This window comes from Neoarius graeffei, chromosome 3 (assembly GCF_027579695.1).
Source record: "Neoarius graeffei isolate fNeoGra1 chromosome 3, fNeoGra1.pri, whole genome shotgun sequence".
NCBI lineage: Eukaryota > Metazoa > Chordata > Actinopteri > Siluriformes > Ariidae > Neoarius > Neoarius graeffei.
In genome coordinates, this window is record NC_083571.1 from 2,773,033 (window position 1) to 2,899,868 (window position 126,836).

At 44.2% G+C, this 126,836-nt stretch overlaps 4 protein-coding genes across 7 annotated transcripts in view; all 4 read right to left on the reverse strand.

The window, feature by feature from the left end:
* LOC132883078 (zinc finger protein OZF-like) overlaps positions 1–8,306 on the reverse strand; it is a 17,844-nt gene extending 9,538 nt beyond the window's left edge. Inside the window, exons 1-2 of the mRNA XM_060916266.1 lie at positions 8,142–8,306; positions 1–5 (exon numbers count right to left, since the gene is read on the reverse strand). The exon at positions 1–5 is cut by the window's left edge and continues 70 nt beyond it. The gene's annotated coding sequence lies outside the window, so the exon portion shown is untranslated. The remainder of the gene's footprint in view (positions 6–8,141) is intronic.
* A 17,868-nt stretch (positions 8,307–26,174) lies between these two features.
* LOC132883081 (gastrula zinc finger protein XlCGF7.1-like) lies at positions 26,175–33,180 on the reverse strand. The gene has a single exon (XM_060916268.1). The coding sequence runs from the start codon at positions 27,998–28,000 to the stop codon at positions 27,254–27,256; it is 747 nt and encodes a 248-aa protein (XP_060772251.1). The 5' UTR covers positions 28,001–33,180; the 3' UTR covers positions 26,175–27,253.
* An 18,808-nt stretch (positions 33,181–51,988) lies between these two features.
* LOC132883072 (zinc finger protein OZF-like) lies at positions 51,989–74,708 on the reverse strand. Of its 4 annotated transcripts, none has more exons than XM_060916231.1 (6): positions 74,645–74,708; positions 65,419–65,527; positions 65,032–65,095; positions 64,768–64,860; positions 63,892–64,011; positions 51,989–54,596 (listed from the first exon to the last, which is right to left on the reverse strand). In XM_060916231.1, the coding sequence occupies exons 2-6, from the start codon at positions 65,488–65,490 to the stop codon at positions 53,353–53,355; spliced, it is 1,593 nt and encodes a 530-aa protein (XP_060772214.1). In that variant the 5' UTR covers positions 65,491–65,527; positions 74,645–74,708; the 3' UTR covers positions 51,989–53,352. The 4 variants fall into 4 exon arrangements, with proteins under 4 accessions (XP_060772214.1, XP_060772215.1, XP_060772216.1 ...); XM_060916232.1 differs by lacking the exon at positions 74,645–74,708 and adding an exon at positions 74,469–74,632; XM_060916233.1 differs by lacking the exon at positions 65,419–65,527 and having other exon boundaries at positions 74,645–74,707.
* Positions 74,709–82,695: 7,987 nt separating this feature from the next.
* On the reverse strand, positions 82,696–115,611 carry LOC132882483 (zinc finger protein 271-like). Its single transcript, XM_060915599.1, has 11 exons — positions 115,359–115,611; positions 114,906–115,038; positions 114,642–114,722; positions 107,952–109,293; positions 101,498–101,558; positions 100,112–100,178; positions 96,288–96,397; positions 95,833–95,965; positions 95,556–95,648; positions 95,062–95,181; positions 82,696–86,220 (listed from the first exon to the last, which is right to left on the reverse strand). Exons 1-11 carry the CDS (start codon positions 115,428–115,430, stop codon positions 85,145–85,147), a joined length of 3,288 nt encoding a protein of 1,095 aa, XP_060771582.1. The 5' UTR covers positions 115,431–115,611; the 3' UTR covers positions 82,696–85,144.
* Positions 115,612–126,836: the final 11,225 nt, after the last annotated feature.

Genomic DNA, 126,836 nt, shown 5'->3' on the forward strand with positions numbered 1-126,836 from the left:
AGATCCTGGAAAAGGAGGCTCACATCATAAGGAGAACTCCAATAATCATCATCATTATAACGAAAGACCACAGAAACCTCTATTTTTGGTGAGAATGTGAAATGGCTACTGAAGCCTGATGGGTTTCTTCCTCATGATCAACATGTGTTTTCAGTTATGTCCTGCAGGACACCAGTTCTTACACACATGTAGCACTATAAAAGCAATCGCAACTGACAGTTATGTTTAATTTTAGTTTGTTGGGATTAACGGGCGGGGCACTAAACAGTAGACCCATCATTCAGAACATCAGAAGCCATGACCTGAAGGTTAGAGAAGCAGCTTTGGGACCAAAAGTTCACCAGTTCAATTCCCTGGACCAGCAGAAATGGCTGAAGTGCCTTGAGCTGCTCACTGCTGTGGGTGTATCAGGGTCTTGGATGTCGCTCTGAATAAGAGCATGTGCTAAATGCCTGCAATGTGATCAGAACTCAATGTACTTTCATGTTAAGAAAAGGTCAGCAGCTTCTGTTGTGTTCTAGATCGAATACCCCCTTTCCACTAACATGCACCAGGTGCTGGTTCAACTTGAGAACCTTCTAAGAACCATTTTGCTTTTCCACGGCGTTACTGTATACATCTCTGCTTTCCCAGCTGCTAGCTCGCCCCACTAATCATCCCTGTTAAATCCTACCACACTAACACCACTACCCTGCCACGCTAACACCAAGCACAACACCAATCATGATGGACTACATTGTCTCTTTTTCTTCTTCTTTTGATTAGTCAAACTAGATGCTACATGAGCTCTGGTTTTTTAAAAATGGTGATCACAAAGTTTTAGCTGGTCTTGTTGATCATGATAATCCCACCCCAGCCCCTGATGTAATGTAGCTGGTGCTGCTCTGGAACCAGTTTTCCTGGCCAAGAGCCGGTTCTTTGGCTGTCATAATGCAAATAACTGCCTTGAGGGAAAAGGGGTCTGAAGGCCTCTGCATGCTCTTGCGACAAGGCTTTCGCAGATAGCTTTTCGCAGACAGTTGTAATTTATCGTTGAGTGGGGAGTAATAGGCGTGCGCGATGTTATTCACCGCCACAACGCAAGGGGGCACGAAGTCGCGAAATCGCTAGGAGTAGTTGGTGGGTGTGGTTAGTGGAGTGTTTATCCTCCGGTTACTTATAATGACTAGAACTGGAGTCGTATAGATGTACGTACTTCCTCAATCAACTGCTCTTTGTGCTGCTCCATCTTCGCTCGTGTTTTTAAAAATGGCGGTCATGAAAACAAACCAAACCGGGAAAGTAGGGAAGCGGAAGTGCGTGTACAGCGGATGTAGAGTGGACCAATCAGAGCCCTCTTATCTGCAACGCTGTCTGCGAGGCTGTCTGCGGTGGTCACAATTTTTGGGAGGTGCGCGCAGAGCGTCTGCGAAGGGGGGGCTTCGCAGACGCCATCTGCGACGCCATCTGTGAGGACTGGGTTGTCAGCATAAATTGGCCTTAATACCCCTTTTCCACCAAATCAGTTCCAGGGCTGGTTCGGGGCCAGTGCTTAGTTTGGAACCGGGTTTTCTGTTTCCACTGACAAAGAACTGGCTCTGGGCCAGAAAAACCGGTTCCGGGGTAGCACCGGCTCTTTGCTGGGCTAGAGGAAAGAACTACTTACGTCAGCAGGGGGGCGGAGTTGTTAAGACCAACAACAATAGCAAGACTGCGAGAGGGCACCATTTTTAAATAAGCGACGCGATATCATGGATGCAGTAAAGCAGCAGTCATCCATTATTATTGTTGTTGTTGCTTCTTCTTCTTCTCCGTGTTGTTGTTGCGTCAGTGTTCGCGCCAAGGTTTATGCAAACGCAGCGACGTAACTGATGTATACAGTGATGTAATGACGTGGCTCCCCTTAGCACCCCGAGCTATGGAAAAGCAAACTGGTTCTCAGCTGGTTCGCAAGTTGAACGAGTTGTGAACCAGCACCAGCACTGGCCCCGAACCAGCCCTGGAACTGATTTGGTGGAAAAGGGGCATAAGAGGACTGAATTGGTTCCTAATGGCCCTGCCCTTTCATGCTGATGTCCCACCATGAGATTGGTTCACGTTAGTGGTGTGAGTGCTGTAATCATCTCCAAACACCCTCCAAGTCACTGACTACGTTTACATGCACGTCCAAATCGAGCTGCTGTTGGTAATCGAGCAAAGGGTCCCAGCAGGGGTGCCAGAGAAATCCAATCCTACATGCACAAGTGAAATCGGGCTATTGTGCAAGGTGCATTGTGCACCCGAGCCACACGTGGCGCTACACGCCCCATCGTATTGGTACACTTCCGGTTGTTGTCATGAAGAAGAGCTAAAGTGTTGCCAGATACTGCTGATGTATTCCAGCCCAAAACATGTTCAAATCCGCTAAAATGCACTTAAAACCCCCAATCTGGCAACACTAGCAGTTCCGTGTTCAAGCTGTTAGGCTTGCTCTAACAGACTATGGCTACAAACTGTCCGGCGCAGACCACTGTTTTGTAAGACAACTTATTTTGCACAATAATATTTTTCTAAAGTCCATTTTTTGCTTACAAAAAAATATTTTTTTTTTGCTTACAATTTAACTTATGTCTTAATAAACACACAAAAAGTTCAATTGTTTTGTTTTTATTGACATTCTTCAGATGTTGGACACACACATATACATATATATATATATATATATATATATATATATATATATACACACACACACACACACACACACACACAAATACAATGACTTGTTTATGTACACAATTCACAGCTATGCAACAGCTGTACAGATGTATTTGGTGATACAGTAAGTGAGCTAAATTTTAACAGTGCAAACAATGCCACAAAAAGAAAAGATTCATGCCGTTGTCATGATTCGTTGTCATGCCGACCGAGGCTGTTGTGTTTCCCGCTTGTGGTCTCGTCACTCGTCACTTCCGGAAGTAGCTCGACAACTAGCTCGATAGGGTTTACATGCACAAAGTAGCTCGGCAGAAATCGCATAAACTAGGTCGTGTAGCTCGATTCCGAGAAATCAAGTTCGGTTCAATTTCAGCCGAATTAAGGTGTATACATGGCATTTTGAACTTCGATTTCAGTCGAGCAACGGCAGAAATTCGATTCTCTCTATGTGCATGTAAACGTAGTGACTGAGCGAGTCAGTTCCTAATGACCTTGAAGCATGGGGTTAGACACCACCCCTGGTGATTAGAAGTGGGTAAAACAGAATGGGAGTGACGACTGTAACTGTGGCTCTTTGGACACTGGATAGCCTTGAGTGTTCTCGGTCATTCAGAATGGCCAGCAAGCCCTTGGTGTAAAGCAGGGCTGGACGATTAATGGGCTTTATATCAAAATCACCATTGGGGAGAGCGTGATTTTCAAGCTGAGATTTGAATTAGCCAATAGCCTTATTAGTATTATTAATGAGCGTCCTCTTAAATTTTACAAGGGAAAATTACAGCCAATAAAACGAGCGTGCATGAGCTGCCTGTAGATGACCAATCAGAAGTTGGCAATCATTGCATGTACCATGTATAACAATAAAGCACAACTATCAGGCAAATAAATCTCAGCAAAATGATGAGCATTTCATCTGAGCAAGAGCAAAGCTGAAGTGGACATACTGGTACTCAAAATACACCAGTGCACCTCACGTGTCCATGTATTTTAGTCTCTAAAAAGAAAAAAAAAGTGTATTCTTGGTACACACTGTGAAACGAAAGCTCTCTCTAACACTAAAGGACAGTTCACATACACACATCATGTAAAGACTCCATATGAGTCCAATTTATCTTCTCTTGGCCACTTTACAGCCAGTCTCTTGCCCTCTTCATGACTGTTTATGCCTTACTCAAGGGCACTTCAGTCATGATACAGAAGGACAGGAAAGTGCTGTTCATTCACTCAACTCCCTTCACAGTTTCCTGCTGGTCCCAGGAATTGAACCAGCAACCCTTTGGGTCCAAGACTGTTTCTCTAACCTTCAGTCCATATTTGACCCAATAAGGCAACCCGAGTGCAAAGTACACTTGAGACAGAGATTCCGCTGCAGCTAACACATCTCGTCTTTCTTGTTACTAGTTTGTATTCTGATAATTTGCCCAAAATACCTTTAAAATATACTTCAAACAGGCAGGAAGCTATTGAAGCAAAATCTTAACTCATGGAAAACGAAGTATGGATTTGCATCCGGATCACTGGACCCAGTCACCATTTTGTTAACATCATTACATCCAGCCAGTGGTTGCGAAGTCACGTGACTGAACAACCTCTAGATCCTACGCTGTTCCAACCTCCTTCTGAAGATTACAGCGATTGTGCACAGCTCGACTGACACTAATCTATTTCACTATCCATTTTGATCTGTTTTTATTCTATCGAATGTTGGTATTCAAGTCACCTGCTGTATGTTTATTAGATCGTCCTGTGCGACTGTACTGCAGGCCTGTTTACCCCAAATTTGCCCTGTCAGTAGTCTTGCAGTATCTTGTCAGTAGTTTTGGTAAGCTGTCAGTAGGAATTTTACTGGGGTCCAATCTATGTATTGTATCGAAGACAAAAAGTAGAAAGCAGCCTATTAGATAATAGTACTCATTCAAGTTGAAAGTGATAGATTACATGAACAAAATTTTAAAAATTAAAATCTAGCACTGGTCTTATTTTTTCTGTCAAGTTAAGCACCTGTGAGAACCAAAAAGCAAACCCATGTAAGATTCTAGATCTGCTCCATAATCCTCATATTACCAAGCCTAGACTCTAAGGTCTACTTGTTGACTCCTCATACATTTCATTATTTCAGTATCTCTGAAATAACCAGAAGACTAGCAGTAATACTTATTTAGGATGCTACAATAAGAAAAAATATTTCAGAGACCATAAGGCATGGCCACAGATCGTGATAGGAGTCTTTATATTTTTGCGACGACTTCTGGTATTTCTTTTCAGGACTATCAATAATGCCATCGGCCTTTGCTCAGAAACCAAAGTTGAAACAATGGAACCTTCCCACAATGCAACGTACGGTAAACGTGGCTTAAACGTGATTAAACATGGCCGCGCCCATGACTATACGATCGATGTTCGATTCCCACAATAAATATGATTATAAAGTAAGTCATGAACAGGGTTTTTTCTAGAAAAATTTAGTACGAGGGCGCTCATCATGGCGAGGGAGCGAAGCGGGGGGGGAGATGGTGCCGGTTGTCCCCCCCCCCCCCCGCCGTGCAAAGCCTTTGAAAAATGCTCCAATGGGACATTCTGAGGCTATCTGAGAGGGAAATTGTAACAAATTGTCTGTCAACATTGAAAAAGAAAGAAGTAATCTTCTTCTGCCCCGGACAGTCTTTGGCTTTGTTCCACTTCGTGCCGCGGGATGACATCTTTAAAGGATATGGGACATGGATTTTTACCTGGGCATAATTATGTATAAAGGACATAAGAAATGCCATCTAAAACACTGCAGGGCGTCAAAAATGTGAAAATCACCACATTATTCAAGTTTTTTTATACATCAGCATAAAACAAGGATTCATTAATGAGCTAGGTGGTCACATGACCCGTGATGTCACAAAAACTTTCCAAGGAGCCAGCGCTTGGGAATCTAATGTAAGCAGGTTACCGAAATGAACACCATCGACAGTGATATTCCCGATGTTTCACAGAGATGTGAAGTTAGACCCTATCAATTCGAACCGATAGCTGGAAATTCACATGAACATGGATCTTGTCTTTACTCTGACGGGTCAGATGATTCTGAGAGTGAGAGTTCATTCAGCCCTCATGAAACTGAAAGCGGTCGGCTCGATAACACTTCCTGGTAAGTTAAAAACAATTCTGCTCAAAGGCTAATGATCTGTTGAAAGAAGTATTATTTTTGTATCATACATTGAAAGTTCATCATAGATCTAGCTAAAGTCCGTTGCAAGCTAGGTTTTTTTTTGCTGATATTTTTGGAGATTGATTGAGATACAATGCTTCCAGAGTCCGAGATGAAAACATTCAAAATGGCGAAACGAGTCAGAATTATGATAATCAATAATTGATACACCCAAAATTATAATACTAATCCTTACCTCGGCTTTCAGTCGCTTAGCGCAGAGGTCTTCAACAGGGGGGTCGCGAAATCGCACCGGATCACTCATATCAACAAAAATATTCCTGCCCTGTCCCCTGGCCTCCGTGCAGGGATGCAAACAGTGCGCCTTTCGGCGGATGCCGCCTTTTTCACGGCTGAATCGCGCAGATCCGATTTAAAAAAAAAAAAAATAGCGATGTTGGTTCATGGAGCATGAGGCATGAAGTGTAAGGATGAGAGAGAGGCGGTTTGGGTCGGGAAGCCGTGCGCATTTGTGCAGCCTGGCGCAGGTGTGCGCGGCTTCCCGATTTGAACTGGTTTTTTTCTCATCCTTATGCTTCCTGTTTCATGTTTCATTAATTAATATCGCTCAGTACCTGAGTATTAATGTTGAAAGAATCCTCAGTGAAATGGTCCAAATACAGTTTGTGGGAAACAATAGGTGCAAAGTTTTTCAACAGGTGTTCTGTACAGTTGTCCTACCAAGCCTACTGCGCATGCGCGAAGCCTACTGCGCATGCGCAGGTGAGCCCACACTTTCCTCAGCTTCGGGTCCTTGGGGAATGCAAAAAAACTTACTCCAGGGCATTTCCCATTGGAATTATTGCAACCATAAGCAGCACAATACACCATGATGTCCAGTGTAAGACTATAAAAACAATTTTCTTGTCATCCACTTCTCCATTCATCTAACCGCTTGTGCTGTGCCCGAAAGTTTTTGTGACGTATGATCACGTGACAGCGGCTCTTCCGATTGCAAAAAATGCATATCGGAAGTCAAGCAGAAATGCCATATAATCATCACGAATATAACGATTTTGCTGAATTTAATAGATGATTTTGTATTTGTTGATGCAATTAATTCATATTTTTAATGGAAAGAAACTGATATAGCGTGCTTTTATGTTTCATGTCCCATATCCTTTAAATGCCCAAGTGTCAACAAAAACAACTCGCGAACTACTTCTGTCAAAAGCTCCCGCGCCGGTGGCTGAAAGGTCATTCGGTCTCGAGAAATCTCGCTCTACAAGTCAGCTGACCTTGTATGTAACCCATGTCAAATCTCGCAAGAGCAGCCGCGACAAGTAAACAACTGAACAACATGGCGCCTCAGTCTGGAAAACGCCAATTCGGATTGTTTTTGCACCGTCTGGCGGTGTATCTACTATGATTGGAATATTTTTGGAGCAATTATAACGTATTTGATGATCAGAAACATTGTCACGTAGTGTTGCTGGGATGTTTTCACGGAGTCGGTAAGGGGGCGCACGCCGAGAGTAAGAGGGCGCAGTGCCCCTGTTCCCCCATTTAGACGAAAGCCTGATGAAACATTTGGCAACATTTCGGCCATAAATCGTAGTTTTTGGACAAGAATTCGTAGTCCGTATTTAGTTTTGAAAAATCATAGGAACTACGGACAAACCGTAGGAGTAAACAGGTCTGGTACTGGGTTGTGCTGCGTCTTGGTGCTACACGTGCATTATTTCACGCCACTGTGTGAAAAGGTGGAGAGCTTGGACAACGAAGTTCTTCAGGATCTTCTTGATTTCTGACAATTCATCACAACCACCCGCTGAAACCGTGGTGAATTAAAATAATCTCATTTGTATTATTGAGGACTAACTAGTTCTTTAACTTTATACCAAATCACTTTAACAAGATTTTTCTGAAGATGTCTGGGGGGGGAAAACTCAATCAATAATCAAAATTATTCATAAAAGCTAATTAAGAAAATTTGGTAAAAATGTAGTTTGTGTTTTATATGTTTAAATTAACAGAAAACTAACTTTACTACATTGGATATTAAAAAACATTATATATAATAGGTTTGTCTATAAATATTTATATATTGACCTTTAACTGTAGCTGGACTCAATAAACACCAAAATCTCATACACTACTGCGACCGAAATCCAAATGTCTTCTCTTTCACTATGTAGTGAACTACGTAGGGTGAATACTCAAATACACCAGACTCTCCGTAGTGCACTTTGAAGGGAGCAGGGAGCCATTTGGAATTCAACCCCTACAGCTGAGGAACTAGCCGAGATGCTCAGCTACTTTAACTTACCTCAGGTTTCAAAAGTAGAACGCAGAGAACATCCTCAAATACAGACAGAATAACAAGGTTTTTTTATTTTTAAATCAAGCAAATCTCTTTTTAAACACAACCAGGAACGTTTTCACGGACAGATGGCTACCTCAGTGAGAAAAATTAACCGTTTAATCAAAGGGGGAAGCTGCAGCTCTTCTTCGTGTGTTTTGAGTTTACATCGGATTCTCACAGCGCCGCCTGCTGGAGCACACTGTTAATCACAACGCCGTTTTTTCTTGTGATCTCAAGATAACAAAAGTGTTTTTCTCCAAATCACAACTTATAATAATAATTATTATTATATAATTAATTTTAAAAAGTTAGGATGGCAAGGAAATGCTAATAAAAACAGAAATGAGTGATTTGTAAATTCTATTCACCCTGTACTATATAGAAAACATTACAGCACCATGTTATTTAATCTATGTTTTGTTTTGTTTTTTTTGTGTGTGTGTGTGTGTGTGTGTGTGTGTGTGTGTTTAATATACACTCATTTCAAATCTGATTACTAAAACATGCTCCGAAAATTAGGACAATCAAGTATGTGTGTAAACATCATAAGAATAATAAAATTCAATTTATATAGCACCTTTCTCAAAACCCAAGGTCGCTTTGCAATTATAGGAGGGAAAAAAATCCACCAAATAGAGATCAGGTTGTCATTACAATGGTGTAGCAGCCACAATCCCACCAAAAGGCGCATGAAAACAAGTCCCACACCGCCAGCACAGCCACCGTGACACATCACTCGGAACCACGCTATGGATCCACAAATCTAGCACAGACGCACCATCCTGCAGAGCGCTGATACATCCCAAACCGCCTGCACAGCTGCCGCGACTCCACCGAGCAACATCACTTGGAACATCATGCCAAAGGACTGCTGCACAGAGCGCTGGACAACCACAATGTTAAAATGAGCAATGAGCTCACTGCAGTCCATAGCTAGGAGTAGAGGTCTGCGCGGGTCGGATTTTTCAGTCCTGCTCCTGCCCGCGCCCGCATTGTGCAGTCCCGCTCCCGCCCGCACCCGCAAAGAATTATGATTTTCAGTCCCGCTCCTGCCCGCGCCCACAAAAAAATTATGATTTTCAGTCCCGCTCCCGCCCGCAAATCCCGCATGATGCAGACGTTCGCGTTATTTCTCAGGAAAGTTCTTGTCTTGACACAGCATGATGGCATGATACATCCCCCCTACTTTGAGTGGATTTGAGCATAAATATCTACAGCTCACGTTCACGTTTATTATTACTTACCTTGTTTCTGAATTCAGCATGTAGCGTCTCTAATAATAATAATTAGTGCTGTCAAGCAATTAAAATATTTAATCACACATTTTCATCACATGAGAAACCATTGTAATTCTCTGACCAGTATAAAAAAGTGAATGGGCTTGTTTTGTACCAAGGGTGTGTGGCTGTGTTTTTGTTTTTTGGTTTTTTTTATTGCAAAACAGAGCTAGTAAGAGAAGTGAATTGATTTACTGCTTGAGTTAGTCTACAACTCTAATCAGAGAGACAGGTTACACAGTGACGGTAGGCTTGACTCAATGCTATGCCAGAAATCCTTCCTGTAATATGCAAATTTGGCCGCCTCTGATTGGACAGCCAAATTTGCATATTACAGGAAGGATTTCTGGGATAGCATTGAGTCAAGCCTACCGTCACTGTGTAACCTGTCTCTCTGATTAGAGTTGTAGACTAATGCAAGCAGTAAATCATTTCACTCATGGTTCTCTTGCTAGCTGGGTGTGAACTGCGAGTCATTAGAGTGATCAAAGGATTTCCCGTTAGGGTGATCAATGGCAAATTTAAGATACCATTCCTCACTCAATCTGGTAATCTGACTCTCTCTGCAAATTTAGGTATCTTAAAATGTTTTTATTAATGCCAAATGAAATATCCAGCACAAATTATATATGACAAACATAAATTAATAATTTATAAATTTTATTTCAAACACATTTTTAGTTAGCGGGACTGCAGCTTATCAGCGTGCCCGCAATGAGCTTTCAAAATTTGTCCCGCACCGCACTGCTTTGCGGCGGGTCCCGCGGGACTCCCGCGGGAGTGCAGGGCTCTAGCTAGGAGCACAGGCATCACCCACGGTGAACCAAGGCCTGGAGGGAACCGCCGCCCAAAACTGGGTCCGAAGCTACACCACAACCGGCAGACAAAGACATTCAAACAAAAACAAACATCAAACTACACAAACACAAAAGAAAAAAAAAAGCTCTGGTGAGAAGCAGCAGCCAGAATGCGCATGATGTACTCTCAACCGTAAACAGAAATGACGCAGTTGACTTAAGTGCTTGGGCACTCAAGACACTGTTTGGTTAAATTTACCAAGGGGAATTTCCCTCATTCTTTTATTATGCAGGTCTTCAGCTGCATAATTGTATGGGCCCTTCGTTGCCATATTTTGTGCTTCATAATGCACCATACATGTTTACACTTGGTTTTAAAACTCATCTTTGGTGATCAGATCACAAGTGGACAACCAAGACACTGCATCATTTACACCCATGTGTATCATGCCTGTCCAACATGTCCAGCTGACCACTTGTGTTCAGATTCCATTACTGCCTACACCATTTCTGCAAGAAGGTCAAAGGCCTCTGCAACATAATGTTATGTTAAAAACATTAAACCTGCAACATACTGTCATGATTTTCTTGCACTCCAACCACATACATCAGTGCTCCTCTCCATTTTTTTGAGTGTTGGCACACTGACACCAAAACAAACACCACTGATGGCACTGATGATATCCTTCTCTGTCATGTCCTTGTCTGGGATGCATCAGCGTTTACACTATTTAAAAAAAAACATGCGATCAAATGTGTACCAGACCACATCAGCAAGTGGTTTGAGTGATCAGATCACAACGTATCTTGGTGGTCATTTACACTTGTATTTACCACATGTCCACTTGTGATCCGATCGCCCAAGACGCATTTTAAAACCAAGTGTAAAGAGGGCCAGAGACAGGTCAGGACTGTAGGCAGGCCAGTTTAACACCCGCACCCTCTGCTTATGCAGCCATCCACTTGTAACCTGGGCAGAGTGGGGTTTGGCATTGTCCAGCTGGAAAATTAAGGAATGACTCTGAAAAAGATGGCATCTGGATAGCAGCATATGTTGCTCCAAAGTTTGTACATATCCTACTGCACTAATGATGCCCTCACAGATGTGCAAGTGACCCATGTCATGGGCACTGATACACTCCCATACCATAATAGATGCTGGCTTTTGGACCCGTTACTGTTAATAGTTTGGATGGACCTTCTCTTCTTTGGGCCAAAAAGTACAACAGTTGTATTGTCCAAAAACTATTGAAAATTTTGACTCATCGAACCACAGCACACATTTCCACTGTACTACTTTCCATCTTGGATGAGACTGAGCCCAGAGAAGTGGACAGCACTTCTGGACCGTGTTGATGTATGGGTTCTGCTCAACACAGTGAAACCTTAACATACATCTGTGTATGCAGTGGCAAATGGTGTTGGCTGAAAGATTTACTGAAGTATTCAAGTCCACATCATAATATCTACTACAAACACATGATGGATTTGAAGCCAGTGACATCTGAGGGATTGGAGATCACATGCATAAGATTTGTCTTTGGATAACATTGTTCTCAAAGTGCTGGATTTTCTTGGACACATCTGTTGGCAAATTGGTGAGCTTCAACCTATCCTTGCTTTTGAAGGACTAGGTGTTTCTTGGAGGCTCCTTATATATTACAACAGGATTGCCTCACCTGTTTAATTTATTTTTAAGCCTTTATTCATGTATATGTATGTATATTAGAGCACAGTCAAATTCTTTCTCTGCATTTAACCCGTCTGGAGCAGTGAACACACACATACCCAGAGCAGTGGCCTGCTGTGCTGCAGCACCCAGGGAGCAGTTGGGGGTTAGGTGCCTTGCTCAAGGGCACTTCATTCCTGGATGCAGAGAGAGGTTAAAAGTGTCATTGATTCACTCCTCCCACCTGTACATTTTCCTGCTGGTCCAAGGAATCAAACCAGCTATTCCCAAAGCTCCTTCTCTAACCTTTATGCAATTGGTTTCACCCATAACATCAACTGTTTTGCAACACCTTGTTATTTCCGGTTGTCATATCATTATTGGTTCTAAATTGCCCCTGTCCAAACTTTTCTGGAACACACTGCAGGCATCAATTTCATAAGCACTGAAAAGTGCTGCTGACTTCAACTGAGGACAAAGTCTGTTGAATCCCACTGCCATGCCTTCCATAGAGAAAGCTCTGAGTATGGGGACTCAGAGGAGGATTCTGCTATGACTAGGGCTGAGATCACTAAGGTGGTCAAAAGGCTCTTCAGCAGTAGGGCCCTGGGGTGGATGAGATCTATTATGGAGTTCCTTAAGGCTTTGAATGTTGTGGGACTGTCTTGGTTGACACCCCTCTTCAACATTACATGGAGGGTGGGGACAGTGCCTCTGAATGGCAGACTGCTGCTACAGGCCATCCGAGCCATTTGAGAGCTTGATTTGCATTGCTCACAATAAGTCAGACTCATTCCAGGTGGGTGATGGTCTCTACCAGGGGTGCTCTTTGTCACCGATTCTGCTCATACCTTTCATGGACAGAATTTCTAGATGCAACCAAAGGGTGGAGAGTGTCCAGTTTGGTGGGCTTAGGATTGCAACACTGATTTTTGCAGATGATGTGGTTCTGTTGGCTCCATAGAGTCATGAACTCCAGCTTGCACTGGTATAGTTTGCAACCGAGTGTGTATCAGCTAGGATGAGAATCAGCATCTCCAAGTTTGAGGCCATGGTTCTGAGCCAGAAAAGAGTGGCCTGCCAACTCCAGGTTGGGAATGAGTCTTTGCCTCAAGTGGAGGAGTCCAAGTATCTCATTCACAAGTCTTGTTCACAAGTGAGGAAAGAATGGCGTGGAAGATCGACAGATGGATCAGAATCAGAAACACTTTTATTGCCAGGTATGTGGACACACACGAGGAATTTGACTCCGGTTTCACTTAGCTCTCATAGTACAAAAACAGATAAAAAGCGTATACACAACAAACAAACAAAAAACAAACAAACAACCAAAAAAAAAAAGGTGCACTAGGTGCATTGTATAGTTTCAGCAATGGATGCTGTACTGGTCTGTTGTGGTGAAGAGAGAGTGGAGCCAAAAGGTGAAGCTCTCGACTTAGTGGTTGATCTATGTTCCTAATCTCATCTATGGCCCCGAGCTGTGGGTAGTAACTGAAGGAACAAGATCACGGGTACAAGCGGCAGAAATGAGCTTTCTCTGAAGGGTGTCTGGGCTCACCCTTAGAGACATTCTCATTTAAATACTTTCAGCTGAAGTAAACTATGAAGAACAGTGGGGAATTCAATGCTGAAGGACTGGTCTAGTCACAAATAAAACCTAGTTAAGACTTCAAAAAAAGTTATTCATAGGGGTTTAACAGTACACTTTGTCCACAATTTTATTCAATTCATGATACTAGGTTCACAATTTGATATTTTCAGAATATTTTAAACAAAGATTGAGTGAAGCTAGCGTATCAGGCAGTCAAGGGGTTGGGTCCAGCATACTTCCAGAGATTGATCCGCCCCTACTTGAAAGTTAATTTCTGCCGCTTGTGCCTGTGATCTTGTTCTTTCAGTTACTACCCAGCAGAGCATATCCCTATGCTCTGCTCCTATTGGTCACCTGGCTCCTCCTCCTCGCCGCTCCTGCCCAGCCCGCTCAAGACTGCTGTCTGTCCTGGCTGGACAGACCTTCCTATTGAGGTCAGAACTGCCAACTCCTGACCACCTTCACGCACAGACTGAAGACTCACCTGTTCAGGCTGCACCTCTCCCCTGCTTTGCTGCCCACTGTGTAATCGCATAGTGGTCTTGTCCAACCCAAACTGTGTACAGTCTAGCCTGGTCATGATGACTTGGGATTAGCCAATGGGGTTATATTTTTTCTCTGTTTAGTTGCACTTTGTCAGCTAATCCAGCCACTGGGGGTGCATAAGCATACTCTTGGTGCCGGTCCCAAGCCCAGATAAATTGGAGAGGGTCGCGTCAAGAAGGGCATCCAGCGTAAAACTGTGCCAAATCTAACATGCGGAATGAAAAGAGAAATACCATACCGGATCGGTCGGGGCCCGGGTTAACAACGACCGCCTCTGGTACTGTTGGTCAACAGGGTGCCGGTGGAAAGTGTGCTACTGTTGCACCAAAACAGAGAAGGAGAAAGAGAGGGGGGGAGGCGTGTTAGGAGAGAGCGTGAAAGATGGAAGGGAAAGAGCTTAGAATTGAGGGTAGGAACACTGAATGTGGGAACATTGACTGGCAGAGCGAGAGAGTTAGCAGGTATGATGGAAAGAAGGAAGTTGGACATTTTGTGTGTGCAGGAGACGAGGCAGAAAGGAAGCAAGGCCAAGAACATTGGAGATGGATGCAAGTTATTTTATTATGGAGTCGATGGAAAGAGAAATGGTGTTGGTATTGTTTTGAGGGGAGAGTTGGTCAACAGTTGCCCCTTTTCCACCAAAGCAGTTCCAGGGCTGGTTCGGGGCCAGTGCTTAGTTTGGAACCGGGTTTTCTGTTTCCACTGACAAAGAACTGGCTCTGGGGCCAGAAAAACTGGTTCCAGGCTAGCACCAACTCTCTGCTGGGCCAGAGGAAAGAACCGCTTACGTCAGCGGGGGGGCCAGAGTTGTTAAGACCAACAATAATAAGACCACGAAAGATCGCCATTTTTAAGCGACGAGAAGCAGCAGTTGTACAAATGCAAAGTCATCTATTATTATTCTTGTTGTTGTTGCTGCTGCTTCTTCCGTGTTGTTTTTGCTTCGATATTCACGCCAAGGTTTATGCAAACGTAGTGACGTAACTGACGTATACAGCGACGTAACTGATGTATACAACGACGTAATGACGTGGCTTCCCTTAGCACCCCGAGCTATGGAAAAGCAAACTGGCTCTCAGCTGGCTCGCAAGTTGAACGAGTTATGAACCAGCACTGGCTCCGAACCAGCCCTGGAACTGATTTGGTGGAAAAGGGGTAAGTGTGATTGATGTGAAGAGAGTGTCAGATAGAGTGATAGGCATGAAGTTGGAAATTCAAGGAGTGGTAATCAATGTTGTGTGTGCATACGCCCCACAGGTTGGATGTGAGAATGAAGAGAAAGAGTCTTTCTGGGAAAAGATGGATGAAGTGGTAGAAAGTATACCGAGGGAGGAGCGCGTGCTGATAGGAGCAGATTTCAACGGACATGTTGGTGAGGGAAACAGAGGAGATGAGGACGTGATGGGCAGATATGGTGTAAGAGAGAGAAATGTGGAAGGGCAAATGGTGGTTGATTTTTCAAAGAGGATGAATTTGGCAATAGTCAATACATACTTCGAGAAGAAAGAGCAGCACAGGGTGACGTTTAAGAGTGGAGGAAGATCTACACAGGTGGACTACATACTCTGCAGAAGGGGTAACCTGAAGGAGATTGGAGACTGTAAAGTGATGGCAGGGGAGAGTGTAGCTAGACAACATCAAGTGGTCGTGTGCAGGATGAGCTTGAAAGTGAAAAAGAGGAAGCATGAAATAATGGAGCTGAAAATTAAGTGGTGGAAACTAAAAGAGGCTGAACATCAGAAGGAGTTTAGGGAAGAAATGAGACGAGCATTGAGTGGTCATGGAAGTCGGCTGGAAGATTGGAATACTACTGCTGTACTAGTAAGAGAGGCAGCAAGGAAGGTGCTAGGGTGGTCATCGGGAAGGAGGAAGGAAGACAAGGAGACATGGTGGTGGAACAAAGAAGTGCAGGAAATTATAAAAGAGAAGAGGCTAGCAAAGAAGAATTGGGATGAGCAGAGAGACGAGGAAAGCAGGCGGTTATACAGAGAGACGAGACAGAAGGCAAAAAGAGCGGTAGCGAAGGCGAAAGCAGATGCATACCAGGAGTTGTACGAAAGACTGGAGACCAAAAAAGGAGAGAAAGACCTGTACAGACTAGCTAGGCAGAGAAACAGGGAAGCGAGGGATGTACAGCAGGTAAGAGTGATGAAAGATGGAAATGTGCTGACAAACAAAGAGAGTGTATTAAGAAGGTGGAAAGAGTACTTTGAGGATTTATTAAATGAGGAGAATCCAAGAGAGAAAAGGTCAGATTCATTGGAGACAGCAAATCAGGAAGCAGAGTTGGTTAGTAAGGATGAGGTGAGGACAGCCATGAAAAGAATGAAGACTGGGAAAGCAGTCGGACCAGATGGTATCCCGATTGAGGCTTGGAGATGTTTGGGTGAGACGGCTGTGGAGTTCCTAACGAGATTGTTTCATAAGACCCTAGAGAATGAGAAAATGCCAAATGAATGGAGAAAGAGTGCGCGAGTCCCACTATACAAGAATAAGGGAGATGTACAGAGCTGCAGTAATTACAGAGGGATAAAATTGATGAGTCACATCATGAAGCTATGGGAAAGGGTATTGGAGGCGAGATTGAGAAGAGAGGTAGCGAACAGCAGTATGGGTTTATGCCAAGGAAGAGCACGTCAGATGCAATCTTTGCTTTAAGAATGATAATGGAGAAGTACAGAGAAGGCCAGAGAAAGCTACACTGTGTGTTTGTAGACCCGGAGAAGGCATATGATAGAGTGCCGAAAGATGAGTTATGGTATTGTATGAGAAAGAGTGGAGTGAATGAGAAGTACAGTGGTGCTTGAAAGTTTGTGAACCCTTTAGAATTTTCTATATTTCTGCATAAATATGGCCTAAAACATTATCAGATTTTCACACAAGTCCTATAAGTAGATAAAGAGAACCCAGTTAAACAAATGAGAAAAAAATATTATCCTTAGTCATTTATTTATTCAGGGAAATGATCCAATATTACATATCTGTGATTGGCAAAAGTATGTGAACTTTTGCTTTCAGTATCTGGGGTGACCCCCTTGTGCAGCAATAACTGCAACTAAACATTTCCAGTAACTGTTGGTCAGTCCTGCACACCGGCTTGGAGGAATTTTAGCCCGTTCCTCCGTACAGAACAGCTTCAACTCTGGGATGTTGGTGGGTTTCCTCACATGAACTGCTTGCTTCAGGTCCTTCCACAACATTTCGATTGGATTAAGGTCAGGACTTTGACTTGGCCATTCCAAAACATTAACTTTATTCTTCTTTAACCATTCTTTGGTCGAATGACTTGTCTGCTTAGGGTCATTGTCTTGCTGCATGACCCACCTTCTCTTGAGATTCAGTTCATGGACAGATGTCCTGACATTTTCCTTTAGAATTCACTGGTATAATTCAGAATTCATTGTTCCATCAATGATGGCAAGCCGTCTTGCCCCAGATGCAGCCAAACAGGCCCAAACCATGATACTACCACCACCATGTTTCACAGATGGGATAAGGTTCTTATGCTGGAATGCAGTGTTTTCCTTTCTCCAAACATAACGCTTCTCATTTAAACCAAAAAGTTCTTTTGTCGTCTCATCCATCCACAAAACATTTTTCCAATAGCCTTCTGGCTTGTCCACGTGATCTTTAGCAAACTGCAGACGAGCAGCAATGTTCTTTTTGGAGAGCAGTGGCTTTCTCCTTGCAACCCTGCCATGCACACCATTGTTGTTCAGTGTTCTCCTGATGGTGGACTCATGAACATTAACATTTGCCAATGTGAGAGAGGCCTTCAGTTGCTTAGAAGTTACCTTGGGGTCCTTTGTGACCTCGCCGACTATTACACGCCTTGCTCTTGGAGTGATCTTTGTTGGTCGACCACTCCTGGGGAGGGTAACAATGGTCTTGAATTTCCTCCATTTGTACACAGTCTGTCTGACTGTGGATTGGTGGAGTCCAAACTCTTTAGAGATGGTTTTGTAACCTTTTCCAGCCTGATGAGCATCAACAAAATTTTTTCTGAGGTCCTCAGAAATCTCCTTTGTTCATGCCATGATACACTTCCACAAACATGTGTTGTGAAGATCAGACTTTGATAGATGCCTGTTCTTTAAATAAAACAGGGTGCCCACTCACACCTGATTGTCATCCCACTGATTGAAAACACCTGACTCTAATTTCTCCTTCAAATTAACTGCTAATCCTAGAGGTTCACATACTTTTGCCACTCACAGATATGTAATATTGGATCATTTTCCTCAATAAATAAATGACCAAGTATAATATTTTTGTCTCATTTGTTTAACTGGGTTCTCTTTATCTACTTTTAGGACTTGTGTGAAAATCTGATGATGTTTTAGATCATATTTATGCAGAAATATAGAAAATTCTAAAGGGTTCACAAACTTTCAAGCACCACTGTATATTAGAGTGGTGCAAGACATGTATGAGAACAGTGAAACAGCAGTGAGGTGTGCAGTTGGAACAAATGAATGGTTCAAGGTGAAGGTGGGGCTCCATCAAGGATCTGCTTTGAGTCCTTTTTTGTTTGCCATAGTGATGGATAGCTTGACGGACGAAGTGAGGCAAGAGTCACCATGGAACATGATGTTTGCAGATGATATTGTGATATGTGGTGAAAGTAGAAAGGAGGTTGAGTTGGGTTTGGAGAGATGGAGGGATGCATTGGAACGAAGAGGAATGAAGGTGAGCAGTAGCAAAACAGAATACATGTGCATCAATGAGAATGGGGATGAGAGTGTAGTGAAGATGCAAGAAGTAGACGTAAAGAAAGTTGGTGAATTCAAGTACCTGGGGTCAACTGTGCAGGAAAATGGGGGCTGCGATAGTGAGGTGAGAAAGAGAGTGCAGGCAGGGTGGAGCAGTTGGAGAAGGATTTCGGGAGTCATTTGTGATAGGAAAGTCCCAGCAAAAGTGAAAGGTAAGATGTATAAGACAGTAGTGAGACCAGCTGTGATGTATGGATTGGAGACCGTACCCTTAGCGAAGAGACAGGAGGCAAAGTTGGAGGTGGCGGAGTTGAGGATGTTAAGGTTTGCGATGGGAGTGACGAGGTTGGACAGGATGAGGAACGAGCATATCAGAGGGACAGCACATGTGGAGAGCTTGGGAATTAAGCTAAGAGAGAGGAGACTGAGATGGTATGGGCACTGTAAAGGTTCGCTAGATGTGGGTGGAGCACAGAGGACGGCAGGACAGAGACTGAGTTCGCAAAACTCTTTTATTCGCACTTTTCAGCGGAAGCGTTTCTCTCTCTCAGTCACACACACACACACACATTCCGGTCCTCGGGTTGTAGAGAGAGCTCCTCTGCTCTCGCTCTCCCTCCTTAAATAGCCCGGTTTACTGGGGAGAACACACACAAAACATAGATTAATCACACTCAGGTGAAGCGATTCTGCCACTTACCTTCCCCAACTCCGCCCTCCTGTCACAGACCGGCGCTTGACCACGCCCCCGCTGCCACATACCCCCACCGCCCGACTCAGGCCGGGCGCCCGTCCGGCCCGCAGCCGACTCCCCCCCCCCCTTGACGGGAGAGGAAGTCCGCAACGACCATCTGCGCCCCCGGCCTGTGGACCACCTTGAAGTTGAAAGGTTGGAGCGCTAGATACCAACGGGTGATCCGCGCGTTGGCATCCTTCATGCGGTGGAGCCACTGGAGGGGCGCGTGGTCCGAACAGAGGGTGAAAGAGCGCCCCAGCAGGTAGTAACGGAGGGCGAGGACCGCCCACTTGATCGCCAGACACTCTTTTTCGATAGTGCTGTAGCGCCCCTCACGCACCGACAGCTTCCGGCTGATGTATAATACTGGGCGTTCCTCTCCCCCCACCTGCTGGGACAAAACGGCCCCCAGCCCTCTGTCCGACGCATCCGTCTGTAACAAAAAAGGGAGAGAGAAGTCAGGGGAGTGTAACAGTGGCCCCCCACACAGTGCAGCCTTTACCTCAGAGAAAGCCCACTGGCACTGCTCCGTCCACTGGACCGGATCTGGCGCCCCCTTTTTAGTGAGGTCAGTCAGCGGGCTGGTGACGTCCGAATAATTAGGTATAAACCTACGATAATAGCCAGCCAGCCCCAGGAACTGTCTCACCCCCTTTTTGGTCTTGGGCCTCGGGCAGGCCGCAATCGCTGCGGTCTTATTAATTTGGGGACGCACCTGCCCGTTACCCAAGTGGAAGCCCAGATACCGTACTTCCACCCGCCCAATCGCACACTTCTTCGGGTTGGCAGTGAGCCCCGCCCGCCTCAGCGACCTAAGGACGGCCCTCAGGTGTTGCAGGTGCCGCTGCCAGTCATTACTATAAATGATGATGTCATCCAAGTAAGCGGCCGCATAGGTGGCGTGGGGCCGGAGGACCCGGTCCATCAGCCGCTGAAACGTAGCGGGCGCCCCAAACAGCCCAAACGGAAGTGTGACGAACTGGTGTAAGCCGAACGGTGTGGAAAAGGCCGTTTTTTCCCGGGATAATGGAGTCAAGGGGATCTGCCAATATCCCTTCGTCAAATCCAGTGTCAAGTAAAAGCGAGCCGTGCCTAGTCGATCGAGCAGCTCATCAATACGAGGCATTGGGTACGCGTCGAATTTAGACACCGCGTTGACTTTTCTATAGTCCACACAGAACCGGACCGAGCCGTCGGCCTTGGGAACCAAGACCACCGGGCTGCTCCAGTCACTGTGGGACTCCTCAACGATGCCCATTTCGAGCATGGCCTGAAGTTCTTCCCGAACCACCTTTTTTTTGTGTTCGGGTAATCTATAAGGACGGCTACGCACTACCACCCCCGGGGGCGTCTCTATGTGGTGTTCTATGAGATTGGTGCGACCGGGCAGGGGCGAGAGCACATCCGAAAACTCGGCCTGCAACTGGGCGACCTCCGTGAGTTGGGTCGGGGAGAGGTGGTCTCCACAGGGGACCGGAGAGGTGCGAGATGCCAATGACCCTTTTTGGACCTCCGGCCCCAGCTCCGCCTTCTCCGGAACTACCGACACCAACGCCACGGGGACCTCCTCGTTCCAGAGCTTCAGCAGATTGAGGTGGTAGATCTGTAGCGCCCCCTCCCTGTCCGTTCGCCTAACCTCATAGTCGACGTCCCCGACTCGCCGTGTGACCTCGAAGGGCCCTTGCCACTTGGCGATTAATTTGGAGCTCGACGTGGGCAGCAGGACGAGTACCTTATCTCCCGGAGTGAACTCTCTAAGGCGCGTGCCCTTGTTGTACAGGCGGGTTTGCCGTTCCTGGGCCTGCCGCAAATTCTCCTGAGTTAAGTGGGTGAGTGTGTGGAGTTTTGCGCGCAGATCCATAACGTATTGAATTTCATTTTTGCTCTGTGAAGGTCCCTCCTCCCAATTTTCCCGCAGTACATCTAAGATGCCGCGCGGCTTACGCCCATACAATAATTCAAACGGGGAGAACCCCGTGGAGGCTTGGGGGACCTCTCGCACTGCAAACAACAAGGGTTCGAGCCACTTATCCCAGTTACGTGCGTCCTCACTTACGAATTTTTTGATAATATTCTTGAGGGTGCGGTTGAACCGTTCGACTAAACCGTCCGTCTGTGGGTGATACACGCTGGTGCGGATCGGCTTAATACCCAGTAGCCCATACAGTTCGGCCAGTGTTCGTGACATAAACGAGGTGCCTTGGTCAGTCAGAATCTCTTTCGGGATTCCGACCCGGGAGATGACGTGGAAGAGGGCCTCTGCAATACTACGTGCGGAGATATTGCGAAGAGGCACCGCCTCCGGGTATCGCGTTGCATAGTCCACCAGAACCAATATAAAGCGGTACCCTCGTGTTGACCGATCTAATGGCCCGACGAGATCCATCCCAATTCTTTCAAACGGGGTCTCGATTAATGGTAGGGGGCGCAAAGGCGCTTTTGGAATGGCCGCGGGATTTACTAACTGGCATTCGCGGCACGCCGTACACCACTTACGGACGTCGCCGCGAATCCCCGGCCAATAGAACCGGGCCATTATCCGGGCGAGTGTTTTATCCTGCCCGAGGTGTCCCGCCATGGGATTAAAGTGAGCCGCCTGGAATACCAATTCCCGGCGGCTCTTTGGAATTAACAACTGGGTGACACGTTCCTTCGTCTGAGTGTCCTGCGTCACTCGGTACAACCTATCCTTTAAAATGGAAAAATAGGGGAAGGTCGGGGTGGCGTTCGGCTGGAGCGTTTGACCATCGATTACTCTCACTTGGTCAAACGCGTGTCGCAGAGTTTCGTCTCGCGATTGTTCCAGTGGGAAATCCGCGAGGGATTCCCCAATAGAAAGAGGAGGGGCCGGGGGCTCCTCACTCTGTCGCGGAGATGACGTAGACGGCTCTGCGACCGCAGCTCCAGCCAAAACGACACCGGGACCCCCCCCCCGCTAACCGGCAGGACCCACTCTTTACTAGGTGTGCCATCAACCCCCGGAATCCCGGCCAATCAGTCCCCAAGATCAAAGAGTGGGTAAGGCGAGGATTAACCGCCGCCTTTACTATGGATTTGTCCCCTCTGAAATGTATGTGGACCGACACCAACGGGTAGCAGTGAACATCCCCGTGCACACACAACACCTTCACCCCTTGTGCTCCCCCCAATGCCTCGTCTTGCACCAGGCTTTGGCGGATCGAGGTCTGGTTGCAACCCGAATCCACCAACGCCTGATATGTCGCCCCTTGTACACTTACCGGTATGCGATATGCTCCGGCCTGATCGAGGGCAGCCTCTGGCGCGTCGGGGATCCGCACCACCGCCCCCACCTCCATCGCGACACACTGTTGCTGCAGGTGGCCCGGTTCCCCGCAGCGCCAGCAAACCGGCCCGGGCCTCCCCTCTGCAGCTGTGGTTTGAGGGTCACTCACCTGAGGGGGGGGAGAGACAGACACAGAAGGGAGAAACGGGAGGGCACCACGGGTGCGGCGGGCCGGCTGGGGTGGAGCCGGCCCCCGCCTCCGTGGTGGGGGAATGGGGCGAGGACGGGACACGGGAGGAGGGGGGAGAGAGAGAGAGAGAGAGAGAGAGAAGAGGAGAGAGAAGAAGATGACAGCCGTTGTCCTGCCGCCGGGACAGCCGCCAGATGATCCTCCGCCAGTCCTACGGCCTGATCCAGCGACGCCGGGCGGTGGCACTGGACCCACTCCGCGGTTCCGGCGGGTAGGCGGGCGATGAATTGTTCCAGCGCCACCTGGTCGATGATCCCCTCGGCGTCGCGATCTTCGGCCCTCAGCCACCGCCAGCAGGCGTCCCGGAGCTGCTGGCCGAACGCGAATGGGCTGCCGACTTCCTCCATTCGCAGCGCGCGGAAGCGCTGGCGCTGCTGCTCCGGCGTGCGCCCCACGCGCTGGAGGACAGCCCGGCGAAGGTCGGCGTAGGCCAGCCGGTGGTCGGCGGGGAGCTGTAGTGCGGCTAACTGCGCCTCTCCCGTCAGGAGGGGGAGGAGGCGCGCCGCGCGCTGCTCCATCGGCCACCCCGAGGCTTCGGCGACCTGTTCGAACAACGCGATGAATGCCTCGGGGTCGTCCTGCGGGCCCATCTTAGTCAAGGTGATGGGAGACGGGCCCGCGGCCGGTGCGCTGGTGGACCCCGCCGACGCGAGGAGGCGCCGGAACGCCTCTCGGTCTTCCTGTTGAGCCAGCACCAGGGCTTCGAAGCGCTGCTCCTGCTCCTTCCGGAGCGTGACGAGTGCCTGGTGCTGGCTCTGCTGAGCCGTGGCGAGGGCGTGGATCAAGTCCGCGAACGGGGAGGATTCCATGGGGCTGCAGGACAGGTGCTCCACGATCCCGGGTTTCGGCACCACTGTAAAGGTTCGCTAGATGTGGGTGGAGCACAGAGGACGGCAGGACAGAGACTGAGTTCGCAAAACTCTTTTATTCGCACTTTTCAGCGGAAGCGTTTCTCTCTCTCAGTCACACACACACACACACACACACACACACACATTCCGGTCCTCGGGTTGTAGAGAGAGCTCCTCTGCTCTCGCTCTCCCTCCTTAAATAGCCCGGTTTACTGGGGAGAACACACACAAAACATAGATTAATCACACTCAGGTGAAGCGATTCTGCCACTTACCTTCCCCAACTCCGCCCTCCTGTCACAGACCGGCGCTTGACCACGCCCCCGCTGCCACAGGCACATCCTGAGAAGAGATGCAGAGCATGTGGGAAGGAGAATGTTGAGGATGGAGCTGCCAGGCACACGAAAATGAAGAAGGCCAAAGAGGAGATACATGGCTATGGTGAGAGAGGATGTGAAAGTGGCAGGTGTGGTAGAGAAGGATGCGGAAGACAGGGAGCAATGGAGACAAAAGATCCGCTGTGGCGACCCGTAATCGGGAGTAGCCAAAAGAAGAAGTAGTAGTAGTAGTTGCAATTTGTCAGCTCATTTGTATGGTTGAATTGTTTTCCTTGGCTGTTTGCTGACTGTTACTTCAACAGAATATTACACAAAGTGTTATTCTGTCACTTGTTCAGTTGGCACTAGAACTTTCTTGTCCAGAAGTTGAGCACTTCAGGTGACTTTTGTACCTGATGTACGTTGCTCTGGATCAGACCGTCTGCTAAATGCCTGTAATATAATGAAAACTTATGACCAAAAAAGGCATTTCTTTATTTCTGAATCACAAACAATGCAATACAAACAATCTGCATTTTTGTCTGTATAAAACTGTAATTAAATTAGAAATTGCTACAAAATAAAGGTTTAATATTGTTTAAAGGTTTAATATTTAATTTTTTTTAATGTACTACAGACTTGCCATACCTTAAAAAATAAATACATAAATTTATAAATTCTCCCAGGTTAAAAAGAAAGTCTATAACCCAGGGAACCAGGAAAATGATTGATTGAAACATAATTAGGTCTTTGGGCTTCTTTTTCCTTGTCCAGCAGTATTGCCAGGTCAGGGTCCATGTGGACCCTACTGATCCACGTCATATTAATTGAAGTATAGTTTTACGCTGGATGCCCTTCCTGCCACAGCCCACCCATTTCTGGGCTTGGGAAACAACCATTCACACACACAGGCAATTTAGAGTAGCCAGTTAGGCTAACTGCATGTCTTTGGACTGTGGAGGAAACCAGAGCACCCGGAGGAAACCCACGCAGACACGGGGAGAACATGCAAACTCCGCACAGAAAGGCCCTTGCCGGCCACTGGGCTCAAACCCAGAACCTTCTTGCTGTGAGGTGACCGTGCCAACCACCATGCCACCCGAAAATAGAATAAAAGAAATATAACAGAATAGAATATAGAAGAGGGCGGCACGGTGGTGTAGTGGTTAGCACTGTCGCCTCACAGCAAGAAGGTCCGGGTTCGAGCCCCGTGGCTGGCGAGGGCCTTTCTGTGCGGAGTTTGCATGTTCTCCCCGTGTCCGCGTGGGTTTCCTCCGGGTGCTCCGGTTTCCCCCACAGTCCAAAGACATGCAGGTTAGGTTAACTGGTGACTCTAAATTGACCGTAGGTGTGAATGTGAGTGTGAATGGTTGTCTGTGTCTATGTGTCAGCCCTGTGATGACCTGGCGACTTGTCCAGGGTGAACCCCGCCTTTCGCCCGTAGTCAGCTGGGATAGGCTCCAGCTTGCCTGCGACCCTGTAGAACAGGATAAAGCGGCTACAGATAATGAGATGAGAATATCGAAGAGAATAAATAATGGTGTTTAATGGAGAAAAAGGGATGTGAAATTAAAACTGAATTAAATCAGTGACTGTGCATGCTAGCTCAGTGTAGTAAGTGTAATATAACTGAGCATCATTAGTATACATCAGCATTTTAATGAGACACACAGGTAGGTATGGCTTGCCTGAGGATTTACTGCTCCACCTGAGGGGAGTAATGTTAGCAGTGATCATGTATGAGGTTTTTGCTGATTAGTTTGGAGTTAAAGTGAAGTAAAAGTACAGCTGACGCTGAGGAGTTTTAAGATGGCCCCTTAATGACTGTTAATAAAGTGCTGTTGACCTGTGTTTTGGAAAGGTTAGCTTCAGCAGGCTTTAATCGGAGAAAATTTAAAAATGTATTCAATTGCACTTGGTTCTCTGTCCACTCCAGAGTAAGAAAAGACACAATAAGTAAGTAATAAACACACAGAGTAAGAAAAGACACAATCAATTCTTTGCGTTTATTGAGAAATAGAAGCGAGAATCTTGAATGTGCAGATGAATGTCCAATATAAAATCAAATTCAATGCCGTCTCTTCTTGTTATCCTGCATTTGGCTCAAGCTGAATTAAACATGCAAGTTTAGGCTTTTAGTGTGTTGGATTTGTAACGCAAAGCAAAATGAGAGCATCACTGCGAAATGGAATGTAGCATAGTTTTCATTTTATCCAAATTATCTTGCTTTCAGAATCATTGGAAGCCAAAATTATAATTGAAAATAAAATCTGATTAATTGCCCTTACAGTGAGCTGGTATTAATCCCTCTTTTAGGTAAACTTTCACTGCCAAGCCTACGTTGTACTAGACCAGGTTGGAAAAACAGTCAGACACAAAGTGTTTACTACATACAAGCAGATTTCTGCAGACTGTACCTGGGACATTGCCATCAAAAATATATTAAATCTACTCAGCTCTTATATCTTCTGAGGCTGGGAGGGTCGATGTAAGGATGTGTTGCTCTGTGTAACCAACAACAGAGCACTTCCCATTCTTAGCTCGCTTTGATACAAATGCTCGCGGGTCCAGGACAAAAAAAAAAAACCTCTCCAACGTGAGGAGGTATAATTCTAAGGACAGCCCCTTTCTGCATAAGAAGGAGACTTTGTTGGATCACATGTTTTATGATCTCAGCAGCCCAAATGAAACTGACTGGGTTGCCTTATTTCAGAGTTTGTGGGTTGGTAAACACTCCAGATACCCAATTATATGTGCACAAGCACTGAAAAGTGAGTTTTTCATAATATGTCTGTGGCAGCAGGGGCGTGGCTGAGCGTCAATCTGTAAATGGAGGGCGGAGTCAGGGAAGGTGAGTAGTCGTATCGCTACACCTGTTGTCAATTAACGCACGTTTGTGTGTCTCTTACAGCGAAGGTGCCCTATAAAAGGAGAGAGAGGAGGGGAGCTCGGAGCCGAGAACTGAATAATAGTCTGTGTGTATATGAGCTGAAAAGCAAAAATAAAGAAAATAACTCGGAAGCAAACAACCACCTGCCGTACTTCTGTGCTCCACCCACATCTGGGAATTGTCTACAATGTCCCCTTTACTCCTTGTTGGAGCACTTGTGTATGTTAAATGCTCCTGAATAGGTAAATCTCCGTCCACACCGAGAGCACTGAATTGGTTTCTCTGTTATGTGAAAGTGCTGGTGATGGATGAGGGTAGCATATCTAATAAAGCTCTTTCCACACTCCGAGCAGTAGTACAGCTTCTCTCCTGTGTGAATGCGCTGGTGTACTTTGAGATCATGATTTCGAGTAAAGCCCTTTCCACACTCTAAGCAGAGATAAGGCTTTTGTTCTGTGTGAATTAACTGGTGAGTTTGGAGATAACGCTTTGTTGTAAAATTCTTCCCACACTCTGAGCAATGATATGGCTTCACACCTGTGTGAGTGCCCAGGTGTTTTTGAAGACTGCTGTGTTGAGTGTAAGTTTTCCCACATTGAGTGCAGTGGTACGGCTTCTCGCCTGTGTGAATGCGCTGGTGTACTTGGAGATCGTGCTTTCGAATAAAGCCCTTTCCACACTGTAAGCAAAGATAAGGCTTTTGTTCTGTGTGAATTAACTGGTGAGTTTGGAGATAACTCTTTGTTGTAAAATTCTTCCCACACTCTGAGCAGTGATATGGTTTCACACCTGTGTGAATGCCCAGGTGTTTTTGGAGATTACTCCGTTGACTGAAACTCTTCCCACATTGTGAGCATTGATGCGGCTTCTCTCCTGTGTTAGTTGTGTTACTGTTGAGGGAAGCAGGAAGTGTTTGGTGAATACTGGAGCCACCTGTGGACATCACATTTTCCTGATTTTGTATGTCTCCTGACTTTATCAGTCTCTCATATTCCTCATAGTGGCATCTTCTGATGTGGTTGTGGAGGTAAACTTGAGATGTATAGGAAAATGAACACCAGGAGCAGGAGAAGGCTTGTAATTGGGCATCTTTTGTTTCTGGGGCAGAAAAAGATGACTGTTAAAAACCCCTTCTGAAGAAAAAAAAAACAATATTTAAAACATTTTTTTAAAAGAAAGGGGTATGAATGAAACAAACTGTAAATTATGCATGATCAGAGATAAAGAAAAATATAACTTTTGGTGAAGATGCACAGGGAGTGGCTAGGTCACACAATGCCAGCACTGTGAATACACTTTTTATTTAAACAGTGTCCTTTGGTAACATGTTATCGGGGATTACAAAAGATACCATGAAAGAACTAGACTGTATTTCCACAGAGAAAATGCAAAGTGTGCTTGCTCAGCTGTAGCAGCGGGTCACCAACAGTAACTGGATCATACATGAGACTTCGCGCTCTAAAAGCTTTGTGTGACATGATCTACAGCTGGTGCTGGCTTGATCTACAGAAAGTCTGTTGGGCGTGGTTTAAAACAGAGAGTTTAGAACACCGCAATTCATGTATGGCTGAAGACACATCTACAAGTACTCTCCAGATAATTTCTCCCAGTTGACCAGTTGCTCTTCATTGAGCTATGACTTTTGTCTGAGGCTCCCAGGTGTCATACCTTCCCCCCTTGCATTAAGAAACAGGGGGTATATGGATAACCTAATATTCCACAGATGTAACTGAGGAGGGGTAATACCCATGCTGGAATGAAGTACATACTGGATTACAATGTCCAAGTACAAAAATCACCCAGAGTTATGTCAGAAAATCCTTTTTAAAGAGAGCAATGTCCACGTGTAACACTCATCCCAAAGTAACTATGGAGTGAGCCAGTGATGGGATCTGGGTACATATAGACCCCTTGCACTGACGTCACCCGAAACCGGAAGTAAACAAACCCTACGCCATATTGGAAGACCAACAAACTCGTGATTAGGGGGAAATAACGGCAGCGCGCGGTATGTGAACCCATGAGGCACTTGATTCATCAAAAACCTACAATGGTAAACTTTTGTGCTGTGTTAGGGTGTTCCAACAAAGCTGATGGGAAAGGTGAAAAGAAGTCTTTCTACAGAATACCAGCTGTGACTGAGACACAAGGGGAGCAAACCAAGGAGCTTTCTGCCAGGAGACAGAGAGAGGATTTAGCTGCTTTATGCAGAGCGGATCTGAATACTTCAAATCTACAACAGTACAGAATATGTTCAGACCATTTTGTTACTGGTAAGTCACTAGGCTAGAGTGCTGTAGAACATTTTTTTAAATGTTTACTGAATAAAAACATCCTTAATTTTATCACATTTATGTTATATATTTCATTTCTTTCTTTTGTTTTAATTTTCCTCCCTCCATCCCTCTTTGGATTTTAAATATAGTTTTCCCCCATGTCCAAATAATTCAAAGATCCTTATGCTTCCATTCTCCCTTGCCCCGAGTCTTATCATATGGGTCAAACCCATCTATCACAGCCAGTTTCTCCACATACCGTGCCCTTTCTGCAGCTGGTAATGTACTCACATAACCAGAATTATCAGCCATCGTGTCACTTCACTCATCATGTCACTTCACAACAGCTGTAATATCACTTCACTCTCGCTCGTAGTTTGTTTTGTATTGTATGTATGTATGTACTTGGTCTTCCAATATGGCGCCCTAACAAAATCACGCGGTACGGTGATGTCACGCGGCAGCCCTCTGTAGGGTGCAGAGGCAACACATGGAGATCACCTACAGACCATCCTGTGGCTAAGTGCTTTCTGAGGAATATGTTTTTTCTTGTATGAGAGAAAGTTAATATCCCCTTACTTAAGCTCAAACATGGAACCAGTGCCACTAACACATTCTCTATTCCTTTGCACCATTGCAACACCCACCACTTACGGAAGTCTTCTCACAGGTTTAGGGTTTGTGTGTGCAGATAAACATGCAAGCAAATAATCTGTTAACAGACTGCATTTTGTTACCAGATAACGACTTTTCTCTCAGTTTAGCCAGACACATAGCCTGATAGGTCCACAAACAGTGTGACTGAACTAAGTGTTCTGCTTCAAGTAGAGAAGTAGCACGCCATAGTTATCCCCAAGGTTGTATGTAGGTAGTAGGGCACTCCGCAGTGGTGGAACAGTGGTTAAAGGCTCTGGGTTTCTGATCAAAAGATCGGGGTTCAAATCCCAGTAGCATCAAGCTGCCATTGTTGGGCCCTCTTTAAACCTCTCTGCTCCAGGGCCGCTGTATCATGGCTGACCCTGCACTCTGACACCAGCTTCTTAACATGTTGGGATATGTAACAAAAAGAATTTCACTATTATGTACATGTTCCAAAATAAAGGCTGCTTCTTCTCCAAAGAATATTTCAATGAGGTTTAGCAGACCTATTGTTCCAGCACCCTTCAGACTTTTATTCAACATCCTGCTTTTGAGCTGTATGTGTGATGAAATGTGTGTGTTTGGCATGCTTGAAACTCCCCTCCAAAGAATCGCCACCTTAACAAGGTGGAAGGGTTTGTGTGTGCTGGTGATCCTGGGAGCTGTGCTGTGAGGGGCATTAGCCCCTGGTAAGGTCTCCCAAGGCAAATTGGCTCCAGGGGAGGGACCTGACTAAGAGCAATTCATAGACCTTGATAGAACAGCAAAATAGGAGCTGCAGCACCTCGCCTGGGAATGGGAAACCAGGGCCTCCTCCTGGAGCCAGACCTGGGAGGTGAGCTCACCAGCGAACGTGTGGTGGCCCAGCCTTGGCCCATGGGGCCCAGCCAGGGACAGCCCAAAGAAATTACATGGAGCCGCAGCCATGTGGGCTCACCACCCACAAGGACAGAAACCGGGGTCGGGTGCATTGTGAGCCAGGTGACAGGCAAAGGCAGGAGCCTGGGTGTGCTGATCCTCAGCAGTGCAGATTAGTTCTTGGGATGTGGAACGTCACCTCTCTGGCAGGGAAGGTACCAGAGCTGGTGCGGAAGGTGGAGCGGTACCAACTAGATATAGTTGAGCTTACCTCCACACATAGCACTGCTTCTGGAATGAAACTCCTGGAGAAGGGTTGATCTCTCTCCTTTTCCAGGGTTGCCCAGAGCGAGAGGCACTGGGCAGGTATGGGGATACTCACAAGCCCCTGGTTGAGCACCTCTGTGTTGGAGTTCTCCTCAGAGAATGAGAGAGTAGCCTCTATGCGACTGCAAGTTGCTGAGAGGAGAATGCTCACTGTTGTTTGTGCTTATACACCAAACAGCAGCGCAGAGTATTCAGTGTTCTTGGAGTCACTGGGCGGTGTCTTGGAAAGGGAGCCACCCAGGGACTCCAAACTACTCTTGGGGGACTTCAATGCTCACATAGACAATGATGGGGGGGGGTGTTGAAAGGAACGGCCTGCCTGATCTAAACCTGAGTGGTGTTTTGTTGTTGGACTTCTGTGCTCATCAAGGATTGGCCATAACAAACACCATGTTGAAGCATAAGGTGGTTCATGAGTGCACCTGGTATCAAAACACCTTCAGCCAAAGATCGATGATTGACCTTGTGGTTATATCATCAGATGTGCAGCCATATGTATTGGACACTTGGGTGAAGAGAGGAGCAGACCTGTCAACTAATCACCACCTGGAGGTGAGTTGGATCAGATGGTGGGGGAGGCTGCTGGACAGACCTGGCAAACCCATGCATGCAGTGAGGGTGAACTGGGAACATCTGGTGGAGTCCTCTGTTCATGAGGTCTTCAATTCCCGCCTCCAGAAGAGCTTTTCATGCATCCTGGGGGAGGTTGGGGACATGGAATCTGATCATGTTCAAAGCTGCCATTGTAAAGGCAGCTGGTAGGAGCTATGACCAAAAGGTCATTAGTGCCTGTCGTGGCGGTAACCTAAGAACCTGCTGGTGGACAACGGGGGTCAAGGAAGCTGTCAAGCTGAAGGAAGAGGCTTTTTGGGCTTGGTTGGCCCAGGGGTCCCTTGAGGCAGCAGTCAGGCATGGCCGTAGCCAGCTATAAGGCCACCGAGGTCTGGACCTCGGTCATTTTTAAGAGCTGAAAATAAATTTGTATGCTAAATATTCAACTGGATAAAAAAATAAAGAATAACATTAAAACATCTCCATAAAAAGTGCATTGTTAATTATGTTAAACGTTGATTCTGTCTTCTCTGTCTGTTTCGTGCATGCGGCTGAGACCAAGAACACAAAAACGAATGAGTGCGCGACTCGGGGGAGTGAACGCAGTGCAGTAGACATGTTTTTTTCATGGTAACAATCAGCGCACTCTCATGAGGCTGTTTAATTTACATTTTCGAATCAGCGCAGTTTTGTCCTCATTGATTGTGCCAGATCAAACCATTAAACAAGCTTAAATTATTCTTACTCTTGCCACATACATGATTTTTTTTCAAAACTGATGATATTCAATTCAAACACCATTAAAAGCAATTTCAGGAATAGATCTTGTCTCATCTCATCTCATTATCTCTAGCCGCTTTATCCTTCTACAGGGTCGCAGGCAAGCTGGAGCCTATCCCAGCTGACTACGGGCGAAAGGCGGGGTATACCCTGGACAAGTCGCCAGGTCATCACAGGGCTGACACATAGACACAGACAACCATTCACACTCACATTCACACCTACGCTCAATTTAGAGTCACCAGTTAGCCTAACCTGCATGTCTTTGGACTGTGGGGGAAACCGGAGCACCCAGAGGAAACCCACGCGGACACGGGGAGAACATGCAAACTCCACACAGAAAGGCCCTCGCCAGCCCCAGGGCTCGAACCCAGGACCTTCTTGCTGTGAGGCGACAGCGCTAACCACTACACCACCGTGCCACCCGAATAGATCTTGTGTGACGTGTAATTCACCCCTCTCATTTAAATATGTCGAAAATTTTTCAGACCATCACGGACACCTTTGTAATTTTAAAATGCTGGTTACGGCCCTGCAGTCAGGTACCAAGAGGCCAGAAGGGCCGCAGCTTCAGCACTTGCTGAAGCAAAAATTCGGGTGTGGGACGAGTTCGGGGAGGCCATGGAGAAGGACTTTTGGTTGGCCTCAAGGAAGTTCTGGCAAACCCGTTCAGCAACTCAGGAAGGGGAAGCAGGGCTTGCCTCAGACTGTGCGCAGCCAGGGAGGAGAAGTGCTGACCCAAACTAGGGATATTGCCTTGCGGTGGTAGGAGCACTTTGAGGAACTCCTGAACCCGTCTTCCATGGAGAAGGCGGAGTCTGAAGATTCTGAGGAAGCTTCACCCATATCTCTGGCAGAGATCATGGAGGTAGTCAAGAAGCTCCTCGGTGGCAAGGCTCCAGGGACAGAGGAGCCAGCTGGTCTTTGTACAACCAAAGTATGAATTGTGTCCGTATTCCTGGCACAAAGTCAAACACATGTCCAGTGGGTGTTAGACTCCACCAAGGCTGCCCCTTTTCGCCGATCCTGTTTGTGATATTCATGGACAGGATCTCAAGGCGAAGCTGGGGTTATGAGAGTGTCTGGTTTGGGAACCTAAGAACTGCATCTCTGTTCTTTGCAGATGATGCAGTTCTGTTGACTTTTTCATGACCTTCAGCATGCACAGGGATGGTTTGCAGCAGAGAGTGAAGCAGCTGGGATGAGATTCAGCACCTCCGAGTCTGAGGCCATGGTTCTCTGCCGGAAAACAGTGAAGTGCTGACTCCAGGTTGGGAGTGAGTTGCTGCCCCAAGTGGAGGAGTTCAAGTACCTTGGGGTCTTGTTCACGAGTGATGGTAAAATGGAGTGTGAGATGGACAGGTGGATTAGGGCGGCGTCTGCAGTAATGCAGGCATTGTACCGGACCATTGTGGTGAAGAGGGAGCTGAACCAGAAGGCAAAGCTTTCGATTTACCAGTTAATCTAGTACATTCCAACCCTCATTTATGGTCATAAGCTTTGAGTAGTGACCGAAAGGATGAGCTAGCGGATACAAGAGGCTGAAATGAGCTTTCTCCGTAGGGTGGCTGGGCTCACCCTTAGAGACAGGGTGAGGAGCTCAGACATCTGGAGGGATCTTGAAGTAGAGCTGCTGCTCCTTCATGTTGAAAGGAGTCAGCTGAGGTGGTTCGGGCATCTGATTAGGATGCCTCCTGGGTTCCTTCCTCTGGAGGTTTTCCGGGCACATCTGACTGGGAGGAGACCTCGGGGTAGACCCACAACACACTAGAGAGATTATATATCTCATCTGGCCTGGGAGCACCTTGGGATCTCCCAGGAGGAACTGGAAAGCGTTTCTGGGGAGAGGGACACCTAGAATACCCTGCCGCCACCATGACCCAACCTCAGATAAGTGGAAGAAAATGGATGGATGGATGGATGGATGGATGGATGGATGGATGGATGGATGGATGGATGCTTCCATGAAACTGGTACAGGCTGGTAGGATTGCTATTTGCTTTGGTTAGTTAAATCCTTAAGATTTATCTTCACTTACACATTCTGCTCTCTGCTAAATGAAGGTTATTTTCACCAGTAATGCCTGTCTTCTTTCTTTCATAAAATTATGATCCTGACAGGTGATATTACATAATGGTACCTAATGTCTCTCTTCCTTCATAAAATAATGTAGTCTAAACCAGTGATGTAATGCTTCATCACTGATAACTTCGCATCAATCACATAATTATCATCCAATTACATGACTACAACACATTCTTGAATGTGAATATATATTCAAGTTTGTCCGACAATAAACTGAGAAACTTCTCTGAACAGCTGCGTCTGTGTCAGTGACTGTTTGTTCCCGGATCCATGAGGCGGAAACTTCTTGGCAGCAGAGGTCTACATTCCGAGATTGTACTTTGTCAATTCAATCTCTTTCAGTACAGACAGATCAAAGCCCATCAGTTTTCGCACACGAGCCCCCAAAACCGTTAGTTTTTGATATGTCAAGGAAAAAATACACTGATGATCTCAGCTCAGCTGAACTTTTTAACTGGCTTGCAACAGCCACCACCATTGCTGAAGGTGATGTGGGTGTGGATGACAAATGATTTATCACCCAAGACAGAAATCTTTCCTGAGTGGAAGCTGCCATGACAAGACCCTATAAAAGGCCACATCAGCAGTGAAAATTACATCCTCGCAATCCACTACTGGACCACCAGGAGGACATGGTGATTGATGCTAAGGCATTTTGAATGAGTGTTACAGTGTCAGTGTTACTTAACCAGAGACTGGTGTTGTACAGAAATAGTCTTCATCTTCAGACTCATCATCTTTTACAGGCGTCTTTTGAAACATTCCATACTCTTGGTCCATATTTTCCACAGAGGCTGATGTTTCTCCACCTGAAATTAGTTAATTTAAAAGGTGTTAAATAAAACTCTGAAAACAAAGGAGGAAACAAGGGTTGAAGGAATGGTCCAGTCACAAATAAAAAGATTAAAAGAATTTTGAGTTTTGATCTGGACCCTAATACACCCTGATCTTTTACAGTCTTCCTTCTTTACATGTTTCCGTTTCACATGAGTGATGTGTCCCACAGAGCTTGATGTCCCTCCACCTGAAATTATTTGATTTCATTCTTTGAACACTAATATAAAGTGCAAATTTTAATTGGACATGTGGATGTTGGGCTGGTTCAGTCACAAATTAAGTCTAAGTCAGATTAAAATGTGCTACAGAGCATCAGACTGGACTGTAATGTTTCCTTTTGACTTACAGGGGTAGCCTTCATCTTCAGGTTCTTCCTGTTTTACATATTTCTGTTGGTTCATAGGTGTGATGTGTCCCACAGAGACCGATGTTCCTCCACCTGAAATTCCAACAATTGTATTTATACATGTATTGCATTTTAAAAGTCCAAATGTGAAGTACAAAACTAAAACGTGGACAAGTCAGTGATGTGTGGCTGGATTATTCATAAATAACGTCTAGTTAAAACTAAAATGTCATACTTGATCAACAGATTGGATTGTGATGACTGTCCTGTGGACTTACAGAAGTAGCCTTCATCTTCAGGTTCTTCCTTTTTTACATGATTTTGTTGGTCCACTGGTGTGACATGTCCCCCATAGCCTGATGTCTCTTCACCTGAAGCCGTACATGTTTCTGTCCATACATCTCCACAAACCTAATGACCAAAAGTAACAACAGTTGCTTACAAAAGAAAGCCACTGCTACCTATCCATCTTGAGCATCCTGTCTGAAGAGACTATGATAACTTTGGTTTGCTCTGATTGTAGAATAGCAGGCATGTTACAAGGAATGAAGGCTGATTAACAGAAGAACCTTAACAAAACTGGAGAAATCTTTTAAACATCAAACAATGTTAACGAACTTGTGTGCTGATCTGTAAGGGCTGTTGAATCATTTCTTTTACAGGTTCCAATATTCTGTTGTTCAAAGCTTTAAAAATTAAAACCGATGATTTCACTCGTAGGGATAACTGTTACCTGTGAACCAGCAGAAGCAGGAGTGTGTGGAGGTTTGCTGGAAGAACACAGATGGACTTCTGCTGATTCCATGATGAGGTTGAAATTACGAGGTCTAAAGGGTTGTGATTCTGGAAGATGATAAGCAGAACTCCAGAATCTTCTGTAAGAAAATAGCTACACTCATTATCTAATAAAAAATTTGTTGCAGCCCTGGTTTCTGAGGTAAAATGGGGTGAGTTCCAGCAGCCGACAGCAGGAATCAATATTGAGGGTGAAACCTACAGTCTGACATTTAACCTGTTTGCGTGCTGTATTCACCAATCACACACGAGCTGTAATTCCCAACCTCTAATCAGAAAACGCCAAAGAAAACAGCCCCTCAACTTGAAATTTCTACTCGTCATCTTGGGGTAGTCTTCTCAACTATGAGTTCCTTCCCAGTTTATGGAGCTACATCAAATAAACCTGGCTGCTCACAGCATTAACAGCAAACGTAGTAGCAGCAGGGATGGGTATCAAGTAGGTGTTGTAGTGAAGACCATCAAAACCAAGACCAAGTCATTATGAAGACCAAAGTGTACCAAGACCAAGACAAGACCAAGACTTTAAGGGGTTGAGATCAAGTCAAGACCAAAACCAAGGCAGGGCAACTGGTCTCAAGTACTATAATACTAGTATCAAGAAGCAGTACTCAATTGGTACTGGTTCCTAACTGGTCAGTACCAAAATATTGAAAAGATCCTGAACAAACCGTGCTGCTACCAGTATTTATGCAACATTAATTCATTCTAATAAAGCTGCCATTTTCAAATGGTAGGTTGCTAGATTGAATCCATAGGAGGAGGGGTGGGAGGAACGCTCTGCTCCGTGTGGCAAAAGCATTCACATGCCTCTGACTGGCTAACCCAAACTCTAACCTGAACCATTTCGAATGCCAAGCATCACTCTGTGCTCTCCAGTCATGGCTGACAGGGCAAAGTGTTCAAAGGTGTGGGCTCACTTGACTATATTTAATGAAAAGGCAGTTGCATGTAAGGCTCTGGTCACACTACAGCTTGTCATGGGTTTGCGAATAGTTGGCGATTAAAAATTGTTTGCATTGCCACCAATCATGTGATGCACAGCGAATGTCCTCTGCGCTTCCTGAGTTGTTTAGTGGGTCTCCGCCTTGAGAGTGGGCAAAAATGTCGTAAAAATTTCAACACATGCATTGAAATTTGGTGGCGATGTTTTCATCGGCAAACTAAGTGGCGAATACTCGCAGATGGGTCTGGGAATATTTCCTGAAGCTCGGGGAAACTTCATTGAGCCTCCTGAGATGTATTTGTCTCAAATCCATGTCCCCAATGCTCGCAGCTCGGCATAGTCTAACCTTCGCCGAGACTTGAAAAGTGCATTTACATTTGGGGATCCTTCAGATCGTATTGTGTACGCTCTTAGGACCCAGTCATTATGGGATGCTGATTTGAGCGCAATCAGCAAGCACATGGAAGGACACTGTTTTCACAGAAACTTTGTGAAGTATTCTGTCAGGTCTGCAGTGGTAGAGTGTTTATTAGCAGGTGTGATATTTACAAAAAAAAAAAGTGATGCAAGGTCAGAGTAACAAAACGCAAACGAAACCAAAGGCAAAACAGAAAGCAGAGGATCATAAAGCAGAATATTTAACCAGAGTGATAAACATAGCCAGAAACAAACGTGACTATGATAATACTTCACAAAGCTTCTGTGAAAACAGCATCCTTATATGCGCGTGCTGATTGCACTCAAGTCAACATCAGGTGTTTCCCATAACGACTGGATCCTGTGAGTGCAAAAAATGAATGAATGAATGAATGAATGAATTAATGAATGAATCCTTTATTGTCACTAGTCACAAGTACCAGCGAAATTGACCATCAACCCGTCCTTACATATACACATACACAGAGGGGGAGTCGACAGGACAGGAAGACAGGGATGAAAAGAAAAATACAGAGTAACATGAGGAGAGGGGAGGAGAAAAAAAGCAACCCCCACACTATGCTCCTGTGAGGAGTACAGTGTGGGAACATTAAAAAAAAAACACCTCAGCACATAAGCACAAAATGACAAGTACACTTTACAACATGAAAACTCGGAACAGAGGGGGAGTAGACAGGACAGGAAGACAGGGATGAAACACCTCAGCACATAAGCATAAAATAACACAAGTACACTTTACAACATGAAAACTCTGGACTTGGGGGGGGTAAGGGGGGAGGGGTGGAGGTAGAGGTAACCCAGCGCAAGCAAGCAGCCGTCCGTTCCTGCAGCCATGACGGCGCTGGTCGCGCACCCGCTTGTCACACTGGGGGTAAAAGCGGCGACCGTAGGAAGTGGGGGAAGGAATACGAGAGAGTCTCACTACAGTGATCTTCAGGGGGAGTTGTTATCAATTCCATGATTTTTAGCTTGGAGAGCAGTGCAGAGAGAGTCGTTCAAAAGTATAGACAATAGACAGACGAGACAGCAGAAGCAGGGAAGATAAGGGAAGGGAGAGGCAGAGAAATGCGACAGCCTTCCGTGAGAACACAGAGAAGAAAAGCATGACAGTCAAGTGTTCACCTGCTGTATGACCACAACTTTAACTCACCTGTATGTCAGCATGCATTGTCACCAAAATGGCTCATTTTCATCAATAACCATCACAAAGCATCACGAGCTGTAGTGTGTCTGTAGCTTAAAGGGGATAACACCAGCAACCTCACGCCATACTTAAAAATACAACATCTAAAGCAGTGCAGCACATTTGACTGCCTTAGCAAAGCGGTTTCTGCACCTACATCTTCAGTGTAGCCTCCCGAGTCCAATGCTGATGAGATTTGCCAAACTAAAAATGAAATTGTCTTGACCTCATGAAGTCAATGTAACACTCGGTATCATTATGAACATAAGTCTAGAGTTATTAACGAGAGACACAATTAGCATCAGTTTTAAGCACTTCTAATTTATGTTACTAAATAATCTCCCAGACGATGTCAGTTACGCAGCAGTCACAGCTTCGTCAGCAGATAGTGGAAGTCAGACACCCAAGTCCAACCCGTTCTCCATCGCAAGCCGCAGAATGTCACAAAGCTGTCACCGGGTTCATTCTGGAAGATTTGCAGCCCTTCACTAAAGCAGAGTCCAGGTGGATTTGGGATGCTTGGTAGCCAGTCGCTAGCATAACTGAGGAGTTGAAATTTCAAGTTCTGTAAGGGGTTTTTTTTTTTAGTAGTTGGAGGCAAGGGAATGCGAGTTACAGCCTCGACTCGGATGCAGTATTAGATGGAGTTTAACTACCACATGGGGGAAGCCATGGCCTAAAGATTAGAGAAGCAGCTTTGAGACAAAAAGTTCGCTGAAGTGCCCTTGAGCAAGGCACCTAACCGCTAACTGCTCCCCAGGCTGCTCTGGGTGTGCTGTACACCACTCTGGATAAGAGCTTCTGATAAATAATATTAATGTAGTGTAAATCTGAAAATGCATCCTTTTGGATGAGCGCTCTGAATTTAAAGTGTACAATAACTTCTAAAACTACAGCCACAGTTATTCTGACAGGTTTGTTGTTATGCTTAAGTTTAAATGAATAAAAACAATGAAGGGTTTTGGACATTTTACATTAAAAATTCTGCATTTCAAAGCTGCAAGAGTGGGGGAGGGGGAGATGCTGTTCCTTTCGCTCATGTTTAGTGTTAAACTTTCAAATAATAAATTAAAACAATTAAATATCAACTTTGTCTGAAATAAAGTCTATTACAATATAATAATATTTAATAATGATGACATTCAGAGCTTCCTCTCTCTTTCTCTCTGGCTATAGCTAAACTATCTGAACTGCTTCATCTTTATTACCTGGATTTAACTAGTGTTTAACTAACTAACTAACTAACTAACTCAGTTTACTGTGATGTTTAAAAGAAATTAACTCCTTAATGAAACCAAATCGCTTAAAAATGAGATGGACCTTCGCCATCTTGCTGCACCACACAGCTTTACGAAGGCCGAATCCCAAACGGCTCCTATGTGACTCTGTAGTGCACTACATAGGGTGAATACGCCACTCTCTCATTCTCTCTCTTACACTTCGAAGGGAGGAGGAAGCCATTTTGGATTCACCCCCTACAGAGAACCCAATCAGGTCAGCTAGTTTAAAGCAGAGCGGAGTAAAGACACTAAAACACACACACAATAACATTAAAAAGTGCATGTTAATGTAAAATACACTCAGGAATGATTTCAGGATAATTATCCGATTACCTTATTCAAAGAGGGGAAAAACATCCTCCAGCCCGTCTTCTTCTGTGGTGAGTTTACGGCGGAGTTAATGCTCACAGCGCCGCCTGCTGGAGAATCCTGTAATTAGAATTATTTAGAATCTCATCCTTCTGTTTCTGAGACTGATATAGTGGTTGTTTACAGAGACTCTGCGCTTCCACGCAAGATAAACAATCCCCGTTATAAGGAGTAAAATATCGCGTTATTACGTTAAAACAAAGGTGAGAAGAAGAAATGAAAGGCCCTGTAGTGACGCTCCTGGGCCTGTAGATGGCGCATGAAGCGCACTAATACACCTAATCCAAGCCCTACTGAATTCTTTGCTTCCTCCAGCACAATGTCCTCATTTTCAAAACGATAAATTACTATTTCCTATCAAAATGTTTAAAAATTAACATTTGAATATGAAATGAACATTCAAATGTATTCAAATTCCATCATACTCAAAACTATTTTTAAAAAATTGTTGGATTTGTTGGATAAATACAGGTAGTCGTCGACTTACGACCTATGTGGCTTATGACCGATCGACTTTACGACCGTCTGGTTATGACTGGCAAGTGTTTCCCAGCTGATCTAGCTGAGCGTACGACAGTTTCCGCCCCAGCTCCCGGCAGCGCCTCTCGCCGCGTACAACAGTTTCTGCCCCAGCTCCAGGCACATGCACAGTCTCTCTCGCACTCCCTCGCGCACTCCGTCATACAGTTTCCGCCCCAGCTCCTGGTTTATCTCATCTCATCTCATTATCTGTAGCCGCTTTATCCTGTTCTACAGGGTCGCAGGCAAGCTGGAGCCTATCCCAGCTGACTACGGGCGAAAGGCGGGGTTCACCCTGGACAAGTCGCCAGGTAATCACAGGGCTGACACATAGACACAGACAACCATTCACACTCACATTCACACCTACGGTCAATTTAGAGTCACCAGTTAACCTAACCTGCATGTCTTTGGACTGTGGGGGAAACCGGAGCACCCGGAGGAAACCCACGCGGACACGGGGAGAACATGCAAACTCCGCACAGAAAGGCCCTCGCCGGCCACGGGGCTCGAACCCGGACCTTCTTGCTGTGAGGCGACAGCGCTAACCACTACACCACCGTGCCGCCCGCTCCTGGTTTATGAAACGAGCAAATCCTCCCGCCAGCCCGAGCGCTGCAACAGCTGATGATGACGTAGACGACCCACAGCCAAGCACCAGTGATGCCAGCGGTCACTAAATTTTGTATTTTGCTACGTTTTACATTTGTATTTTGGTATGTTTCAAACTAAAATGTTTTCTATTTTTCACACCTGTATTTCGTATTTTTTGTTTTGCACATATTAAACGAATTGTACTGTACGCAGTGTATGCAGTGTTTGACTTAAACCAAATAATGAGCCACGGTAATGAAATAAGAAAATGTTGATAAAATAAGACTTTAAGATGATTACAATATCATTACACATCACAGTATACTTGCGTTCATTTAACATAGGCCGACTTACGACCAGATCGGTTTACGACCGGTCAGTCGTAACCAAACGTAGTCGTAAGTCGACGACTACCTGTAAAGATAAAAACAATAAATTAGAAATAAGAATTGTGTTATAAAATGGCATACACACAGGGCGACCAGATTTCCCGAGTCTAAAACCGGGACACTTTGCGCGTGACCGTGATACTCGTGCACGCACACGCATTTTGATGTAAACATGCGCCGGCTCAAATCATGGCTCAGACAGGTGCTTTTATCATTTTGTAGAAGCTCACTTTTATCAACATTTCAGAGAATAAGCAAGTATTTTCTTGTTATCTACATGTACTTCTATCACAATTCAGTTAAAGTAAGAAAATCAGACAACAGATGTGATGATGGGGAATAGGCCAATAGCCTAAATTTCAACTGATTTATTTCACCTTTGTGAAAACGCCAAGAAAATACATTGCTTGCATATTAACATCAACATTTTATGCGATGAACTTTTTTTTTTTAAACAATAGGCTATGCATTGTAACAGGAATGAGCGCATTAGCCTAATCGTTGTCACCTCCTAACCTTTACCCAAAATGCCCCTGTTTAATCTTAACCAGTGTAGGCTATTAATTTTGAAAACGTGAACAGAGTTGACAACAGCATCAAACAAGTCAAGACAATCTGTGATACAGATTCAAGACAGATGAAACAGATGAAAGACAACAAAAAATGTTTCAGAAACACAGCCACCCAACCCACCCACCCTAAAGAAGATGCCATTTTATTGCATATATTTACATGATGAGTGAATTTGCTCCAGTAGCGTGTTATTGCCCGAGAGCCTGCTGGGAAACTGCAAGCAAGTATCGTCGAAATTGGCCCGGGTAATGAGCAAGGCTTCGAGAGTAGGCGCGGTCATGCGATTCCTCTCGTCAGTCCAGATGTTGCTCATGAGTGAAAATATTTGCTCAACTGGAGCATTGGTGCCAGGTAGACACGTGGCAAACTGGCAAAGCTGGCTGACATTGCTGTAAGGAATCTCCCTACTCTTGAAGTGCGCGAACATCTCCACCCAGCGCTCATCCGTTGGTTTGCCATCAGCGCTCCACTGAGCCACCTTCTCAGTGGTGTATAGCCGCACAGATGACGTCTCGTCAAACAGCTGGGTCTCGTCAATGTGATATTGATGCAATCTTGATGACACGTACTGAAGGGACGATTCAACCTCATCCCATTGAGGGACAGTGTTGAGGAGAGTCCAGGAGAGGACCTCTGTCTCCTTAAATGGAGCTCCCCATTCCTTCAAGTATGAAATGCAACACTTGTAAAAGGTGCAGACGGTGTTGCGAAATTCCGCTGTCTTTCGTGGATCATCAAGGGTGCTCAGAAGATTCTTCACCTATAAAAGCGAATAATTTCCCAATTTTCCAAATTATTAACAAGTAAATAAGTTTCAAATCACTTTATTGGCTAATGTTTCATGTTTATTTCCACACACTATGTACTGTATAACCTAAGCCTAATGTTAGGGCAAAGTAGGAAGAATTATGCTTTATGGAGATGCTGACAAACTTTATGGAGATGCTGATTTCATTCATCTAGCAGGACTTGGCACCTGCCCACACTGCCAAAAGTAGCCTAATACCTGGTTAAATTACAAAATTCTAATTTTGTGAGATGCTGAATTTGGGATTTTCTTTAGCTGTAAGCCATATCAAAATTAGCACAAATAGGCTCATGGCTAGAAATATTTCACTTACTGTCTAAAAACTTATCTTTTTTTCCTTAGCCTTTACTCCCTGATCATTTTCCTTTTTTATTTTAACTGCTCAGCCTTCAATTTGATTTCATTATTGTATTGTGTACAAAGATGGTATAGTGTAGGCCTATTTTTAAATTATATTTTCTTACAGGGGGTGCTCCGGTTTCCCCCACAGTCCAAAGACATGCAGGTTAGGTTAACTGGTGACTCTAAATTGACCGTAGGTGTGAGTGTGAATGGTTGTGTGTCTATGTGTCAGCCCTGTGATGACCTGGCGACTTGTCCAGGGTGTACCCCCCCTTTCGCCCGTAGTCAGCTGGGATAGGCTCCAGCTTGCCTGCGACCCTGTAGAACAGGATAAAGTGGCTAGAGATAATGAGATGAGATGAGATTTTCTTACAGGGAGGCAGATGTCTTTGGGCTTTCACGCTTACCTTGAGACCTGTGAACACAGCCAACTTTCTCTCCTGCAGTTTGCCTTACAGGTTGTACAGGTGATGGGCCGAGTGCACGGCTGTGTTTTTCTGCCTCTCCAGCGCCTTGACAGTATCATTGAACAACGACAGCTGATTGAGCAGAAACCACATCCAGGCCTCATTAAGCGGGTTCTGTAAGAATTCAGCGATCGCCACAGGTGGTCTGTCTTGAGAGGTGAAGTAGGATCGCAGCGCAGAATAAAGCTTCAGCACTCTTTCAACAGCCGGACCTAGGGACAGCCACTGCGTCTTACTTGTCCCAAGGATTGTTGCGTGCTCGACGAAGTCGCAGAACTCTCTTAATTGCTCAGTTCGGACAGTAAAGATGTGGAAATGTCCGAAAACTTTCACAATAAAGCTCTCGATGTCACAGGGAAGGGTATCTGCAGCAGTTTGGAGAGCATTGTGAGCGATGTGTGCAGCACAGCCCACTCCCAATAACTCATTGGTGGAGGCCTCGTTTAATTTGAAAAAAACGTTGTTCACGCCAGCCCTAGCTCTCCCACCAAAGTTGGTGTTGGTGTTGTCAGCACAGAACCCAACAACTTTGTCAAGCAGGTTAAAAGCTCAGAGACTGCGACTGACCTCCCCAACAAGAATGTCGGATGTCTCACCTGGAACTGATGTGAATTTCAGGATTTTCACCTGTACCCCCTCTGTATCCTTGAAGTAGTGGATCACGATGGGAATAAGCTTCACCACTTTGTGATTGGATGCATCGATAGCCACCGAGACGTAATGAACCACTCCTAGGTCTGCCATTAACAGATCCATGGCATGGGGTGAGATGATACTCGTCACGATCGCTTTGGCCTTGGTTCGTGCACAAGTGAAGCGTTCGTCGTAAAACTTCCTTATCAGGCCCGCGGTACGGTCCATGGACCTGAAACTTTGGTTGTGGTTCACCAAATGATAGGCAAAAGTACCCTCCTCAGCAGCCCGTTTGAGTCCAGCACTGCCAGCGCTAACTTTACTGACGTAAGTAGCCACACTGCTAGCCCCTGCCTCTACCCACCGCTTGTGCTTCGCTGTTTTGAGGTGGTCTTTAACATCAGCACTACCACCATGAGTGATGGAGAAGGAGCACTTACAGTGTGTGCAGTAAGCTTCATGTTCAGCACCCCGGACTTCTCGGAGAAAGGGGTAAGCAACCTGCAAATCTTTTGAAAATTAACATTTTCTCTTCGGCATTGTCGCGCAGTAGTTGACAGCTGCTAGAAAAAAAAACGTTATAACGCGGCCTATATATTACAACATTGTACAAATAGATACATTGTAAGGTTGACTGCGCACACACACGCATTGAGGCTGAATTGCTAGAAGCTTTACTGACATATCGTTGGCTATATATGATCGCTGTAACCGGGACATTTGTTAGTGTTTGGTGTAAACCGGGACATTTCAGTGTCCCGACGGACCTTTGTCGGGACTGGGGACACGCAACTCAAAATCAGGACTGTCCCGGTCAAACCAGGATGTCTGGTCATGTTACATAGACAACTAAGTGTAATCTCATATAAAATACTAGATAAGAACTTCTGCTGTAAATTTTTTTTTAAATAATGGTCACTGAACTGCACCTGAGACCACTGGACGCAGGCAAATCACTCTCTCTGTTTATTACTACTGTCCCCCAGCCAAGTACAATACACAACCATAATGCTCATGATGAAATTTTACTGTTGGATTGATTTGGTAGTTAATTAATTAAAAACAATGGCTCTGTGAACTTAGGATTTGAACACGTGATTGTGAATTCAAGTCAATTTATTTGTATAGCACTATTAACAACAGACATTGTCACAAAACAGTTTTACAGAAACATAAAGACTTTAAACATGAGCTAATTTTATCCCCAATTTATCCCCAGTGATCAAACCTGTGGCGATGGTGGCAAGGAAAATAATCCAAAGCAAAAAATGCAAGTGTCCTTGACAACAAAACAATGCTAGTCTACAATTCTAGATTGCCATCTCTCAAGATTTGGGTTCTTTCATTGCACTGAAAACCCATGTTAGAAAATGAAACTCTTCCATGTTTGACATCAGATCAAATTAAAGAAAAACCTTTATAAGAACAGTGGAAAAACCAATCTACCATTGAAAAATTTTGTAACAAGTTAAAACATTTTCAAATGACTGGCTAAAGTCAAGTCAAGTCAAGTTTATTTGTATAGCGCTTTTAACAATAAATGTTGTCACAAAGCAGCTTTACAGAATTTGAACGACTTAAAATATGAGCTAATTTTATCCCTAATCTATCCCCAACGAGCACGCATGTGGTGATGGTGGCAAGGAAAAACTCCCTCAGACGACACGAGGAAGAAACATCGAGAGGAACCAGACTCAAAAGGAAACTCATCCCCATCCGGGCAACAACAGACAACATGACTATAACATTAACAGTCCTAACAAAGTCAGCTTCGTTGATGCTATAAACCCCCCACCAACGGACACCCGAGTGCAAAACCGTTCACGACAACCGCAGTCCCAAAGTCAGCAAGTCAACTGCAGTCCCCAGCCACAAAAACACCACTGCAAGAGTCCAGAGCGTCCTCCAGGCGCGACCCCCAACTGTCCACATGGGGCCGCTCTCCACAGGAGTGATGCAATGATGGTGGTGATTTCCAAAGCCATAACATACCAATTTGCTGTTACTCTGCAAACATCTAGAAATCTTTAACAAGTAGCATTATGTTCACAAAGACTTTTTCATGCACTTATCATCTGACTCATCCTCTGACTCCAGATGGTCCACTGCCAAGTCAGCAACAGTGTCCTTTGAGTTTTCACATGTCAGATTTGCATGCCGGGCGGCACGGTGGTGTAGTGGTTAGCGCTGTCGCCTCACAGCAAGAAGGTCCTGGGTTCGAGCCCCGGGGCCGGCGAGGGCCTTTCTGTGCGGAGTTTGCATGTTCTCCCTGTGTCCGCGTGGGTTTCCTCCGGGTGCTCCGGTTTCCCCCACAGTCCAAAGACATGCAGGTTAGGTTAACTGGTGACTCTAAATTGACCGTAGGTGTGAATGTGAGTGTGAATGGTTGTCTGTGTCTATGTGTCAGCCCTGTGATGACCTGGCGACTTGTCCAGGGTGTACCCCGCCTTTCGCCCGTAGTCAGCTGGGATAGGCTCCAGCTTGCCTGCGACCCTGTAGAAGGATAAAGCGGCTAGAGATAATGAGAATGAGATGAGATTTGCATGCCCTTGTACAATTCAGGCCATTTCTTTTCAGGAACATCTGTTGTTGGCACACTTTTGACAATTGCAGCTCACACATTCCAAGACTAACTTGGGTGCAGGGGCCACAGCTACCCATTTGATGTCAATTTCCCTGTCAGAGACTTCCTAGCTGTGACCATGGGGAAATGGAACATATGGGTAATTCTCCAAGCACCTTCTCCATGTAGCAGCCTGGTAGTTTGGATGATGGAGGTGATTTGCAGCTGCACTCTGACAGGGTGGGAGCCTGCATGGATCTGTAGTCTGTGTGCCAAACATGTCATCCCTCAGAACATTCACATTATCCTGTCGACACTTGGCTGCTTGGCAGAATTTTTGCCAAGATAACTCAGTAAATTTCTCTACTTTGCCAACACTTGAGGAAGCCCCATGACAAACATTTGTCCCAGTTCACTGAAAGTTTAGATCGCTTTCCTTCTGGTTGGTCTGCACTTAGAGGATCAAATTTGAACACAGAAGATGGAATGGCCCCTCTTTGAATCACCACCTTAATGTGGTGGAGAGGTTTGAGTTCCTCAGGGATTCTAGGAGCTATGTTGTTGGGGCAATTGCCCCTGGTAGGGTCTCCCAAGGCAAACAGGTCCTAGATGAGAGGTCAGATGAACAGTGGTTCAAAAGGACCCTTAAGAAAGGAAAAACAGGTATCTAAGTACCCTCGCCCAGACCAGGGATACCGGGGCCCCACCCTGGAGCCAGGCCTGGGGGAGGGGCTCGTTGGCAAATGCCTGGTGGCTGGGCCTATATCCGTGGGGCCCAGCCCAAATGAGCAACACAGAACCACGCTCTTGTGGACCCACCACCTGCAAGAGGTGCCGTAAGGGTCCAGTGCACTGTGGATCGGGTGGCAGCCAAAGGCGGAGGCCCTGGCGTACTGATCCCCGGCTGATAAAACTGGTTTTTGGGACATGGAATGTCACCTCTCTGGTGGGAAAGGAGCCTGAGCTTGTGCGTGAGGTTGAGCGGTACCGACTAGATATAGTTGGGCTCACCTAAACGCATAGCTTGGGATCTGGAACCAATTTCCTGGAGAGGGGTTGGACTCTCTTCTATGCTGGAGTTACCAAGGGTGAGCGGCGCCAGGTAGGGGTGGGGCTATTGGTAGCCCCCCAGTTCGGTGCGCTAACATCGGAGTTCTCCCCAGTGAATGAGAGGGTCGTTTCCCTGCGCTTTCGGGTTGGAGAACAGTCTCTGACCGTCATTTGCGCTTATGCATCAAATGGTAGTTCAGAGTACCCTGCCTTCTTGGAGTCCTTGAATGAATTGCTAGACAGTGCATCACGAGGGGACTCCATTGTTTTACTGGGGGACTTCAATGCTCACGTGGGCAATGACAGTGAGACCTGGAGGGGTGTGATTGGGAGGAACGGCCTGCCCAATCTGAACCTGAGTGGTGTTCAGTTGTTGGACTTCTGTGCCATGCACAGTTTGGCCATAATGAACACCATGTTCAAGCATAAGGGTGTCCATAAGTGCACGTGGCACGAGGACACCCCAGGCCGTAGATCGATGACTGACTTTGTAGTTGTTTCATCTGATCTATGACCATATGTCTTGGACACTCGGGTGAAGAGAGGAGCAGAGCGGTCAACTGATCACTACCTGGTGGCAAGCTGGATCAGATGGCGAGGGAGGAGGCTGGACAGACCTGGCAGGCCCAAACAAGGAGTGAGGGTATGCTGGGAATGTCTGGCGGAGGCTCCCGTCCGTCGGATCTTCAACTGCCACAGCCGGCAGGGCTTCAACTGCATACCAGGGAGGATGGGGACATCGAGCCCGAGTGGACCATGTTCTGCACCTCCATTGCTGAGGCAGCCATGCAGATCTGCGGCTGCAAGGTTGTTTGGTGCCTGTCATGGCGGTAATCCCCAAACCCGGTGGTGGACACCTGTGGTGAGGGGAGCCGTCAAGCTGAAGAAGGAGTCCTATTGGGCTTGGTTATCCTGTGGGTCTCCAGAGGCAGCTGACAGATACTGACGGGCCAAGCGGAATGCGGCTCTGGCAGTCACTGAAGCAAAAACTCGGGTGTGGGAGGAGTTCGGTGAGGCCATGGAAAGTGACTTTCAGTCGGGCTTGAAGAGATTCTGGCAAACCGTCCGGCGGCTCAGGAAGAGAAAACAGTGCTCTGTCCCTACTGTTTATAGCAAGGATTGAGTGCTGTTGACCTCAACTGGGGACATCCTCTGACAGTGGAAGAAATACTTTGAGGATCTCCTCAATCCCACCTTCATGTTGTCCAAGGACGCAGTGTCTGAGGGTACTTGGGAGGACTTGCACATCACAGGGGCTGAGGTTGCCGAGGTGGTTAAAAAGCTCCTCGGTGGCCGGGCTCCGGGGGTGGATGAGATTCATCCTGAGTTCCTGAAGGCACTGGATGTTGTTGGGCTGTCTTGGCTGACATGCCTCTTCAACATTGTGTGGAGGTCGGGGACAGTGCCTCTGGATTGGCAGACTGGGGTGGTGGAGAGTGTGTTCCAACTATAGGGGGATCACACTTCCCAGCCTCCCTGGGAAAGCCTATGCTGGGGTGCTGGAGAGGAGAGTCCAGTCGATAGTCAAACCTTGGATTCAGGAAGAACAATGCAGTTTTCATCCTGGTCGTGGAACACTGGACCAGCTCTTTACCCTTGTAAGGGTACTGGAGGGTGCATGGGAGTTTGCCCAACCGGTCTACATGTGTTTTGTGGACCTGGAGAAGGCTTACAACCATGTCCCTCGTGGTGCCCTGTGGGGGGGTGCTTCAGGAGTATGGGGTTCAGGGCCCACTACTGCGGGCCATTCGGACCCTGTATGACTGGAACAGGAGTTTGGTTCACATTGCCAGCAGTAAGTCGGACTCGTTCCCGATGCATGTTGGACTCCGCCAGGGCTGTCTTTTGTCACCAGTTCTATTCATAACTTTTATGGACAGAATTTGTAGGCGCAGCCAAGGGGCGGAGGGTGTCCGGTTTAGTGGCAGCAGGATCATGTCTCTGCTTTTTGCGGATGATGTGGTCCTGGTGGCCATGGCGCTCAGCCGGAAACGGGTGGCGTGCCTACTCCGGGTCAGGAGGGAGTTGCTATCTAAATCAGAAATCAGAAACACTTTTATTGCCAGGTATGTGGACACACATGAGGAATTTGACTCCGGTTTCACTTAGCTCTCATAGTACAAAAACAGATAAAAAGCGTAAACACACAAACAAACAAACAAAAAAATGGTGCAATAGGTGGATAGTGCAAACTAATCCAGGTAAGTCAAGTATGAAATAGATAAATAAATATAAAGTATACAGTGTGCACAGAATGACGGTATGAGTGGAGAAGTTTAAGTATCTCGGGGTTTTGTTCACGAGTAAGGGTAAGGGGGAGCGGGAGTTGGACAGACAGATCGGGGCAGTGTCAGCAGTGATGCGGATGCGAAACCGGTCTGTTGTGGTAAAGACAGAGTTGAGCCAAAAGGCAAAGCTCTCAACTTACTGGTCCAGCTACATTCCCACTCTCACCTATGGTCATGAGCTATGGGTAGTGACCAAAAGAATGAGATCACAGATACAAGCGGTAGAAATAAGTTTTCTCTGCAGGGTGGCTGGGCTCCCTTACAGGGTGAGACAGGGTGAGAAGCTTGGTCATTCGGGAGAGACTCCGAGTAGAACCGCTGCTCCTCCACATCGAAAGGAGTCAGTTGAGGTGGTTCAGGCACCTTGTTAGGATGTCCCATGGATGCCTCCCAAGGGAGTTTTTCTGGGCATGCCCCACTGGGAGGAGACCCCGGGGCAGACCCAGGACATGCTGGAGAGATTACATCTCTCAGCTGGCCTGGGAACGCCTCGGTATTCCCCCAGAAGAGCTGGTGGAGGTGGCCAGGTAGAAGGAAGTCTGGGCTGCTCTGCTTAGGCTGCTACCCCCGCAACTTGGATCCGGATAAGCGGTAGAAGATGGATGGATGGAATGGAAGGTCCACCAGGAATCTTTTTGTCACCTTCCTTGTCACTCATATTGGCATGAATATTCAGAATGATGTGAAAATTGATTAAGCTTGGCTATTGCAGGTGATGGAGGAGAGCTGCAACAGATAATTTGTGGCAGATAATTACTGGCACTTGCAGCCAAATGTGAATGGATATGTACAAGATTAGTGCATAAAACGGCAGGCAATGCCAAATGTTTTAGTGAATGTGAAAGCGGAATGCAATATAAACCTTAAAATAAACATGATCACAGCTTCAAAATATGGTTGTTACTTTATTCATACAAGAATGTATTTATGCAAATACACAAAGCATTAAATTGCAGATGTATTTGGAAAATAAATATAAAAATATAAAGCAAAGAATATCATGACCATTTCATCCCATCAGCATCCAACTTTTCTTTAAATTTATGCATGTTTCACTTATTTTGTTCAAACTTTTTATACTTTCTATATTTATATAGGAATACTGTACTCTTTTCTTAAGGCATAAATTACAAAAACATACTTGAAGCATTGTTAAAAGAGTTTAATGACACATGTGGTCACTTCATTTTTTTGCCTAATTGTGCTATACACTATTATATAAATTGTCCAAATTAGAATTGAATGGACACTTTCCCAAACAGGTAATGGTTTGAAAATATAAATTTCAGAAATCCAAGAACATGGGGGGAAAAAAATCATCAAACTTAATAATGATGGGGGTGCAGCAAACTTTGGATACATCAGCTTTTCGAGAATTGGCTCCAGTACTAATATTCATTTTATCTAAATTATCTTGTTTACAGAAACGTTGGAAGCCAAAAATGTAATTGAAAATAAAATCTGATTAATTGCCCTAACAGTGAGTTTGCACTGATCCCTCTTTTAGGTAAACTTTCACTGCCAATCCTGCATTGTACTAGCCCAAGTTGGAAAAACAGTGCTTACTATATACAAACAGATTTTTGCGGACTGTACCTGGGATGTTGCCATCAAAAATATATTACATTTACTCAGCTCTTATATCTTCTGAGGCTGGGAGGGTCGATGTAAGGATGTGTTGCTCTGTGTAACCAACAACAGAGCACTTCCCATTCTTGGGGCAACACGGTGGTGTAGTGGTTAGCACTGTCACCTCACAGCAAGAACGTTCTGGGTTCGAGCCCAGCGGCCGGTGGGGGCCTTCCTGTGTGGAGTTTGCATGTTCTCCCCGTGTCAGCGTGGGTTTCCTCTAGGTGCTCTGGTTTCCCCCCCAGTTCAAAGACATGCAGTTAGGTTGACGTGGGGCAGCCTTGGGCTGAAGTGTCCTTGAGTAAGGTACTTAACCCCTGACTGCTCCCTGGGCGCTATAGTATGGCTGCCCACTGCTCTGGGTGTGTGTGCACATGTGTGTTCACTGCTTCAGATGGGTTAAACACAGTGGATGAATCTCACTGTACTTGAAGTGTGCATGTGACGAATAAAGGTTTCTTCGTCTTTTTCTTAGCTCGCTTTTATATAATGCTAGTGGGTCCAGGGCAGCAAAAAAAAAACAAACCCTCCGATGCAAGGAGGTATAATTCTAATGAGAGCCCCTTTGTATGTAAGAAGGGGATTTTGTTGGATCGCATGTTTTATGATCTCAACAGCCCAAACGAAACTGACCGAGTTGCCTTATTTCAGTTTGTGGGTTGGCAGACACTCCAGATACCCAATTATATGTGCACAAGCACTGAAAAGTGAGTTTTTCATATGTCCCCTTTACTCCTTGTTGGAGCACTTGTGTATGTTAAGTGCTCCTGAATAGGTAAATCTCCGTCCACACCGAGAGCACTGAATTGGTTTCTCTGTTATGTGAAATTTCTGGTGATAGATGAAGGTAGCATATCTAATAAAGCTCTTTCCACACTCCGAGCAGTAATACAGATTTTCTCCTGTGTGAATGCGCTGGTGTACTTTGAGATCATGATTTCGAGTAAAGCCCTTTCCACACTCTAAGCAGAGATAAGGCTTTTGTTCTGTGTGAATTAACTGGTGATTTTGGAGATAACGCTTTGTTGTAAAATTCTTCCCACACTCTGAGCAATGATATGGCTTCACACCCGTGTGAGTGTCCAGGTGTTTTTGAAGACTGCTGCGTTGAGTGTAAGTTTTCCCACATTGAGTGCAGTGGTACGGCTTCTCGCCTGTGTGAATGTGCTGGTGTACTTGGAGATCGTGCTTTCGAATAAAGCCCTTTCCACACTGTAAGCAAAGATGAGGCTTTTGTTCTATGTGAATTAACTGGTGAGTGTGGAGATAACTCTTTGTTGTAAAATTCTTCCCACACACTGAGCAGTGGTATGGCTTCTCTTCTGTGTGAATGCCCAGGTGTTTTTGGAGATTACCCTGCTGGCTGAATTTTTTCCCACATTGAGAGCATTGATACGGCTTCTCTCCGGTGTGAATGCCTAAGTGTTTTTGGAGATTACACCGTTGACTGAAACTCTTCCCACACTGAGTGCAGTGGTACGGCTTCTCTCCTGTATGAGTTCCCATGTGTTTTTGAAGATTACTTTGCTGGCTGAATTTTTTCCCACATTGCGAGCATTGATATGGCTTCTCTCCGGTGTGAATGTGGTGGTGTCGTTGAAGTAAGCTGTGATGGGCAAAACTCTTGCCACACTGTCTGCATTGATGGGGTTTCTCTGTTGTGTGAATTTGCTGGTGTCGTAGGAGACTTTTCTGGTTAGTAAAAGTCTTAATACACTGTGAGCAGGCATAGACTACTTTCTGCTTTTGCTTATTAGTTGTATTACTGTTGAGGGAAGTAGGGACTGTTCGTGGAATACTGGAGCCATCTGTGGACATCACATTTTCCTGATTTTGTATGTCTCCTGACTTCATCAGTCTCTCATATTCCTCATAGTGGCATCTTCTGATGTGGTTGTAGAGGTAACTTTGAGATGTATACGAAAGTGAACACCAGGAGCAGGAGAAGACTCGAAACTCAGCATCACTCATTTCTGGGGCAGAAAATGAAGAGTGTTAAAAAAAAAAAACTTTGGGGAAAAAGAACAAAAATATTTAAACTATTTTTAAAAAAGGAGTATGAATGAAACAAACTCTGAATTATGCATGATCAGAGACAGAGAATAAGCTAACTTTTGGTGAAAATGCACAGGCAGTGGCTAGGTCACACAATGCCAGCACTGTGAATAAGCTTTTTATTTAAATGATGTCCTCTAGTAATATGTTACTGGAGATTATAAGAGATACCATGAAAGAACTAGACTGCATTTCCACAGAGAAAATGCAAAGTGTGCTTGCTCAGCTGTAGCAGCGGGTCACCAACAGTAACTGGATCACACATGAGACTTCGCGCTCTAAAATCTTTTTGTTACATGATCTACAGCTGGTGCTGGCTTGATCTACAGAAAGTCTGTTGGGCGTGGTTTAAAACAGAGATTTTAGAGTGCTGCACTTCATGTGTGGTTGAAGACACATCTACAAGTACTCTCCAGGTAATTTCTCCCAGTTGAACAGTTGCTCTTCATTGAGCTATGACTTGTCTGAGGCTCCCAGGCGTCATAACTTCTTCCCTTGCATTAAGGAACAGGGAATAAATGCATAACCTAATATTCCACAGATGTAACTGAGGAGGGGTAATACCCATGCTGGAATGAAGTACATACTGGATTACAATGTCCAAGTACAAAAATCACCCAGAGGTATGTCAGAAAATCCCCCTTAAAAGAGAGCAATGTCCACGTGTAATACTCATCCCAAAGCAACTATGAAGTGAGCTAGTGATAGGATCTGGGTGCATATAGGGTGCAGAGGCAACACATGGAGATCACCTACAGACCACCCTTTGGCTAAGTGCTTTCTGAGGAATATATTTTTTCTTGTATGAGAGAAAGTTAATATCCCCTTACTTAAGCTCAAACATGGAACCAGTGCCACGAGTACATTCTCTTTTCCTTTACACCACTGTAATGCCCACCACTAAGGTATTAGGCAGAGACCCATCCACCCGTAAATTTGACGGGCGATTGCCGATTTCAACGGGCAAGTATACACACAGACGGATACTGAAACGGACGATAATGCCGAAAATTTTCGCACATGAATACTCCCACATGTCATCCGATAAATCCAGTTGTTCCACCATCATTTACAAATCGTAAGAAACACAGTTTAATACGAAAAATACTGAAAACTTGAAATGAAAAATCAGAATATTTCATCGCTTCCCTCTTCGCTCGCCGCTACTGAGGGAATCCTGGTTAGTTTCTTTTCCTCCGCTTAGTAATATGCTTAAATTCAGCGGGTCATCTCGTCTGATCTGAGGTCGCATTCGGATGGGGTTTTCGAAAAAAGGAGAGGGGGCCCTCCCCTTCAGGCCGCCCCTCGCCTCTCGTCGTTCCGACCCCCGGCCTCAGCCTGAGCCTCTCGCGCCCGTGGCCGCGACCCCGTCTCGTCCCAGTCCAGGGCGCGCACGGGCAGCCAGAGTGGAAGGATCCACCGGCAGCCGCGCGCGTCCGCGGGGGGTGGGCCGAGGCGTTCGCACGGCGTGACGCGGGAGGCGCGTGTCGGGAGGTCGGGGGAGAGAGCCTTGAGAGGCACGAGGCGCATCTGGGTTTAGGAGGACGGAGGCGCCTAGCGGGCGCCTGCGAGCCTCCAGCCGCGGAGGCGCCCCCCCATGTGGGGGGGGGTCGCCGTCCGATCGATTGGGATAGCGACCCTCAGACAGGCAAGAGGAGAATTTCTTGTCTTCAAGCGACTAGTATACCAGAACAGGTTCTCAACAGATGGTGATGATGAATGGTAGGAAGAGGGTCATTTTGCAAGACCAACTCAGCTCATGATGAAGATATTTGGAGGTCCAAACATGCCAAATCAGCGGCTCCATCCAAGCATGTTTCACCTCATGTCAATGGCAATATGTGTGCTTGTTGGCAATGCAGAGGCTGAGCGAGTCTTTTCTGTTCAGAACAGGATCAAAACCAAGTTGAGAACAAAATTAAGTATAGTTAGGCTGGAGCAGCTTATCAGACAAAGCTACGAAAAGTTAGATCGTCAGGAATTTGACTTTGATGCAGCAGCAGACCGATTCTTGCAGGCCCCTAGACGTCTGTAATCTTTGTGTAAACCAAAGAAACTCAGTTCCCGTTCTTTCAAAGTTAATTTTAATTTTTGAGTAGTTTGGTCAAAATATTATGGATGACAGTCAGTGACAGACATTCTGTGATTTAATTTGTGCCACGTAAAATAGAATACTGTTGGGGTTTTTTTTATTCAATACTGTAACTAGATCAAAAGATTATATACAATTCATTGTTGTTTATTTTCTTTTCACTTTTGTTACCAAATCAAACACCATACATACATCTGATACATTCAGGAGTGAAACTGAAAAAAATACAAAGTAAAAATATGCAATATTTCTGATCAAAAATTACACGCCATTTCACCCTGAAAATGTCCTAGAATGCAGGAAATGAAGTCTAAATTTCAAAAATTTTCTGGGGGGGCATGCCCCCAGACCCCCCTAGAGGGACTTCGCGCCTGCGGCGCTCATCAGGATTATATAAAATATTATTTTTGACTGGTAATTTTCTTTTTCTGCCTAATACCCTACCCACCACCCATGGAAGTAAAATCTTCTCATAGGTTTAGGGGTTGTGTGCAGATAAACATGCAAGCAATATAATCTAACAGATTGCTATTTGTTACCATATGACAGCTTTTCTCTCAGTTTAGGCAGACACATAGCCTGACAGGTCTACAAGCAGTGTGACTGAACTAAGTGTTCCGCTTCAAGGAGAGAACTAGCATGCCAAAATTATTCCCAAGGTTGTGTGAGGGTAGTAGGCCACTCTGCAGTGGTGGAACAGTGGTTAAAAGCTCTGGGTTTCTGATCAAAAGGTTGGGGTTCAAGTCCCAGCAGCATCAAGCTGCCATTGTTGGGCCCTCCTTAAACCTCTCTGTTCCAGGGCCGCTGTATCATGGCTGACCCTGCACTCTGATGCCAGCTTCTTAACATGCTGGGATATATAAAGAAAATAATTTCACTCCTATGTACATGTTCCAAAATAAAGCCTACCTCTTCTCCAAAGAATATTTCAATGAGGTTTAGCAGAACTACTGTTTCAGCACCCTTCAAACTTTTATCCAACATCCTGCTTTTGAGCTGTATGGGTGATGAAATATGTTTGGCATGCTGGAAACTGTAAAATAAAGATGTGTGTTTTGGCATGCTTGAAACTCTCCTCCCAAGAATCGCCACCTTAATATGGTGGAGGGGTTTGTGTGTCCTGGTGATCCTGGGAGCTGTGTTGTCAGGAGTATTCGCCCCTGGTAGGATCTGCTGAGGCAAACTGGTTCCAGGGTAAGAGCCAGACTAAGAGCAATTCACAGACCCTGATGAAATGGCAAAGTAGGAGCTGGAGCACCTCACCCAAGAGCAGGAAACCGGGGCCTCCTCCTGGAGCCAGCCCTGGGAGGGGAGCTTGCCAGCGAGTGTCTGGTGGCCAGGCCTTGGTTCATGGAGTTCTGCGGGGCACAACCCAAAGAAATTACATGGAGCTGCAGCCATGTGGGCTAAACAATCGCAAGGAGAGGCACTAGGGTCAGGTGCATCATGAGCCAGGTAGCAGACAAAGGCAGGAGACTGGGCGTACTGGTCCTCGGCAAGACAGACTAGTTCTTGGGACGTGGAACGTCACCTCACTGGTGGAGAATGAACCAGAGCTGGTGTAGGAGGCGGAGCGGTACCAACTAGATATAGTTGGGCTCGCCTCCACACATAGCACTGGTTATGGAACCAAACTCCTGGAGAGGGGTTGGTCTCTGTCCTTTTCCAGAGTTGCCCAGGCTTGTAGTACTCGACTCCAGGACTCAGATTCAGGTCCGACTCGTGCGTTAATTTTAAACACTCCTGACTTGAATTTGACTTGAGCAGTAATGACTCCTGCATTAACTGCATTTGGACTCAAACTGGAGATGAGGACTCTGATTTTTTTCTTTAATTTTTTGTAACATGCCATAATAAATTGTTCATATGTTATTTTCAGGAACAAACTAATGTTAATGGCACTAAATTGCCTGGAAAGAACACCCCTAGGATTGTCCACTTGGCTTTATACAGACTTCTCGTGCAGTAGGAAAAAATGCACTGCTATGTGCTCCATATGTAGAAGAGCTATCAAGGAAACGACAAGGACAACCTCGAACTTCAATCATCATTTGGCAAGACTACAACCAGAGAAGGAAGTGACATACTATGTTCATTGCCCTGTTGATAGGGGGGTTTGCTTGCTGACCGATGAACGAGCTAGTGTTAACTCTCTCACACATTAATTGCCCTGTTGATATGATGATAAGCCCTTTATTGTCACTAGTCACATGCACCAACGAAATTAGCCGTCAACCTGTTCGTACATATACAACATACAATTGACATAGGGTAGACAGGACAGGAAGACAGGGATGAAAAATACAGAATGACATGAGGGAAGAGGAGGAGAAAAAAAACGACCCCCACACTATGCTTCTAGGGACACACAGTGTGGGAACATTTAAAAAAAAACACCTCAGCACATAAGCACAAATTACACACACACACACACACACACACACACACACACACACACACACAGTACACTTTCAGTACACTTTACAACAACTCAGGACTCGAGGGGGGGGAAGGGAGGGAGGGAGGGAGGGGGGCAATCAGGGAAGGGGGGTAAGGGGGGTAAGGGGGAGGCAGATAGGTATAGGTAACCCAGCGCAGACAAGCAGTCCGGTCCTGCAGCCAGACGGCGCTTACCGACTTGACACACTAGGGGTAAGAATGGCGACCGTGGGAAGGGGAGGGGGGGACAGAGAGAGTCTGACTGCAGTGATCTTCAGGGGGAGTTGTTACCACAGCAACGGCCTTGGCCAAGAGAGCCGAAGATAAGATTGGAATTTGTTTAGACTTGAGACGGGTAGACGTGTACATTTTCTGACTACCCTGCCTGTCCATGCTGGCCCCCGAATTGATCCATTTCCCTTTGCAAAGCCATCAACTTCTCCAAGATGGAATCCACAGTGCGGTTCAAGTTCTGAATAGCCACAGTCTGAGTGCCGACAGCTCTGCCCACCGCTTCAATCATGTCGGGCAGCTTTATGGGGCTTTGAACAGCTGTCACCATTTTCTGATTTCCTCGATACACCAGGGCAATGCCTAATCCAATCAGCAAAAGTCCTGTTATCATGGTTCCGAATAGGTAGATATCCTCAATGTCCTCCACAGAAAGAACCGCCAGGCACACGACCCGCCACCGCTCCCACGCATCCATCATATAGCCAGCTGCGAACGTTCCGGCAGGACAGGCTGGTTCCCCCGAACCCAGGCTTCTCGTCGAGAAGATTGTGTTAATTGCGTGAAGAGACCAGTTTATCAAATCCATGATTTTTGGTTTGAAGAGCAATGCAGAAAGGGTCTCTCAAAAAGCAGACAATAGACAAGACAGCAGAAGCAGGAAAGATTAGGGGAGGGAGAGGCAGAGAAATGTGACCGCCTTCCGTGAAAGCACGGAGAAGAGGCTTGCTAAGCGATGAATAAGCTTTTTATCTGTAGCCTATTAATTAAAATGGGTCAGTCAAGCAGTAACATTAGTCCAACACAGTAGCAGAGACAGTTCACATAAAAGTAGCAACAGTCAATGTCAAATGGTGCAGTTGGAGTCTTGTTCTCAGACTTGACTCGGATCAATAGTGGACTCAACTTGGACTCGACTCAAAATTGACTTGGACTTTAACACCAGAGACTTGAGACTGAACTCAGACTTGAGGTGTAATGACTTGACTACAACACTGGTGAAAGGCGCCGGGTGGGTGTGGGGATACTCACAAGTCCCCAGCTGAGCACCACTGTGTTGGAGTTCTCCCCAGAGAATGAGAGGGTAGCGTCTATGTGACTGCAAGTCACTAAGAGGACAACTCTGACTGTTGTTTGTGCTAATGCAACAACATGCATCATGTTTTTGCATGCAACATGTTTATGCTTATGCACGGGGGAAGCTGCTGGACAGACCTGGCAAACCCAAGCATGTAGTGAAGGTGAACTGGGAATGTCTGGCAGAGTCCTCTGTTTGTGGGGTTTTCAATTCCCACCACCAGAAGAGCTTTTCATGCATCTCGAGGGAGGTTGGGGACATGGAATCTGAATTGACCCATGTTCAAAGCCTCCATTGAAGAGGCACCTGGTAGGAGCTGTGAGCAAAAGATCAACGGTGCCTGTCATGGCAGTGGTACAAGAACCCGCTAGTGGACACCGGCAGTGAAGAAAGCCATCAAGCTGAAGAAAGAGGCCTTTTGGGCTTGGTTGGCCCAGGGGTCCCTTGAGGCAGCAGGCAGGTACTGGGAGGCCAGAAGGGCTGCAGATTCAGCAGTTGCTGAAGCAAAAACGCAGGTGTGGAAGGAGTTCAGGGAGGCCATGAAGAAGGACTTTTGGTTGGCCTCAAGGAAGTTCTGGCAAACCGTTCAGCAACTCAGGAAGGGGAAGCAGGGCTTGCCTCAGGCTGTGCGCAACCAGGGAGGAGAACTGCTGACCCAAACTGGGGATATTGTCAGGTAGCAGAAGGAGCACTTTGAGGAACTCCTGAACCCGTCCTACACTTCCTCCATGGAGGAGGTGGAGTCTAAGGACTCGGAGGAAGCTTCACCCATATCTCTGGCAGAGGTCACAGAGGTAGTCAAGGAGCTCCTTGGTGGCAAGGCACCAGGGATAGAGGAGATTCACCCTGAGATGCTGAAGGCTCTGGACATTGTTGGACTGTCTTGGCTGACATGCCTCTTCAGTGTTGCCTGGAGGTCGGGTACAGTGCCTGTGGAGTGGCAGACCAGGGTGGTGGTTCCTCATTTTAAAATGGGGGACTGGAGAGTGTGCTCCAATTATAGCGGTATCACACTGCTCAGCATCCCCAAGAAAGTTTATTCCAGGGTGCTGGAAAGAAGGCTCCAACCGATTGTCGAATCTCAGATTCAAGAGGAACAATGCGGATTCCATCAGGGGTGGACCAGCTCTTTACCCTGGCAGGTTATTGGGTGGTTCATGGGAGTATGACCAGCCAGTTGACATGTGTTTTGTAGATTTGGAAAAGGCTTATGACTGTGTCCCCCGGGGGCTCTTGTGGGGGGCACTGCGGGAGTATGGGGTATCGGGGTTGTTGCTACAAGCCAGCCAGTCTTTGTATAACCAAAGTGTGAATTGTGTCCGTATTCTTGGCACAAAGTCAAACACATTTCCCATGGGTGTTGGACTCTGCTAAGGCTGCCCCTTTTCGCTGATCCTGTTTGTGATATTCATGGATGGGATCTCAAGGCACAGTGGGGTGAGGAGGGTGTCTGGTTTTGGAACCTCAGAATTGCATCACTGTTCTTTGCAGATGATGGGGTTCTGTTGGCTTCTTCAGAGCATCACCTTCGGCATGCACTGGGACGGTTTGCAGCCAAGAGTGAAGCAGCTGGGATGAGAGTCAGCACCTCCAAGTCTGAGGCCATGGTTCTCTGCCAGAAAACAGTGTAGTGCTCCCTCCGGGTGGGGAATGAGTTGCTGCTGGAAGTGAAGGAGTTCAAGTACCTTGGGGTCTTGTTCACGAGCGATGGTAAAATGGAGTGTGAGATGGACAGGTGGATTAGGGCGGCGTCTGCAGTAATGCAGGCATTGTACCGGACCATTGTGGTGAAGAGGGAGCTGAACCAGAAGGCAAAGCTTTCAATTTACCAGTTAATCTAGTACATTCCAACCCTCATTTATGGTCATGAGCTTTGAGTAGTGACTGAAAGGATGAGCTCGCAGATACAAGCAGCTGAAATGTGCTTTCTCCCTAGGGTGGCTGGGCTCACCCTTAGAGATAGGGTGAGGAGCTCAGACATTCAGAGATCTCGGAGTAAAGCTGCTGCTCCTTCATGTCAAAAGGAGTCAGCTGAGGTGGTTCAGGCATCTAATTAGGATGCCTCCTGGGTGCCTTCCTTCGGAGGTTTTCTGGGCACGTCTGACTGGGAGGAGACCTGGGGGTAGACCCACAACATGCTATAGAGATTATGCATCTCATCTGGCCTGGGAGCACCTTGGGATCCCCAAGGAGGAACTGGAAAGCGTTTCTGGGGAGAGGGATGCCTGGAATACCCTGCTTAGCCTGCTGCCACCACTACCCGACCTCAGATAAGCGGGAGAAAATGGACAGATGGCTGGAAGCTTGAAACTGATACAGGCTGGTGTGATTGCTCCTTGTTTTGGTTCGTTAAATCCTTAAGATTTATCTTCACTTGCACATTCTGCTCTCTCAAAGGTTTTTTGACCAGCAATGTCTTTCTTTTTTGGTTCATAAGATTATGATCCTGACAGGTGATGTAATGGTGCCTGATGTTTCTCTTCCTTCATAAAATAGTGTAGTATAAAACCAGTGATGTAATGTTTCATCACCGATAACTTAGCTTCAATCATCATCCAATCACGTAGCTACAACACACTCTTGAATGTGAATATATACTCATGCTTTTCCAACAATAAACTGAGAAACTTTTCTGAACAGCTGCATCTGTATCAGTGACTGTTTGTTCCCAGATCCATGAGGCAGAACCTTCTTGGCAGTAGAGGTCTGCATTCCGAGATCATACTTTGTCAGTTCAACCTCTTTTAGTACAGACAGATCATAACCTATCTGTTTTCCCACACGAGCCCCCAAAAGTGTTAGTTTTTGATATGTCTATAGTGAAAGAGATTGAATTGACAAAAAAAAATTAAAAATAAGCGAAAATAGTAAAACCTGAAGTAAAATAATTATTAAGTGAGAATACCTTCACCGATAATGATAATGTATTCTCAGCAAGGCGAAAACCATGTGAAGTGAAAGGAGACATTGGTGATGAGGGCTGTATAACTGACAACCTTCTACATCACTACACCTCACCTTCCTTACAAGCATGACAACATTTACTGCCTTCATTTATCTTGGATGATCTGTTTCACCTACTGAATTGACTACAAGGCAAAAATACACTGATGATCTCAGCTCAGCTGAACTTTTTAACTTCCTTGCAACAGCCACCACCATTGCTGAAGGTGATGTGGGTGTGGATGACAAATGATTTATCACCCAAGACAGAAATCTTTCCTGAGTGGAAGCTGCCATGACAAGACCCTATAAAAGGCCACATCAGCAGTGAAAATTACATCCTCGCAATCCACTACTGGACCACCAGGAGGACATGGTGATTGATGCTAAGGCATTTTGAATGAGTGTTACAGTGTCAGTGTTACTTAACCAGAGACTGGTGTTGTACAGAAATAGTCTTCATCTTCAGACTCATCATCTTTTACGGGCATCTTTTGAAACATTCCATACTCTTGGTCCATATTTTCCACAGAGGCTGATGTTTCTCCACCTGAAATTAGTTAATTTGAAAGGTATTAAATAAAACTCTGAAAACAAAGGAGGAAACAAGAGTTGAAGGAATGGTCCAGTCACAAATAAAAAGATTAAAAGAGTTTTGTTCTGGACCCGAATACACCCTGATCTCTTACAGACAGTTTTCCTTTTTTTTTTTAAACATGTTTCTGTTTATGGGCGGCACGGTGGTGTAGTGGTTAGCGCTGTCGCCTCACAGCAAGAAGGTCCTGGGTTCGAGCCCCGGGGCCGGCGAGGGCCTTTCTGTGTGGAGTTTGTACGTTCTCCCCGTGTCCGCGTGGGTTTCCTCCGGGTGCTCTGGTTTCCCCCACAGTCCAAAGACATGCAGGTTAGGTTAACTGGTGACTCTAAATTGACCGTAGGTGTGAATGTGAGTGTGAATGGTTGTCTGTGTGTCAGCCCTGCGATGACCTGGCGACTTGTCCAGGGTGTACCCCGCCTTTCGCCCGTAGTCAGCTGGGATAGGCTCCAGCTTGCCTGCGACCCTGTAGAAGGATAAAGCGGCTAGAGATAATGAGATGAGATGTTTCTGTTTCACGATTGCTGTTTCCCACAGAGCTTGATGTCCCTCCACCTGAAATTATTTGATTTCATTATTTGAACACTAATATAAAGTGCAAATTTTAATTGGACATGTGGATGTCGGGCTGGTTCAGTCACAAATTAAGTCTAGGTCAGATTAAAATGTGCTACAGAGCATCAGACTGGACTGTAATGTTTCCTTTTGACTTACAGAGATAGCCTTCGTCTTCAGGTTCTTCCTGTTTTACATTTTTCTGTTGGTTCATAGGTGTGATGTGTCCCACAGAGACTGATGTTCCTCCACCTGAAATTCCAACAAACATATATTGCATTTTAAAAGTCCAAATGTGAACTACAAAACTAAAACGTGGACAAGTCAGTGATGTGCGGCTGGATTATTCATAAATAATGTCTCGTTAAAACGGTCATACTGATCAACAGATTGGACTGTAATGACTGTGTCCTGTGGACTTACAGAGGTAGCCTTCATCTTCAGGTTCTTCCTTTTTTACATGATTTTGCTGTACATCTCCACAAACCTAATGACCAAAAGTAACAACAGTTGCTTACAAAAGAAAGCCACTGCTACTTATCCATCCTTAGCATCCTGTCTAAGGAGACTATGATAACTTTGGTTTGCTCTGATTGTAGAACAGCAGGCATGTTACAAGGGATGGAGGCTGATTAACAGAAGAATGTTAACAAAACTGGAGAAATCTTTTAAACATCAAACGATTTTAATGAACCTATGTGCTGTTTTGTAAGGGTTGTTGGAATCATTTCCTTCATAGGTTCCAATATTCTGTTGTTCAAAGCTTTAAAAATTAAAACCGATGATTCCACTCATATGGATAACCGTTACCTGTGAGCCAGCAGAAGCAGGAGTGTGTGGAGGTTTTCTGGAAGAACACAGATGGACTTCTGCTGATTCCATGATGAGGTTTAATTACAAGGTCTAAAGAGTTGTGATTCTGGAAGATGATAAGCAAAACTCTCGAATCTTCTGTGAGCAAATGCACTCATACACTAATCAAAAAATTTGTTGTAGCCTTGGTTTCTGAGGTAAAATGGGGTGAGTTCCAGCAGCTGACAGCAGGAATCAATATTGAGGGTGAAACCTACAGTCTGACATTTAACCCGTTTGTGTGCTGTATTCACCAATCTCACATGAGCTGTAATTCCCAACCTCCAATCAGAAAACGCCAAAGAAAACAGACCCTCAACTTGAAATTTCTACTCATCATCTTGGGGTAGTCTTCTCAACTATAAGTTCCTTCCCAGTTTATGGAGTGACATCAAATCAGTGTGGTTGCCCACAGCATTAACAGCAAACGTAGTAGCACCAGGGATGGGTATCAAGTAGTATTGTATTCAAGACCATCTAAACCAGGGGTGTCAAACCTGATCCATAAAGGGCCTTGTGGCTGCAGGTTTTCATTCCAGCCATGCAGCAGCACACCTGACTTGGCTCATTCAATCAACTGAACTGTCTTCACACAGTCAAATACTTGCAGCCACACCCACCCTTGATTAAAGGGTGGGTGTGTCAGTTGATTGAATAAGCCAAATCAGGGTGCTGCTGCATGGCTGGAATGAAAACCTGCAGCCACACGGCCCTTTATGGATCAGGTTTGACACCCCTGATCTAAACCAAGACCAAGACATGCTGAAGAACAAAGTGTATCAAGATCAAGTCAAGACCAAGACAGGGCAAGACTGAGTCAAGATCAGGACCAAATCAGTGTGTGTGAGACATGGGGTGACCGCCTTGACCAGGAAGAAAAAATTTCAAATTAGTAATGAGTCACATTATTGGTCACATTTGAAGCAAGAAATTTTACATCCGATCACAGTACAATGTCAACAAATAAATCAGTGAATGCACAGGCAATTTAATGAAATCCCTGCACTTGTGGTCTTGAAATAAAACCCTGAGTCCTCTATGTCTGAGACAAGACTGAGTAAAAATGTGGTCGATTCTGAGATGAGACCAAGACCTTCAAAAAGTGGTCTTGAGATTGGTCTCAAGTACTACAACACTAGTATCAAGAACCGGTATTAAATTGGTACTGGTTCCTAACTAGTCAGTACCAAAATATTGAAAAGATCCTGAACAAACCGTGCTGCTACCAGTATTTATGCAACGTTAATTCATTCTAATAAAGCTGCCATTTTCAAATGGTAGGTTGCTAGATTGAATCCGTGGGAGGGGTGGGAGGAATGCTCTGCTCCGCGGGGCAAAAGCATTCACATGTCTCTGACTGGCTAACCCTAACCTGAACCATTTCAAATGCCAAGCATCATTCTGCACTCTCCAGTCATGGCTGACAAGGCAAAGTGTTCAAAGGTGTGGGCTCACTTGACTATATTTAATGAAAAGGCAGCTAAATGCAACATATGTAAAAGGCGGTTGCATGTAAGGCCCTGGTCACACTACAGCTTGTCATGGGTTTGTGAATACTTGACGACGAAAAATTGTTTGCATTGCCACCGATCATGCGATGCACAACGAATGTCCTCTGCACTTCTGGAGTTGTTTTTTAGTGTGTCTCCACTTTGTGAGTGGCCAAAAATGTTGTGAAAATTTTCAACGCATGCATTGAAATTTGGTGGTGGTGTTTTCATCGCAAACTAAGCGGCGAATACTCGCAGATGGGTCTGGGAATATTCCTGAAGCTCAGGGAAACTTCATCGAGCCTCGAGATATATTTGTCTCGAATCCATGCCCCCAATGCTTACGGCTCAGCATAGTCTAACCTTCGCCGAGACTTGAAAAGTACGTTTACAGATGACTAGATTAGATAGATATTTTATTAATCCCAGAGGGAAATTCAAGGTATCCAGTAACATTTCCGCATTGCACAAGATCAATACAAAACTAAATAGCATTATAATGGATAAAAGCATAGTATATTACATGATAGGCATAGTTAAAGTATATATCAGTACATAAAATACATGTAGTAGTAGTGACAGTATACGATATATAATAAGTTAATATATAAATATTAAATTAGTATATATAGCAGTATGTATAACATATAAATAAGTATGTAAATAGGTACATTATAACAGTATATAATAAATAAATAATTTTTAATAATTTATAATAATAATAAAGCATATAATAAGGTAAAGTACAACATATCGGCTTACCTACAAATATCTGTATACAGTGGCATGCAAAAGTTTGGGCACCCTTACTGAAAATGTCTGTTGCGAATAGTTAAGTGAGCAGAAGATGAACTGATCACCAAAAGGCATAAAGGTAAAGACGACACATTTCTTTTCAGCGTTTTCTGCAAGATTTGTGTATTATTTTTGTTTTGTACAATTGGAGAGTGAAAAAAGAAAAGGAAAACCATGCAAAAGTTTGGGCACCCCAATACATTTGAGTTCTCAGGTAACTTTTACCAAGGTTCCAGACCTTAATTAGCTTATTGAGCTGTGGCTTTTTCAAATTCTTCGTTAGGAAAGGTCAGATGATGCAGATTTCAAAGCTGTATAAATTCTCTGACTCCTCAAACTTGTCCCTAAAATCAACAGCCATGGGCTCCTCTAAGCAACTCCCTCGCATTCTGAATAATAAAATAATTGATGCTCACAAAGCAGAAGGCTACAAGAATGAAGCAAAGTGTTTTCAGGTAGCTGTTTCCTCAGATTGTAATGTTATTAAGAAATGGCAGTTAAAAGAAACAGTGGAGATCAAGGTGAGGTCTGGAAGATGAAGAAAAGTTTCTGAAAGAACTGCTCGTTGGATTGCTAGAAAGGCAAATAAAAACCCCTGTTTGACTGCAAAAGACCTTCAGAAAGATTTAGCACACCCTGGAGTGGTGGTGCACTGTTCTACTATGCAGCGACACCTGAACAAATATGACCTTCATGGAAGAGTCATCAGAAGAAAACCGTTCCTGCGTCCTAGCCACAAAATTCAGCATCTGAAGTTTGCAAATGAACATCTAAATAAGCCTGATGCATTTTGGAAACAAGTCCTGTGGACTGATGAAATCAAAATAGAACTTTTTGGCCACAATGTGCAAAGGTATGTTTGGAGAAAAAAGGGTGCCAAATTCCAGGAAAAGAACACCTCTCCGACTCTGAAGCATGGGTGTGGATCAGTCGTGCTTTGGGGTTGTGTTGCAGCCAGTGGCACAGGACACATTTCATTGGTCGAGGGAAGCATGGATTCGAATAAATACCAGCAAATTCTGGAAGCAAACATCACACCATCTGTAAAAAAGTTGAAGTTAAAAAGAGGACGGGTCCTACAATAAGACGATGATCCAAAACACACCTCAAAATCTGCAATGGAATACCTCAAGAGGCACAAGCTGAAGGTTTTGCCCTGGTCCTCACAGTCCCCTGACCTAAACATCATTGAAAATCTGTGGATAGATCTCAAAAGAGCAGTGCATGCAAGACAGCCCAGGAAACTTGTAGAACTGGAAGCCTTTTGCAAGGACGAGTGTGTGAAAATCCCCCAGGTAAGAACTGAAAGATTATTAGCTGGCTACAAAAAGTGTTTACAAGCTGTGATACTTGCCAAAGGGGGTGTTACTAGGTACTAACCATGCAGGGTGCCCAAACTTTTGTTTCAGGCCCTTTTCCTTTTTTTGTCATTTTGAAAATGTAAAAGATGAAAATAAAAAACTGTTTTTGCTTAAAATATAAAGGGAATGAGTCATCTTTAACTTTATGCCTTTTGGAGATCATTTCATCTTCAACTTGAGGGGTGTTCACACGGCAACTTTTACTCCGGTGTAGCACCGGGGCTGCCCCGGTAGAGCGTTCACACGGTACAAAGTTATACCGGTGTAGCCCCTGAAAGCTGCTTAAACCGGTGCAAATCTAACCCTGCTCGGGAGGTGGTTTAAGAAATTTACTCCGGAGTAAATGCTAGTTTGCGGGGCAGCACCGATATAAAATGGGACGTCTGACCGCTACAGGGGTAGACTCGCTACGCGTGAGGAGAGTTGATTACATACGGGCATTGCATAACTTGCATCCTGGTATTTTGCGCTTCCAAAATGGCGAATATCAACAACAACAGAACTGCGTGTCTTCCAGTGTTGCCAGATTTGGCAGTTTTAAGTGCATTTTGACGGATTTGAACATATTTTGGGCTGGAAAACGTCAGCAATATCTGGCAACACTGGTGTCACTGGTGTCTTCATCCACGTTGTTTTCCCGGCGCTTGGTGATGCCATGACAACCGGGAAAAAGAAGTACAGTTTCACGCATGCGCATATTTCATTTCCGCATTATTACTATCGGAAATGATAGTAATAATGATAGGAAATGATAGTAATAAAAGGAAATATCAAAACTTTATTACTATCAAAGGAAATGATAGTAATAGTTTTTGCTACTATAACACGGTCGCAGAAACTGCCGTGTGACCGCAAGTGGGGCTGCACCGGTGCTAACACGCTTCTCTCTAGTAAGCAGGTTTGTGACGTGTGAACGCTGCGCAAAATTTACACCGATGTAAGATATATCGCAACAAAATACATCGGTGCAGCATCGATGCAAATATGTGCCGTGTGAACACCCCATTGCTTAACTGTTTACAGTAACAGCAATTTTGACCAGGGGTGCCCAAACTTTTGCATACCACTGTATACCCATCTATGCATATAATGTACATCTATGTAAGCAGCAGAAAAGTGCAATGGGCATGAAATGAGCAGTGTAACTAGTCCTGAGTACAGCAGAGTCACAGAGTCTTATTTTTGCTGAGCCAGTAGGAGTTGAACAGTCTAATGGCCTGAGGAACAAAAGACTTCCTGAATCTGTCCGTGGTGCAGGGCAGGGACAACAGTTTGCCACTGAACGAGCTCCTCTGCCTGATGATGGCGCTGTGCAGAGGGTGGTGAACATTGTCCATGATTGAGAGCAGTTTGCTCAGGGCCCTTCGCTCCACCACTGATGTAAGGGACTCCAGCTCAGTTCCCAGCACAGAGCCAGCTTTCCTCACCAGCCTGTTAAGCCGTCCAGCATCTCTCTTCTTAATGCTGCCTCCCCAACACACTACAGCACAGAAGAGGACACTGGCTACCACAGACTGGTAGAACATCAGCAGCAGTTTTCGGCAGATCCTGAAGGACCCGAGCCTCCTCAGGAAGTAAAGTCTGCTCTGACCCTTCCTGTAGAGGGTATCAATGTTCACTGTCCAGTCCAGCTTGTCATCCAGATGTACACCCAGATATTTGTAGGTCCTGACCATCTCCACATCGACCCCCTCAATAGAGATTGGCTGCAGAGTCGGCCTGGACCTTCTAAAGTCCACAAGCATTTCTTTTGTTTTGCCAATGTTCAGCTGCAGGTGGTTGGATTTACACCACAACACAAAGTCCTGTAGCAGGCTCCTGTACTCCTCCTCCTGTCCATCATGAACACAGCCCACAATCGCAGTATCGTCCAAGAACTTCTGCATGTGGCAAGACTCCAAGTTGTATTTGAAGTCTGATGTGTAGAGAGTGAACATAACTGGAGAGAGCACAGTCCCCTGTGGTGCCCCCGTGCTGCTGTCAGAAATGCCATCCCTGATCCTGACGTGTTGTGGTCTCCCGGTGAGGTAGTCTGTGATCCAGGAGACCAGATGTGTGTCCACCTCCATCTCCTGCAGCTTGTTTCTCAGTAGAAGGGGCTGGATGGTGTTAAAGGTGCTGGAGAAGTCAAAAAACATGATCCTCGCTGCGCTGCTCCCCTTGTCCAGGGGATCCGTGCATTCGAGCATCCTTCAGATCATATTGTGTACGATCTTAGAACCCAGTCGTTATGGGACGCTGATTTGAGCACGATCAGTACACATATACAGGGCTCGAAATTCGCGGTGGTCCGGTCGCCCGAGGCGACTTAATTTGTCATTTGGTGGGTAATTCCTGTCACTAGCCAGCCCGGCTGGCTAGTTGAAAATAAAAAATATATATGAAGCGAAGATTCAGACTAGGGCTGTGCGATATATCAAATATACTTGATATATCTCCAAAAATTCTGTGTGAGATACATATAATTATTATATCGTAACTATCGAGTATTTTATGGTCATCTGCCGACTTGCGTTTGTTTCGTGTTTGTTGCGTTTGTTTAAAACCTTTTCCGGTGGTTTTCTCCCTGTCCCTCAGGTAGTAATGTGAGAGGCTGCCTAAGGGTAAAAAAACCCCAATAACGTCACGCACTCACTAACCAATCCCAGGCGACATCTCGGTGCTGAAAGGAACTTGCGCGAAGATTTCCTAGTTTCGGTTTACAGCGCTGACTCAGTTCGTGCAATCGCTGGTGTTGCATAGGCTACCGTGTAAGCTCTGTCAATTTCAGCGACAAATTAAAAATGGAAGCGGACGAATTGATTCCTAAAAGAACTAGTAAGGGGTCAGTCACCTCGCATTTTTTTGGATATCGCGAGGAGGACGTGGAACAGCAAATGCCAGTTTGTAAAGTGTGCAAAAAAAAAAAAACAGTATCAAAATACTCAGGTCTTGAAATAAATGCACATTAGTCATGAACAATGGTAACAACTCTCTTTTGTGTTATTTCTGACAGAAGTAAAATTCATACATGAACAAATTTTGGCGAGTTGATTTTCTGTTTGGCGAGTTACTTTGGAAGGTAACTAGTCCGGCTGGCTGGTGAAAAAATATATGAATTTCGAGCCCTGCATATAGGAGGACACTGTTTTCACAGAGACTTTGTGAAGTATTCTGTCAGGTCTGCAGCGGTAGAGCGTTTATTATCAGGTGTGATATTTACAAAAAAAAAAAAAAACATGTGACACAAGGTCAGAGTAACAAAACAAAAATGAAACTAAAGGCAAAACAGAAAGCAGCGGGTCACATAAAGCAGAATATTTAACCAGAGTGATAAACATAGCCAGAAACAAGCGTGACAATGATTATACTTCACAAAGCCTCGGTGAAAACAGCATCCTTATATGCACGTGCTGATTACACTCAAGTCAGTATCAAGTGTTTCCCATAACGACTGGGTCCTGTGAGCGCATGAAAGCATGACAGTCAAGTGTTCACCTGCTGTGTGACCACAACTTTAACTCACCTGTATGTCAGCATGCATTGTCACCAAAATGGCTCATTTTCATCAATAACCCATCACAAAGCATCACAAGCTGTAGTGTATCTGTAGCTTAAAGGAGATAACACCAGCAACCTCACGCCATACTTAAAAGTACAACATCTAAAGCAGTGCAGCACATTTGACTGCCTTGGCAAAGCGGTTTCTGCACCTACATCTTCAGTGTAGCCTCCCGGGTCCAATGCTGATGAGATTTGCCAAACTAAAAATGAATTGTCTTGACCTCATGAAGTCAATGTAACACTCGGTATCATTATGAACATAAGTCTAGAGTTATTAACGAGAGACACAATTAGCATCAGTTTTAAGCACTTCTAATTTATGTTACTAAATAATCTCGCAGACGATGTCAGTTAGGGCGGCACGGTGGTGTAGTGGTTAGCGCTGTCGCCTGACAGCAAGAAGGTCCGGGTTCGAGCCCCGTGGCCGGCGAGGGCCTTTCTGTGCGGAGTTTGCCTGTTCTCCCCGTGTCCGCGTGGGTTTCCTCCGGGTGCTCCGGTTTCCCCCACAGTCCAAAGACATGCAGATTAGGTTAACTGGTGACTCTAAATTGAGCGTAGGTGTGAATGTGAGTGTGAATGGTTGTCTGTGTCTATGTGTCAGCCCTGTGATGACCTGGCGACTTGTCCAGGGTGAACCCCGCCTTTCACCCGTAGTCAGCTGGGATAGGATCCAGCTTGCCTGCGACCCTGTAGAACAGGATAAAGTGGCAGAGATAATGAATGAGACGATGTCAGTTACGCAGCAGTCACAGCTTCGTCAGCAGATAGTGGAAGTCAGACACCCAAGTCCAACCTGTTCTCCATTGCAAGCCGCAGAATGTCACAAAGCTGTCACCGGGTTCATTCTGGAAGATTTGCAGCCCTTCACTAAAGCAGAGTCCAGGTGGATTTGGGATGCTTGGTAGCCAGTCGCTAGCATAACTGAGGAGTTGAAATTTCAAGTTCTGTAAGGGTTTTTTTTTTTAGTAGTTGGAGGCAAGGGAATGCGAGTTACAGCCTCGACTCGGATGCAGTATTAGATGGAGTTTAACTACCACATGGGGGAAGCCATGGCCTAAAGATTAGAGAAGCAGCTTTGAGACAAAAAGTTCGCTGAAGTGCCCTTGAGCAAGGCACCTAACCGCTAACTGCTCCCCAGGCTGCTCTGGGTGTGCTGTACACCACTCTGGATAAGAGCTTCTGATAAATAATATTAATGTAGTGTAAATCTGAAAATGCATCCTTTTGGATGAGCGCTCTGAATTTAAAGTGTACAATAACTTCTAAAACTACAGCCACAGTTATTCTGACAGGTTTGTTGTTATGCTTAATTTTAAATGAATAAAAACAATGAAGGGTTTTGGACATTTTACATTAAAAATTCTGCATTTCAAAGCTGCAAGAGTGGGGGAGGGGGAGATGCTGTTCCTTTCGCTCATGTTTAGTGTTAAACTTTCAAATAATAAATTAAAACAATTAAATATCAACTTTGTCTGAAATAAAGTCTATTACAATATAATAATATTTAATAATGATGACATTCAGAGCTTCCTCTCTCTCTCTGGCTATAGCTAAACTATCTGAACTGCTTCATCTTTATTACCTGGATTTAACTAGTGTTTAACTAACTAACTAACTAACTAACTAACTAACTCAGTTTACTGTGATGTTTAAAAGAAATTAACTCCTTAATGAAACCAAATCGCTTAAAAATGAGATGGACCTTCGCCATCTTGCTGCACCACACAGCTTTACGAAGGCCGAATCCCAAACGGCTCCTATGTGACTCTGTAGTGCACTACATAGGGTGAATACGCCACTCTCTCATTCTCTCTCTTACACTTCGAAGGGAGGAGGAAGCCATTTTGGATTCACCCCCTACAGAGAACCCAATCAGGTCAGCTAGTTTAAAGCAGAGCGGAGTAAAGACACTAAAACACACACACAATAACATTAAAAAGTGCATGTTAATGTAAAATACACTCAGGAATGATTTCAGGATAATTATCCGATTACCTTATTCAAAGAGGGGAAAAACATCCTCCAGCCCGTCTTCTTCTGTGGTGAGTTTACGGCGGAGTTAATGCTCACAGCGCCGCCTGCTGGAGAATCCTGTAATTAGAATTATTTGGGCCATTCCAGTGTGACTAGGCTGCTCAGTTTTTTAATCTAAGAACTGAGGGTAACATTTCTTTAGGAAGTAAACCTAACTGATATTAAACATATCTATAAAACACATTATAATAACATTTATTTGAGGAAAGTGGGAAAAAATATTTCCAAACACCATGGCTCGCGTGACAGCCACAGAATGCCATTTTCCTATTTGCGTAACAATGCGTCTATTTTGTAGGCTGTTAGTTAAATATTTTTTTTCCAATTTACCTTTGCTGAAAGTAACAAGAAACTAAAGAAGAAAAGCTCACAAAAGTTTAACCATTTCTCATAGGAATACTTTATCTAGGACAATTTGAAAATCAGGGCGGCACGGTGGTGTAGTGGTTAGCACTGTCGCCTCACAGCAAGAAGGTTCTGGGTTTGAGCCCAGTGGCCGGCGAGGGCCTTTCTGTGTGGAGTTTGCATGTTCTCCCCGTGTCCACGTGGGTTTCCTCCGGGTGCTCCGGTTTCCCCCACAGTCCAAAGACATGCAGGTTAGGTTAACTGGTGACTCTAAATTGAGCATAGGTGTGAATGTGAGTGTGAATGGTTGTCTATGTCTATGTGTCAGCCCTGTGATGACCTGGCGACTTGTCCAGGGTGAACCCCGCCTTTCGCCCGTAGTCAGCTGGGATAGGATCCAGCTCGCCTGCGACCCTGTAGAACAGGATAAAGCGGCTAGAGATAATGAGATGAGATGAGACTCATGTGACTTGGAAAAGTGACACGCATGGCAGATTATTAAGTGTCATGAAAAACTTTGATAAAAACACTATGTAACTCCCTCAGTACAATCTAAAGTCCAGTAAATGAAGAATTCAATGAAAAATATATGTATGAATGTAGATCGTCAAACCGTGTTAAGCATTTAACGTCTATAGATGAGAAAGTGTCCATCCATCCATCATCTGTAGCCGCTTTATCCTGTTCTACAGGGTTGCAGGCAAGCTGGAGCCTATCCCAGCTGACTATGGGTGAGAGGCGGGGTACACCCTGGACAAGTCGCCAGGTCATCACAGGGTTGACACACAACCATTCACATTCATACCTATGGCCAATTTAGAGCCACCAATTACCTAACCTGCATGTCTTTGGACTGTGGAGGAAACCGGAGCACCCGAAGGAAACCCACGCAGACACGGGGAAAATGAAAGTGTTCATTATACAAGGAAAATGAATGTGTGGAAATTATTTGAAATGAACAGTTTTAAAGGGATAGTTCGGGATTTTTGACATGAATCTGTATGGCATCCCCATCAATAGTGTCGTGCAAACACACTGACTTACCCCTGACAGCATCCTGTGAGTCCAGTTCTTGTCCAGTTTTGGTCCAGACGAAAGTAGTCCGGCAAGTTTGTTGGGGTCACGAAAGTAAAACGTTTTTCGTCTCAAAACAGTATGTGTTCAAAAGAGTGATATATTTGCATCACAAAACCGTTGCCAAATAAAAAGTCAGACCTCGAAATCGCTTGGCACCATTTTCTCTCCCTCGGTATCACTGCGCGCTGTCATGTTGACATCTGCGCAGGAATCAACACCTTTCCCATTGTTTGGCAGTGATTAGGAGTTCAGATCAGCGGCGCTAACAAGCTAATTTGAGAGCAAGAACAGCGACAAATTTATCACCTTCTATAACCTATACAATAATATATTTGTGAAAATGGTGCGCACTTGCGACTATCCAGGCTGTAGCAACAAAGATGTGGCTGAATCTCCGCTCACATTTCACCGTCGTAGTCAGACATGTTGTCACTAACTTTGCTAGCAGTAAACAATGTAGTGATGTGTTGGTCGCGAATGATCCGGTTCAAAGAGCCAGCTCTTTGAAGTGAACGACAGGAGCCGGCTCTTCGGTGGGAGCCGAGTTGGGGAGCCGAATTAGTTTTTTGTCCTTAGGTGCCTCAGAGAGAGAGAGAGAGAGAGAGAGAGAGAGAGTTCAGCTCAGCTGAAGGATGATTGTCTATTTGACAACCATGATCATTGTTATGTTGCCGTGAATTCCTAAAGCTCATGATATAAATTGTCGCTCATAAATTGACAGGTTCGGTCGGCAACCGCCTTGGCACGGCCAGATTAATCTGCGGTATACAACGAGACAGCAGTCATTATAACAGGAGCAGATTTGCTGTTCCAGCGGCTTCTCATTACTGGTGGAGCAGAGTGCGGCACTTTTTTCTCTTTTTACATGCGCTCAAGGTGCCACATATTTTGTTGCACATTGTTCTGTGTTTGTTAAAATAATTTCCAACTTTGCTTCATAGTTTCTTAGGCCTGATTTATACTTCATAATTTATTTTGTGGCATTTTGTTCAAGGTCGAGTGTGAAATAAAGCCATAAAGGATAAACAGTTGATGTCTTCTGTGTATTTTATATTGGTAATATAACACAGTTTTGCATTATGTTTGTGAGAAAATAATTTATTAATTGGTAAGTCAGTTTTATTTCTATAGCTAGAACATTGTTACACTGCTATACTTTACAAAGCTTTACAATGGCTACAAAAACTCATCTCATCTCATTATCTGTAGCCGCTTTATCCTGTTCTACAGGGTCGCAGGCAAGCTGGATCCTATCCCAGCTGACTACGGGCGAAAAGCGGGGTTCACCCTGGACAAGTCGCCAGGTCATCACAGGGCTGACACATAGACACAGACAACCATTCACACTCACATTCACACCTACGCTCAATTTAGAGTCACCAGTTAACCTAACCTGCATGTCTTTGGACTGTGGGGGAAACCGGAGCACCCGGAGGAAACCCACGCGGACACGGGGAGAACATGCAAACTCCGCACAGAAAGGCCCTCGCCGGCCACGGGGCTCGAACCCAGGACCTTCTTGCTGTGAGGCGACAGTGCTAACCACTACACCACCATGCCGCCCGGCTACAAAAACTAAAAAATAAAATGGAAAACATCCTATTGATAAAATATAAATAATAATGTAATTAATTAACTAGTTAATTGCAGCAATTAAATCAAAAATAAAATCTCAGGAGCCGTTTGGGAGCCGAAAGAGCTGGCTCCCGAAAAAGAGCCGAAATTCCCATCACTAGAAACAATGAATGAAACAGCCGTGGCTGTTACCTGGCGGCAGCGCACAGTGATAAGAAGGGAGAGAAAATAGTGCCAAGCGATTTCGAGGTCTGACTTTTTATTTGACAACGGTTTTGTGATGCAAATATATCACTCTTTTGAACACATACTGTTTTGAGACGAAAAACGTTTTACTTTCGTGACCCCAACAAACTTGCCGGACTACTTTCGTCTGGACCAAAACTGGACAAGAACTGGACTCACAGGATGCTGTCAGGGGTAAGTCAGTGTGTTTGCACGACACTATTGATGGGGATGCCATACAGATTCATGTCAAAAATCCTGAACTATCCTTTTAATGTGGGGCTCTCTAACAACTGCTTTCTGGACATCTTTTAAAGCTCCTTCGCCAAAGTTAAGTTGACAATAACAGCCATCTTCTCATGTTTCAGATAATCGCTAATCACAACATGCAGTGTAACCTTTCCACGAAACCAGTACACTGAAGTAAACAAAGTCACTTGAGTTTGGTTCCAGTGGGCACTCTGAACTTCATCCTGTGCCTCGCAGGTGTAATTCTCTGCAAAATCCATTTGATGAACAGCAGTAGGGGAATCTAGTTTTAATGACTGGATTTTGTCTGCTTCAAATTGTTCTTCCTGCTTTTGTTTAATGAAGCAATGCGTCAGGAATTTCGGAGACAGAGAGCAAACATAATCAAAAAGTTCTTCTATACTTCCTTCCATATCACACGGAGTTATTCGGCCATTAGATTCTTTCCACTGCTGCCACTTGGTCCTTTCCTCAGATACCGGTCCCTTCAAATCCACAGTCACTGTGACTACACTCAGAATACCAACAGGAAGGATCATTCTCAGAAACCAGACAAGTTTCTGGAAAGTCTTTGCAGTAAGAGGGGATCTCAGGAATCTGTCAGTGTAAGGCATCTAAGGCCGGTATTTCTGATGATGAATGCAAAGGCAAACATTAGCTGGTGTCTGGGAACAAAGCAGGACGTTTTGTGGTTGCAACTGTGCAAATTTACTGACTCCAATCTTTATATCTGGATTTTCTTCTTTGAATGTTGCATAGCATTCCTTAATACTCATAGTCAAATGTCTCTTTTGTAGCTTTCTTTTGCCTTCATCGTCTCGAACAGTAATGATATCCTGTCTTCCAGGTGTAATTCTACTTATATAGTCCTTACAGTAAAACTGTCTTACAGCTCCCACTGTTAACTGACTGATGCCTTGTCGGCGTGTTTGGTTATTTTCAGTTCCTACAGAATCTTCACGAAACTCTGATGCCAAATTTCTTAACACAGCTTGTCTTTTCCCAGGACTTCTAGGTAATAGGTTTCTAAGTCGACTGGTGGCTCGATTTAATGAACTGGAAGTAGAGTCGGGTCTTCTGCCATGTTGACTAACACATGGTTCAGGAGTCAAACTGGCCAAAGCCTTGCGTTGTCTGCATTTCTGTTGCCTTTTTCACTGCTCCCATCTTTTCTGACTTAAAACAATAGTTCTTTCTTCATCTGTCATTCTTTCCACTCTGTTCTGTTCTCTCTGAAGACTAACTTTACAGTACTCTCTATGCTTTGCCTTATACAAGTCATAACTGCCTTCAGCTTTAAGTCTTGCTCTTCTTCGTTTCTGTCTTTCAGCTGCTGTTAAGGCCACTGTGTTACAGTGAACTGCAAAATAAATAAAATTAATAAATAAAATCAGTCATGAATTTTGGCAGGGGATATAGAACAGTTAACCTGACTCACGTGGCAGTCGTTGAGGTAGATATTTACAGTTAGGTCCATAAATATTTGGACAGAGGCAACATTTTTCTAATTTTGGTTCTGTACATTACCACTATGAATTTTGAACAAAACAATTCAGATGCAGTTGAAGTTCAGACTTTCAGCTTTAATTCAGTGGGTTGAACAAAATGATTGCATAAAAAATGTGAGGAACTAAAGCATTTTTTAAACACAATCCCTTCATTTCAGGGGCTCAAAAGTAATTGGACAAATTAAATAATTGTAAATAAAATGTTCATTTCTAATACTTGGTTGAAAACCCTTTGTTGGCAATGACTGTGTAACAGTTCTAAGGAAGGGTGGAGCACAGAGGACGGCAGGACAGAGATCAGGTTTGCAGAATACGGCTTTTTATTGCCACACTTTTCAGTGAGACATTCATGATTCAACACAGACACGCACACAACCGGCATCTGGTTCGGGGAAGAGCTCCTCTGCTCTCCCTCCTTATATAGGGCGTGGTCACTGGGAAGACACACACAAACATAGGTTAATTGACATCAGGTGTAGTGATTCTGCCACTTACCTTCCCTGACTCCGCCCTCCTGTCACAGACCAGCGCTTGACCACGCCCCCGCTGCCACAGACTGCCTGAAGTCTTGAACTCATGGACATCACCAAATGCTGTGTTTCCTCCTTCTTAATGCTGTGCCAGGCCTTTACTGCAGCGGTTTTCAGTTGCTGTTTGTTTGTGGGCCTTTCTGTCTGAAGTTTAGTCTTTAACAAGTGAAATGCTGCTCAATTGGGTTGAGATCAGGTGACTTGACTTGGCCATTCAAGAATATTCCACTTTTTTGCTTTAATAAACTCCTGGGTTGCTTTGGCTTTATGTTTTGAGTCATTGTCCATCTGTATCATGAAACGCCGACCAATCAGTTTGGCTGGATTTGAGCACACAGTATGTCTCTGAATACCTCAGAATTCATCCGGCTGCTTCTGTCCTGCGTCACATCATCAATAAACACTAGTGACCCAGTGCCACTGGCAGCCATGCATGCCCAAGCCATCACACTGCCTCCGCCGTGTTTTACAGATGATGTGATATGCTTTGGATCATGAGCTGTACCACACCTTCGCCATACTTTTTTCTTTCCATCATTCTGGTAGAGGTTGATCTTGGTTTCATCTGTCCAGAGAATGTTCTTCCAGAACTGTGCTGGCTTGTTTAGATGTTTTTTAGCAAAGTCCAATCTAGCCTTTTTATTCTTGAGGCTTATGAGTGGCTTGCACCGTGCAGTGAACCCTCTGTATTTACTTTCATGCAGTCTTCTCTTTATGGTAGATTTGGATATTGATACGCCTACCTCCTGGAGAGTGTTGTTCACTTGGTTGGCTGTTGTGAAGGGGTTTCTCTTCACCATGGAAATTATTCTGCGATCATCCACCACTGTTGTCTTCTGTGGGCTTCCAGGTCTTTTTGCATTGATGAGTTCACCAGTGCTTTCTTTCTTTCTTTCTTTCTCATGATGTACCAAACTGTAGATTTTGCCACTCCTAATATTGTAGCAATTTCTCGGATGGGTTTTTTTCAGTTTTCGCAGTTTAAGGATGGCTTGTTTCACCTGCATGGAGAGCTCCTTTGACCGCATGTTTTCTTCACAGCAAAATCTTCCAAATGCAAGCGCCACACCTCAAATCAACTCCAGGCCTTTTATCTGCTTAATTGAGAATGACATAACGAAGGAATTGCCCACACCTGCCCATGAAATAGCCTTGGAGTCAATTGTCCAATTACTTTTGGTCCCTTTAAAAACAGGGTGGCACATGTTGAGGAGCTGAAACTCCTAAACCCTTCATCCAATTTTAATGTGGATACCCTCAAATGAAAGCTGAAAGTCTGGACTTTATGTCCATTATATAACTATAACTTGAATATGTTTCAGTAAACAGGTAAAAAAAAAAAAAAAATTGTGTCAGTGTCCAAATATATATGGACCTAACTGTGTATATTAACTAGTCAGAAAAATAAATTTATGGCTTTACTTCTTTATCCAGGAGGGCTATAATGTGCAACTTTTAATCTTAATAAAATAGAGTCTGCTATGAGAGAAAAATTAAACTGCTTACATTTGTGACTTGCGTGACATCATCAATGAGACTGATTATGGTGAGTTCACCATCCACTGTCTGAAGCATCTCTGAATCTGGCCACCTATAATACCACCCTTTGTTTGTCTATGATTACATCTGTGGAAATTTTTTTACATGGCAAGGAAAATTCCATGGAAATTTCTACTTGAAGGAAACTGATCCAAGCTGAGAGCCTGAAAGTGCACTCACTGACCCCACCAAAAGATACAAAAGTAGACAACTGTAATGTTCAGATGTCAAAAAAAATTATCCCACATACTACAACCATTTGTGAAACTGAACATCTATCATATGACCTTATAAACAGAACTTGAAAAGAATCAACCTGATGTTCACTTTCAGTGGAATAGCCCATTTAGAATCTCATCCTTCTGTTTCTGAGACTGATATAGTGGTTGTTTACAGAGACTCTGCGCTTCCACGCAAGATAAACAATTCCCGTTATAAGGAGTAAAATATCGCGTTATGAAGAAAAGTAGATCAGGTGAGAAGAAGAAATGAAAGGCCCTGTAGTGACGCTCCTGGGCCTGTAGATGGCGCATGAAGCGCACTAATACACCTAACCCAAGCTATTTCCTATCAAAATGTTTAAAAATTAACATTTGAATATGAAATGAACATTCAAATGTATTCAAATTCCATCATACTCAAAACGATACAAAAAATTTGTTGGATAAAGATAAAAAACAAATTAGAAATAAGAATTGTGTTATAAAATGGCATACACAACTAAGTGTAATCTCATAAAATACTAGATAAGAACTTCTGCTGTAAATCTTTTTTAAATAATGGTCACTGAACTGCACCTGAGACCACTGGACGCAGGCAAATCACTCTCTGTTTATTACTACTGTCCCCCAGCCAAGTACAATACACAACCATAATGCTCATGATGAAATTTTACTGTTGGACTGATTTGGTAGTTAATTGATTAAAAACAATGGCTCTGTGAACTTAGGATTTGAACACGTGATTGTGAATTCAAGTCAATTTATTTGTATAGCACTATTAACAACAGACATTGTCACAAAGCAGCTTTACAGAAACAAAGACTTTAAACATTTTATCCCCAATTTATCCCCAGTGATCAAGCCTGTGGCGATGGTGGCAAGGAAAATAATCCAAAGCAAAAAAATGCAAGTGTCCTTGACGACAAAACAATGCTAGTCTACAATTCTAGAGTGCCATCTCTCAAGATTTGGGTTCTTTCATTGCTCTGAAAACTCATGTTAGAAAATGAAACTCTTCCATGTTTGACATCATCAGATCACATTAAAGAAAAACCTTTATAAGAACAGTGGAAAAACCAAGCTACCATTGAAGAATTTTGTAACAAGTTAAAACATTTTCAAATGACTGGCCAAAACCATAACATACCAATTTGCTGTTACTCTGCAAACATCTAGAAATCTTAGTACAAGTAGCATTGTGTTCACAAAGACTTTCATGCACTTATCATCTGACTCATCCTCTGACTCCAGATGGTCCACTGCCAAGTCAGCAACAGTGTCCTTTGAGTTTTCACATTTGTCAGACTTACATTTGCATGCCCTCGTACAATTCAGGCCATTCTCTTTTCAGGAACATCTGTTGTTGGCACACTTTTGACAATTGCAGCTCACACATTCCAAGACTAACTTGGGTGCAAGGGGCACAGCTACCCATTTGATGCCAATTTCCCTGTCAGAGACTTCCCAGCTGTGACCATGGGGAGATGGAACATATGGGTAATTCTCCAAGCACCTTCTCCATGTGGCAGCCTGGTAGTTTGGATGATGGAGGTGATTTGCAGCTGCACTCTGACAGGGTGGGAGCCTGCATGGATCTGTAGTCTGTGTGCCAAACATGTCGTCCCTCAGAACATTCACATTATCCTGTCGACACTTGGCTGCCTGGCAGAATTTTTGCCAAGATAATTCAGTAAATTTCTCTACTTTGCCAACACTTGAGGAAGCCCCAAGACAAACATTTGTCCCAATTCACTGAAAGTTTAGCTCACTTTCCTTCTGGTTGGTCTGCACTTAGAGGATCAAATTTGAACACAGAAGATGGTCCACCAGGAATCTTTTTGTCACCTTCCTTGTCACTCATATTGGCATGAATATTCAGATTGATGTGAAAACTGATTAAGCTTGGCTAGTGCAGGTGATGGAGGAGAGCTGCAACAGATCATTTGTAGCAGGTAATTACTGGGACTTGCAGCCAAATGTGAATGGATATGTACAAGATTAGTGCATAAATGGCAGACAATGCCAAGTGTTTTAGTGAACATGAAAGCGGAATGCGATATAAATCTTAAAATAAAATAAATATGATCACAGCTTCAAAATGTCGCTGTTACTTTATTCATACAAGAATGTATTTATGCAAATACAAAGAGCATTAAATTGCAGATGTATTTGGAAAATAAATTAAAAAACTACAAAGCAAAGAATATTGTGACTATTTCATCCCATCGGCATCCAACTTTTCTTTGAATTTATGCAAGTTTCACTTATTTTATTCAAACTTTTTATACTTTCTATAATTATATAGAAATACTATACCCTTTCCTTGAGGCATAAATTACAAAAACGTACTTGAAGCATTGTTAAAAGAGTTTAATGATACGTGTGGCCACTTCATTTTTTGCCTAATTGCGCTATACACTGTTACATAAATTGTCCAAATTAGAATCGAATGGACACTTTCCCAGACAGGTAATGGTTTGAAAATATAAAATTCCGAAATCCAAAAACATAGGAAAAAAAATCATCAAACTTAATAATGATGGGGGTGCAGCAAACTTTGGATACATCGGTTTTTCGAGAATCGGCTCCAGTACTAATATTCATTTTATCCAAATTATCCTGTTTTCAGAATCGTTGGAAACCAAAATTGTAATTGAAAATAAAATCTGATTAATTGCCCTTACAGTGAGCTGGCATTGATCCCTGTTTTAGGTAAACTTTCACTGCCAATCCTACGTTGTACTAGACCAGGTTGGAAAAACATTCAGACACAGTGTTTATGACATACAAACAGATTTCTGCAGACTGTACCTGGGACATTGCCATCAAAAACATTAAATCTACTCAGCTCTTATATCTTCTGAGGCTGGGAGGGTCGATGTAAGGATGTGTTGCTCTGTGTAACCAACAACAGAGCACTTCCCATTCTTAGCTCGCTTTGATATAATGCTAGCGGGTCCAGGACCCAAAAAAAAAAAAAAACCTCTCCAACGTGAGGAGGTATAATTCTAATGAGAGCCCCTTTGTATGTAAGAAGGGGACTTTGTTGGCTCACATGTTTTATGATCTCAGCAGCCCAAATGAAACTGACTGAGTTGCCTTATTTCAGAGTTTGTGGGTTGGTAAACACTCCAGATACCCAATTATATGTGCACAAGCACTGAAAAGTGAGTTTTTCATAATATGTCCCCTTTACTCCTTGTTGGAGCACTTGTGTATGTTAAGTGCTCCTGAATAGGTAAATCTCCGTCCACACTGAGAGCACTGAATTGGTTTCTCTGTTATGTGAAATTTCTGGTGATACATGAAGGTAGCATATCTAATAAAGCTCTTTCCACACTCCGAGCAGTAATACAGATTTTCTCCTGTGTGAATGCGCTGGTGTACTTGGAGATCATGATTTCGAGTAAAGCCCTTTCCACACTCTAAGCAGAGATAAGGCTTTTGTTCTGTGTGAATTAACTGGTGATTTTGGAGATAACGCTTTGTTGTAAAATTCTTCCCACACTCTGAGCAATGATATGGCTTCACACCTGTGTGAATGCCCAGGTGATTTTGAAGACTGACATTTTGAGTAAAATTTTTCCCACAGTGAGTGCAGTGGTACGGCTTCTCTCCAGTGTGAGTGCCCATGTGTTTTTGAAGATTACTCTGCTGGCTGAATTTTTTCCCACATTGCGAGCATTGATATGGCTTCTCTCCGGTGTGAATGCCTAAGTGTTTTTGGAGATTACACCGTTGACTGAAACTCTTCCCACACTGAGTGCAGTGGTACGGCTTCTCTCCTGTATGAGTTCCCATGTGTTTTTGAAGATTACTCTGCTGGCTGAATTTTTTCCCACATTGCGAGCATTGATATGGCTTCTCTCCGGTGTGAATGTGGTGGTGTCGTTGAAGTAAGCTGTGGTGGGCAAAACTCTTGCCACACTGTCTGCATTGATGGGGTTTCTCTGTTGTGTGAATTTGCTGGTGTCGTAGGAGACTTTTCTGGTTAGTAAAAGTCTTAATACACTGTGAGCAGGCATAGATTACTTTCTGCTTTTGCTTATTAGTTGTATTACCGTTGAGGGAAGTAGGGACTGTTCGTGGAATACTGGAGCTATCTGTGGACATCACATTTTCCTGATTTTGTATGTCTCCTGACTTCATCAGTCTCTCATATTCCTCATAGTGGCATCTTCTGATGTGGTTGTAGAGGTAAATTTGAGATGTATATGAAAGTGAACACCAGGAGCAGGAGAAGACTCGAAACTCAGCATCACTCATTTCTGGGGCAGAAAATGAAGAGTGTTAAAAAAAAAACCTTGTGAAAAAGAAGAAAATATTTTAACTATTTTAAATATTAATAAAACAAACTCTGAATTATGCATGATCAGAAACAGAGAATAAGCTAACTTTTGGTGAAAATGCACAGGCAGTGGCTAGGTCACACAATGCCAGCACTGTGAATAAGCTTTTTATTTAAACAGTGTCCTTTGGTAACATGTTATCGGGGATTACAAAAGATACCATGAAAGAACTAGACTGCATTTCCACAGAGAAAATGCAAAGTGCGCTTGCTCAGCTGTAGCAGCGGGTCACCAACAGTAACTGGATCATACATGAGACTTCGCGCTCTAAAATCTTTGTGTTACATGATCTACAGCTGGTGCTGGCTTGATCTACAGAAAGTCTGTTGGGCGTGGTTTAAAACAGATTTTAGAGTGCTGCACTTCATGTGTGGTTGAAGACACATCTACAAGTACTCTCCAGGTAATTTCTCCCAGTTGAACAGTTTCTCTTCATTGAGCTATGACTTGTCTGAGGCTCCCAGGCATCATAACTTCTTCCCTTGCATTAAGGAACAGGGAATATATGCATAACCTAATATTCCACAGATGTAACTGAGGAGGGGTAATACCCATGCTGGAATGAAGTACATACTGGATTACAATGTCCAAGTACAAAAATCACCCAGAGGTATGTCAGAAAATCCCCCTTAAAAGAGAATAATGTCCACGTGTAATACTCATCCCAAAGCAACTATGGAGTGAGCTAGTGATAGGATCTGGGTGCATATAGGGTGCAGAGGCAACACATGGAGATCACCTACAGACCATCCTGTGGCTAAGTGCTTTCTGAGGAATATATTTTTTCTTGTATGAGAGAAAGTTAATATCCCCTTACTTAAGGTCAAACATGGAACCAGTCCCACAAGATTCTCTTTTCCTTTACACCACTGTAACACCCACCACCCATGAAAGTAAAATCTTCTCACAGGTTTAGGGGTTGTGTGCAGATAAACATGCAAGCAAATAATCTAACAGATTGCATTTTGTTACCATATGACAGCTTTTCTCTCAGTTTAGGCAGACACATAGCCTGACAGGTCTACAAGCAGTGTGACTGAACTAAGTGTTCTGCTTCAAGGAGAGAACTAGCATGCCAAAGTTATTCCCAAGGTTGTGTGAGGGTAGTAGGGCACTCTGCAGTGGTGGAACAGTGGTTAAAAGCTCTGGGTTTCTGATCAAAAGGTTGGGGTTCAAGTCCCAGCAGTATCAAGCTGCCATTGTTGGGCCCTCCTTAAACCTCTCTGCTCCAGGGCCGCTGTATCATGGCTGACCCTGCACTCTGATGCCAGCTTCTTAACATGCTGGGATATCTAAAGAAAGAATTACTATTATGCACATGTTCCAGAATAAAGGCTACCTCTTCTCCAAAGTATATTTCAATGACGTTTAGCAGGCCTACTGTTTCAGCACCCTTCAAACTTCTATTCAACATCCTGCTTTTGAGCTGTATGGGTGATGAAATACAAGGGTAAGTCAAAAAGTTCCAAGACAGATGTTATAATTTCAAAAGGTGTGAAAGACATCCCCCAGAATTCTACAAAGAAGGAATTCCCCGACGGAAACACCACTTGCAGAAGTATTTAGACTTAAATGGAGAATATTTAGAGAAATAGCTTTGTTATTTTCATAAATAAAGATTTTTTTCGATTTGTCTTAAAACTTTTTGACTTACTCTCGTATATGTTTGGCATGCTGGAAACTGTTAAATAAACCTGTTTTGGCATACTTGAAACTCTCCTCCGAAGAATCGCCACTTTAATATGGTGGAGGAGTTTGTGTGTCCAGGTGATCCTGGGAGCTGTATTGTGAGGAGCATTAGCCCCTGGTAGGGTCTCCTAAGTCAAATTGGTTACAGGGTAAGAGCCAGTCATAGCGCATGTTTACATTAGACCATATCAGCGGATCATCAGATTAACGTTTTTAAAACGATTAGTGTGCACACAGCAACACCAATACACGATTCGCGTGCACACAGCAACACCAATACACGGATACGCTCGGCTCCGCAGGCATCCTGCGCTCCAAATCACTCCGCCCTGAACAGCGAGTGCCCTCTGGAGGGTGCGCACTCCGGCCTTGCGCAGCTCACAGAGCACGCGAGTGAAGTGCACAAGCTGTGATTCAGGACTGAGCCGCTGTGTGTGTGATCCCAGCGCAGATCACTTACCACTTGCAAGTGGAAGGACGGCAAGCCTAAAGACAATCATAACTACACAATGGGCAGTATTTGCATCAGTATTTTCATACTTTTATACTCTTTAATGAAAGGTGATACAAGGTGGAAGTCCGCGCCATTTTTCAGCAGTCGTGTCACATGACCAACGCCAGCGAATCAGGAAGGTGGATGTCACAGTGACGTTGTCCAATGACGACGCCAGCTAGAGCTCAGCACAGCGTATCCGCGTATTCTCAATGTTTACACAGCACCGGACCAGACACGATCTAGATTGAATACGTGGACGCTGGCGGATTCCCGTTTCCCGGCGTTTCCAGGCGGTTTAATGTAAACGGACAGTGCATCCACGAAGAAAACGAGACAGATACGGTCTAATGTAAACTTGGCCTTAGAGCGATTCACAGACCCTGATGAAACAGCAAAGTAGAAGCTGGAGCACCTTGCCCGAGAGCGGGAAACCAGGGCCTCCTCCTGGAGCCAGACCTGGGAGGGGAGCTCGCCAGAGAGCATCTGATGGCCGGGCCTTGGCTCATGGGGCTCGGCGGGGCACAGCCCGAAGAAATTACATGGCCATGTGGGCTAACCACTCGCAAGGACAGGCACTGGGGTCAGGTGCATCGTGAGCCAGGTGGCAGGCAAAGGCGGGAGCCTGGGCATGCTGATCCTTGGCAGTGCAGACTAGTTCTTGGGATGTGGAATGTCACCTCACTGGCGGGGAATGAACCAGAGCTGGTGTGGGAAGTGGAGCGGTACCAATTAGATATAGTTGGACTCACCTCCACACATAGCACTGGTTATGGAACCAAACTCCTGGAGAAGAGTTGGTCTCTCTCCTTTTCCAGAGTTGCCCAGGCTTGTAGTACTCGAACTATCGAGGAGACGACGGGGACAACTTTGAACTTCAATCATTATTTGGCAAGACGACAACCAGAGAAGGAAGTAAGTGACACACTATGTTCATTGCTCTGTTGATAATGGAGCTTGCTTGCTGACTGATGAACTAGCTAGTGTTAACCCTCCCTCATATTTGCCCTGTTGATAGTGGGTGGGGCTTGCTGAGCGATGAACATGCTTTTTAGCTGTAGCCTATTAACTAAAATGGGCAGTCAAGCAGTAACGTTAGTTCAACACAGTAGCAGAGATGGTTTCACATAAAGGCAGCAACAGCCACAGTCAAATAGTGCAATTGGAGTCTTGTTCTTGGACTCGACTCAAAATTTTCTTTCATGACTTGGACTTCAATACCAGGGACTTGAGACTGGACTCGATGTAATGACTTGACTACAACACTGGTGAGAGGTGCCGGGGGTGTGTGGGGATACTCACGAGCTCCCGGCTGAGCGCCACTGTGTTGGAGTTCTCCCTGGAGAACGAGAGAGTAGCCTCTATGCGACTGCAAGAAAAAGTTGTTTGTGCTTATGCAACAACATGCATAATGTTTTTGCAGGCAACATGTTTATGCTTATGCGCAGGGGAAGCCGCTGGACAGACCTGGCAAACCCAAGCATGTAGTGAAGGTGAACTGGGAATGTCTGGCGGAGTCCTCTGTTTGTGGGGTCTTCAAATCCCACCACCAGAAGAGCTTTTCGTGCATCTCAGGGGAGGCTGGGGACATGGAATCTGAATTGACCATGTTCAAAGCCTCCATTGTAGAAGCAGCTGGTAGGAGCTGTGACCAAAAGATCATCGGTGCCTGTTGTGGCAGTCATGTAAGAACCCGCTGGTGGACACCGATGGCGGAGGAATCTGTCAGGCTGAAGAAAGAGGCCTTTCGGGCTTGGTTGGCCCAGGGGTCCCTTGAGGCAGCAGGCAGGTACTGGGAGGCCAGAAGGGCTGCAGCTTCAACAGTTGCTGAAGCAAGAACCCAGGTGTGAGAGGAGTTTGGGGAGGCCATGAAGAAGGACTTTTGGTTGGCCTCAAGGAAGTTCTGGCAAACCATTCAGCAATTCAGGAAGGGGAAGCAGGGCTTGCCTCAGGCTGTGCGCAACCAGGGAGGAGAACTGCTGACCCAAACTGGGGATATTGTCGGGTGGTGGAAGGAGCACTCTGAGGAACTTCTGAACCTGTCCTATACTTCCTCCATGGAGGAGGCGGAGTCTGAGGACTCGGAGGAAGCGTCACCCATATCTCTGGCAGAGGTCACGGAGGTAGTCAAGGAGCTCCTTGGTGGCAAGGCGCCAGGAATAGAGGAGATTCGCCTGGAGATGCTAAAGGCTCTGAACATTGTTGGGCTGTCTTGGCTGACATGCCTCTTCAAATGTTGCATGGAGGTTGGGTACAGTGCTTGTGGAGTGGCAGACCAGGGTGGTGGTTCGTCTTTTTAAAACAGGGAACCAGAGAGTGTGCACCAATTATAGCGGTATTACACTGCTCAGCCTCCTCAGGAAAGTTTATTCCAGGGTGCTGGAAAGGAGGCTCCAACTAATTGTCGAACCTCAGATTCAGGAGGAGCAATGCGGATTCCATCCTGGCTGTGGAACGGTGGACCAGCTCTTTACCCTAGCAGGGTTATTGGGTGGTTCATGGGAATATGACCAGCCAGTCAATATGTGTTTTGTAGATTTGGAAAAGGCTTACAACCGTGTCCCCTGGAGGCTCTTGTGGGGGGCACTGCAGGAGTATGGGGTATTGGGGTCGTTGCTACGAGCCAGCTGGTCTTTGTACAACCAAAGTGTGAGTTGTGTCCGTATTCTTGGCACAAAGTCAAACACATTTCCCATGGGTGTTGGACTCCACCAAGGCTGCCCCTTTTCGCCGATCCTGTTTGAGATATTCATGGATGAGATCTCAAGGCGCAGCCGGGGTGAGGAGGGTGTCCAGTTTTGGAACCTCAGAATTGCACCCCTGTTCTTTGCAGATGATACGGTTCTGTTGGCTTCTTCAAAGCATCATCTTTGGTACACACTGGGATTGTTTGCAACCAACAGTGTAGCAGCTGGGATGAGAGTCAGCACCTCCAAGTCTGAGGCCAAGGTTCTCTGCCAGAAAATGGTGTTCCCTCTGGGTTGGGAGTGAGTTGCTGCCCAAAGTGAAGGAGTTCAAGTATCTCAGGGTCTTGTTCACGAGTGATGGTAAAATGGAGTGTGAGATGGACAGGCAGACTGGGGCAGCATCAGCAGTAATGCAGGCATTGTACCAAACCATCATGGTGAAGAGGGACCTGAGCCAGAAGGCAAAGCTTTTGATTTACCAGTCAGTCAATCTACGTTCCAACCCTCATCTATGGTCATGAGCTTTGGGTAATGACTGAAAGGATGAGATCGCGGATACAAGCAGCTGAAATGAGCTTTCTCCCTCAGGGTGGTTGGGCTCACCCTTTGAGACAGGGTGAGGAGCTCAGACGTGAGGAGATCTCGGAGTAAAGCTGCTGCTCCTTCATGTCAAAAGGAGTCAGCTGAGGTGGTTCGGGCATCTGATCAGGATGCCTCCTGGGCACCTCCCTTTGGAGGTTTTCCGGGCACGTCTGACTGGGAGGAGACCTCGGGGTAGACCCGCAACACGCTGTAGAGATTATATATCTCATCTGACCTGGGAGCACCTTGGAATCCCCAAGGAGGAACTTGAAAGCGTTTCTGGGGAGAGGGACGCCTGAAATACCCTGCTTAGCCTGCTGCCACCACAACCCAACCTCAGATAAGCAGAAGAAAATGGATGGACGGCTGGATGATTGAAAGTGATACAGGCTGATGTGAATGCTCCTTGTTTTGGTTCGTTAAATCCTTAAGATTTATCTTCGCTTGCACATTCCGTTCTCTGCTTAATGAAGGTTTTTTTGACCAGGAATGTCTGTCTTTCATCGTTCATAAGCTTATGATCCTGATAGGTGATGTAATGGTGCCTGAGGTTTCTCATCCTTCATAAAATAGCGTAGTCTAAACCAGTGATGTAATGCTTCATCACTGATAATTATGTGATTGAAGCCAAGTTATCATCCAATCACGTAGCTCCAACACACTCTTGAATGTGAATATATACTCATGTTTGTCCAACAAACTGAGAAACTTTTCTGAACAGCTGCGTCTGTGTCAGCAACTGTTTTTTCCCGGATCCACGAGGCAGAATCTTCATGGCAGTAGAGGTCTGCATTTCGAGATCTTACTTTGTGAATTCAACCTCTTTCAGTATAGACATATCAAAACCTACCAGTTTTCCCAGACAAGCCCCCAAAACTGTTAGTTTTTTATTTGTCTGTACTGAAAGAGGTTGAATTGACTAGACAGACAGACAGACAGACAGACATAGATAGATAGATAGATAGATAGATAGATAGATAGATAGATAGATAGATAGATAGATAAAAATATAATAGTAAAACCTGAAGCAAAATAACTAGTAAGTGCGAATACCTTCACCGATAATGATAATGTATTCTCAGCAAGGTGAAGACCATGTGAAGTGAAAGGAGACATTGGTGATCACGGCTCAAAATTCACGGTGGTCCGGTCACCCGAGGCGACTTAATTTGTCATTTGGCGGGTAATTCCTGTCACTAGCCAGCCCGGCTGGCGAGTTGAAAATAAAAAATATATATATGAAGCGAAGATTCAGACACACCGTCAACTAAAGCCGCCACATATTAAGTGCGTGCCGTGTCTGTGTTAATCGATGTGTTTATCGGCAGGACGGAAAATACCGAAGAATTCCGAATCATATCGTGTACGAGTCAGGCTGTCGGTTTTTTCACTACTGTGCATGCATATAACGCATCTCGTTGAATATTGCGGTAATCATGTTATCAAATTCAATAGATGTGGCCACATTATCGCCCATTTAAACACGTGTTTTTGTTGTTGTTTACATCTACATCTGCCAAAGCTACATTGCGATGTGGAATTTTCTGAAAGGTGTACAGAAACCGCCAGAGACGGGGACAAAGCGACCTCGGTCTGAAGAGGAGAAATGACAAAGGACTTATAAGCAAACGTGGGAGCAGGGTAGGCCTTGGCTGCGATATGATTTTTATGGAATAATTAATTTTTTCAAGTTGATTCCTAGTCAATATGAAGCTCCTAATGCTTTCTCTCTCATAAATGGTTAAATACAGAAAGCATGTTGGACATAGGGTGTTTTCACACCTGGTCCCCTTTAAAGGAACCAGACTCAGTCCTCTTTAAGTGGACCAAAAAGTGGACCAACAGAAAAAGAACTGTTCTTTTTGTGTTCACACTGTGAATTTATTAAAAAGAGGACTGGGTTCTCTTTCTGGTCCAGTTAAGCTTTGATGGGGCCTCAGTCCTCTTTCTGTTCACACCAGGTCCTCTAGAGCCCTCAGACCCCCAGTGCACGGAATTCTGGGTAATTTTCTCTTGAATCAAAATGTCTGCTGCCATGCTTGCCCTGCTGTATTCTTTGATCAAAATAGTGCGGATTAAGGAAAATAAATTTATTCCAGCTATCTATGAGCACAAAACACGGCTGAGGAGACTACAAAGAAGAACGGCATGGCTTAAGAGAACTTCATTGCGACAAAAAACGATAAACCGTCTGATGTTGGCAACACTTGTGACAATTCAGCTTTCATTTCAGAGAACTGTAAAGCGGCTGTGGTAAGTTCCAAAAGGAAGTTGAGTTTCCCTGCTACAGTCACGTGACCAACTACGGCAAACGAAGAAGGTTAAATTACAGTGAAAAAGGCGAAGTGAACCCGGTGCGCTTTTTGTTCACAATGTGCAGATTAGGCGAACCGTACCGTTGATTTTTAGCGAACCGTACTGAGACCACCTCCTGAGGTGGTCTCAGTTCGGTTCGCTTTAAAGGGGTCTGGGTACGGTTGGAGTGTTCACATATGCGCAAAAAATGCTGAGTCATCGATCTGAGTTCGGTTAGATGGCTGAAAGGGACCAAGTGTGAAAACACCCATATTTTGGGTGCTATAGTCATGATAGTAAGTATATTTGTTTTTAACACTCATACACCAAGTAGCCAAGTTTTCCAATATATTATTATTTGTTGATATTATATTATGGTGCTCTGTGTTGTTCTCATTTATGTATTTAACAACAGTATCAAAATACTCAGGTCTTGAAATAAATGCACATTAGTCACGAACAATGGTAACGACTCTCTGTGTTATTTTTGACAGAAGTAAAATTCATACATGAACAAATTTTGACGAGCTGATTTTCTGTTTGGCGAGTTACTTTGGAAGGGAACTAGTCCGGCTGGCTGGTGAAAAAAAATATACGAATTTCTAGGCCTGGTGATGAGGGCTGTATAACTGACAACCTTCTACATCACTACACCTCACCTTCCTTACAAGCATGACAACATTTACTGCCTTCATTTATCTTGGATGATCTGTTTCACCTACTGAATTGACTACAAGGCAAAAATACACTGATGATCTCAGCTCAGCTGAACTTTTTAACTTCCTTGCAACAGCCACCACCATTGCTGAAGGTGATGTGGGTGTGGATGACAAATGATTTATCACCCAAGACAGAAATCTTTCCTGAGTGGAAGCTGCCATGACAAGACCCTATAAAAGGCCACATCAGCAGTGAAAATTACATCCTCGCAATCCACTACTGGACCACCAGGAGGACATGGTGATTGATGCTAAGGCATTTTGAATGAGTGTTACAGTGTCAGTGTTACTTAACCAGAGACTGGTGTTGTACAGAAATAGTCTTCATCTTCAGACTCATCATCTTTTACGGGCATCTTTTGAAACATTCCATACTCTTGGTCCATATTTTCCACAGAGGCTGATGTTTCTCCACCTGAAATTAGTTAATTTAAAAGGTGTTAAATAAAACTCTGAAAACAAAGGAGGAAACAAGGGTTGAAGGAATGGTCCAGTCACAAATAAAAAGATTAAAAGAATTTCGAGTTTTGATCTGGACCCTAATACACCCTGATCTTTTACAGTCTTCCTTCTTTACATGTTTCTGCTTCACATGAGTGATGTTTCCCACAGAGCTTGATGTCCCTCCACCTAAACTTATTTGAATTTGTTATTTGAACACTAATATAAAATGCAAATTTTAATTGGACATGTGGATGTCGGGCTGGTTCAGTCACAAATTAACTCTAAGTCAGACTAAAATGTGCTACAGAGCATCAGACTGGACTGTAATGTTTCCTTTTGACTTACAGGGGTAGCCTTCATCTTCAAGTTCTTCCTGTTTTACATATTTCTGTTGGTTCATAGGTGTGATGTGTCCCACAGAGACCGATGTTCCTCCACCTGAAATTCCAACAATTGTATTTATACATATATTGCATTTTAAAAGCCCAAATGTGAAGTACAAAACTAAAACGTGGACAAGTCAGTGATGTGCGGTTGGATTATTCGCAAATAAAGTCTTGTTAAAACTAAAATGTCGGACTAATCAACAGATTGGACTGTAATGACTGTCCTGTGGACTTACAGAAGTAGCCTTCATCTTCAGGTTCTTCCTTTATTACATGATTTTGTCGGTCCACTGGTGTGACGTGGCCCCCAGAGCCTGATGTCCCTTCACCTGAAGCTGTACAAGTTTCTGTCCGTACAGCTCCACAAACCTAATGACCAAAAGTAATAACAGTTGCTTACAAAAGAAAGCCACTGCTACCTATCCATCCCAAGCATCCTGTCTGAGGAGACTATGATAACTTTGGTTCGCTCTGATAGTAGGACAGCAGGCATGTTACAAGGGATGGCGGCTGATTAACAGATGAATGTTAATAAAACTGGAGAAATCTTTTAAATATTAAAAGATTTTAACGAACCTGTGTGCTGATCTGTAAGGGTTGTTGGAATCATTTCTTTTACAGGTTCCAATATTCTGTTGTTCAAAGCTTTAAAAGTCAAACAGATGATTCCACTCGTATGGATAACTGTTACCTGTGAGCCAGCAGAAGCAGGAGTGTGTGGAGATTTTCTGGAAGACCACAGATGGACTTCTGCTGATTCCATGATAAGGTTGAAATTACAAGGTCTAAAGGGTTGTGATTCTGGAAGATGAGAAGCAGAACTCTAGAATCTTCTGTAAGAAAATAGCTACACTCATTATCTAATAAAAAAAAATTTGTTGCAGCCCTGGTTTCTGAGGTAAAATGGGGTGAGTTCCAGCAGCCAATAGCAGAAATCAATATTGAGGGTGAAGCCTGCAGTCTGATATTTAACCTGTTTGTGTGCTGTATTCACCAATCTCACACAAGCTGTAATTCCCAACCTCTAATCAGAAAACGCCAAAGAAAACAGCCTCTCAACTTGACATTTCTACTTGTCATCTTGGGGTAGTCTTCTCAACTATGAGTTCCTTCCCAGTTCATGGAGTGGCATCAAATCGATGTGGCTGCCCACAGCATTAACAGCAAACGTAGTAGCACCAGGGATGGGTATCAAGTAGTGTTGTAGTCAAGACCATCTAAACCAAGACCAAAGTGTATCAAGACCAAAACAAGACCAAGACTTTGAGGGGTTGAGATCAAGTCAATACCATGACCAAGACATGGAGAGATCAAGTCAAGACCAGATGAAGAGGGTGGGGGAGGGGTGACAGCCATTACCAGGAAGAAAAAAAATTCAAATTAGCAATTAGTCATGTTATTGGTCGCATTTGAAGCAAGAAGTGTTACATCCAATCGCAGCAGGAATGTTAACAAATAAACCAGACAATACACAGGCAATTTAGTGAAATCCCTGCACTTGTGGTCTTGACTGGCTTTGAAATAAAATCCAGAGTCCTCCATGTCTGAGACGGAGACAAGACCAAATAAAAATCCAGTCGATTCCAAGACCTTCAAAAAGTGGTCCTGAGACCAGTCTTGAGTACTACAACACTAGTATCAAGAACCAGTACTAAATTGGTACTGGTTTCTGACTGGTCAGTACCAAAATATTGATAAGATCCTGAACAAACCGTGCTGCTACCAGTATTTATGTAATGTTAATCCATTCTAACATAGCTGGCATTTTCAAATGGTAAGTGCTCGACTGAATCCATAGGAGGGGTGGGAGGGACGCTCTTCTCCATATGGTTCTGACTGGCTAACCCTAACTAACTTCAACCTCATGCAACACTTGAAAATACAACATCTAAAGCAGTGCAGCATGTTTGACTGCTTTAGCAAAGTGGTTGCTGCACCTACATCTTCAGTGTAGCCTCCTGGGTCTGATGCTAAAACTAAAAATGCAACTGTCTTGACCTCATGAAGTCAATGTAACACTTGGTATCATTATGAACATAAGTCTAGAGTTATTAACAAAGAACACAATTATCATCAGCTTTAAGCACTTCTAATTTATGTTACTAAATAATCTCGCAGACGATGTCAGTTAAGCAGCAGCCACAGCTTCGTCAGCAGATAGTAGAAGTCATACCCCTTTTCTACCAAATCAGTTCCAGGGCTGGTTCGGGGCCAGTGCTGGTGCTGGTTCACAACTCGTTCAACTTGCGAGCCAGCTGAGAACCAGTTTGCTTTTCCATAGCTCGGGGTGCTAAACGGAGCCATGTCATTACGTCGCTACGTTTGTATAAACCTTGGCACGAATATCGTAGCAACAACAACACAGAGAAGCAGCAACAACAACAACAACAATAATAATGGATGACTTCGCGTTTGTACAGCTGCTGCTTCAAAGGCTACGTTTACATTAGACCGTATCTGTCTTGTTTTCTTCGCAGATGCACTGTCCGTTTAAATTAAACTGCCTGGAAACGCCGGGAAACGGGAATCCGCCAGCGTCCACGTATTCAATCCAGATCGTGTCTGGTCCGGTGCTGTGTAAACATTCAGAATATGCGGATACGCTGTGCTGAGCTCTAGCTGGCGTCTCATTGGACAACGTCACTGTGACATCCACCTTCCTGATTCGCTGGCATTGGTCATGTGACGCGACTGCTGAAAAACGGCGCGGACTTCCGCCTTGTATCACCTTTCATTAAAGAGTATAAAAGTATGAAAATACTGCAAATACTGATGCAAATACTGCCCATTGTGTAGTTATGATTGTCTTTAGGCTTGCCATCCTTCCACTTGCAAGTGGTAAGTGATATGCGCTGGGATCACACACACAGCGGCTCAGTCCCGAATCACAGCTTGTTCACGTCACTCGCGCGCTCTGTGAGCTGCGCAAGGCCGGAGTGCGCACCCTCCAGAGGGCACTCGCTGTTCAGGGTGGAGTGATTTGGAGCGCAGGATGCCTGCGGAGCCGAGCGTATCCGTGTACTGGTGTTGCTGTGTGCACGCAAATCGTGTATTGGTGTTGCTGTGTGCACACTAATCGTTTTAAAAACGTTAATCTGATGATCCGCTGATACGGTCTAATGTAAACATGGGCTCACCGCTTAAAAATGGCGACCTTTTGCAATCTTGCTATTGTTGTTGGTCTTAACAACTCCGCCCCCCCGCTGACATAAGCAGTTCTTTCCTCTGGCCCAGCAAAGAGTTGGTGCTAGCCTGGAACCAGTTTTTCTGGCCCCAGAGCCAGTTCTTTGTCAGTGGAAACAGAAAACCCGGTTCCAAACTAAGTACTGGCCCCGAACCAGCCCTGGAACTGATTTGTGGAAAAGGGGCATCAGACACCCAAGTCCAACTAGGCGGCATGGTGGTGTAGTGGTTAGCATGGTCGCCTCACAGCAAGAAGGTTCTGGGTTCGAACCCAGCAGCCGGTGAGGGCCTTTCTGTGTGGAGTTTGCATGTTCTCCATGTCTGCGTGGGTTTCCTCCAGGTGCTCTGATTTCCCCCACATGCAGTTAGGTTAACGTGGGGCAGCCTTGGGCTGAAGTGCCCTTGAGCAAGGTACCTGACTGCTGCCCACTGCTCTGGGTGTGTGTGCACGCACGTGTGTGTTCACTGCTTCAGATGGGTTACATGCAGAGGATGAACTTCATTGTGCTTGAAGTGTGCATGTGACAAATAAAGGTTTCTTCTTAAAGTCCAACCCGTTCTCCATCGCAAGCCGCAGAATGGCACAAAGCTGTCACCGGGTTCATTCTGGAAGATTTGCAGCCCTTCACTAAAGTAGAGTCCAGGTGGATTTGGGATGCTTGGTAGCCAGTCGCTAGCATAACTGAGGAGTTGAAATTTAAAGGGGCTTTTTTTCTTTTACTGGTTGGAGATGAAGAACTGTGAGTTCCAGCCTCGACTCAGATGCAGCATTAGACTGAGTGTAACTTCCACATGGGTAAATATGAAAATGCATCCTTTTGGATGAGCTCTCTGAATTTAAAGTGTACAACAACTTCTAAAACTATGGCCACAGTTATCCTGACAGGTTTGCTGTCATGCTTCAGTTTGAATGAATAAAAAATGAAGGGCTTTGTACATTTACATTAAAAAAAACTCTGCATTTCACACCTATAAGAGGAAGAGAGTGTGTGTGTGGGGGGGGTGCTGTTTCTCTGAGTGTTAACCTTTTAAATAATAAATAGAAACAATTAGATAAACAGTCTGAAGAAAAATGTAATATTAATATGTAATAGTGATGGCATTCAGAGCCTCCTCTCTCTCTCTCTGTGTGGCTAAACTACTAATTATTTAATCCTCATTAACTGGGTTTAGATCGGGTCTCTCTCACTCCGTACTGCGATGTTTAAAAGAAATAATCCGATCAGATCAAACGAGTTTAAAGTAGAACGGAGTAAACATCCTAAAATACACAATACCGTTTAAAAATATGAGATTATACAATACAGTCAGGAATGTTTTCATGATGATTACCTTCCTCAAACGGGGTAAAAACTTCCTGCAACCTGCCGTCTTCTTCTGTGGTGAGTTTACGGCGGAGTTAATGCTCACAGCGCCGCCTGCTGGAGAATCCTGTAATTAGAATTATTTAGAATCTCATCCTTCTGTTTCTGAGACTGATATAGTGGTTGTTTACAGAGACTCTGCGCTTCCACGCAAGATAAACAATCCTCGTTATAAGGAGTAAAATATCGCGTTATGAAGAAAAAAAAAATCAGGTTAGAAGAAATAAAATGTCCTGTAGTTACGCGCTTTGGCCTGTAGATGGCGCGTGAAGCGCACTAATACAACTAATCCAAGCCCTGCTGAATTCTTTGCTTCCTACAGCATTTTCAAAATTATCATTTCATATAATTTCCTATCAAAATGTCTAAAGAAAATTGACAGTTGAATATGAAACTAACATTCGAATGTATTCAGATTTCCATCATACTCAAAAAAATTACTGTTGGACTTTATTTCCTGTAATTACAAAGAAATCAAAATAACGCGAAGAAAATAATAAATTAGAAATAAAGGTGTTATAAAATGACACTTGTATGCACAACTAATTGTAATTTATTAAAATACTGGATAAGAAATTTTGCTGTCAGATTTTTTTAAATAATGGCCATTGGATGCAGGACAAATCACTCTTTCTGCTTATCACTAGTCCCCCAATCATGTACAATACACAACCAAAATACTCATTATGATGAAATTTTACTGTTGGATTAATTCATTAGAAACAATGGTTCTGTGAGTTTAGTATTTGAGAATGTGATTGTAGATGCAGGGTGGCACAGTGGTGTAGTGGTTAGTACTGTCACCTCACAGCAAGAAGGTTCTGGGTTCAAGCCCAGCAGCCAACGGGGGCTTTTCTGTGTGGAGTTTGCATGTTCTCCCTGTGTCTGTGTGGGCTTCCTCTAAATGCTCCAGTTTCTCCCACAGTCCAAAGGTTAGGCTAATTGAGGGCTCTAAACTGACTGCATGTGTCAATGGTTGTTTGTCTCTGTGTCAGCCCTGTGATGATCTGGTGACTTTCTGCTTTTCACTCATAGTCAGCTGGGATAGGCTCCAGCTTGCCCACAACCCTGCACAGGATAAGCAGTAATGGATGAATGATTGTGGAGGCTGGAACAAACACAGCCTGCCTGTCCCCATCTCTTCAGTCTCTCAACCACTGCTCTGTCACACTGGTTCCCAAACCTGGAAGACTGAAATGAAGCACTGTGTGATGGAGTCCTAGTCCATCGCTGAGCTCAGCCAAGCCCGCACCAGTGCCAGCACAATACACTCATCTCCCTGCGTCCAGGTGCTGCTTCAAGCCCAGCAAGAGGATCAGTAGGTTCTCCAAACTCTGATCGAGGCATCACGTACTCCAGCAGCAGCACTTGCAGTGGCCATGGGCTTCTCCCACATCTTCCTCACCAAAATGGGGCTGCACACCATTCCAGAAGCCTTTGTCGACTTGGCATAGAGGCATGGGGTTGGCTAGAAGATCAATAGGCAACGCAGCCTGTCAGGGGAAGCCCAACTCGAGGCCCAGAAGCTGCCCATCACCAAATGGCTGGAGTGCCTGGCTCTGAAATGGGCCATTCTGCAGCAGGTTAGCCAAATCCCGGAATAACATCAACAACAGTTCCAGACACTGGCCTTCAAAGATTCCTGCCAACCATTCACATTTGCACAGCAGCTCCGAGACACCTGCTGGCAGTGGTTGCTAGCAGAGGAGCGTGGCACAGAACAGATCATCAATGCAGTGATTCTGGAGCAGTTCATTGCCTGACTACTGGCTGGAACCACGAAATGGGTCCAATGCCACTGCCCAGGGTCACCAGATGAGGTGATTCAGCTGGCTGAGGACCACTTGTTGGCATTACTGGTGGCAGGTGGGCATCCTGCCCCTTCTCTCTCTCTCATTTGTTCTTTCCCCTCTTCTCCCTGCTCCCATCCCTTCCCCATGGAAGCAGGGACCCATTTCCCAGAAGCCAGGTCCCCAAACCTGGGGTTCCCCTTTCCCTCAGTGTCCATGTCCCCTCACTCACAGATGAGTGACTCCAGAGCTGCGGGTGCAGGAGGAAAGCTTGGGCCACTATGCTGGCACTGCAAGGAGTCAGGGCACTTCCAGGACCAATGTCAGATGATGGAGGTGGACATGTTGATCCAGATCCCAATGTGCCACATGCCACCCCTGATTGAGCTGAGATGTACTCCATTTGTGAGTATTCAAGGGGGTACATACCATGTGTTGATGGATTCAAGTTGTAACCAAACCTCAATTTACCAAAACTTGGTTCAAGGGGAGGCATTGGGGACAGCACACTGGGTTAAGGTAAGGTGCATACATGGGGATGTGCACAAGTATCAGCATAGTCATCCACCCATCATCATCCAATTTATAGGGTAAAAAGCACAGTGTGGAGGTGGTATTTAGTCCTTGCCTCACCAATACACTGATTCTGGGGACAAATTGGCTGGGGTTTAGAATGCATTTGATGGGACCTGCAACAGCGAAACTTGAGAAGATTCCAGTGCAGCACTGTCTAGGAAGACGGTCCCAGGGCTGTCTGCATCAAGGGGACACAGAGTATGGGGAGGGCTCCATACCTCCACTCTCTGTATGGATTTCTCTTTGGGATTTCCCTTCAGGATTTCCTATTGGAGCAGTCACAAGATTAGACCCTGAGGCACGCTTTTGACCAAGGGAGCATGCATGGTGGTGTAGTGGTTAGCACTGTTGCCTCATAGCAAGAAGGTTCTGGGTTCAAGCCCAGTGGCCGATGGGGGCCTTTCTTTGTGGAGTTTGCATGTCCTCCCCATGTCTGCGTGGGTTTCCTCTGGGTGCTCCGGTTTCCCCCCACAGTTCAAAGACATGCGGTTATGTTAATATGGGGCAGCCATGGTCTGAGGTTAGGCTGAAGTGCCCTTGAGCAAGGGCACCTAACCCACACCTGCTCCCCAGGCACTGTAGCATAGCTGCCCACTGCTCTCTGTGTGTGTGTGTGTGTGTGTGTGTGACTGCTTCAGATAGGTTAAAAGCAGAGAGGAATTTCACTGTGACAAAGGCTTCTTGGTAATCAATGGTCAAAACCTGCAGCCTAACATTGCATTCTACTAACAATGTTTTTCTTAAAAAGGTAACCTATCAAATGATGCAGGACACTCAAACAAAAAAGGAAACAACCCAGTTGTTGGTCCTGAAGAGCTGTGGGGAACCTTTGTTCTATGCGGCTCATCATAATCCAGTGGTGGAGCATTTAGGATTGGATAAAACACTAAACCGTCTCATGGCCCATTTGTATTGGCTGGGCATTTGCAGTGATGTTCATAAGTTGTGCACAGCCGGTCACGAATGTCAGCTAGTGAATCCACCGGCCAATCCAGAAGTGCCATTGCACCCTTTACCATTGACTAAAATCCCCTTTGAAGGAATTGGTATGGACCTTGTCAAGCCATTAGGTCAGACTGCACAAGGGCATTCCTTTTATATTAGTCTTTGTGGATTATGCAATGTGATGCCCAGAAACAGTGCCTCTATGCAACATTTCTGCACACAGTGCTGCAGAAGCACTCTTCCATGTTATTTCCCAAGTCAGGATCCCAAAAGATCCTGACTGATCAAGGCACAGCATTCATGTCACACACACTTCACAAACTACCGGTATGAATTATTGAGAACTGAATAGATTCATACCAATGTTTACCATCCACAGATGGATGGACTAGTCAAACAATTTAATCAAATGCTTAAAAATGTGCAAGTCTGTGTGAGAGGACACATGGAATTGGAGTAACTTGCTGGAATCCCTATTATTTGCAATACAGAGGTCCCACAAGCCTTCAGGGAATTCTCCCCAGTTGAATTATTGTATGGTTGCAAGCCTTGTGGCGTCCTGGATGCCATTAGAGAAAATTGGAAGGAGGGGCTTTCCGGTAATAATAATAATAATAATCTCATCTCATTATCTGTAGCCGCTTTATCCTGTTCTACAGGGTCGCAGGCAAGCTGGAGCCTATCCCAGCTGACTACGGGCAAAAGGCGGGGTACACCCTGGACAAGTCACCAGGTCATCACAAGGCTGACACATAGACACAGACAACCATTCACACCTACGGTCAATTTAGAGTCACCAGTTAACCTAACCTGCATGTCTTTGGACTGTGGGGGAAACCGGAGCACCCGGAGGAAACCCACGCGGACATGGGGAGAACATGCAAACTCCACACAGAAAGGCCCTCGCCGGCCACAGGGCTCGAACCCGGACCTTCTTGCTGTGAGGCGACAGCGCTAACCACTACACCTCCGTGCCACCCAAATAATAATAATAATAATGAAATTCAGTACATTCTTGACCTGAAAGCAAAACGGACAGAATGGATAGAGGCGGTGCACTTCAAATAGACTTAGACAACCTTTATTGTCATTCAGTATCCAACAAGTGTACACCAAATGAAATTTCGTTGCAATTTGGCTCAGCACAGAATTAAATATGAAGTGTATTAAATTAAATTATGCAGCAGCAAAAATATTATAAAGTGGCCTGTAGAATTAGGAATGTTCAAGTTATAAACAGAAGTTTGGGTTTGGAGTTCAGCAGTCTGGTGACCTGGGGGGAAAGCTGTTACAGAACCTAGTGGTCCTGCACCTAATGCTGCAGAACCTCTTTCCAGTTAAATAGAACACCTCAATCTCCTGAAACTGTGGAGAGAGGAGGTTCCTGTAGCTTTGGCAATGATGGTTCCCGAGATGGAGTAGTCAAGATCAGAGGTAAAACCCAAAAGGGGTGGCCAACTTCCGCCCGGTCCCCTGTGGACACCACCTCTCACTGTCTCAGACAGCACAGGTTACAGGAGGAATTCTCCAATGAGTTTTGACCTCTACCTGGTCACACTAACTTGATACAGGACCATATTGAAACTCCTCCGGGGTGGTGGTACACAGCTGCACATATTGGTTACCTGAACACACACATACACAAAAAATGTGGTTCAGGATGAACTCAAGGCTGTGCTCAACATGGTGGTAATCAAGGAGTCACACAGCGATTGCAGCGGCCCAGTGGTTTTGGTCCCCAAAACCAATGGGTCGGTTCAGTTCTGTGTGGATTTTAGAAAACTCAGTGCTGTATTTAATTTTGACATATACCCAATGCTTCACATTGATAAACTGCTTGATTGGTAAAATTCAGCTCACTTTTATTCGACAGTGGATTTGACCAAAGGACATTGGTAGATACTCTTAACCCCATTATCCCAAGAAAGAAAGAAAAAACAGCCTTTTCCACTCCATTTGGGTTATACCCGTTTTGTCACACTTCCATTTAGGTTGTTTGTGGACCCAGCAATGTCTCAGCAATTCATGGACAGAATCCTGTGCCCACATAATGTATATGCCGCTGCCTATCTAGATGATCATTTACAGTAATAAATAGCAGTGGCATGTACAACAACTGAGGACTGTCCTGAGATTGTTGAGACATGCAGGACTCACAACAAACCCAAAGAAGTGTGTAAATGGGCAGGTGGAAGTTCAGATACTGAACTTCCACTTGAATCATGGGCAGGTGCCTCCCCAAATTGATAAGACAGCAGCAATTGCAGCCTGCCTGAGATACAAGACCAAAAGAAGGCGAGACAGTTCCTGGGGCTTGCTGGCTATTATTGTAGGTTCGTTTATTGTATTATCCAACTATTCAGACATCACCAGCCCCCTGGACTGATCTCACTAAAAGAGGGTCACCTGCTTCATAAAATTTTCCTCCAGAAGAGTTTTTCTTTGTCCATGTGGTCAGCTGCAAACTTTAGTTGAGTTTGAAGGTGTCATTTTTGGAATAGGAGCTTGTTTCTTGGACAGCAGTCTCTCAGTGTAAAACTTGCTTGACTGTAGACCGTAATACTGGTGTTCCAGCAGCTTCCAGTTCATGGCAGGTCTGTGCCTTGGTGGTTCCTGACCATCTGAACCAATTTCCTCTCACTTGAGAGTTACAATTTGGATTTTCTTTCATACCTTGCCAAAGTGATGACACCTCCCCATAACTTCCAATAACTTGTACTTATATACAATTGTATGAACTGATGATCTTAGAATCTGTAGTTGTTTAGAAATGGCTGCAAAAGACATACCTGAGTGTGTAAATCTCTATGATCCTCTTTCTCAGATCTGCACTGAGCTCCTTGGACTTTCCCACTGTACTGTGTGTTGGTTAATGCAATGATTACTGTCAAATAAACCCTTTTCATGTTGGTACAGAGAAGCTACCAGCTGTAGTCAATCATAAATCACTAACAGGAAGTCAAGAGGCCTTGGCAAGTTGACATTTTGTAACTTTCAGCACCACTGAATTAATACTTTAATTGGGTTTATGTATAATTTTGACCTTGTATAGATATGAGAAAACCCAAAATAAATTAAAATTTGGAAACCAATTTTTTTTCTTTTTTTGTATTACAGATATAACCATTAAGAATAGTTCAAAGAAATAACTGAAAGCCCAATATTGCCCTGGCATTCATGTGCATTATAAGTGTATGTAAACTTCTGCCCATAACAGCAGTTACAGATTAAACTTGTAGGAGGAAAAATGATTCCTATCACAGCAAATCCACTACTTTTCTGGCAGACTTGATATTTCCTCCTATTTCTTACCCATGAAGTCATAGCAGACTAATAAAATGGAGGCAGTGTTTCCTTCCAAAACAGTTTGTTAACTATAGTTTTATTCAATTTATTTAGAGATCACACATCACAAGTTAAGTAAATCTTCAACCACATTATGAACCTCAAATGAGTTCCTATGCTGTGAAAATGCAGTATGTCTTTCATAATCAGTCTGTCAATTGAAATACCTCCCATACTGCAGTGATATGGCTTAGTTATGAGTTAATGTAAAAATTATGATTTTAAACTCGTAGCATCTGAAATTTAATTGTGAACTGAAACTAACTTTCATGTTTTGCAAAAGCACCATCATTAATTCCTTTACTAATTTTTTTCTGTGTAATGGGGCCTTAGAGGTTTGCATTATGCCACCGCCAGAAGATTCAAAAACCACCTCAACTGTCTCCTCTCAATTCACAAAGGCAGCGGCTCTACTCCCAAAGCTCATGACCAGAGGTGAAGATAGAGGCTGCATGGCATGAAGTAGTGACCCAGATTGGGCCAAAATACTCCCATGACCCCTTACAATGAGGTGCAAGGTTGAAGAACTAGTCCACTCTTCCACCACCTGACCAGAATCTGGATTATTCCTCCTGAATCCTAGGCTTTACAATCAGATGGAGTCTCCTCTCCAGAACGCTAGCATACTTTTCCTTGGAGGTTGAGGAGTACAGCTTCCTTATAATTGGAACCCACCCTCTGGGACCACATACCCAGTTTGCCAATCTCGTGGCACAGATCTTCAAGCAACATTGAAGAGGCATGTTAACCATGCAACTCCAAGTTTGTCTAGTGACTTCAACATCTCTGGCTAAAACTCATCCTGCATCCTTGCCACTCTGAAGGTTTCTAACTACCATTGTAATCTCAGCCGTAGAGATGGACTCCAAAACACCACTGATAATGTGCAGTAGAATTTTTTTTCTTGGATTAGGTATGTGGCAAAGGGTTAAACATTTTTGCTGAAGATATTTCAGAGCTTAATGCAGATGTTCCCAGTGCTTTCTTTTGAGCAGTTTCCATGTTAATACTCAAATAGCACAAGAGTGAGAGACCTTAAGGGAAAAAAAGATGGTGATACTCTGACGCTGATGATTGACAATATCTGTATTACCACAACAGAGCATAACTATACAGTGAACCCCCTAACAGGAGGTAAGCCTGCAATGGCACTATTCTAAAGCCCTACTGTACTTCTGTCTTGTGTGAATGGCCTGGTGTGCTTTGATAGTTCTCTGTTGCTTAAAGCTCTTCCCACACTGTAAGCAGTGATACGGCTTCTCTCCAGTGTGAATGCGTGTGTGTATTTTAAAAACACTCTGATGATTAAAACTCTTCCCACACTCTGAGCAACGATATGTCTTCTTTCCTGTGTGAATGCACTGGTGTCGTCTAAAACCCCTTTGTTGAATAAAACTCTTGCCACACTCTCTGCAGTGATATGGTTTCTTTTGCATGTGAACATACTGGTGTGCTTGAAGATAACTCTGTCGAGTAAACCTCTTCCCACATTCTGGGCAGTGATATGGCTTCTCTCCTGTATGAACACGCTGATGTATTTGAAGATAACTTTGTCGAATAAACTGCTTCCCACATTCTGCGCAGTGATACGGCTTCTCTCCTGTGTGAATGCGCTGGTGTGTCTGGAGAAGACTCGGCCGATTAAACCTTTTCCCACATTGCGAGCAGTGATACGGCTTCTGTCCTGTGTGAACGTGTTGGTGTGTTTGAAGATCACTTTGTCGAATAAATCTCTTTCCACATTCTGGACAGTGATGGGGCTTCTCTCCTGTGTGAATACGCTGGTGTGTCTGGAAATGACTGTGTTGACTGAAACTTTTCCCGCACTGAGAGCAGTGATATGGCCTCTCCCCTGTATGAATGCGCTGGTGTCTTTTAAGACTACTCTGTCTATTAAAACTCTTCTGACACTGGGGGCAGTCATATGGCTTCTCTCCTGTGTGAATGCGCTCATGAATTTGGCACTCGTGTTTTCGAAGAAAACTTTTCCCACACTCTGAGCAGCGATACGGCCTCTCTCCTGTGTGAATGTGCTCATGGGTTTGGAGCCCAATTTTTTGAGTAAACCTTTTCCCACACTCTGAGCAATGATACAGTTTCTCTCCCATGTGAATGCGCTTGTGCGCTTGGAGGTGACTTGGCCGAAGAAAACTCTTCCCACACTGTGAGCAGTGATACGGCTTCTCTCTTGTGCGAATGCGCTGGTGTTGTCTGAGATCATTCTGATCAGGAAAATTCTTCTCACGCTGTAGGCAGGGATAGATATCTTTCTGAACTCCTTCGTGAGTGTTGTTACTATTGTGAATACTAGTTATTTGAATACTGGATTTTCTTGTGGTCATAAGACTTTTGTGTGTCATCTCTCCTGATTTTATCAGTCTCTCATATTCATCACAGTGGCATCTTCTAATGTGTTCGTGGAGGTAAATTTGAGATGTATAAGAAAGTGAACAACAGGAGCAGTTAAAGACTTGTAACTGGTCATCATCCATTCCTGGAGCAAAAAAAAAAAAGGTATTATAAACTCACCGTGAAACAGAAGACATTTTTAACATGTATTAAAATCATGTAAGGCTGAAGTAAGTCTTGAGTAGAGTTGGGAACCGAAACTTGGTTCCATATTAGAACTAAATCTAAAATGCAGGTAAAAGGCTATGGTAACCTTTGTTATAATTGAAGAGGAACTGCGGTAAATGGTCAAAAGTTATGTTCATTATCTAAACCGCAGCCTCCTTTCATTTGGCCTGTGTAGACTTGTGGGAAAATAATCCTCAAACGGCCCGTAGAACACTACTGCTCAACACACACAGGTCTGGAAAAAAAATTAAGGAACTACTTTAATTAAATCAGCAGCCATTTCATTCCAGTGTCTGTGCTGGAATTTCAACACAAGCACTCCTCATTGTACTTACTGAGGTACTGATTAGGTGATCACCTGAACCAGAGCTTATTTAAATATGGAAAAGTATAAAAAAAAAAAAAACACTGCTGTGGTCATCACTATTCTCTTGCAATAGGACCAATCTGGATGACAAAAACAGTGCTAGTAGGACCTTAAATTTAATCAGAATACCAAAATATCTATTCATCATACCAAAAGAGTTAAAAAGAAAAGTTCTGAGTAGGAAAAAGAAGGGTTCAATTCTGGCTTTACTGGCAGAGGGATACAGTGAGCGTCAGGGTGCTTCCATCCTCAAAATTTCAAAGATGGCAGTTCATAAGAACAAGGTCAAGCACCCGATATCAGGGACAACAAAGTTACAGACTGGGAGAGGATAAAAACGACTCTCCACTGACCAGGATGATCATCAACTCCTTCGAATATCACTCAGCAACCATAGGATGACATCAAGTGACCTATAAAAAGAATGGCAAATGGCGTCTGGGGTTAAGTGCATGGCTAGGACAGCTTAAAACAGGCTCTTCTGGGTGGGGTTGAAGTCATGCAAAACTAGAAAAAAGCCCTTCATCAATGAGAAGCAAAGAAGAGCCAGGCTGAGGTGTGGTAAAGACCATAAGGACTGGACCAATTTTCAGCTTTTCCCATCACCTGGTTGTCTAATGGTTAGACGGAGACCTGGAGAGGCCTACAAGCCACAGCGTCTCACACCCATTGTGAAATTTGGTGGAGGATCAGTGATGATCTGGGGGTGCTTCAGCAAGGCTGGAATGGGGCAGAGTTTTGTTTGTGAAGGACACATGAATCAAACCATGTACAAGGTTATCCTGGAAGAAAACTTGCTTCCTTCTGCTCTGACAATGTTCCCCAACTCTGAGGATTGGGTTTTCCAGCAGGACAATGCTCCATGCCACACAGCCAGGTCAATCAAGGTGTGGATGGAGGAGCACAAGATCAAGACCGTCATGGCCAGCCCAATCTCCAGACCTGAACCCAATTGAAAACCTCTGGAATGTGATCAAGAGGAAGATGGATGGTCACAAGCCATCAAATAAAGCTGAGCTGATTAAATTTTTGTGCCAGGAGTGGCATAAAGTCACCCAAGAGCAATGTGAAAGACTGGTGGAGAGCATGGCAAGATGCATGAAAGCTGTGATTAAATGTCAGTGTTATTCCACCAAATATTGATTTCTGAACTCATCTCAAGTTCAAACATTAGTATTGTGTTGTTTAAAATTGAATATGATCTTGATTTCTATGTATTATTCAACGTCTGAAAAACACTTCATCTTTGTTATTTTGATCAATTGTCATTTCTGCATTTAAATGCTCTAAGTGAGAATATTTTGATGTGGAATTTTGGGGAAATTGTCAGTAGTTTATGGAATACAACAAAAAAAATGTTAATGCTCCTCAAACACATAGCTATAAATAGTAAAACCAGAGAAACTGATTATTTTGCAGCGGTCTTTGAATTTTTTTCCAGAGCTGCCTGTGTGTGTATAATTTTTTAAATATATTTTTTTTTATTACACACACGCACTGCCCTGCATCATTATTGGGACCCCTTGAAGAGATTAGAAGGGGTTAGAAAAAGCCACCTTCTGGTAAAACAGCTTCATCTTACACTGAAAATAAGAAATCAAGAAATTATTTCCACCTCCATGCCAATGGATTATATGGAAGTTTCTAGAAAAAATCCTTTTCTATCAATTAACCACAAACGTAAGCACCTGAAGTTTGTGAAACACTATGGCAGCTTTGAGTGGAACTGTGTTCTCTGGTCTGATGGAGCAAAAATGGAGATTTTTGTCAATAAACACTTGCGGTAGGTTTGGTGTAAAAATAAGGACAGCTATAATGAAAAGAACCCAATCCCAACTGTAAAATATGGTGGAAGTTCTGTGATGTTTTGGGGCCGTTTTTCCTCCAAAGACCCTGGAAACCTTGTTAGGGTCCATGGCATCCTGGACCCCATGAAATACCAGGACATTTTCAATCAGAATCTGACTGCTTCTGCCAGCAAACTAAAACTGGGTCATCACTGCATCTTCCAGCAGGACAATGATCCCAAGCATCTGTCCAAATCAACAGTAAAATGGTTCTCTGAGCACAGAATCAAGCTTCTTCCCTGAACATCTCAGTCCCCTAAGCTGAACCCCAGTAAAAACCTGTGGGGTGAGCTGAAGAGGAGAGCGCACAAGAGAGGGCCGAGGACCCTGGATGATCTGGAGAGACTGTGTAAAGAGGAATGTGCTCAGATGCCCTGCTTTTTATCTTCAACCTTATGTTATAGGACAGACTCAGTGCTGTTTTACTGGCAAAGTGGGGTGTACAAAGTATTAAATGCAGGGGTGCCAATAATAGTGGCACGGGTTTTTCTCATCTCATCTCATTATCTCTAGCCGCTTTATCCTTCTACAGGGTCGCAGGCGAGCTGGATCCTATCCCAGCTGACTACGGGTGAAAGGCGGGGTTCACCCTGGACAAGTCGCCAGGTCATCACAGGGCTGACACATAGACACAGACAACCATTCACACTCACATTCACACCTACGCTCAATTTAGAGTCACCAGTTAACCTAACCTGCATGTCTTTGGACTGTGGGGGAAACCGGAGCACCCGGAGGAAACCCACGCGGACACGGGGAGAACATGCAAACTCCACACAGAAAGGCCCTCGCCGGCCCCGGGGCTCGAACCCAGGACCTTCTTGCTGTGAGGCGACAGCGCTAACCACTACACCACCGTGCCGCCGCACGGGTTTTTGTTGAAAATAATTATTTCTTGATGATGGATTTGGGGTTTTTTTTAGCTTATCTGGCTGTAGGCCGGGCTGGATGAGCTTATGCGATCATGTGTTGTCTGTCACCATCGTCGGTCCACAATTTACAAAATTCATGACTCCTGCAGGATTGATCAGATTTCAATCAAACTCACATACAGTTAGGTCCATAAATATTTGGACAGAAGCAACATTTTTCTAATTTTGGTTCTGTACATTACCACAATGAATTTTGAACAAAACAATTCAGACGCAGTTGAAGTTCAGACTTTCAGCTTTAATTCAGTGGGTTGAACAAAATGATTGCATAAAAATGTGAGGAACTAAAGCATTTTTTAAACACAATCCCTTCATTTCAGGGGCTCAAAAGTAATTTGACAAATTAAATAATTGTAAATAAAATGTTCATTTCTAATACTTGGTTGAAAACCCTTTGTTGGCAATGACTGCCTGAAGTCTTGAACTCATGGACATCACCAGACGCTGTGTTTCCTCCTTTTTAATGCTCTGCCAGGCCTTTACTGCAGCGGTTTTCAGTTGCTGTCTGTTTGTGGGCCTTTCTGTCTGAAGTTTAGTCTTTAACAAGTGAAATGCTGCTCAATTGGGTTGAGATCAGGTGACTGACTTGGCCATTCAAGAATATTCCACTTCTTTGCTTTAATAAACTCCTGGGTTACTTTGGCTTTATGTTTTGGGTCATTGTCCATCTGTATTATGAAACGCCGACCAATCAGTTTGGCTGGATTTGAGCACACAGTATGTCTCTGAATACCTCAGAATTCATCCGGCTGCTTCTGTCCTGTGTCACATCATCAATAAACACTAGTGACCCAGTGCCACTGGCAGCCATGCATGCCCAAGCCATCACACTGCCTCCGCCGTGTTTTACAGATGATGTGGTATGCTTTGGATCATGAGCTGTACCACGCCTTCGCCATACTTTTTTCTTTCCATCATTCTGGTCGAGGTTGATCTTGGTTTCATCTGGCCAAAGAATGTTCTTCCAGAACTGCGCTGGCTTTTTTAGATATTTTTTAGCAAAGTCCAATCTAGCCTTTTTATTCTTGAGGCTTATGAGTGGCTTGCACCGTGCAGTGAACCCTCTGTATTTACTTTCATGCAGTCTTCTCTTTATGGTAGATTTGGATATTGATACGCCTACCTCCTGGAGAGTGTTGTTCACTTGGTTGGCTGTTGTGAAAGGGTTTCTCTTCATTTTGCGATCATTGACCACTGTTGTCTTCTGTGGGCGTCCAGGTCTTTTTGCATTGATGAGTTCACCAGTGCTTTCTTTCTTTCTTTCTCAGGATGTACCAAACTGTAGATTTTGCCACTCCTAATATTGTAGCAATTTCTCGGATGGGTTTTTTCTGTTTTTGCAGTTTAAGGATGGCTTGTTTCACCTGCATGGAGAGCTCCTTTGACTGCATGTTTTCTTCACAGCAAAATCTTCCAAATGCAAGCACCACACCTCAAATCAACTCCAGGCCTTTTATCTGCTTAATTGAGAATGACATAACGAAGGAATTGCCCACACCAGCCCATGAAATAGCCTTGGAGTCAATTGTCCAATTACTTTTGGTCCCTTTAAAAACAAGGTGGCACATGTTAAGGAGCTGAAACTCCTAAACCCTTCATCCGATTTTAATGTGGATACCCTCAAATGAAAGCTGAAAGTCTGGACTTTATGTCTATGTCCATTATATAACTATAACTTGAATATGTTTCAGTAAACAGGTAAAAAAACAAAATTTGTGTCGGTGTCCAAATATATATGGACCTAACTGTACAATTTTCCTCAGGTGGGTTCTTTTTTATTACCATAATGGAATCAAAATGGGGAATCATTAAGAACCGAGATCGATAAGCTGAATTGGAATCAGACCCTGGATCAATAAAATTCAAACAATACCCAACCCTAGTTCTGGGAGGCCAACAACGTCAGAATACCAGAAATAATCCCAAGGATATAGACATACCCCAGTGAAGCTGCCTTAGGTAATTTATATAATCCCTTTTCCAGGAGGAGAAAAACAAACAATAAGACAAATATACAATGGGATACAACACCATCATACATCACAACGGTAAGGCCGAGTAGTGCAGGGTGAATTAAAGGGTTGCATCAGTTGAGGGACATGTCCATCTGCCGACTTACCAAAATCAGGTTCTTCTTGTTTTACACATTTCTGTTGATCCACAGGTGTGATGTGTCCCTCAGAGACTGATGTTCTTCCACCTGAAATTCCAACAATTGTATTTATACATAAATTGTCATTTAAAGTCCAGATGTGAAGTACAAAACTAAAAAGTGGACAAGTCAGTGATGTGCGGTTGGATTATTCACAAATAAAGTCTAGTTAAGACTAAAATGTCGTACTGATAAACAAATTGGACTGTAATGACTGTCCTGTGGACTTACAGAGGTAGCCTTCATCTTCAGGTTCTTCCTTTATTACATGATTTTGTCGGTCCACTGGTGTGGCGTGGCCCCCAGAGCCTGATGTCCCTTCACCTGAAGCTGTACAAGTTTCTGTCCGTACAGCTCCACAAACCTAATGACCAAAAGTAATAACAGTTGCTTACAAAAGAAAGCCACTGCTACCTATCCATCCTGAGCATCCTATCTGAGGAGACTATGATAACTGGTTTGCTCTGATAGTAGGACAGCAGGCATGTTACAAGGGATGGAAGCTGATTAACAGATGAATGTTAACAAAACCAGAGGAATCTTTTAAATATTAAAAGAGTTTAACGAACCTGTGTGCTGATCTGTAAGGGTTGTTGGAATCATTTCTTTTACAGGTTCCAATATTCTGTTGTTCAAAGCTTTAAAAGTCAAACAGATGATTCCACTCGTATGGATAACCGTTACCTGTGAGCCAGCAGAACCAGGAGTGTGTGGAGGTTTTCTGGAAGACCACAAATGGACTTCTGCTGATTCCATGATAAGGTTGAATTACGAGGTCTAAAGGGTTGTGATTCTGGAAGATGAGAAGCAGAACTCTAGAATCTTCTGGAAACAAATACACTTGTAAACTAATAGCGCAAGTTCCAGCAGCTGATAGTCAGACTTGATCAGAACAACTCGGGTATACCGTAAACCAACAATAATGATTAATTTCTTATTTTATCATGCAACTTCATTACATACACATCATACTGATGGAGAACTGAAAAGCCTAAAAAAATCCTTTAAAAATTGGCACTAATCTGTAGTTAAACCTGTGAATGGTCACTGATATTGGGGATGAAACCTAAAACCTGCAGTCTGACATTTAACCTGTTCATGCGCTGTATTCACAAAATCACATGATTCACACAGGAGCTGGAATTCTCAACCACTAGTTAGAAAACACCACCTCAACATGAAACTTCTACTCATCAACGTAGGGTTGTCTTCTCAACTACAAGTTTCTTCCCAGTTTATGGAGATGTTCCAGGCTCCTAAAGGCATTTAAAATTTTAAACTGTCCAGCTTGTAATGGACAGAATTTGCAGATTTGATCTCCAGCCTGCTGCAGTTGGTCTTGTTTTGCGTGAGTATTTGGTGTGACAAATGGCTTCATCCAAGGGTGGCACGGTGGTGTAGTGGTTAGCACTGTTGACTCACAGCAAGAAGGTTCTGGGTTTGAGGCCAGCAGCCAACAGGGACCTTTCTGTGTGGAGTTTGCATGTTCTCCCAGTGTCTGCATGGGTTTTCTCCAGGTGCTCCGGTTTCCCCCACAGTCCAAAGACATGCGGTTAGGTTAACATGGGGCAGCCATGGCCTGAGGTTGGGCTGAAGTGCCCTTGAGCAAGGCACCTGACCCCTAACTGCTCCCCGAGTGCTGTAGCATAGCTACCCACTGCTCTGGGTATGTGTGTGCACATGTGCGTGTTCACTGCTTCAAATGGATGAAATTTCACTGTGTCCTTAAAGCAGATACGCAGACCCATGGTCTTGCTTTCATTTATAAATGTCTTGAGACCTCAAGAATGGCACAGGAATAGTTTTAAGCGTTAACAATAAATCTAATAGTAATTTTTATGATTAAAGTGATTTATATAGGTAGTGGTCTGAGTGAATGACCTTACCGTCCGTAACGTCACAGCAGGAAGTCTATCGGTCTCATCGCCATTTCCACTATACTAAAACACAGAGCTGACTGCAACTCCGATCCTCCATTTTGAGCTAATTTATCGCCATGCGACGGAGATGTGTTGTTGGCCGGTGCAGCAACATGACAGACGGTGGATTTACGTTGCATTCATGGCCCAAGAATGTTCAAACTGCAAAGATCTGGACGCGTTTTACAAGAAGTTCACGGGCACATTGGGCGCCTATGAAGTGTTCTCTCCTCTGCTCTGCTCATTTTGCTGAAGACTTGTATGAGACCTCTGATCTGTTGAGGAGTGTTGGCTATAAGCCCGGATTGAAAGAAGGTGCAGTACCAACAATTAAAGAAAACTACAAGTAAAGGAAAGCATTTATTTTATTTTTTTAAAAAGCAAAGTTCAGTTGCACCAGTCCTCCCGGAGTGAGCTGAGGGTTGTTGCTAAAACCCAGGATGGAACGGGACGGGAAATATCGTTCAGGCAGTGACCTCCCTGCAGTTGTTGCTAAAACCACTGACATTCCGTTCCGTCCCCAGTTTTAGTAATTGCCTGAGCCCAGCAGTAATGGCGGAGTACTCAGTATGGAGAAAATGGAGAATGAGTGGAGCAGCCGTCTGATTTCTAAACTGGATATCGCTGCCATCTCACCCTTACGTGGAAGTGAATGAACGGAGAACTGAACAAATAACTGAAAGTCAGACTGTTTCAAAACAATCGGCCACAAGATCGGCCTTCAAAAAGCGAGAACACAGACGGGTAAGCTCCGACTCTCACTTGGATAAAAAAAAACAACACGTTGTTTCCCTGCGTTTAGATTAATCCATGTAACTTGTATTGTGTGTTTAAGTTAGCGGTATAAGATTATTTAATTTGCTTCAGAATGTGATTGTCTCAGTTCATCTGATTATTTAATGAGCCTTTTACGTTTTATCAGTGAAAATGCATGCGTGTACATGTATGTTGCATAAGTTATAGCACCCATCCTGTTTTAATGAGAGTCAACCCACAATCAGTGAAGTCAAATCAGTCTTAGTTGAGCGAGTCGGTAACGGTATTTCTTACTTTCACCATAAATTGTTATTTATATGACTTTGGTCTATAGCTATAAAAGGCCTCAGCCTTGAAACCAGTTCCCGCTGTGACGTTACACACTCAGGGCTGGCTGGCTCAGCGGGGCAGCGCCAATGACAACTTTGCGGTCAATTTTAACTCTCAAAAAAAAAAAATTTATATATATACACTAGGGCTGGGCACCGAAATTCGGTTCCTTCATGGCACCAACCGAAATGTTACGGTTCTTCTGGGTATTGAAACATGCCTCGCCTTTCGGTTCCACGTTTTGGTTCCCAGAGGTTAATCATGTGTAAAGTGGAGTGGGCTCTGATCCGTGCTGGCATGCTTATGACCCGATAATGCCACCTGTGATTGGCTGAAACGTTCGCGTGCATGAAAAAGCATGTTTCCCATGTTGTAGGGGGCACTACTTTGTTGCATCGTCAATGCCTACAAAATACCGAAGTCGAAAGCTTGGTTATATTTTAGCAAGAGCGATAACAATACTGCGCGGTGCGATATATGCGACAAGAGCATCACCTGCAAGTCAGGCAACACTTCAAATTTCCTAAAGCATTTGACGGTGCATGGAATAAATCTGAGAGTGGAGAGTTGCACCGTCTTCTCTCACACACCAACTTATGCACCTTCGCCACCCCCGACTTCTCTGCAGGACGTTTTACCACCAGACTCGGATTCATCTGAAAGTACCGAGCACAGCGTCGTGTCTGATATTTCATCTGGTAAGTTGTTCCGTGAATTCCGTTGAACTGCTTTGTTTGTCACGGTAAGAGCTAGGTTGTTGTAAGTTTATGTATAGCTAACAGTACAGTAAGATATTAGCGCCTAACTTTGTTTAATGGCTATGTAACTAGCCAAGTGAAAAGTTATCTAAATGCTAGCTTTTAAAATGTGCTCCATCATTGGGTAGGCTGCCTACGTGTGTGCGCGCGTGCATGAGTGTTATTTTAAAAAAAATATTCACCTCCCCCTAGTCTCAAAAACTTAACGTATAAAACCTTCACAGCCTCTGCCCAGGTCCCTGTGAGGAGGAAAAGCAGGCAGCTACCGTAAATCCAGTCACACTAGCAGAAAAGGCCAAAATGACCAAAGAAAAACAAGCCGAGTGCCACAGGGCAGTGACACAGTTTGTGGTGAAAGGTTTGCTGCCTTTTTCTACAATGGAGACTCCGTGGTTTAGGTAAGTTGGCTGTACAGGATATTGTTGAATAAATCCTTCATTTATATTTATCTGTAATCCTTTATCTTTATCTAAGTTAAGCCTAGATGTATTTTAAGTGACGTGTTTTTAAGCAATGAGAACATAACTATGTTATTTTTGACGTTTTGTCTAATGTTTGTCAATTAGGGAGATGATAAGAACCCTTAACCCCAGGTATCAGCCCCCCAGCAGAGACACGCTGGCAAACACATGCATACCTGCCTGGTACGCAGCCGAGAAGGAAAAGGTCAAGACAGAATTGAAAGATGTCAGGGATGTGGCTGTAACCGCGGATGAGTGGCTCTGAGAAGGCTGATATGTTAATTTTCTTGAAGAAAAACTGTTGATTACATTGGCGCGTGTGTGTGTGTGTGTGTATGGTGTGAATATGATAGTGTGTGTTGGTGTTCTTTTTGCACTGGAAATAACTTGAATAAATATACTCCAATATGTGCAACAGAATGTGTAATGAAATTTTCATTTTTTCCAGGATTAATATTATAAATTAGGAATCGAAAAAGGAACCGGTATCGAAATGAAGGTATCGGTATCGGAAAATTTTGATCAATACCCAGCCCTAATATACACACACATTTTTATTCCCATTTATGCAGCATACAAGAGTCAAGGATGGAGATACTATCCACTCAGAAATGTATTTAAAAATAAAGGTTCTGCGTATCTGCTTTAAGTCTGTGCTTGAGTGTACATGTGATAAATAAAGGCTTCTTGGCTTCTTCTTCAGTTCAGCATAACGAACCATTTGGGTGTCCTGCAAGTTGTTCGTTATAGCGGGGTCGCAGTGTACTTGGTTAAAAAAAAAGTGCTTTTAAAACGTTGAGCGCATTGACTGGACTCAGGCACTCCATGTTGTCATGGTTGTGAAAGTGTAGAGAAGGGAGGCCATTCATTGTGTGCAGCCATGTTGATCATACCTCACTGATGTACTTGGCAGGAACTGGTACATGAGAAGACTACTGCAATTTGATGAGTTGATATTCCCAGTTCTGTGGTTTTTACTGGTTGGAAGCGAGGAATTACAAGTTGCAGCCTTAACTCAAATGCAGCATTAAGACGAGTTTAAACGACCACATGGGTAAACCTAAAAATGCATCTTTTTGAATCTGCTCTCTGAAATAAAAAGTGTACAGGCCGTAGACTTCAGGTGGACCCACACTCTGCTCTCTGTAGATACAAAGGGTGAGTTCTCAGCTTACAAAAACACAAGGACTCGTAGTTACAGGTAATTACAGTGGTGCTTGAAAGTTTGTGAACCCTTTAGAATTTTCTATATATTTCTGCATAAACGACCTAAAACATCATCAGATTTTCACACAAGTCCTAAAAGTAGATAAAGAGAACCCAGTTAAACAAATGAGACAAAAATATTATACTTGGTCATTTATTTATTGAGGAAAATGATCCAATGTTACATATCTGTGAGTGGCAAAAGTATGTGAACCTCTAGGATTAGCAGTTAATTTGAAGGTGAAATTAGAGTCAGGTGTTTTCAATCAATGGGATGACAATCAGGTGTGAGTGGGCACCCTGTTTTATTTAAAGAACAGGGATCTATCAAAGTCTGATCTTCACAACACATGTTTGTGGAAGTGTATCATGGCACGAACAAAGGAGATTTCTGAGGACCTCAGAAAAAGTGTTGTTGATGCTCATCAGGCTGGAAAAGGTTACAAAACCATCTCTAAAGAGTTTGGACTCCACCAATCCACAGTCAGACAGATTGTGTACAAATGGAGGAAATTCAACACCATTATTACCCTCCCCAGGAGTGGTCGACCAACAAAGATCACTCCAAGAGCAAGGCGTGTAATAGTCGGCGAGGTAACAAAGGACCCCAGGGTAACTTCTAAGCAACTGAAGGCCTCGCTCACATTGGCTAATGTTCATGAGTCCACCATCAGGAGAACACTGAACAACAATGGTGTGCATGGCAGGGTTGCAAGTAGAAAGCTACTGCTCTCCAAAAAGAACATTGCTGCTTGTCTGCAGTTTGCTAAAGATCACATGGACAAGCCAGAAGGCTATTGGAAAAATGTTTTGTGGATGGATGAAACCAAACTAGAACTTTTTGGTTTAAATGAGAAGCGTTATGTTTGGAGAAAGGAAAACACTGCATTTCAGCATAAGAACCTTATCCCATCTGTGAAACGTGGTGGTGGTAGTATCATGGTTTGGGCCTGTTTTGCTGCATCTGGGCCAGGACGGCTTGCCATCATTGATGGAACAATGAATTCTGAATTATACCAGCGAATTTTAAAGGAAAATGTCAGGACATCTGTCCATGAACTGACTCTCAAGAGAAGGTGGGTCATGCAGCAAGACAATGACCCTAAGCACACAAGTTGTTCTACCAAAGAATGGTTAAAGAAGAATAAAGTGAATGTTTTGGAATGGCCAAGTCAAAGTCCTGACCTTAATCCCATCGAAATGTCGTAGAAGGACCTGAAGCGAGCAGTTCATGTGAGGAAACCCACCAACATCCCAGAGTTGAAGCTGTTCTGTACGGAGGAACGGGCTAAAATTCCTCCAAGCCGGTGTGCAGGACTGATCAACAGTTACCGCAAATGTTTAGTTGCAGTTACTGCTGCACAAGGGGGTCACACCAGATACTGAAAGCAAAGGTTCACATACTTTTGCCACCAGGGTGTCTCCAGGTTTGTCCAAGTTAAATTTAAGACTTTAAGACTTTTTCATACCATGTTCCAAGAAAAATTAAGACCAAATCTAAAGTCACGCAAAAACGTACTCTTTTGAAAAAAAAAAACCCTATATAATTTAATGTAACTTATTGTTCTTGTAAACATTCACCAGAAAACACTATTCTAGTAGAAGTACTTCATTTCTTTTCCCTGACAGGCATTCACACACTCAGAACACAGTATAAGGATCGGATAAACTCGTAATATGGGACAATCAGAATGCAGTCACAACGTTTGAATCCAATGTAACAATGTGAAAATGTGAATGAAGTCACACACACAGAATCCAATGCAACAGTTTTTTTTATTATTATTTTCTCTGCTTGGGGAGTCACATTGTAAGCAGAATTGTTCAATTCCACCTTTGGTCAAACAACAATGCAGAAAACAACAGTTAAACAATGTGAATGCACATACACCTGAAACTCCGGCTCACTCACTTGAAAGGTATGCTCACTTGCACTTCTTAAAACACTTGGAACGATACCCACACACAAACAATACTATTCTCTCACATGCACGCAATAGAATATATTCTCTTTCTCTCTCTCTCACACACACACACACACACACACACACACACACACACACACACACACAATATTCTCTTACATCTCGCAGATCTATCCTCTTCTCCACGACCGTTAGTGGTGGCAGCGCTGAAGTCAGATATTTGAGGCTGATGCTCGCGGCCTTTAGCAAAAGCAACGTGCTTGGCGCTCTTCATATGAGAGTCCACCGCTCTTATCCCCATTGTGCCCAACTTAAAAAGTCTTACAGCATGCTACACAGTATGCCTCGTTGGCATCTTTGGGTACAGCTTTCAGCCACCACGAGTATTTTGCATCTTGCAGCCAGTTATCATTAAATTTACATTTACCCATTGTGGCTCGGACTACCCTCCATCAACAGATCAGGCACTGAGTGGTTGTCAAGCACGCGTGTGTCTAGCAACCGGTGGATTCGGAGCCTGCGCGGTATAATTGTGAGCATCAAAAACGATTAAACTTTTTCCCCATCTAAAGTGTACCACATTTTAACGATATGACTGAGTAAAATCTCCATAAATTTAAGATTGAAAATTTAAGACCACGGGGTTTGAAATTTAAGACAATTTAAGACTTTTTAATGGCCTTATTTTAGGAAAATTAAATTTAAGACTTTTTAAGGACCCGCGGCCACCCAAAAAGCCACTCACAGATATGTAATAATGGATCATTTTCCTCAATAAATAAATGACCAAGTATAATATTTTTGTCTCATTTGTTTAACTGGGTTCTCTTTATCTACTTTTAGGACTTTTGTGAAAATCTGATGATGTTTTAGGTCATATTTATGCAGAAATATAGAAAATTCTAAAGGGTTCACAAACTTTCAAGCACCAGTGTATAGAGATCTTGCAGTCACGTGACTGGAAAGTACACAGCCGCCATTTTGTCGGTAAAAAATACAGCTGAATACTGCTGCACTCATGTACAAAATGGATCAATTTCAACCGACGGACTACACGGCTCATTTTTCTAATGAACAGATAACTAGATATATGTCTAAAATAACCGACCTACAGATTAGTGACCCTTATCGATTACCGGACGGAGTTTTCACGACCGTGTCAGTGGATATTGAAGTGCCAGAGGTGGAATACCCAGATGTGGATAATTACCTCATTAACTTTCCCTCGCTGTTCAGTGGTGAAGCACTGCGTGCTTATAAATCTCTGGACAGTTATCTTTACAGAAATTCAGGATTTGTCAGCGACTCAGATGTGGCATCTTGTAAACAAGAAAATAACAATCCTCATTGGACAGGTAAGTCACTTAAGTATTACTAGTACTGATACTAGATATATCAGTAGTATCTAGTATAGCACTGACCAGCCGATTATAGAATAGAATAGAATAAGGTAATTCCAGCTGTAATTCCAAATCGTCCGTCTTGTTTACCATGGATCTGGCATTGGAGAGGTAGAGGCTTAGCAGTGGAGATTTGAGTGGCTGTTTTCTGAGCTTAGTCAACAGGCCGGCTCTGCCTGCAGCCTCGCTTTTGCTTCCTCTCTCGACGCCGCCTTCTTCGCCTGCCAGACCCGATAACAATCCACGGAGACCCCGCTGGTCTCACCATCTCGTCCGGAATGTTGTGCATGCGATGGAAATCGCTACAAACCGTCATTTTCTGCTGGAAACCAATGTCCAGTAAGTCCATACGGTTGTAGTGGATATTGAAGTCCGGTACAGACGAACAACACGCAAAAATACACACAAAAAACATAAACGTGCACAGGTAGGGAGAGCTTGTAGCCGCAGCCGTTGTAGTAGAATTGTATATAGTAGGGTTTTCCAGATGGCGTCTGTTACAATCTGGATCGGCTGTGACGTCACATGCAAGATCTCCATACGCGAATGAAAGCATACTTATGGATACTGTATTCCACTTCTGCAAATAGATTCCCCTTAAATCCCACATAGTGAACTTTTTAGTTTAAATTAATAAGAAAAATGAAGGGCTTTGGACATTTTTAAATATTAAAAAGATTTTAATGAGTATTTAAAAACTAAGACTGGGGGAGGGCTGTTTCTTTTAGTCATATTTGTGTTAATCTTGTATATAATAAATTGAAACATCTGGATATCAACTTAATCTGAATTAAAAATGAGATTCATCATTATAAGGTAATATTCATATTTAAAGATGACATTCAGAGCTTCCTCTCTCTCTCTGGCTATAGCTAAACTATCTGAACTGCTTCATCTTTATTACCTGGATTTAACTAGTGTTTAACTAACTAACTAACTCAGTTTACTGTGATGTTTAAAAGAAATTAACTCCTTAATGAAACCAAATCGCTTAAAAATGAGATGGACCTTCGCCATCTTGCTGCACCACACAGCTTTACGAAGGCCGAATCCCAAACGGCTCCTATGTGACTCTGTAGTGCACTACATAGGGTGAATACGCCACTCTCTCATTCTCTCTCTTACACTTCGAAGGGAGGAGGAAGCCATTTTGGATTCACCCCCTACAGAGAACCCAATCAGGTCAGCTAGTTTAAAGCAGAGCGGAGTAAAGACACTAAAACACACACACAATAACATTAAAAAGTGCATGTTAATGTAAAATACACTCAGGAATGATTTCAGGATAATTATCCGATTACCTTATTCAAAGAGGGGAAAAACATCCTCCAGCCCGTCTTCTTCTGTGGTGAGTTTACGGCGGAGTTAATGCTCACAGCGCCGCCTGCTGGAGAATCCTGTAATTAGAATTATTTAGAATCTCATCCTTCTGTTTCTGAGACTGATATAGTGGTTGTTTACAGAGACTCTGCGCTTCCACGCAAGATAAACAATCCCCGTTATAAGGAGTAAAATATCGCGTTATTACGTTAAAAAAAAGGTGAGAAGAAGAAATGAAAGGCCCTGTAGTGACGCTCCTGGGCCTGTAGATGGCGCATGAAGCGCACTAATACACCGAGCCCTGCTGTGGATCAGATTCACTCGTGTTTTTATGCGGAATTCTTCGCTTCCTGCAGCATCGTGTCCTTGTTTGCAAAACGATAAATGATCATTTCTTATTAATATATCTAAAAATAATTGACAGCTGAATATGAAACTAACCCAACTGTATTCAAAATTTCCTTCATACTCCCAATGAAGAAAAATTACTGTAATTATTTCCGATAATTACATCATTCTACAAAAAGAGCTATAAAATAAGACCCTTTAATATGAAACCAAGTTTAAATGTCAAATTCCTAAATAGGAAGAAATTTTACTATTGAAGTTTTTTGGTAGTAAATTGCTCAGGGAGTGTGCATCATGTTTACTAACAATAAAAGTTAACTGCTTCTGTTTCTCAAATTAACTCACATTTCTTCCATCGGGACTTTAGTAATAATATAAACAATATTCATATCTACTAGTACTCAATACCTAACCCCACCCCTTACCATCACAACTCAATACCTAACCCCACCCCTTACCATCACAACTCAATACCTAACCCCACCCCTTACCCTATCTCCACCCCTTACCCTATCCTTAACCATCACAACTCAATACCTAACCCCACCCCTTACCATCACAACTCGATACCTAACCCCACCCCTTACCCTAAAACTGAGTCTTAAGCTTCAAGCAGCCCATTGAAGTGAGAACCCAACAAAATGTCCTCACTTTCCAATAATGTCTTAAATCTGTTGGTTTAAAATAAAATAAAAAAACACCACACGTCTTCCGGTCCTCAATATGTAGAAAACTACACACACACACACCTCTGCTGCTTTAAGACAGTATTTGCCGGTTGATTTGGGCTAAAAGACATCAGTACAGTGATTGAGAAGTTAATAACTACAGATGAGAACACTTAATATCATGAAGAACCAAGATTTCAAAACATGCTTGAACTTCAAAGAGCTGTGTGATGCAAAGTTTCATTCATTCATCTTCAACAACCATTCTTTCTGCATCAGGGTCATGGTGGATCCAGAGCCGACCCCAGGAACACAGAGTCTAAGGCGTGAGAATTCATCCAGTCCATCGCAGGGCACTATGTGTACGCTGTGTTACGTCATGGTGCCCCTCGAGGCAGACGCGTTTGCTCGCTCCGCTCTTGAATGCCGGCTTTTTCTTCTAAACTCCACTGCCCTCTCTGCAGAGCATCTACCACCACAGAGTCCACAGGAGAGCTGCCTCCATCCTTAAAGACCCCTAGCACAGACTGTTCACACTCCTACCCTCAGCCCGGAGGTACAGAGGTGTGAAATGTAGGACTGTCAGACTAAAGAACTCTTTCTTTCCCACCGCCATCAGACTCCTGAACAGCTGACAGGAGTCTATAACCATGGATTACCTCCCTGTAAACTGTCCTTGACTGTTTACATTTGTTTGCACATTACTGCCCTTCTGCTGCTACATCTGATCATAGCCTTATTTTTGTATTACACTACATTTCCTTTTTGTACTACACTGGGTGTTTTTGTTGCTGTTGCTTTTCTTTTTGCACTATACTGCCTTTACTTTGTATTACTTCTTCCAACTATTTATTTATTTGTAATTGGCATTCATGGTGGACAGCAAACTAAGAATTTCATTGTGCAAGTGGACATGTCCTTACTGTGCATATGACAAACACTTTGAACTTGAACATTCATACACTCCTTCACACCCAGGGCTCTACGCTAACTTTTTTTTCAGGAGCGTACGTGCTCTTAAGTTAAAAATTTTAGGAGCACAGGGAAAAAAATGGGGGCACAAGCACAAGT

What these genes read in the sequence shown, in the direction of transcription:
- LOC132882483 (XM_060915599.1), bottom strand. Translation starts at nt 115,430, where the DNA reads ATGGAATCAGCAGAAGTCCATTTGTGGTCTTCCAGAAAACCTCCACAC. An exon ending in TGAAGATGAAGGCTACCTCT is followed by an intron (nt 114,723 to 114,905) that starts GTAAGTCCACAG and finishes TTGGAATTTCAG; the next exon opens with GTGGAAGAACATCAGTCTCT. An exon ending in CTGTACAACACCAGTCTCTG is followed by an intron (nt 86,221 to 95,061) that starts GTTAAGTAACAC and finishes TTTCTGCCCCAG; the next exon opens with AAATGAGTGATGCTGAGTTT.
- LOC132883081 (XM_060916268.1), bottom strand. Translation starts at nt 28,000, where the DNA reads ATGTCCACAGGTGGCTCCAGTATTCACCAAACACTTCCTGCTTCCCTC.
- LOC132883072 (XM_060916231.1), bottom strand. Translation starts at nt 65,490, where the DNA reads ATGGAATCAGCAGAAGTCCATCTGTGTTCTTCCAGAAAACCTCCACAC. An exon ending in TGAAGATGAAGGCTACCTCT is followed by an intron (nt 64,861 to 65,031) that starts GTAAGTCCACAG and finishes TTGGAATTTCAG; the next exon opens with GTGGAGGAACATCAGTCTCT. An exon ending in TGAAGACGAAGGCTATCTCT is followed by an intron (nt 64,012 to 64,767) that starts GTAAGTCAAAAG and finishes AACTAATTTCAG; the next exon opens with GTGGAGAAACATCAGCCTCT.